Source organism: Ochotona princeps, chromosome 8 (assembly GCF_030435755.1).
Source record: "Ochotona princeps isolate mOchPri1 chromosome 8, mOchPri1.hap1, whole genome shotgun sequence".
NCBI classification, from domain to species: Eukaryota; Metazoa; Chordata; class Mammalia; order Lagomorpha; family Ochotonidae; genus Ochotona; species Ochotona princeps.
In genome coordinates this window covers 76,595,390-76,723,679 of record NC_080839.1, presented here as the reverse complement: position 1 = coordinate 76,723,679, position 128,290 = coordinate 76,595,390, and the positions used below count along the sequence as shown (strand labels likewise).

General features: G+C 52.7%; 2 protein-coding genes across 5 annotated transcripts; one reads left to right on the top strand and one right to left on the bottom strand.

The window, feature by feature from the left end:
* The first annotated feature begins 15,200 nt into the window (after window positions 1-15,200).
* On the top strand, window positions 15,201-56,844 carry ATP6V1C2 (ATPase H+ transporting V1 subunit C2). 3 transcript variants are annotated; one of them, XM_058668276.1, is made up of 14 exons: window positions 15,201-15,458; window positions 16,458-16,611; window positions 18,095-18,162; window positions 39,027-39,112; window positions 44,412-44,506; window positions 47,700-47,791; window positions 49,493-49,591; window positions 50,103-50,171; window positions 51,436-51,528; window positions 51,676-51,769; window positions 53,478-53,615; window positions 54,333-54,430; window positions 56,387-56,519; window positions 56,709-56,844. In XM_058668276.1, the coding sequence occupies exons 2-14, from the start codon at window positions 16,483-16,485 to the stop codon at window positions 56,796-56,798; spliced, it is 1,284 nt and encodes a 427-aa protein (XP_058524259.1). In that variant the 5' UTR covers window positions 15,201-15,458; window positions 16,458-16,482; the 3' UTR covers window positions 56,799-56,844. The 3 variants fall into 3 exon arrangements, with proteins under 3 accessions (XP_058524259.1, XP_058524261.1, XP_004582656.1); XM_058668278.1 differs by lacking the exon at window positions 53,478-53,615; XM_004582599.3 differs by lacking the exon at window positions 15,201-15,458 and having other exon boundaries at window positions 16,442-16,611.
* Window positions 56,845-57,275: 431 nt separating this feature from the next.
* PDIA6 (protein disulfide isomerase family A member 6) lies at window positions 57,276-78,182 on the bottom strand. Of its 2 annotated transcripts, XM_004582603.2 has the most exons (13): window positions 78,027-78,182; window positions 74,281-74,422; window positions 68,423-68,480; window positions 67,453-67,579; window positions 65,143-65,249; window positions 63,277-63,407; window positions 62,842-62,956; window positions 62,435-62,575; window positions 61,068-61,152; window positions 60,918-60,990; window positions 59,962-60,120; window positions 58,261-58,357; window positions 57,276-57,737 (listed from the first exon to the last, which is right to left on the bottom strand). In XM_004582603.2, exons 1-13 carry the CDS (start codon window positions 78,043-78,045, stop codon window positions 57,669-57,671), a joined length of 1,323 nt encoding a protein of 440 aa, XP_004582660.2. In that variant the 5' UTR covers window positions 78,046-78,182; the 3' UTR covers window positions 57,276-57,668. The 2 variants fall into 2 exon arrangements, with proteins under 2 accessions (XP_004582660.2, XP_004582659.2); XM_004582602.2 differs by lacking the exon at window positions 78,027-78,182 and having other exon boundaries at window positions 74,281-74,447.
* Window positions 78,183-128,290: the final 50,108 nt, after the last annotated feature.

The following is a 128,290-nucleotide window of genomic DNA, read 5'->3' as shown; positions in this document are numbered from 1 at the left end:
GAAGGGATTGTACATGGGTGAAGGTCACTGGGGTCATCTTAAAATCCTACCTGTCACAACTTATGTAATCACCCCCATTATCAGCAACCAGCAACACAAGAGCTTTCCCACTATGGACAAAAGAGGGACTCACTTCCCCCTTTACATAATAGATCCTGGCAGGTGGCAGTTACACACATTGGCTGCTGGTGTGTATAAACTCCACGTCTGAGTTGATCTGAAATGTATTCAGGAAGTACTGTGAACTGTGTGGGTCTAATACTTCCTTACTCTTATTCATGTGGACTAAGACTGTATTCATCCATGCATTCATTCAACAAGTGTGTGTGGATATTTTTTTTCTCTATGTGCCAGGCACCAATTAAGCATTGGTCAAGGCACCTGCATAGGTTGTCAGCTTCTAGAAAGCGGGTCCCAAAGGTAATGACACATGTGAACCTGCTCTGTAGAAAACACCTCCACAGGAAAGCACCGTGTGGGCAGATCCTTCTCCATGTGCTAACTCGGCGTCATCCAGCGTACAAGTGAGATAATGTTAGCAGTTTCAGGGGTGCAGCTACTCCTTGCATGTGGATAGTATTCTCTGTTACAACACAATCTTATTTTCTGTCTCTAATCCGCATTATGTAGCATGAGAAGCAAAGATGAAAAAGTTTGTAGCTAAAATTTTTGTTGTTAAGATTTGTTTTGCATGGGGCAGTGCCATGACTCAACAAGTTGATTTTCCACCCTGTGGTGCCAGCATCCCATATGCGGTTCCACTTCTGATCCAGCTCCCTGCTTGTGGCATGGGAAAGCAACGGAGCATGACCCAAAGCCTTGGGACCCTACATCCGCATGGGAGACCTGGAAGAAGCTCCTGCCTCCTGGCTTCGTATCAGCTCAGTTCCAGCCACTATGGCCACTTAGGGAATGACCCAGCAGATGGAAGATCTTTGTCTTCTTTTCTCTGTAAATTTGCCTTTCCAATAACAACAACAACAACAATAATAATTATTATTATTATTATTTTTAAAAGTTTTTTTTCATTGCATTTAAATTCACAAATGGACATTGATAAAATGAACTATAAAATATATGACCTTAGAAATTCATTGCTTGCTTATCACACATAAGAGGCAGTCAGTGTGTATTGGTTAATTAAATGAATAAGTAAAAAGCAAATAAGTTATGTGCAAGTTAACACAATTACCCTTCACAAATGTTATTTGTAGAAATGTGTTACTATTTTCATTAGTATTATTACTATGGACATTGAACTGTCCTAAATGAACCGGAATGAGATATGATCTACATCATGGACAAAGTTAAACAGGACTTTAGATGAAATGAGACTGCTTTTTGTCTGTTGTGGTTGGTAGAAGCCAGCATGATGCTAGTCATTATCTTTCTTTTTTTTTTTTTAAAGATTTATTTATTTTATTACAAAGTCAGATATACAGAGAGGAGGAGAGACAGAGAGGAAGATCTTCCGTCAGATAATTCACTCCCCAAGTGAGCCGCAACGGCCGGTGCTGCGCCGATCCAAAGCCGGGAACCAGGAACCTCTTCCGGGTCTCCCACGCGGGTGCAGGGTCCCAATGCATTGGGCCATCCTTGACTGCTTTCCCAGGCCACAAGCAGGGAGCTGGATGGGAAGTGGAGCTGCCGGGATTAGAACCAATGCTCATATGGGATCCCGGGGCATCCAAGGCGAAGACTTTAGCCGCTAGGCCACGGTGCTGGGCCCAGTCATTATCTTTCTACAAGAAAATAGAACTCAACCAAGCAATCACCCTTCTTCTCTCTCTTTTAAAATGATTCCTATTTTTAACATTTATTTATTTATTTATTTATTTGAAAGGCAGTTACAGCAAGAATAAGAGACAGAATTCTTTCATCTGCTAATCCACTCCCCCCAAATGCTCACAGTGACCAGGAGTGGGCCAGGCTGAAGGCAAGAGTCAGGAGCTTCATCTGAGTCTTCCATGTGGGGGGTAGGGGCCCACATGTGTGGGTCATACCTGCTGCCTTTGTAAGTGCAATCGCAGGAAGCTGCGTTAGAAGCGGAACAGCTACAAATCTGTGCTCCAGGATGGGCTGCCCATGTCACAGTGAGGCTTAGCTCACTTGTGCCACAAGGTCAGCTCCTCCTTTTTCATTCATCTTTCAGGCTGGCTGAGCATTTAGTGGTCCAGTTGTTAAACCCCCCTGAACATCAGAAGTCCAAGGCTGGATAAGATGTTGTTTGTCCCCATTGACAAGGTGTTTGGGAGGGAGACTGATAATGCCAGGTGGTTTGGGCTGTCCAGGAGACCGCTCAGACTTGACCATGAAGCCCCGCCCTGAAACAGACAGCATCAAGAGTCTACGCCTTTGGAGTACACTTCCTCCTTCCACCACACGCCTACACGTTGTATAAATACCAAGTACAAATGTGCGCGCATTTCCAGTCTCTGGAAGGAGTCACTTTGGGTCATGTAATGCACAAAATCCTCTGAATAAGAGCATTGTCAGCTGTTCACCCAGAGTCAACACAGCCTAATCCCCCTGGAGAATACAGGGCGGCCCCAGGCCCACTTCCGTGTGGAGTGCTCATCTCAGCCTCGGCCTGGGAGATGGAATTGTTAGCTGACATTGTGACAGCAAGCCAGTTCATCTCATGGAAAGTCACCATGCCTGATCGTGAGGCCTCCCACACACTGTCCTTGGTTAACTTCTGACTAGACACCAACATGAGTGGACATTCAGCTTTTTAACAGCGTTTAAGGAGATCGACATGCGACCAGCAGATGAAAGTTACTGATTTGGAAAGAAGATAACTCCACAGATGCCCTGTCCAGGGCCCTCAGAGCTCCCAAACCACCTGCCCCTTGGAAACAGAAATGAGAGGAGAGTGGATGTGCACAGGCTCTGTGCAGTCTCCCAGAGGGGTCAGCCTGTAGGTGGCTCCCTGCCCAGCCCCAACCATCGCAGCCATTTGCAGAATAAACTCAGAAATGAAAACTCTCACTCTCTTGTCTCTCTTCCTGCTCCTCACTGTCATGCTGCCTTTCAAATAAATAAATTTATTTTAAAACCCAGAGCAGAAAATAGTCACACAAATGTGTTTAGCAATAGTCTAGTATTTGGAATATATGAAGAACGCCTAGAACTCAATAATGAGGAAATAAACAATCCAATAAAAATATATTAGTACATTAATGACCAATAAGCACAGCAAAATGTTCTCTCCCTGATTAGTCACCAGGAAAATACAAACTAAAACCAGAAGGGCTGTCATCTCACACAGAACTAAAAACAGCTAAAATGCAAAGTTCCAGCAGGACCACGACTTGTACCAGAGGATGCATTCACACAACACCAACAGGTGTATGAACAAGTGGGACACCATAGGGAATTACCTACGTGAATTTACGTGTGTACATCCTCTGGCCCAGCGGTTTCACTCATTGACACATAAGCAATAGAAATGTGTACTTTTCTACAAGGGTACTTAGGAAAGTTCATGAAAATGAAATTTAAAAGGAAGCTGCTTTTAGTGAGAAGAAATGCTGAGGCCACAGATTCTTTTAAAAAATGATTTTTATTGGAAAACAGATGTATAGAGAGGAGAGACAGAAAGATCTTCCATCCACTGGTTTACTCCCCAAATGGCCACAACAGCTGGAGCTGGATTGATCTGAAGCCAGAATCCAGGAGCTTCTTCCAGGTCTCCCACATGGGTAGAGTGGTCCAATGCCTTGGGCCTCCTCCGCTGCTTTTCCAGGCTGTAAACAGGGAACTGGATGGGAAGTGGAGCAGCTGGGACTAAAACAGGCGCTCATATGGGATCCTGGCTCTTGCAAGAGGAGGATTAGCCAATTGAGCCATCGTGTCAAGCCTGAGCACATGAATTCTTGTACCATGATACTGAAAGCAACATTATTTATCACAGCCCAAAGGTTAAACCAGGCCACTGGAACACACCATGGCACACCGGACAGTGAATTCCACCCACCAGTGACAGGTACTAACGAGAACACAGCACTCAAGTCTATAACGGGCCAAGCCAGGCAACTGTGTGGAAGTCAGGAGGACAACATCTTTGGGAAGTGGATGGGGACAACGTCTGGAAAGGGCTTCCGGCCACCCTGGATGTCCCCTTTCCAGCCACAGCTGATGACTCCATAGGAATTCTGACTTGTGATTCAACAAGCTCTAGATGTAAAATGTTTTTAAGAAGATTTTTTTTGTTTTTATTTGAAAGGCAGACTTTGCAGACAGAGAAGGAGACACAGAAAGGCTTTCTGTCTGCTGGTCTACTTCCCAAATCGTCACAACAGCCAGAGATAAGCTGATCTGAAGCCAGAAGCCAGGAACTTCTTCCGGGTTTCCTATGTGGATGAAGGGGTCCAAGCACTTGGGGCATCCTCCACTGCTTTCTCAGGTCATAAGCAGGAAGCTGGATCAGAAGTGGAGCAGCCAGGACATGAACAAGTGCCCATATGGGATAATGGCACTAGCAGGCAGAAGATTAGCCTGTCGAACCACAATGCCAGTCCCAAGATGTACAATTTGTTCTCTTTTCTGTTATCCTAAATAATATTCATTTTAAAGCACTTTTTAAATTTTAATTTTTATTTATTTGAGAGACAGAGCAAGACAACTTCCATCTGCTAACTAACCTCCCAAGCCATAGCCAAGATCTGGGAGCTTAATCCTGGTCTCCCATGTGGGTGGCACAGGGACGGGCCCAGCTGGGGTGCCGTGGCTTGAGGGCATGGCTGCCACTTGCACAGGCTGGTCCTGGCCTGGACTTGCCTAGGTTCCTGGGTCCTTCCACTTCCTCCAAGAGAATGCTGCTCCTTGCAGGAGACATTTCAGCTGCTCTGCTCACCCCCTTTTTTATGTTTTTGCCTTCCATACTGGAACCTTGGCTTTGGGAGGTTGGTGGCTCTGTCTAGTCTGTCCCCTTGTCACCCCCAGCACAAAGCATGTGCCACGAACTCCCTCTATTTCCAGGTAATTGGGCAAGCATGGCAGGGAACAGGGAGGACAGTGACCAAGCGGATTGCATAGGATGCAGCAAGTGGTGGTGGCTGGGAGGGAGCCCAGTGACCAGGAAAGAAGGCTGAGGCTTGTTTGCCAGCCTAGGGAGGGAGGACCAGTGGGACAGTTGGTCATAGGTAAAGGAAACTGTATGGGTGGCCCCTGTCAACTCAGGGCAGGTGATGGACAGCACCTTAGGCGGGAGGCTCCCAGCATCCTCTGCGATGGAGGAGGTGGTGGGGACAGGTGACACCTCGATCTAATCAGAAGATTTGGATATTTTTCGGCAATTTCTGACACAGGAGCTTCTAAGACCCCTGGCATCTGGGCAATACCAAGAGTTTCTTTTCCCATGTGGTAAGGGTGGCTTTGCATAGGCCCAAGAGAGTTTAATCTGAAGAATTTGTCAGAAAGGCCAAGGCTGGGTTAGAAAGCTGGGACTTTTAAACAACCTATCCCACTCCTGCTCCACACCAACACACACACACACACCCCAACACACAAACACACATACACACACACACACCCCTACCTCTGTGATTAATCACGCCTTGGCACCAAAACCTCCAGGACCATCCCACCAGGTTCCGTAAGGCCCCTGGAGGATGAGACCCCCACCTCATCATCACCCTTAGGCACTCCCCACCTCATCATCACCCTCTGTTGTCCTTCCATGGCTCGTGCTGAGTTGAATCTCTTAGAGTAAACTGACAACACTCACCTCTGTGAGCCTGAGCCGTTCTAGCAAATTCTGCATCCTCAGGAAGGGGAGCTGGGGAGGAGGCAGGATCTGAAGGTGGCTTAGGGTGGGTTTAGGGTCGGGTTGCGGGGAGCAAGCTGGGACGGGCGATATCTACCATGGACAGTGTGCTGGGGCTGAACCTGTGGCTGGGGTGGGGAGGCAGTGGTCTGTGTACCTCAAAAGTGACCCAGCCATACGAAGGGCCTGGCTGGCAGAGCACCAGGGCTCCCAGGGAGGAGGCAGTCACCTGCAGGGGGAAGAACAGGAAGCCTTGCTGGCTGAATCACTCCCTGGGGGCGGGAGGGGGGCGGTGGATCTCAGTCACTCCCGTCCCCTGCAGGAAGTGCCCCAAGATCAAGGTCTGGTCCAGGGTGAATGCTCCATAGGTGTTTGATGACTAGGTAAAGGTGAAGGGCCAGTGGCCTCAGGGCAGGACAGTGAGAGATGCAGATGACAGATGATGAAGGCTCCCTGGAAAGGTGGCCTGGCCTGGGGCCAGCTTTGCTGACACAGGTGCCCAGGATCGTCAGAGGGCACAAGGAGGCCCAGGTGCTAAGAGGGAGGGCTCCATCAGGAGCTGTGTTAGAGGGAGGCACAGTGGGAGGTGGGCACGAGAGGGTGAGACAGGTGGGCAGTGGAGCCATGGTGGGACTCAGGTGCCCTTCCAGGTGTGGCCAGGGAGTAGACAGCCCTGAGTGTGGGAGATGCAGCGACTGAGGCTGGGGTTGGCAGTGGCCGTGGCAATCTGCAGCCACTTCTTCCTGAGCTGGGGAGAAATCTGCAGGGGAGTGGGGCTGATGGGATCCACGCGCTCATTCACTCATGCCTTCCCTTGGAAAAAATCTGCTGTCCATCAGCTTCAGCTCTTGGGGACCTGGCACAGAGACACAGACACACAGAGAGACACACATGCAAACACACAGGTGCACACATACACACAAGAGACACGCAGAAATACATATACACACAGTGTCACATACACAGACACATTCAGTTACATACAGACACACACAAACCCACAGGTACACATACCCACAGACACACAGAGGCACATGCAGTTACAGCACATGCTGAGACATGTACACAGACACACATGCAGACTTATGCTCACATGCAAATGCACACAGAGACACACAGGCACATGTAGACACACACTCTCCTCCCTTCTTGGCAGGGGCACCGCGGTCTGCAGGATGGTAGGTGCCTTGGGGAGTGGCAGTTCCAGGTGGCATGTTGATGATGTGATCGAGTACCTGGCGGGGAGGGCTGGGGTTCTCACTGTGGTGTCCTTAGGTTGGGCCAGGACAGGTGGACAGCTAGCTCATCAGAGCTAGCTGCAGGAGGGCACCCAGGGAGGAGGAGGGATGCTGGTTGAGCAGACAGACAGCATTCCCCACACAATTGCAATCACTGTCATGGTGTTCCTTCCGAGATGCTGGTCGTCTCAACATGCCTTATGATCCAGGAGGTGATACGTATTGGGAAGAATCTCAGCTTTCAGGGTGTCTGTCACACCGCGTGCTCCCAGAATCTCAAACGTCAGCCATGCTTACCATCACTGGCAGTTATGTTATGGCCATACTCATTGCATATTTATCAAGTAATTGAATATCTGATTGATACACTTACTAGATATCTAAAACAAAAATGTATCAAAATAATGAAAAGAATTCACTTTTTTAGCAGACACACACTGGCAGCCCACTCTGTGCCAGGCACTGTGTTGGGCATTGTTGCAGAGACAAGGAACACACTGCTCCTGCCTCCAGCAATGGAGACGGGTGAGGGGGCAGGGCCGCACCCTCCTATGCCAGTGAGGGAGCTAGCCTTGGTGTTGGAGTGAGAGAGAGGCCAGGGCTGAGGGCCACACACAGCTGGTTCCAGAGGTCGGTGGTATGTGCGCTACCTGTTTGGTTTGTGGTACCTTTCCCAGTGCTGGCTCTTTGCCACAGCTTGCTTTTTCACACAAGTGTATGAGATATAAGCCACAGGTGACAGGGTGTAGCAGGTGTACTATGCCAGTAAGTGCATTGTCAGTATTCATAGAGTATGCAACCACAGGCACAATTTCAGAAGGTTTTCCTCACCCCACAAAGATACTCCAACCCCAGGAGCAGCCATTCTTTGTATTGTGTTCTCCTGGGCATATGATCCAGGCTCCTCTGGGAGGACTTGGCTTAGACATTGCCATTCTTCACACGTCTTCCCAGAGCTCATCCTATGCTTCCCTGGCAACAAGGCAACCACCTATGTGGGTCAGATACCTCCCTGCACCTTCTCCTAACTGGGAAGAACAAGCAGAGGGTAAGGAACGGGGCACTGTCTCCTGCAACGTTTCACTGGGACAGTCTGAGGCCCTGCAGGAAAGCGTTCCTGCTCGTGACCCTGGCCACAGGCACATTTACCTGTCTAAAAGGTTTCTGCACACATTGGATACAGCGTGGAGCTGAGCACCTCTCCCAGCAAAGTCCATCTTTGTGGCTTGTCCCATCAAGAATGCAGTGCAATGCAGGGCAGGGGACCATGGGGGGCACATGAAGTGGAGGCTGCAACCCTGGGGCAGCTGCAGGTGGATCCTATCCCTGGAGGAGAAGGGCTCATGGCTTGGGGGCATGCACTGTGGCATAGCAGGCTGAGCTGCTGCTTACACCACCAACATTCCACATCAGAGAGCTGGTTCTAATGCCGATTCTAGTCCTGGTTCGAGTCCTGGATGTGCCCTTTGCCATCCGGCTTCCTGCTCATGCTCCTGGGAATGCAGCAGAAGATGGACCCAACCATTATGCAGCAGAGCCAAAGCTAGGCCGCCACTTGGGTATGAGAGCAGAGCAAGGGAGAAGGCGCTGGAGTGGCAAGCAGCAGCCGGGACTTGATGCTGGCCAGTGTGGGGGCTGGGCAGAGGAAGCAACATCCTCTGCAGTGGGAGGCAGGGTGTGATCAAGCAGGTGAATTCCAGAGGGTACAGATGTGGGGAGGGACAGGAAGAGGGATGGAGCAGGGGGCTGCCCAGTCACATGGTGAGTAGGGTGAGAATGTGACCAAAGAGTCTGTGGCTTATACAGTGATCACACAAGGATGAGGACATTAGTGACCCCAAGGCAGAAAGGGGTAGGAAAAGATGGACATATCTGGATATGCTGTATAATCCAACAGCATAACATTGTCGTATGTAATCAGTAGATTAACCATTTGAGAATAAGTGGAAGGCACCATGGTCCTTTACTGCCTCATAACTTAGTCCTGGGAGCGCCCATTTCCCCGAGGCATTCTTGGTGAACAGAACCTCTCTCTCTCTCTATCATGTAGGCCATTACCCAACCACAAGGACCACCCGTAGCTCAGGACTCTTTCCAGCTTCTTCCCCATGTTTGTGATTCCCTCTTCCATGGGAGAATCCTGGCTTCTGGCATGCATCCATTGGAGTCGAGGAGATACCAGGGAGTAGTGTCAGACTTGCTCACACTGCCATGCAGAGCAAGCTACCAACTGGTGCTCAGTATTTGTAGGGTTATTTTAAGTCAAGTTTATGCGAAGTGAAATAAGTAAATCTTGAGTGTTGAACTTGGTGTGTTCTGATCAAAACAAACATTCATATAAGCATATCCTTATTAAGAGATAGAAACTTGATGCTGACAGTGTGGTACAGTGGGTTCAGCCATGGCTTGAAGCACAGCATATCATATGGAGTGCCAGTTTGAGTCCTGGCTGTTCCTCTTGCAATCCGGCATCCTGTAAATGTGCCTGGGAAAGCAGTAGTGGATGGCCACAATGCTTGGACTCCTACTACTTGCATAGAAGACCTAGATGGAGCTCTGGGCTCCTGGCATCAACCTGTACCGGCTCCAGCCATTGTGACTATTTGGGGAGTGAACCAGCAGATAGAACACACCTTTTCCAAATAAACAAGTAAACAAACAAATATTTATTTATTTGCAAAGCAGAGTTGGAGGGGAGAGAGAGAGAAAGATCTTGTGTCCTCTGGTTTACTCTCTAAATGGTGACAAAAGCTGGGGCTAGGCCAGATGGAAACCATCAACCAAGAATTCCATGTGAGTGTCCCGTGTGGATGGCAGCGGCCCAAGCATTTTGAATTTTTCACTTAAATTGTTATGAGCATTCCTGGGAAGGCAGAGGGGGATGACTCAAGCCCTTGGGTCCCTGCACCCATGTGGGAGACCTGGAAGAAACTCCAGGCCCCTGACTTCAAATCAGCTCAGCTCTGGCCACGGTGGTCATTTGGAGAATAAACCAGCAGATGGAAGATCTTCTCTGTATGTTTCTCTTTCTCTCTGTAATTCTGCCTTTCAAATAAAAATAAACAAATCTTTGTAGAAATGTTATGAGCGTTTGATCTGTCACTTTACCCCTGCTCTGAGATGTTTCTGGTGACAGCATGATTATGCTGCAGTGACCCAGTCCTCTCATTGGCCTCACAGGGTTTCAGTCTTCAGTCTCGTGAGGACAGCTGAGTGGCCATGGATGTGGCTCGCCTGTGACACAGGCACATGGTGCTGGTATGTACAAAATTCAATCGTCAGGTCAGTTAGCATTTGTAAAACAAAATCCAGGAAGTACAAAAAGATGGATTCTCACCAAACTTGTGAGCAGTCCCAGCACCGAAGTTTCCTGTCACAGGTACAATCTCACCGAATAGCCACTGAGCACAAAGACAGAGAAGGAGGCCAATGTGGGCCCCTCCTTCCCAAGCCTGTGAAATGCTAGGAACAATTGCTGCAGGTACCCATGCTCCAGCAGCCTTGGTCACTCCACTTCCCACCACAAGGCTCTCACAGGACCCCGAGGCATCCAGTCTTTTTTTTTTTTTAAGATTTATTTATTTTCATTACAGATATACAGAGAGGAGAGACAGAGAGGAAGATCTTCCGTCCGATGAATCACTTCGGCCGGTGCGTGCTGATCCGAAGCCGGGAACCAGGAACCTCTTCCAGGTCTCCCACGCGGGTACAGGGTCCCAATGCATTGGGCCATCCTCGACTGCTTTCCCAGGCCACAAGCAGGGAGCTGGATGGGAAGTGGAGCTGCCAGGATTAGAACTGGCGCCCATATGGGATCCCGGGGCGTTCAAGGCGAGGACTTTAGCCGCTAGGCCACGGCGCCGGGCCCGGCATCCAGTCTTTAGATGAGAGAAGTTGGTCCCAAGAGATTGAGTACCCTGGATACAACTCGGCTTCTACAATATAGATCTGAGATTCAAGGTCAGAGTCTTTGGATGTAAAATCCAGAGTGCCATTCTCCCATGTGAAGCTCTTCTCTGCAGCCCAAAGTCTCATCAAAATGGCCACCCAAAGGGCTGCCTTTTAGCGTGGCAATAGGTGCTGCTTGGAATGCCACAGGACCTAGATTTGCATTCTGGCTCCAATTCCAGTTTCCTGCGGACGCACATCCTGGGAGACAGCAGGGGTGGCTCACTTGGGTGCCTGCCACCCATGTGGGTGGCCAAGACTGAGTTCCGCCCCTGGCTGTGACTGCCTGCTCCTTGCAGATGCAGATGTTGGAGGAGTGAACAGAAGAAGGGTGCACTTGCCAATAGATAAATATCACTAGCCACCTTTTGATTCTTCCAGAAATGCCATGAGTGCTATGACTAGTTTCTTGGGCAGGGCAGGAGTGGGGAGGTGGAGACCCTGTGGTGCAGCAAGGAACTTGGAAGGTAGCAGAGTGGGGGTGAAGACCCAGATCTCCTCTTGACTGTGCTCCGGACCAGGTGACTTAGTCTCCTTGGGCCTGTTTCCTCCTCAGGGCATTTCTGGAGTGTTTCGGTTTTCTCATGCATGCGCCACCAACCTGCCCCAAGTTTTGCATTCATGGCTTTTAACTTGGCTGTAGTCGGAACTCAAACTCAGGTTTGCTGTTGCACCCCCCACAGGGCCTTGTAGGCGTAGGTGGATGGATGGGTGGACCCTGGTCAAATGAGGGCAAGGTTCCTCCTTAACTGTGGACCTTCGGGTAGAGATGCCATGAGAATTCCCACATGTTTTTGTTCTCTCTCAAAAAATGACAACCATAATGATGGTTGAGGCTGTATTAAAGTCACGAGAAGGATTTTTTTTTTTTTTAACTGAGAGAAAACATAGATCAAAGTACTTTCAAGTTACTTAGGAGAAAAAAAAATTTTTTTTAAATAGCTATAACGTGCCAGCCCAGACATGTGAAACCCTGAAGAGCGACTTGGAGAGGTAGAGAGAGCAAGAAGTGCCGGGCACTTCACTGGGGCCTCTTGCCAGGAGTGTTCTCTGCTCTCAGCCTCACACTGAAAAGGCGGGCAGGCTCAGCCACAAACCCAGATCTCAGGGAGGGCGACAGCTTATCTGATTGTCCGGCTGCACAGACCCATCTGTTCCTACCAAAGGCCGATCTGTTCTTACAGTGCCTTGGGACAGCACTGCACACAGGTTTCCCTCCTGCTGAGCTGTTTCTAGAGAAATGCCTCCCCCCCACACACCAGTTTCAAGCCAGGAACAGCTGCCCAAGTCCTCCAGGGGTGGTCTGGGAGCGCCAGGCGGGGAGGGGATAATACAGTTACCAGGCCAACCTCATCCCGCTGGTCCTGTCACCAGCCCAAGCTCCCTCCTGCACAGGCCTTGTGTCTCAACACCTGGCTCATGCCACATTTAGACACTCTCAAGTTCATCAGCCTAGGAGGACACAAGGCCCATGGGTGGCATTCACTCCCAGCCTTTGTTCCCAGGAAGAGGTAGGATTCATTATGAACCCAGTTGTGTGTGTGTGTGTGTGTGTGTGTGTGTGTGTGTGTGTGTTTCATAGCCCAGGCAGTATTTTGAAGCAGTCATCAATGCCCACAGAGGTTTTCAGCAGCAGGTTCAATAGGTTGGGGTTGTGTCAGGAGAGAACAGAAAACAAATCAAGTGTAGCCTCTGGTGATAGAGGGAAAACACTTTCCTTCCATTGCAGGATGCTGTGCTATGATGTTCAAGATAAAGAAGTGGCAGGTGCCACAACTTCCTGGCGACTTCACACAATAGCTTTGTATTGAAGATCCATCTCACTTTGCAGGGAAAGTGGCAGGAAGAGCACTCAGCAGCTCACAACTGACCACTGTATTTGAGAACTGCACATCTGAAGCCATGTGAGCAAGCCTCTCTCTCTCAGCTGTCCAACAAAGCATCTTTATTTGGGTTTGAATATGACTCAACTTCTGAGCTGTGGCCAATGTCTCATAACGCTGCATTGTCCCTTACAGATAAGATACATCTATTATTTTTTTAATCTTTAAAAAACAGACAACAGCAGGATGCCACACTTTATTACACACCTGCCATCTCCATCCCTCAACCAAGGACACAGCCATACTCATGCATATGCATTAAAAGTCACAAGAGAGGGAGGGGTGGGGGGAATCCCAGTACCTAGAAAACTGTGTCACATAATGTAATGTAATTAATTAAAAAATAATAATAAAAAAGTCACAAGAGAATCTGAGTGTTGATATTGCTTCTTTTCTTTTTTTTTTTTTAGATTTATTTTTATTACAAAATCAGATATACAGAGAGGAGGAGAGACAGAGAGGAAGATCTTCCGTCCGATGATTCACTCCCCAAGTGAGCTGCAATGGGCCAGGAATGATGCCGGGAACCAGGAACCTCTTCCGGGTCTCCCACGCGGGTACAGGGTCCCAAGGATTTGGGCCGTCCTCAACTGCTTTCCCAGGCCACAAGCAGGGAGCTGGATGGGAAGTGGAGCTGCCAGGATTAGAACCGGCGCCCATATGGGATCCCGGGGCTTTCAAGGCGAGGACTTTTAGCCGCTATGCCACGCCGCCGGGCCCAGATATTGCTTATTTTCAGACTGTGAAGTTTTGCAGTTTATTTGAATTTTATTCTGTATATTTTTCTGCTTTCCCAATTCTTTATAAGAAGTGTGGAACTACTTTTACATTCAAAAAAACAAGACATCAATAAGAAATTGCTTGGGAGGGCGGTGCGATAGCCTAGCAGCTAAAGTCATTGCCTTGAACGCATCAGGATCCCATATGGTTTTATTCCCAGCAGCCCTGCTTCCCATTCAGCTCCCTGCCTGTGGCTTGGGAAAGCAGTGGAGGCAAACCCAACCCTGCACTCACATGGGAGACCAGGAAGGAGCTCCTGGCCCCTGGCTTCGGATCAGCTCAGCTCTGGCTGTGGCAGCTGCTTGGGGAGTGAATCATCGGACGGAAGATCTTCCTCTCTCTTTCCTCCTCCTCTCTGTATATCTGACTTCGCAATACATAAATAAATCTTCAAAAAATAATAAATCGAGAGAGAGAGAGATCGCTTGGGAAAGGCAAAGGCACTCCAAAGGCCCAAGCCACTGTAAGTTCTGATGAAGAAAGCTTTTAGAGTCTGTGTAGGGAGTCTGAGGACAGCAGGACCGTAGGGGTCCTCACGTTTTGGCTCTGACTCTTCATGAAATAAAGCAGGGAGAGGGGCCAGGCTTAGGGATGGAAGAGGACAGTCACTAAACTAAACGTGCTGGCCAGGCTGCCAAAAGCCAGGTTCAGGGTCCTGAACTTGGAAGTGATGGAAGGGACACACCTGCTCCCTTGGAGTGAACGAGTGACAAAGACATTGGCCTGACTAAAGCCAGTTGTGTGGCCCAGCGACACGAGGCCAGCGTCCTTGGCCAGCCCGGGGTGTGTCCCTAAGCAAGATCTGCCCCCAGCTTCAAGCCCAGGGAGCCCACCTGGCTCCGCTCCCAGCTGGCCACGCCCTCTCCCTGCACCCAGGTTTCCTCATCCTCGGGTTTCAGGAGTCCTCCCTCCCTTGTCGCAAGGTGTCGCAAGGGCCGACTGACTAATGGTGACAGTGGTGTGCGGCACAGGTGTGGATCCCAGTCCGTCACAGTTCCAGAGCCTTCTGACCTCAGAGTCTGGGTCGGGGATTCTAGTGCCGCCGCGTGCGGGGCTGGGGGGCCCAGCAGTATCCCTTCGGATCTGACGGCATCCCCAAGACTGGAGGGACAGATGAGGAATTCGCCCTACTCGAGAGGGCGAGGCTGTTCCTGCGCAGCACCTGGGAAGCCGTGGGTCACAGGTGCCTTGGCAACTCCCGCAGGCCACAGCAAAGGGGTCTCTGGGTTGACCGCCCGCTAATATCGCCCCAGACTGCGAGCCGCACCCATTCCCGATCCCGCGAAGCCCCGCAGCCGCGGCCACGGGGTGGGGGCGCGCCGGGGAGTTTCCTGAGCGACCCGCGCCTACGCCGACGGGAAGGGCTTCGCTTCCCTCTGCAGGTGCGTTCCACAGTGTCGGGGAACCTGTTGCGTCGCTTTCCACACGGCAACCCCTGTCTCGGACTCGGGCTCGGGAACAGCCGCGCGCAGGTGACTCCCTGGGGAACGGGGCAGGGCGCGGGGGTGGGGTCTCCCGCACTTCTTCCCAGGCTCCACCCAGCACGGACTCTGCGGAGCGGTGGGCCTGGGGGCGCTTGAAACTGCGAGGCGCGGCTGGCTAGCTGCTCGTTCCCTGCCCGTAGCCCGCCGCACGACGCCCCGCCTCTGCTCCCTGGGTCCGGGGTTTCAACCTGGCGGGACTCGGGGAGGCTGGCGGCCCGTATGCAAATGCCCGGCGGGGCGGGGGCCTCCTCCCGCGCCTGGGATAAAAGGCGGGGCAGAGCGCGCGGGGCCGCAGAAGCCGCTGCTTCCCGGGAGCCGGCCGTGCATTCCGGCCCCGCGCGCCGCGCCGCTCCGGGTAAGGACGCGCAGCGGGGTTGGGGACCGGGCCGCGGGGTCCTGACGAGGCTGAGGGCGCGTCCCCGGAGACCGCCGCCCGAGTCTTCTGCAGTGAGTCGTGGGCAGCCAGCGGCCACTCGCCGCGCGCTCCGCGGATCTGGCAGGTGGCATCTCCTCGGCGCCGCGCGGGGCTCTAGCGGCGGGAAGGAGCTGCTTTTGGCCTGCCTAAGGTGGGCTCAGAGAGATTCGAGTCCAAAGGAGAAACAGCCCCTGGGGGAAATCTCGCACGATATTTATGATATATGTATATTTAAATCCTGTTTTCCTCCCTGGTCCAGAGACGCATTCCGGGAGGCCTAGGGCCGCTAAGGAACGAGGGTGGGCGCGTCCGAACGACCTTGCGAGTGGCGTTTGGACCGTTCTGAGTCCGGGGCCCGTGGGCAGTCAGCGGGCTTGGCGGGGCGCGCTCCTCGCGCTGAGGGATGCGGAGCCTGGAGGCCTCTTTCCTCTTTTCGCTTTTTGAGAGAGAATAGTCCATCCGAAGTTTGTCTGTCAGGCTGAAATCAGGCTCAGGTGCGGCGGGTGCAGCCCGATGTGAGGCTTCTGTGGTCCCGCTCCTCTCCGCACCTCATCCTGCGTCCCTCATGGTGCATCTTGTAAAGAAGACCCGGACAGGCCTGTCCAGGGGTTTCCCAGCGCCGGCTTTGGGCGCCGGAGGGAGTGGGGAGGGGGAGAGGACCTGGCCCTTCCTCCTTCTCTGCCCTTCAAACCGGCCCCAGCCACCCTGGGGTGGCGGAGCTGCGAGGCTCTGGAGATCCTAGGGCCTCTGGGTTCAGATAAGAGCGGCGCTTTGAACGGGGGCAAGGTCTTTGAGCTGGGAGGTGGGCGAGGCCGGGGAAGGGGTCGGGAGAGGGCGCCTCCTGTAAGGGAGGATCCGGAGCAGAGCACGCTCTGACTCCGCTCCCCCACCCCCACGCCGCCGTCTCTCTGCGCTCGCCCGCCCGCCCGGGGTCGCCAGTGATTGCAGCTGAGGAGACTGGACCATGTCCGAGTTCTGGTTGATATCTGCCCCCGGCGATAAGGAGAATCTCCAAGCCCTGGAGAGGATGAATACCGTGACCTCCAAGTCCAACCTGTCCTACAACACGAAATTCGTTATTCCTGACTTCAAGGTACAGCCCCTGGGGGGAGTGGGGGAGGAAGAGGAGAGAAGCTGGCTGTGGCGGAGCGAGGGATGAAGGTGGCAGGCTGACCCCGGAAGGAAGGTAGCAGGTTGAGGGTGAGGGTGCTGGGACAAACTAGCTAAGGGGGGACCCGGAGCCTGTAGTCTACAGCAGGAGTTGGTTCTGTTGCCCTGGATTTGCTGCAGCACGTGTGGCCTTGGACTGTTCCCATCACACTGGTGACAAGGTCCTGGGTGGGGGCTTCAAAGAAGATGGTAAGGTGTCACCCACACTGCACCACCATCTAAGAACTCCAGCCTGGAGCTGAGACAGGCAGGCCTGGGGTGTGTTCAGCCTGTGGTTGCGCTGTAGCAGAGTGGCGGGACTAGAGGCCTCCAGTTTAGCTGGAGGGCAGGGGCTGGAGGTAATGTCCCCTCCCCCAGCAACAGCCTGATCTGATAACACGGGATACTTGTTGAAGAGAGGCAAGGTGTGCGTGGTCCTGTCTCTCCGCAGGGAACAGGCACCTGAGGAAGACACAGAGGGTCCTGGGGAAGTAGCAGCTGGGGTGGAGCCGCACAGGTGCAGCGCGTTCTAGGGGCAGCAGAGGCGGTACTCAGAAATTACAGCTGGCTAATCCCCACTAGAGCCTGGGTTCTCCCTGCAGTTAGGGAGGCTGCTGCATCTGCCAACAGCTGGGTGTGGGCGGCCAGGTCCGTCCAGGGCATCACCTGGGAAGATGGCAAAGCTGGTGCGTGGCTGCCTCAGGCTCTGAACCCAGACCAGGTCCCCTTGTGCAGCCTGTGCTGCTTGCTTACTCAAAGGGTACCGTGAGGGCCAGGAAGTCAGGCAGCCACTTGCCATTTTGTTGGTGTGAGGCTCCCCAGGGCACAGAGCTGCAGAAAGCATGCCCCGTGCTGCAGCTGCCTGAACTCCAAGCGGCTGGAGGCGCCCAAGGCGCCACGGTTTTCCAATTCCTCTTGAGGGTTTGCTTGAGGTTATCTCATGGTACTAAATGGACCTTTCTGATTGGGAGAATAGACCTTGGTGGTATAATCTGGAATCCCACAACGGCTCCCAAACCTGCAGAGCAGGTCGTGGACCCTGCAAACAGAGGGAGGCAATGGTGAAGGGTGGAGTGGGTAGCAGGCCTGCTGTCCCCAACAGAACGGGAAAGGCGAGCTGTGGTGACCTGGGGGAGGAAAGACTTTTAGAAACAACGGCTTGTTGACCTTGCTCGCTTGGGCATCTCTGGATTCATCACGCAGATAGGAGACAGCCATTGTAAGAGCACAGGGAGCCAGCACCAAGGAGTGACCTAACAGACCCTCCTGTGGCAAGCTGCGGAGTTTATCAAAAGACTCCTGCGTCAAGAGCTTGTTGTTGGCCGAGAGCAGCCAGCTGCAGACGCGTTGAAGTCACCTGTGTTGTGGCAAGACTATGGCCCCCTCCCCACTTCTGTGGACCCCTGGCTTCTTTCTGATCTGTCTAGGTGGGGACCTTGGATTCCCTCGTGGGTCTCTCTGACGAGCTGGGGAAACTGGACTCCTTTGCTGAAAGGTAATTTTTTTTGTTTGTTTACTGCATACAAGTGAGCATTCCACCTTGTGGTCAGAGGACACAAGGTTCCTGCTATGGCTGAACAGAACTTGTGTCAACCCAAGCCTGAAAATCCGGGGACTCGCAGGTGGATCTGCCTGGGGGGCAGGGTGGGGTCGCCAAGAACCTGCCAGATGCCTCCTGCAGTTTCAGTTGCCAGAGGCGGCATTTTCCAAGGGCTGCCTGTGGCCCAGAAGGTCATGCAAAGCTGAAACCTCACGGGAGAGACTGTGGTGTTTCCCCAACAAGGCTGTGTTTTTGCAACATAGGCAAATAGTAAAAAAAACAAACAAAAATCACTATACAAAAGGAAAGATACACAGTGAAACTCACTTCTGCTGTCTCTGCTCTCTCTCATCCTTCCTTTCAAGGCAATGATTGTGCAAATTCCCTGGCGAGCCCTCCAAGGGTCGCCTTCCTGTGTGCGAGTAAGTATGCATGTGACCTTGAAAGCGATGGCAGACAGGCATCGGCATGCGTTCTGCATCTTGCCTGCTATTTTCATCATGGCTCTTAGAGGCAGCTTTATGTCAGTCCCCAAGTGCATGATGTCCATCCTTGCTGTGGCCTCCTCTGTTCGGAATGTCCTAGTCTTTTCATGTCCCTTCCCTGCTGCTCTGTGCACCTGCAGGAGTGGAATGATGGGAAGTGGGGATGCTGGCCACAGAGCACCTGCCGGTCAAAGTTCCCTCCCACCAAAACTGGCTGGGGGTCTGCCCATATCTTAAGATCACTGTTCAGCCATAACAATTTGTAGATCGTAGGGTAGCGTGAAAAAGGAAATTATGCCACTCAGACAGAGCCATTGTTAATGGTGTTTGCAATCGGTACTTACAATTGTTTCAACACATGTTATTCACATATATTGTAATAAAAGTAAGACCACAGTGTGTTTTGTAACTTGGTTTTCCTTCACATTTTGAATTCCTTTTTTTTTTTCTTTGAAAGACAGAGCAACAGAGATAGAGGGACAGATATAGAGATCTTTCATGTACTTTCCAGTTGGCTGCAATGCCAGGGCTGAACCTATCAGAAGCCACGAGCCAGGAGCTTCATCTGGGTCTCTCACATGGGTAACAGAAATTCGAAGACCTTGAGCACCTCCCACAGCTTTTCCCAGGCCTTTGGCAGGGAGCTAGATTGGAAGCAGAGCAGTTGGGACTCGAACTGGTGCCCACATGGTGATGCCCGCGTCACAGTAGCATTCCTTGCGATAGATACTGCAGTGCTGGCCTCAGGTGCAGGTGTCCTCCCCTCTAGGCTCGTGGACCACTGTCTCCACAGTAGGCAGTTCTTAAGTGATAATAACAACAAAGTCTTCCTTTGATACAGCTGAAAATCTGTTGTTTAACAAGTATTTTCATGCCATTAAAAAGTATATACAATTGGGCCCGGTGGCGTGGCCTAGCGGCTAAAGTCCTCGCCTTGAAAGCCCCGGGATCCCATATGGGCGCCAGTTCTAATCCCGGCAGCTCCACTTCCCATCCAGCTCCCTGCTTGTGGCCTGGGAAAGCAGTCGAGGACGGCCCAAAGCCTTGGGACCCTGCACCCGCGTGGGAGACCCGGAAGAGGTTCCAGGTTCCCGGCATCGGATTGGCACGTACCGGCCCGTTGCGGCTCACTTGGGGAGTGAAACATCGGATGGAAGATCTTCCTCTCTGTCTCTCCTCCTTTCTGTATATCCGGCTTTCCAATAACAATAAAATCTTTAAAAAAAAAAAAACTATATACAATTGAAACAGTCGTAGCAGGCCAGGACTAACCCCTCAGCTCAGCGCTCAGACCAGCGCTCCTCTCTGCTCCTGAAGGCTGTGGGGTCTGGAGCACGTCCTTTCCCGCTTCCCAGGGGAATGCTGCTATGGCTGCTTCTGGCTTTTCTAGTGCATTTGTAAGAAACGCGTGTAATGAGCAATTTCGATGAGCAAATGTGGAGAATTGTTAATACTCAAACAGGTGCCGTGGGCTGAAATTTGGGCTTTCTGTATTGTTACACTTGTCATGTTCCCAGCATGGGGGCGCTGGTGGTCAGCTGCATACGCATGCTTAGTGTGTGTGTGAGCTTGCTCTCCAGTGGGCAGTCCTCCTCACCTAGCAGCCTGCAGCTTCCAAGACATGTAAACTGGGGCCGCAGTGACCCCCTCTCTGCTTTCAAATGAGAATCTGGAGGATCCCAGCAAAGTCTAGAATGTTCGAATCCCAGGGCTGCTGACACCCTCAGAGAAGTGATTGGATGCCAGGTGGCACCCCCTTCCTTAGGACTCTCTGCACCAGGCAGGTGTAATAGCTTTGATATATAGCTTATGGCTTGATGAAGACGGTGAGAACTGCATAATCCAATGTCCCAAGCCCATGGCAGGGACTCTGACGGGTGTCACATGGCCAGTCTGCCAACATAGGCGACTGTTTCATGTCTCCTGGACAGCCCTGGCACACAGTGACAATGCAGTGGAGCCGCTCAGCTTTCAGAAGCGTGAGCTCTCCCTTGCCTGGCCAGCTGCAGAATGACAGCACTTGAACATTTTATGTCTGATCAGTGGGTCTACAGTTGTCTCTGCTCAGGCCGTCTTCCCACCTCCTTGTCGCCTGCCGAAGCCCTTGTTCACTCTGAGAGCCTGTGCTCTGTGATGACTCTTGTCTCCACTGTAGTTTGTTGCTGAGTTTTCTTTTCCGCTCTGCACACATTCCTGTTTGTTGGCACCTGTTTGTTGCAGCAGGTGCTTGTGATGGAGGTGTAGCACATGTTGAAGAAAAGCACAGCAGTGCTTGCACAAGCCAGGTCACAGCTGCCATTGTGAAATATGCTGTTGAGCCTGTGTGAGCTAAATTGTTTTAAAAAATAGGGACTGTGTGTGGGAAGCATGAAATTCACCCGACATTGTTTTGTTTTCCTTGTGGGTAGATATTGTCGGGGCTTTCCTAGCTGGGGAGAATGACAAATTCGGGCTATGAAAGAATCCCGGAAATTCCGCCTTCAAGCTTGTGTGCAGTCCAGGGTCAGAAAAGTGCCCCCAGAGTTAACAGCAGAGGTTGGGGATATAACCATGGAGTAGACGAATCAGTTGAGACAGACTTCTGTTCTTGAAAATGTTCTCCCCAATTGTTTGAAATTTGCTCCAGTATTATTAGATCATAAAAAGAGCTGGTTCCATGACCCAGGCTGCCTCAACCTGTCGGTACCACTTCTGCCCAGGAGAGAAGGGACGGATGGGAGTGTTCAGGTGTATTGTTTCCGTATCCTTTTATTATTTATTTACTCGGTCACTAGAGTGTTTTTCCATGTAGCTGGAAGGCAGCTTCTGCTTATGAAAGCTTCCCTGTTCTCTCTTGATTTATCCCGTCTGCTGCCTCGGCTAATTTCCTGCATGTTGACACGAGCACTTATGAGCCCCAGGGATTCCACCTGCCCAGAAGCCCACCGCTGCTGACATTTGGCACAGTCTGCAAGTCTATATGCAGCACCGGCTGAATTCTCCGTTTTCTTAGTGCCAGGGCTGCTTCTTGTGGTACATGCATGCTGACCGTCGCTTGGCCCAGCTTTACGGAGCAGCAGCCTCTGGCTTTTTCTTTACCCAGTGGCCCCCTGAGGTCAGCTAAGGATTGGCTGATGGAGTGTGGCTGTCTGCTGAGTGATGCCGGGAAGTGGGTTTTTTGCAGGGTTGTTCTCCAGGGACACAGGCCTCCCTCCTCGGCTCAGGCTTGCTCGTGGGACCCAGGTTGTGTTTGCCGGGCACAGCACAGTGCTGGCTTGTGCTGCGTGTTTTCTGGGTTGCTTCCAGCTTCCTGACAATGCTGCGTCAGAGCGTGAGCGCTGCCTCTGCTCTCTGTGTCAGGGACTCAGGCTTTTTCCAGTCCTTGCACTCTCTTTGTCCCCCAGAAGCCTCAGGTGTCCCTCTAGCCCCTCCTGCCTGTTGCGGGCTGGAACCTTCCTCGTGGCTGTTTGGGCAATGTTTGTCTTCCCGGCTTGGTAGGAAGCTCTACAGGGCCCATTGACTACCTTCAGTCAGAGCCCCAGCACCTGTTACAACACAGGGACTTGATGACAGCTGGCCTATCCACTTGCCTGAATGAATGAATAAAAGAGTCCTGGGTCACTTGGAGCTTGGCAAGCCCTGCAGAACTAATCCAAACCCTTCATCTGCCCCCACGAGGAAGCAGGTGCCCCGAGAAGCTCCTAGAAAGGAAGGGTGGGTGGGGGCAACAGGGTAGAGCAGAGCTCTGGTCTGCCAGCTTGCTATTATGCCCTATGTGTTCCCCTGCCCCGGCAGGCCTGCAAATCCTGGGCCGCAGGGAGGACACATGCCTGTCCCCGTGCTGGGCAGAACTCTTCTTTCCTTTTGGAATACAGAGGGACAGGCAGACCTGCCTTCACCTGATTCACTCCCCCAATACTCACAGTAGCTGGGCTGGGCCAGGCTATTGCCAAGAGATTGGAACTCAATGCAGGTTTCCCACATGCTTTGCAGGAACCCAAATCGTTGAGCCTTCCCCTGCTGCCTCCCAGGGCTTGCATTAGCAGGAAGGCGTTGGAGTAGGGCTGGACTCAACCCAGGCATTCCCACAGGACATGCAGGTTGGGCCCAGCGCCTGCCCTGCCAGAGTGACTTTGAATGCAGACATTTAAAGATGTCTCACTCCTGTCTCAGCCAGTACTTGGATGATTATTGTTGACATTAAGGAAAACAGTTACACATTTAGAAACATCAAATGGCATAAAAAAGTGGAAATTTCTGCTTGAACTCAGGCTCTTCTCCCCATACAGCTCCACCACTAGAATTTTGTTTATTTCTTGCCTTGGTAAAACAAGCAAAATGTATACACACAGAGACAATTGGAATCCAGTCCAAATATTTACACATTTTAAGAACTTACTCTGAGATTTCTACCAAGAAGAGATAAAAGGCAAACTTAGGCTGAGTAGCTGGGGCAGAACCTGGTGTGAAGCGGCGGTTGGGCTTCAGTGGGGATCGAGCTGAAAATGACGGTGCTCTTACGGTTGTGGCTGCTTTCCCAGCCTTGCTCACTCACACTGACTCAGTTCTGTGGTTCCAGTTTTCTCTGCCAAAAGTCTCGTGCCTCCCTCTAAGCATTCGAATTCTTTGTGGTTCAGTTTGAAATGAGATGCTTCTGTCACCATATTTGCTAAGTGCTGCCATCTATACACAGCACCTCGTCTCATTCTGCCACCTGTCAGGCACTGCATTTCCCCAATGCTCCTGTGGTTTTGCAGCTTATTACGTTTCCTAGCCATGGGGTCGTGTTGTTGGCCAAGAACGAGCTCTCCCTCTGTTCTCTTTTGTTGCTTTATCCCATGAGCTCGTGTTCCAGAAGAATGCTTGGCAGTGACGGAGATGGCAAGTTGGAGATGTCTGGGAGCTTGCCTTTAAGCAGCATGGTAGTCCCGGATCCTTGTTCTTCAGCATTGCTGTATGTGGTTGTGTTTGTGTTGAGTTCCGCACTACCTGGTGTGTGTTGCTTCCTTATTTTGGGAACTGCCATTGACTGATGGATGAGGAGATGAATGTCCAAAGGGCAAAAATCACTTGTGCAAGAGAGTCATTCCACTCCCAAGGGCCTGACTGTACTGATTTCCTCACCCTGGCTCTTATGGCAATGAGCACCTGTCCACTGCCTCCCCAGTCGCCATCCCTCAGTGCAGGCACTGCTGGGCAGGGCAGCCTCTGTATTGCCTTAGGTGACCCAGTATCTGCCAAGCTTCCCCTACAGCACTCTCCCAACCTGGAGTCCGATCAGCCGGGCAGGAAGGAATGCGGACCAGCCACTTTAGGTATGGTGTACATGGAGTAAGCGCCAGCCTGAGGCCATGTTGTGAAACTCACCAAGCCTCTGGAGGTTACATTCATCAGAGGCCGCTCATCCTGGACCCTGCCGCAGGTGCTCTGGGCCCCCGACCTCAGCCCAGCAGCCTTCACATTGGGCACTGCCTTGGCGCTCTCCCAGCCCTAGCCAATAGCGACCATTTAGATGGTCCTTGTTTTTGATAGTTTTTGGGGCCACCATTACCAGTCATTCCTGGATGCTGGCTTGTGTGGACCACGTGTCCTGAGCGCTGTTTTTAGTGGATGAAACGCCCTGAGTGGTCTTCTTTCCAGGGCTTGGGGATCTTTCCCAGCTTGGTCAAAGGTTCTCCTTGGGCTATAGCGCCTGGTTCTCAGGCACATGTCCTGGGAAGCCCCTCCCCATCCAGCCTTCCATGTGAGATGTCAGTAGTAGCAGAGCCCTGTGTGCCCCCCTCTTCTACCTGTCCAGGATCCTTAACCTCCATCTAAGCTGCCTTTGTTGCGTTGCTGTGATTTTGCATCAGACGTGGTCATCTCCCCATCTCCCTGCTCCATTTTCATTTCTCTGAACACTGCAGCTGGAATGATTTTCGTTTTTTTTTTCGAGAATCATATTGCATGACCCTTGCTGAAAACTCTCCTGTGGCTTTCTGCTGCCCTCGATATGAAACCCAGGCTCCCTCATTGTGGTGCAGCAGGCTAAGCCACCACCGATGATGCTTGGCATCCCATGTGGGCACAGTTAGAGTCCCAGCTGCTCCGCCTCGGATCCAGCTCCCTGCTAACACACCTGGGAAAGAAGGGGAGGAAGGCTCGAGTGCTTGGACCCTGCACCCAGTGTGGGAGACCCAGATGGAAATCTTGGCTCCTGGCTTCAGCCTGGCTCAGCGCTAGCTCTGTGGCTATTTGGAGAGTGAACCAGCGGACAGAGTAACCTTGTTTTCTCTCTGCAGCTCTGCCTTTTAAGTAAGTAAAAGCACACACACACACACACACACTTTTTAAAAAAGATTTATTCATTTTATTACAGCCAGATATACAGAGAGGAGGAGAGACAGAGAGGAAGATCTTCCGTCCGATGATTCACTCCCCAAGTGAGCCGCAACGGGCCGATGCGCGCCATCTGAAGCCAGGAACCTGGAACCTCTTCCGGGTCTCCCACGCGGGTGCAGGATCCCAGTGCATTGGGCCATCCTCAACTGCTTTCCCAGGCCACAAGCAGGGAGCTGGATGGGAAGTGGAGCTGGCGGGATTAGAACCAGCGACCATATGGGATCCCGGTGCGTTCAAGGTGAGGACTTTAGCCACTAGGCCTCGCCGCTGGGCCCCACACACATTTTTTAAGAGAAGAAACTGGGGGAAAAATCCAGGCCCTTGATCCTGCTGGCCTGCTGCCCTCAGCCACCTGCCTCCACCTGCTCCAAGTCTGCCCGCAGACAGTTCCCTGAGCCCCCCGGCCTGGCTGAGTTTCTCCTCCTCACCACCCAGATCTCAGCTGGAAGGCCACCTCCTCCAGACAGCCAGACAGCCCACTCCCTCTGGGTCACCCTGTTTTTATTCTCTGCATCCCACATGCCACCACTCTCTGTCTGCTCCTTCCTCTGGCATAGAAACTCCCGTAGAACAGGGACTGGGAGTCTGTGTAGCTGGTGCTGGGTGAATCTTTGGTGACTGTTGACCTGGGGGCTGTCACCGTTGGGACCTGGGGTCCCAGGGTACTCGCTGCAGGGATTTGGATTGGGCAGGTGTGGGGCACGCACCAGGGAGGTGCATTCTGAGTGAGGGCTCCGGTGCTGCTGGGGCAAAGGGAGCTTGAGGCACCACAGGCCGTCACATCCCAGTCCGTACCACTGTCGCTTTCCTCCCTAACAGCCTGCTTCTTCTCTTTTTTAATTTACAGGAATTTAAAACATTCATGCATTTATTGTCATTTTTGTTTGAAAGGTAGGCACTCTCTAAATACCCACGGCAGACAGGGCTGCGCCAGGCTGAGGCCAGGAGCCTGGAACTTGTTTTTGATCTCCCATGAGGGTGTTGGAGATCCAAGGCCTTTGGCCATCACCTACTGCCTCCCTGGGTGGGTCTGATCAGGAAGCTGGAGTAGGGAATGGAGCTGGGACTTGAATCCCCGCACTCTGTGTGGGACATGAGCCGCCCAAGTGGGGTCTTGGCCACAGTGCCCAGAGCCTGCCCTGTAACTCTGAAGTGCTTCTAAGAGCTGATGCTACGGGTTCCTTTTGTCCTGTGTACTACTGAAAAGTTTTTTTTTTTTCTACACATCAGGGGTGAAGCAGCATCAGAGGCTCTGGGAGGCGCAATCTCCCTTAGGCCTCTCCCCCCGCCGGAGTCCCATGTGCCTGGGCTTGTCTATACAAACACAAGACAACGGCAGCATACATTTTTGTGTCTTCTCTCTCTCCCTTTTTAAAAAAGATTCATTTATTTTTTACAAAATCAGATATACAGAGAGGAGGAGAGACAGAGAGGAAGATCTTCCATCCAATGATTCACTCCCCAAGTGAGCCGCAACGGCTGGTGCTGTGCTGATCCGGAGCCAGGAGCCAGGAACTTCCTTCAGGTCTCCCACATGGGTGCAGGATCCCAAGGCTTTGGGCCGTCCTCAACTGCTTTCCCAGGTCACAGGCAGGGAGCTGGATGGGAAGTGGAGCTGCCGGGATTAGAACTGGCGACCATATGGGATCCTGGTGCATTCAAGGCAAGGACTTTAGCCGCTAGGCCACGGCGCTGGGCCCTGTGTCTTCTCGCTTAGAAAAAAAAAATCATACTTCATGTCAGCTGGTTTGCTTTTTGTTTTTGAAAAACGTAGATCTGGGGGGATTCTCCCCCACCCAAGCAGAGAGAGCTTTCTCCCTTTTTCAGCTGCTGGCTCTCCACCAGGAGGAGCTGCCCATCCCTGGGAGGTAGCTGTTGGTTATTGACGTCCGTCCGTGGTGGCGGCACTGCGTGTTCTTGCACACTGTGTGTACCTGTTGTGTTGTTGTGGACGTGTGCAGGAGTATCTGCAGGCTGAACGCTCAGAGCAGGCCTTGTGTCCTGGGCTGTTTCAGCTGTGCAGCACCGGTATCGACAGGTTAGCCTGGCCTCCAGTGATTGGGCGGAGCTTTGCTAACAATGTGTTGGCTCTTTCCTCATAGGTAGAAGTACTGCTTCAGGGTAGTATCAATTTATATTCCTATCTAAGGTTTTTACAGTTTTATTTTATTTATTTGAAGGACAGAGAAACCAAAAGGGAGAGACAGAGTGTCTGCTTCCTAGTTCACTCCAGATTTGGCCACAATGGCTGGGGCTATGCCAAGCTGAATGCCCCTGAAGCCAGGAATTCCATCCGGGTCTCCCACACATGTGTCAGGAACAGCTGCTGTCTTCCCAGCAGCGTTAGCAGGGACCTGGATCAGAAGTGAAGCAGCTGGAATTTAAGCCGGCGCACCAGTACAGGATGCTGGTATCACATGCTGAGCCACAACACTGGCCCCTGATTTTTGGTTTTGAAATGGCTTAATGGAGATATAAACAATGTGAAATAATGGCAGCATTTTAAGGCTTATGATTGCTTGATGAGTTTGAACACAAAAACCTATGAAGCCATCACCAAGTCAAGAGAATGAAAAGCCCCTTGCGTCTGGGGCTCTGGTCGATCAGAACGGGTCTGCCTCCTGTTGCAAGGGATTGTCAGCATTTTCCGGATTTTTGTGCAAATGGAAGGACGCCACATGCACACTTCCTGGCGGGGTTTTCCCACTCCTAGCTCATTCTCAGAGTTGCCCTTGTTGTTGGATGTGTGAGCAGTGCTCCTTTCCCACTGGCTGATGTTACTTTCCGCTGGTGGGTCCCAAGCAAGCTGTGCACCTGCTTGCTGCAGGGGGACGTTTGGCTTCTAGCCTGTTGCTCGTTCAAGGTGGAGCTTTCATGAAGATTTCAGTGCAGCAGAGGCAGAAGACATTGTCATTTCTGTTGGGTAAATACCGAGCCTTGGTGGTGGCTGGTGCCCTGGGTATCTGACCCGTGGGTGTGCTCATCCCCTGGACACTATACTTGTGAACTGATTCATGTCGTTTGGGTTTTGTGTGGACAGGAGGAGGAATAGATGGTGCTTGAGGCCCCAAGGAGGGACCTGCACCAGGTATCGCAGGTGCACAGGATGCTTACTATTTAACACATCAGAGAATATTGAGATTTTTAAAAGTTTATTCTTTGAGAGGCCCGTGTTCTGGGAGACAGAATGGATGAGTAAAGACGCAGCCTTGATGCTGGGACTCAACCTGGCTCCCCTATGGGATGCCGTGCTGCAGGCGCAGCCGTCCTCCGCTGTGTGTTGTTGAGCCAGGGCCGCAGAGCAGCCGAGAGATTTCCAGGCACTGCTGCATTTTTGCTGGGGCCAGTGGTGGAGCGATGACTAAGTCTTCAGGGATTTTCTTGCTGAGTGGGGTGAGGAAGCCCGCCCTTTGGGTGCCTGTTGGGCACTGTGCGATGCCTGCTGGAGTGCCTGCCTAGGAAGCGAGCAACTGCTGCCTTGTTCATCATTTTCTCTTGGGGACACTGCCTGGTGCATTTGTGGGAGCATAGGAAGTGCCATGTGTTGCTGGGGCCAGGGCCAGAGAGTTGCCAACTGGATGATATTTCTCTTGGGTGAAATGCTGGCTGTTCTAGATGGTATCCAAGAAATTTGAGCATCAATATTGGGCTTCTAGTCCCATGGCTGCTGTTTAAGCAGCATAGTGACATACTAGGCTGTGTATGTGTGGGAAATTTCCTCTGGCTGCAGTGGCAGAGGTGGGCATGAGGGGTCAGATTGGGGTCAGTGGGGAAGCCGGACAGGAGGTCATGGGAGGAAATCCAGGGGCAGGACCTAGGACATGGCTGTGATGGCATTTTGGGAGCCACAATGTGTAGTGAGGGTGAGGCAGGGACAGGGTGCTTGGGAAGAGGTGGTGATGTCAGGAGGGGCTGCCAGCTCCATTCTTGAGGTTCCACTCCAGGCATCTCTGCACCCGCAAAGCCAAGGGAAGCCAGGACAAGTCTTTTTAATTGCAGTGTAATTCACACGCTGTAAAGCAAGAGAGGTGCCATGGCATAGCAAGTTATGCCTCCAGCTGCAGTGCTGGTATTTCATATGGACAATGGTTCAAGTCCTGGCTGCTTCACTTCCCTTCTGACTCCCTGCTAATGTGTCTGGGAAAGCAGAGGAGAATGGCCTAACTCCTTGGGCCCCTGAGAGGGTGACCTGGAAGAAACTCCTGCTTTCTGATTTTGGATCAGCTCAGCTCCAGCCATTGTGACCATTTGGAGAATGAAGCAGTGGATGGAAGATCTCTTTCTCTACTCTGTTTCTCTCTCTGTCCCTCTTTAATTCTGCCTTTCAAATAAACATAAGCAAGTACTTTTTAAAAATCCAAGAGTGTATTCATGGGCCACAGAAGAATCTCTGATTCTCTGACTGGCCTGTGGTCTCTGCGGGGACGGGACGATGTTTGCCTATGCAGGCTATTGCTTTCTTTTTCCTTTTTTTTTTTTTTTGAAGATTTATTTACTTGTTTGAAAGGCACAATTATAGAAGAGAGAGAGGTAGAGAGTTGGGAGTGGGAGAGAGAGCTTCTCTATCCACTTGCTCACTCCCCAGATTGTCACAGCAGCCAGGGCTGGTCCAAGTGAATTGAGAGGGAACTGGATTAGAATTGGAGCGGGAATTTGAGCTGGTGTCCATATGAGATGCTGACGTGGCAGACAGCAGCTTAACCTGCTGTCCAATGGCACCCAGCCCCACTTTCTTCATTTTACTTATTACAATAACAGTAACATAAACTCCTTAGAGCATGCGGTAGGCATCATGGCACAGTGCATCCAGCTGTTGCTGTAAGTCCTGGCCATTCTACTTCCAATCCAGCTCTAGGTAAGGAACATCCTGGGGGGCAGCTGGTGAGTCCCTGCCACCTATGGAGTTCCAGGCTGCTGCCTTCCACCTGCTATGGGCACCTGCTATGGCCACCTGCTATGGGAGTGAACTAGCAACTGGAAGGTCTTCCTGAACCAGCAACTGGAAGGCTCTTTCACGTTACTTGTTCTGCCTTTCAAGCAGCACCAGAGTAAACTCAGCACAAGCAGAATGAGGCATGTGGATGAGGCAAGGCTTCACAAGCATGCTGCTCTTAACATCTTATTCTTCTGAAGATGAGACAGGTGCCTAGGGTTGGCCTGCCGGGCTTGTGAGACCCTGGCCGACCCCTGCGGGGCTCGGGGACTTGAGCAGATCCTTGCACCCCTTTGGGTTCTGAAGGCCCTTCCATCTGTGCTTTCAAGGGGCAGAGTGTGTTTTAGAAGTGTTTCATTTGCTCCTATTAGCCCACTACAGTAAGGAATTGTCTTTGCCCCTTTAGGAGACTAATTTTGTGATTAACTAGCTCCATTGCCTGATTCTTTGCATCTGGTTGGTTTGCAAGTCCCTTGCATGTCTTACCAAGTTGCTTCCATCAAGTTGCAAGAAGGCTCGCCTTCTCCTTCCCCATCCTCTTTGTCCTTTTACCTGGCAAGAGGGGCGATATGTGGTTTTGTAAAGTGAGAATAACACCTGGGTGGCAGGGGTCTTAGTGCTTGCGCCACCTTCTGCTTCCTTCCTTTCCTTGGCAGAAAGCTGGACCACAGCACAGCAGCCAGGACTCAAATCAGCACTTGGATATGGGATGCCAGCATTGCATGTGGCGGCTGAAAGTGCTGGCATCACGTTTTGTCCCAGCGTGTTACATCTTTTTTTTTTTTTTTAAGGTTTATTTATTTTTATTACAAAGTCAGATATACAGAGAGGAAGATCTTCCGTCCGATTATTCACTCCCCAAGTGAGCGCAATGGCCAGTGCTGTGCCGATCCGAAGCCAGGAGCCAGGAACTTCTTTCCAGGTCTCCCACACGGGTGCAGGGTCCCAAAGCTTTGGGCCATCTTTGACTGCCTTCCCAGGCCACAAGCAGGGAGCTGGATGGGAAGTGGAGCTGCCAGGATTAGAACCGGTGCCCATATGGGATCCCGGTGCGTTCAAGGCGAGGACTTCAGCCACTAGGCCATGGCGCCAGGCCCAATGTGTTACATCTTGGCTGTTGGTAGTTGTATTTCTGTGTGTTGCCTGCTGCTGGCCTTTGCTCAGGCATTCCCCGGGTGGGCTGCAAGTCACACTCCTCCGGGGCTGTCCTTGACATGGTGTGTGTCCAGCTGTGAGTGGCACTCAGTGGCGGGGCAGCTAGGTAGATAGACTTTCTGGCCAGTTTTCAGGACTTTCCCAACTAGATGCTGCAGGGCTGCCTGGCTGTTCCGCTGCAGTGACGCTTCTTGTACCAATCCCCTCCCCTGCCCTGCCTGCGAGGAGCACGTTGGCTCAAGGTCCGACCGGCTTTGCAAAGGGAGGACTAGGAATTATAAAGCTGGGCCATGGCTAAGGTGAACCAAGCCCTGGGTTGCCAGGTTGTGTCTGTGTGACCAGGGTGCTTTGCCGAGTGCTTCTTAAGGGGGGATTGCAGAATGGGACCCCTTCTCCCCAGATGTCCAATTTCCCACAAGCTTGAACTTGAAGCCCAGCCCTGCCTATGCCCAGGAGTCCCCCCAAGCTGAGCTCCATCGGATCTTTGTCTTTGTGGAAGCAAAGTCCATAACCGCTCTCTGGGCACATTTTCCTGATGACTTGGCTGCCAGGCACGTCGATTCCATTGTCCTGTGTCCAGTAGGAAGAAGAGGGACAAAGGCTGGGGTGAGGTGCCCAGGGCTCCGTGAGTCAGAGGGCGGGGCTGGAGCACTCTGATGCGCTCCTCCCATCCAGACAGACCAGGAGACCCTGGGGACCCAGCAGGGATGGATGTGCACCTGCTGCAGAGGCAGGGCCGGGATGGGCCTGGGCCAGCTCGTACTCCCTCTGAAGTGGCTTCGGCCACTGCTTTTTTTTTTTCCTTCAGAATCCACACCTGACCCCTGCTGTTGACACTTTCAGGTTGTTCTATGTGTACACAAATGTACATGTACTTTTAAAATTTTGCCTGTTTTGTTTGTTTGCTTGCTTGTTTGTTTTTTGGCCAAGACATGATTCTCACTGCACCTGTACAAAGTATTTGGGTGAAAGTTGTGGTTCTTCTTGCTTTCATGCCCTGGAATTGATCCCAACCCTGTCTGCCTTCTATATGACCAATCCAACTCTCGCCTCATTTTGCTGGAATTGTCCAGAAACCCCTGAGAAGGGGAGCAATGCCTTTGTGTCTCTTAGACATGCCCTTGAGCCTGGGTGCTTACATCTGGCAGAGAGTACCTGAGTGGGACTCCTGTGCCTCTCTTCCCACAAGCAAAGAACATCCCCAGGGCGGAGGCCCTGGTGAAAGATGGGCTCGCCGAGCAGCTGTACAAACTCAGGCAGACTTGTGCACAGCTTTGGGAGTAGAAACTTCCAGAGACTCTGCCTTGGTGCCTTTCAGGAAGCTTCTGTGTCCCTGGATCAATGGAGTCAGGTGGATGGAGAGGCTGCCATCCCCTTCAGGTTCAGCTGGTACCTGTGCCTTTCCTGCCAGGATCAGGAGGTACCAGTTACCTGCCCAGATGTCCCTATCCACCACCTGTCCCCAGGTGTGGTAGAACCCTGGGGCCCCAGTGAGCAAAAGTTTCCTGGCTGTGGGAGCACAAAAGGAGGCAGATTTTAGGGTATTCTGTTTCCTGAGCCAGAGCCATTCCCTGTCCCCCACCCCAAAGTCATCCTTTATCCCACAGTCCAGAAACCAGCAAAACCATGAGGGGCTCCAGCCCCTGGTTGCAGACAGGTGTCACCCAACGCTTCTGCCCAGGCCCTGGGTACTGGCTGTCCAGCTGGTGCTTCCTGCATGTGCTGGCTCACAGCTGGGACAGGCCTACATTCCTCCTACTGCATATGACTCAGTCTCTCCCCTTGGCCTCCTCAATGACTGCCCAAGTGAAGGGCAGGGCCCACAGAGCACACCACTCACCTGTTCCTTTATGCAATTGTTGCTTTGTTGATTTCAGTGGCCATGATTGGCTTGTTATCATGGACACACGCTCGTTATTTTTTCAGAATCCACACCTGACCCTGCTGTTGACACTTCCAGATTGTTCTGTGTGTACACAAATGTGCATGTGCTTTTAAAATTTTGCCTTTTTTGTCAAGACATGATTCTCACTGCAGATACTGCTGGCCATATGCCCTGCCCACCTGCTGTGGGAAGCTTGTGTTTTTGTGGCTATACATGGGAGGCCTCTGGAAGAGACTTACTGTGATCCTGTGTTCTGTGGGTCTCTGGCTGATGACATTGAGATATTGGCTTCCTGCTGGCTACATACAGCCTTGTGGTGTGCTCAGCTGGCCTTGCAACATGGGAGTCTGTGTAGCCAAAGGAAGGAGTCCTAGAAGGGGAGTTGCTGCTGGCAATGTCAGGAGATGTCTTGCACACACTCCCTGTCCATGTGCACTCCCCAATCAGAGAGAAGGAGAGACAGAGAGAGAGGGAGACACAGAGGGAGACATCTTCTGTTCTCTGGTTCACTCCCCAGATAGTTGTAACGGCAGAAACCAGGAGCCAGCAGCTTCATCTGGGTCTCCCACTTGGGTGTTAGGAGTCCAGGCGCTTCAGCCATCCTCTGCTGCCTTCCCAGGCACTTCAGCAGGAAGCTGGATGGGAAGTGGAGTAGCTGGTTCACAAACTGGGCCCCATGTGGGATGCTGGGATTGCAGATGGTGCTTTAACCCAGTACATACGGCACAATTCTGGCCTCCAAACTGAGATTCTGTATGTTTGACTCCGTCATGTCCTGGCCCAGCCCTGGGCAGCCACCCATCTGTGTTCTGTCTGTGCATTTGGTTAGGGACCTCCTGTGCGTGGGATCCCGCAGGCTTTGTGCTGTTGTTCCTGGGTTACTTTGCTCAGCATGGTGACCTCAAGGAATTATAGCACTTGGCATTTCTACCCCTCCTAAGACTGCATGATGTGGCAGTGTGAGGTGGACCACACTGGGTTTATCCAGAAATCTCAGTCATCTCTTCATGGGTGCTTGGGTTGTCCCCTTGTTTTAATATTGCTGTGCTTTGTTTATTTCATTTGTATTTTAGTTTACCTTTATTTTCTGCTTACATGAGGAATACCATAGAATGCATCAATGCATAGATTGCAGGGACCCCAGGACCAGTGTTGCCAGCTTGGTGCCCCTTCCTTCAGGCATATTTAGGTATGCACTGAAATCATACCGGAAAAGCAAAATCACATCCTGCCCATGGACAGCAGTTTTTAACTGTTCATTTCAATGTGATTTCAAAATCCCAGGAAAGTGTGCAAGATGTGGGAAAAGAGTTCCTGTGCTTCCGCAGCACGTCTGCGTTCCCTTGGCCCCCTGTCTTCCTGGAGTCCGGACATGAGCTGCAGGCGCATCTGTTAAGTCTGCAGAGGCATGTATGCTTCCTAAAAGCCAGAACATCTTCTTGGGTCATCTCAGTGTGGCCGTCAACATTGTGCGTGCAGGGCCACCTGGCCGTCACTGCCCTCTTTGCGGTGTGCTTTCCAGCACAGGGAAAGCTCACATTTTCTCAGGTGGTGGTGATCTTGGGAGCAGCCTCTTATCTTTTTCGATGACTTGCCATGGCTCCTTAAGCCTCCTTCAGGATGGACCATGTTTAGGCTTTCCCTGACTTTCACAGCACGCAGGTGTCTGAAGAGTTCAGGTTAAGTACTTTGTGAAAGCCTCCTTCACTTGATCTCATTGGCTGCTTCCCTCCCCCCGGCTGAACTCAGGTAATGCACTCTAGGGGAGACTCCTCCACCCGAGCCTACAAGAAATGAGACTCTTGTCCAAGGTGTACACTGCTCCTTCTCCTAGGTGGTTTTTCTTTCTTTTTTTTTTTCTCAAGAAGTTATTCATTTTTATTGGAAAGTCAGATTTACAGAGAGAGACAGAAGATCTTCCGTCTGTTGATTCACTCCCCACGTGGCCACAACAGCCACAGCTGAGCCAATCTGAAGCCAGGAGCCCAGAGCTTCTTCTGGGTCTCTCATGTGGGTACAGGGTCCCAAGGCTTTGGGCAGTCTTTGACTGCTTTCCCAGGCCACAAGCAGGGAGCTGGACGGAAAGCGGGGCCACTGGGATTAGAATCAGTGCCCATATGGGATCTCGGCTCATGTAAGGTGAGGCTACCGCACCGGGCCTCCCCTGGGTGGTTTTAACTTTGGTTGCTTGATCTGAATTGTGTCTGCTCTAATATATATATATATATACACATATATATGTATATATATATATATATATATTAGCCAAAGTGCTTCAGCCCCTGCTACCCACCCAGGAGATGCAGATGAAGCTCTTGGCTTCAGCTTGGCTCAGCCTAGCTTTTGTGGCCATTTGGGACATGGATAGAAGATGGACAATCTTGCTCTGTCTATATATTTGTGTTTTGAGTGAGCAGGCTGTTGACTTTTTTTTTTTTAAGATTTTTTTAGAGATTTTTTTAAAAGATTTATTTATTTTATTACAAAGTCAGATATACAGAGAGGAGAGACGGAGAGGAAGATCTTCCGTCCGATGGTTCACTCCCCAAGTGAGCCGCAACGGCCGGTGCTGCGCCGATCCAAAGCCAGGAACCAGGAACCTCCTCCAGGTCTCCCACGCGGGTGCAGGATCCTAAAGCTTTGGGCCATCCTCGACTGCTCTCCCAGGTCACAGGCAGGGAGCTGGATGGGAAGTGGAGCTGCCGGGATTAGAACTGGCGCCCATATGGGATCCCGGGGCGTTCAAGGCGAGGACTTTAGCCGCTAGGCCACGCCGCCGGGCCTGACTGTTGACTTTTGACAAGTTTGCTTGTCTATAGGACTGACAGCACTGACAGGCTCTTCCTGCATTGTTTGCGATTGCTTTTCTACGAAAAGATAGTATGTACGTTTGCCTAGTGGGGAGAGTCTTGTCAGGTTGTCTACTGAAAGTGCCAGTGTTGACCAGCAGTGAAGGGTGTCGGCTTCGGAAATGTGCGGACACAAGGTCAGCCTCCCGCTGGTGGCCAGGTGACCTTGCACGCTCTCAGGCTGCAGGTACCGTCCAGCTCAAAGTGCTGTCTCCAGAATTGAGTCTCTGAAGCACCCAGAACTCCTACCAATCAATAAAATTTGAAAACAGATGGGCAAGCCAGTTGGAAAAACCAGCCAAGGAGCTACACTTGCCACCTACAGGGGGAAGAAAACAGCCGTTTGTGGAGTCCACGAACACAAGACAAGGTGTCCAGCCTCCTGAGGATCAAAGAAATGCGAATCAGGACAACCAGGAGATATAATTTTTCAGCTATCAGATTGGCAGGATTCAAAGAAATGCACAGTATCCACATTGGCGAGGGTTTCAGGAAGCAAGTGTTTCCACATGGCATTGATGGGCACGTCCATGGGCTCCGTGTATTAGAGGGCGATGTGGCCTTGTTAGAACTCTGCCCTAGAATTCTCTCAGCAACTTCTCCATCTACCCCTGCACAGGTGGGCAGGGTGTTGATGTCACTGCGGCGTCCTGGCAAAAAGAGCCCAAGCAACTATCCACTGGCAGGGATTAGTTAGGGCAGATTTGCATGGAACCACTGGGCAGCAAACAGGAAAGAGGAAGCCCTGGTGCTATTTGAAAAGGTGTTTGCCATGGTCAGCATCGTGAGAAAGGTAAACTAAAATGCCACATTGGGGCCAGCATTACGGTACAGCAGGAAGGCTGTGGCTTGTGCTGGTTTGTGTCCTGGCTGCTCCACTTCCAGTCTAGCTCCCTGATACTGTGCCTGGGAAAGCAGTAGAGGACAGCCAAAGTGCTTCAGCCCTTGCTACCCACCCAGGAGATGCAGATGAAGCTCTTGGCTTCAGCTTGGCTCAGCCTAGCTTTTGTGGCCATTTGGGACATGGATAGAAGATGGACAATCTTGCTCTGTCTCTTCTCTTTGTCTATGAATCTGACTTTCAAATAAATCGATGCATCTTAAAAAAACCCAACCAACCAACCACAACCACCGCCACCACCACCACCACCACAACAACAACAAACAAAAATGACAACAACAACAACAAAACCAGCACATGGATTCATAGGTTCCTCAGTCTGTGTGAGCAGTGAGCTGAGTCCTGGTTGTTGCACTTTTGATCCAGCTGCCTGCTAATGTGCCTGTGAAAGCAGCAAAAGGTGGACTAAGTGCTTGAGCTTCCTGCTACACATGTGAGAGACCTGGAAAAAGCTCCTGGCTCCTGATTTCAACCTGGCCTAGTCGCTAGCCATTTCAGTCATCAGGAAAATAAACCAGGTGGTGGAAGATGGATCTGTGTGTGTGAGTATGCATGCGCACGTGTGTATCTGTCCTCTCTCTCTAATTGTGTGTGTAAATAATGCATCTGTTCTTAAAAAAAGATTTATTTTTTTAAATTGGAAAGTCAGATTTACAGAGAGGAGGAGAGACAGAAAGGAAGATCTTATATCAGATGATTCACTCCCCAAGTGGCCTCAATGGCCAGAACTGAGTCGATCCAAAGCCAGGAGTCCAGAGCTTCTTCCGAGTCTCCCACGCAGGTGCAGGGTCCCAAGGCTTTGGACCATCTGTTAGATTTTTTGGTAAAGATTTATTTATTTTTATGGCAAAGGTAGATCTACAAAGAGAAGAGACAGAAAGATATTCTGTCTACTGGTACACTCCCCAAGTGGCCGCAATGGCCGGAGCTGAGCCGATCCAAAGCCAGGGGCCAGGAGCTTGTTCCGGGCCTCTCACACGGTGCAAGGTCCCAAGGCTTTGGGCTATCCTCTATTGCTTTCCCAGGCCACAAGCAGGGAACTGGATGGGAAGTGGAGCAGTTGGGGTTGGGATTCCAGTGCATTAAAGGTGAGGATTTAGCTACTAGGCTACTGTGCTGCACCCTCTCTCTTTCTTTTTTGAAGATTTATTTATTCATTAGAAAGGCACAGCAAGAGACTGAGAGATTTTCCATCCACCAGGTCACTCCCAAAATGGCTGCAACAGCTGAGGCTGGGCCAGACTTAACCCCGGAGCTCCAAGCCTACCTCGCCACAGTACTGGTCCTGCTTCCTTGCTTTTGCTAGAGGCCTTTCCAGTTGCTTCTCTGACTCTGTTTCTTGTCTGTGGCTTTGAGCTCTGAGTTAGTCAGTGTCTACCACAGGAGGTGACCTTGATTGAGGGGCTGGGTCCCTGCTTTGCAAACAGCATCTGCCTGCTAGGAGCCATGAGATGTAGAAATGGGCCTGAGGCAAAGATTAGGCTCCTCTGACATGAGGACCTTGATCCTGGCTAGGCCTGTCTTCCAGTTGGATTCGTGACTGGTCAGCTTCCGGGAGCAGCTTCTGCTTGATGCTGCAAGACCAGTGCCTGATTATCTACCTTAGTGCTGCCAGCAGTCCTCACTGTGGCCAGTATCTGACTTTTATAGGTGTGGATAACTGAGGCCTGGAGAAAGTAAATCCACTTAGCCAAAATCACAGTTGAGCAACATCACAGTCAGGATACATTTGAGGCTTTTTGCCCCACATCCTGTTCTTTCCTTTTCTCATGCTTTCCTAAGCCTCCATCCAGCCTAGCTTTCTAGCTATAAATACAGCACAGGATTGTAATAGGAAATGCAGAAAGCCAGGAGGTGTCCATGCAGCTGCCTGTCACTGAGTGTCCTGGTTACCTCCACCTGATGTAATGCATGCCTTGTTCCTCCACATCAGGAGTTCTTTGTCGACCTTGTCTTCCACGGCAGCTGGGTAACCCCTGAGTGACTGTACCATCGTCAACTTGAACAATCCCCTATTGTCACTTTCCCGACTAGGCTCACACCAGCTTTGCTGCAAAACACCTCTTTTAATTCAGAAAGGCTTTTCTGTTTGCCCTGCTTCCTTGAGACATTTTTCCCAGAAGTGGAATTACTGGTTCAAAAGCCATGCCCCTTCATAGGCGCTCTGCCTGTACTGCCCATCATTCCCCAAGGTGGCACCGTGTTCTGCCGCTTCCTGATCTCACTGTGTCCTTTTCTTCTCTTCCAAAAGTCTCATAAAGAGAATGGCTCAGAGCGTGCTGGAAGTCCTGGAAGACTCAAAGGGAAAAGTCCAGGAGAACCTCCTGGCCAATGGAGGTAGGTGATGGATGACTTGCCTGTGGGGTTGTGCACTGGCCAGAGCCCTTGCCAGTCATCAGTGAAAGCTCTGAACTAGCAAGTTGGGCGAAGCTGTGCACTCTGCACTCAGCAGTACTGTTGTGCTTGGAGATATCTAAATGAGTGTGACTGATGCTTTGCTTCTGCTCGTTTGAGTGGACTGGTGGGAACAAGCATGCCCCCATCTTTGGACTTGGCTTGGTGTGGCTAATACTCCACCTTCTTGCATTGCAGGTCTGAAGGAAAAAATGAAATGCTTAAAGAGTAGGTTGTGCCCAGCTTGCTGTGTGTGCTCAGTGTGACCTGCATGTCCCTGGGAAGGTGGGGCATCTGTCTGGTCAGAGAAGTGCAGTGATCAGGGTGCAGCAATTTCTCAAGGAATATCCTCATTGTCTAATCACGATGTCGGTGCAACCCAGGCAGCCAGAGTTCTGTTTCTTTCCCCGACTTTCTCAGGCTACATCTGCCTCTCCCAAGCAGTTCAGTGTGTCACCAGCATGTGGGAGAGCTCTGGCCATGTGGAGCTGCAGGTGAACTTGTGTGTCCTGGCATGCATCTGCTGCTCACCTTGACGGTGGTCCTCAGGGCCCCTCCTTCCAGCAGCTCAGCTGTCCAGCTTTGCTCTGTGTGGCCTTGGGCATGCCAGGTGTGAGCATGAGAAAGGACCATGTGCCTCTGGTGTTCTCCAGTCCACTCCAATGATGGTGAGAAACATGGGCATGATGTTAGGGCCAAGAGAAGTTTATATGGGTGAGAAGTTACCAAACTGTTCCCCAAATGCAGTCTGCATGTCTCCCTGCTATTTGCTGTTCATCCTAAGAAAAAAAATATTTTGTCCAGTTGTCCAACTGATCCTGTTTCCCACAAGGCAACTTGTCTGCCTGTAGAGTGAAGGGCCGATTTAATATAAGGGACACTGTTATCCCTCCCGCCCTCCCTCCCTCCTTTCCTTCTTTTAATGGCCAATAACATCTTTTAATCTTTTAAATCCATTTACTTACTTATTTTCACTTTATTTGGAAAGCAAAAAGAAAGGTATGGGAAGATGGAATAAGATATTCTCCAAGTGCTCAGCCAGGGTTAGGCCAGTTAGAAGCCAAGATTCTGGACTTCAGTCTGGGTCTCCCACATGGTCAGCAGGGACCCAACACCTGACTCATTACTACAGCATCCCTGGGGGCACGGGGCAAGTGCAGTCAGGACTTGAGCCCATGGCTACTTTTTCTACATATAAGGAATTGATGTTTAAAACATTAGAGTTTACACTGGCATTTAAGAGTGCCCATGATGTGCACCTTCTGCTCAAAATAGTGCCGTGTAATGTGGATGCTGCTGCTATGTGGTGGCTGTCCCCAGGCATACGGCTGCAGCTCTGAGAGCTGGCTACCTCTTGTTTCATTCCCTTAAGGCCTCCTGCAAGTTGGGTGCCAACCACTTCTGGGGCTGCAGTTTCCAGAGCAGGTTCTGTGAAGCAGTCCCAGGCCAAGGCCCTGGTGCCACCTGTGCCGGCCCAGGTCCTGGTGGCGTGTTGAAGGCTGGGACAAGTCCTGTGGCGCCGAGGCCTTTCTAGACCTTCTGGATGTGATCCAAAGGGCAGACCTGACCAGATGACTGACAGGGTCATCCAGGGGAGCTCACTGCCGTTCCAGGTGGGATCTCGGTCATCTCTCCCAAGGCAATTTGGGACAGCCATGAGCTGCTTGGGCAACATGCCATGGCTTGGGTGAGTGGCTCAGTCTGGGCCTTTATGGAGTTAGTATTGATCACCCAGTCAGCTGTTAGGTTTCTTTGGACTCTGGTCTGTTGCCTGACCTTGCTTTGACCTAAGAACATTGGGCTAAGCAGGTGTGGGCTGTGTACTATGTGTGTCCCTTTGGCATCCAAGTTGTTTCCTCTTGGGCCCTTCTGAAGATCAGGCTTCCTGACTTCTCATCCTGGACAGGAGTGGCCAGGCCCATCTTTCTCTGCAATGGAGAGGCAGGAGGGCAGGGAAGGGGTGGCAGACAGTTTCTGCATGGCATTGGATCCCTGACACCTGTGTAGAGCCCTGTGAGCAGGGCTCTTGCTAGTGTGCCCTGGGCCAAGGTTCAGTATCTGGTGCTGGGACAAGATGAGGAGAGGTCAGGGTTGCAGTCACAAACTTCAATAGCTCCTGTCTGATCCAGTATCCCCTTGGACTGTGCTGAGAGTTGGTCAGGCCTGGGCACGCACTGGGCCCTGGGATGTTGTGTGGCTCAGACATGCAGCGTGGAGTCCAGGCCCACGGTGCCCTCTGTGCCATGCTGGGGTTGGGCCAGCATGGCACAGAACTTGGAGCTGTTAGAACTTGTGGAGGGGAGAGGGTAACGCCCTGAGGGGACAGGACACTGGAACACACAAGGCCAGGGCTTGGCCTGGGCCTTCAGCAGCCTTGCCATGCCAGTCACATCAGCCACCTGGTCATCACACTGAATGTTTTAAAGGCCCTTCTCTGCTGGGCACTGTGTTGGGCTCCAGGACACACAGGCTCTACCCCTGTGGAGAGGCTGGACAGTGGCCACACATTGTCCCCACGTCACAGAGCTCAAGGGTCTCCCGGAGCCGGGTCCCCCAAACCCTGGATGCTCAAGGACCCAGGCAGCAGGGAGGAGCCTCATGTGACTTGGTGTGGCTGGAAGCTTTGCCAGGGAGGCCCATGTCCACCCTTGTGGCTGCCCTGATATGGTGTCTCAGCCCACGGTGTGGGGCATGCCTGACACCTGCCCACAGTGGGGTTCAGGTTGTTGTGTGCTGCAGGAGGCCCCCACCCCTGTAACCGTTCTGTCCAGCCTCTGATCACAGTCCCTTTTAGCATTCGTTATCCCCAGACCTGGCTGTATCTGTGATGTTGCAGTACCAGGACTGACACCAAATTGGCCTTGGCCTGCTTGGCTGGAGTCCCCTGACACCCCCATGTGAGAAGCTGAGCAGCAGAGGCCCATCTGGAGGCCACAAGTACAAGGTCAGGTGCCTGCCTGCCTGTGTGGTTTCTGATGCAGAGGGTGGCCTTCTTGCCGGGTCCCCATCGGCCTTCCCTGGGCTGTGCTGGCGGACAGAGTACAGCCCAGTGCCATCATGCCCTTTTGTCTGAGGACATGAGGCCTGTTGGGCTGAGGCCCCGCCCTCCATGCCTTAGAGGTACCCAGGCCCTGACTCACCATCAGTGACGTCAATGTAGAAACTCAATCCTCCCCGCTTGGGCAATCCGGGCGGTTTCTGAGCATGACTCCCGAGCAGGGCACAGCCTAGTCCCTTTAGCACCCTCACAGTGGGCTCAGCGTGGAAGGGAAGCGCGGTGCCCTCTGCCTGCCAACAGGGGTGACATCTAGACTGCACAGCTTGTATAGTGGTACTGGTTATGTAACTCACTGTGTTGGAGTGTCCCATCTGGGGAGTGGGGATAATGAGAGTACTTAATGGAGATGAGCAGTGACTTAAATGAGTGACTCATGCATCCTGGCCCCCGGGGATCCGACGGCCTCCTTGCCTTCCTTGAATGTAAGGCGTGGAGTAGGTGGCTCTGCCCCAGGTCCATCCCCTCCAAGTCTACTCCTCTGGCGCTTGTCCACCCACATGCCAGTCCCAACCTGTCCCTTGCTGAACTCCTCTCTTCTCGCCTCTGTGCTGTCCCTGCTGCCTGCTCTGTGGATACCTGGCATAGTGCGTGTCCCTCTAGTGTCACCAGCCTGGGCATCCAGCCTCCTCCCTAGTGGGTCCTTGCCAGGGCCCCCCACTGCTCCTTCAACAGTGTGTCTTTCCTCCCTGTCAGCCCCTCATCCCCCTCCACCCCACCTTCCTTCAGTTTGTTTCTACAGCAGCTGTAGAGGAAGCTTGCAGGGTATGCCGGCAGCGTGAGGAACTGGGTGGTGGCCCCATCCAGCACTGTTGCCTGAGTGGGCATGGGGTGGTATTGACAGTGATGCAAGATGAAAGTGTAGGCATGACCCTGACGATGACCCTCAGCATGTCCTGGTTCTGCTGCCCAACCCTCCTCCAGCTTCACTCTGGGGCACCCGGAACACTTGGCACTGCAGGTGCTCCCTGCCTGACACTGTACCCTTTGACACAGGTCCCGTGTCAGCTCCCTTGCTTCTGGCCTCTGTCTCTGCGAGGCTGCGGAACACTTCCTGGGGGCAGCAGCGCCAGCCTGTGTGCTCCCAGCTACCACCCTCTCTGTCACAGCTCGCTGGAGGCCCTTGTTTGCCTGGTTGTCTCCTAGCAAGCTGAGGTCTTGGAGTCGGGGGTTCAGGGGGTGCAGGGGAGAGTGTCCAATGCCCAATAGGGCAGGGGCCGTGTGTATGGTGATGTGCTGGGAAGTACAGGCTGGCACGAGCTGGGGCTGGAAGCCCACCCGTGAGGGAGACCCCTTAGGTTGCTAGGAGGATTCTAGCAACTCCTGCAGCCAGAGGCACCTGCTGCGTCTGCTCTTGGCCTTGGAGCAGGTGCACTGAAGCAGACTCAGTGAGGATGCTGGAGCATAGCTCTGAGTGCAGGCACTCGGGGTGGAGCTCCCCAAGCTCAGGGAAGGGGGCCCATCTGGTTATGAACTTGTACATGGTCTGTTGCATGCTGCATGTCTCTGAACTCCATTCTGCTTGCTGCATCGCCTCTCGTGGTGGGGCAGAAACACCTTGAGGGCTTTTGTCGGTGGGGAAAGAAATGGGAAAAAGCAAGGTAGTGCTTTGTGCTCGCTGGAAAGGGCTCGGGTTGAATCTGCAGCCACAGTACCCTGATTGCCTGTTTCCTCCCATCTCAGAAGCCAAGCAGGGTTGGGCCTGGTTAGTTCTCCAGCATCCAGCCGCCCCCACTGAAAGGTTTTGCTGTTACCTGCAATGCCTGCTATGAACTTGACAATGCAAGCTGAAGCCATCCAGTGCTGGGCTCAGGAAGGACCTGTGATGGGCCCTGGCTACGTGTTCTCCAGCCTGCCTTTGAGGGACCCTGAAACAGCATGGTTTCCAGAGGACAATGTGGCCCAGACGGCTGGTGAAAGCCAAGTTGGCCTGGTTTCTGTCCACACCACACAACCCAGGGTGGCAGCCCCATGGTGCACCTGCTGCAGGACCCCTGGCCTGACCTATTCCTGTGGTGTGGAGAGGGACATGGGTGCTGTCACCCCTGGGCAGTGCGCTCCCCTTTGGAACCCTGGGTCTGCCCGTTGGCATCTACTGGTTGCCTGCATGGGTGACCAGGCCCGTGCTTGGCTATGTGGAGACACGGAGAGCCCTTCTCTCGGGTGAACCATGCTTTGTTCTTCCAGTGGACCTCACATCCTTCGTGACTCACTTCGAATGGGACATGGCCAAGTACCCTGTGAAGCAGCCACTGGTGGGCGTGGTGGATACTCTGGCAAAGGTGAGAGGGGGTGCTCTCTGGGGACCTCAGCCTCTGAGGGCAGAAGTAGATCCTGGCCACGTGGTCTGCAGAGGCTGCCACGGGGACTCTGGGTTTCTGAGGCGTGGCCTCCTGCTGTGCGCAGGCAGCATCCGGCCTTGGGGTTTCTGGGCTCCCACATGCTTTCCATCCCTCTCCTCCGGGATACCCTGCACCATGGCGGTTGGGAGCTGAGCCCTCACTGTTGGGGAGTTTAGCTCTACCCTGCCGTACCCTTGGGTGCTGGTCTGACTTCAGCGGAGTCAGCTGAGTCAGCTCATTGCTCAAGCTCCCAGTCAGCTGTCTGCTCATCTGCAGTTCCTGCAAGGGGGCAGTGACAGCCCCACAGCACAGGTTCCTGGAGAGGGTGACCTGTGGCCCTCCTCGCCTGTCCCTGCTGCCATTGCACCCTGAGCCCTCACCGTCCTGCCCTGCCAGCCTGCGGTTGGGAGTGCATCCCAGAGTGCCAGGAGCAAAGACTTGGTGGGCTTCTGGATGTCCTCACCGAGCCCAGACAGGGCAGCAGCTGCCAGGCCCCTGGAGAGGTGGGACCAGGAGACTGGGGAATCTGGGTGAAGCTCCCTGGGTGAGTGCGGCTTACCTCACAAGGGGTAGGCCCCTCCTGGGACAATTGGACAGTGATTCCAAAAGGCACCTGTGCCAGGTGTGGCTTCTGGCGGAGTGTGTAGCCAGTGCCCCTTCCCCAGATCCAGAATCATGGGGTTCCTTGTGGGCTGGACCCCACTGTGCCCTGCAACAGGCCAGCTGCCCTGAGTTCCAGCAGGAAAGCCCCTCCCTAGCCTGAGCACCTGATGGTGGGGGCAGAGAGCGGCTTTGCAGGAGGCTTGAGTTGGGGGCAGTCCAGAGTGACTGGCCAGCCAGTGGGGAGAGTGGGGAGGGAGGACCCAGGCTTTGATCACATGGCAGGTGTGTCTACAGCCTGCAGGGGCAGCTAGGAGCTCCAGGTCCCTGACCCCAGGTGAGGAGGGGCAGAGGATTGAGTGGTGAGTCCTGAGGTTCGAGGCTCAGAAGCAGCAGAGGCAGTGGCCCTGGGTCCTGGTGCTCTCAGCACTGCCTGCCCCCCATGCGTGGGGCACCCCCAGCCCTGGCTTTGTTTTCTCCCTGAAGGGACTGAATCTGTCCACGAATGCCTGTGTTACCTCCCGATGGCTCTTTGGGCATTGAGCCTAGCACGGTTAGCGAGCTTGTGTCGGGTCACTCGGCCAGGCCTTGATGGGACTGGCTATATGTGCAGTGGGGACTCTGCAGTTTCAAGCCCCAGGTCCCTGAGCTGCTGTATGTTGACTTCTGGTAAAATCAGGAAAACAAGGAAGTCAAGTGTCTTTATCATTTTTTGCTTTTTATAAAAGGAAATTAAAATTGTTTGGAAAACACTATCCATATGTTGTGCCTGTATCCACTTCCTGTTCTTGATGCTGCACCGTGGTGTGGGGTGCGGGGCTTGGCTGGGCAGCACAGGGGACGGTGTATGGTCGCACAGCAGAGCTGGGTGGCACAGCACAGCGGCCTGTGACATCCAGCTGTGGTCCTATATGCTGTGTGGCTGCATCATAGAGTTGCCTAGTACAGTGCACATCTCTTATGGAAACACCTGAATCTGAAATCAATTTTTTAAAGATTTATTTATTTTTATTACAAAGTCAGATATACAGAGAGGAAGAGAGACAGAGGAAGATCTTCCGTTGATGATTCACTCCCCAAGTGACCGCAATGGCCGGTGCTGCGCCGATCCGATGCCGGGAACCTGGAGCCTCCTCCGGGTCTCTCATGCAGGTGCAGGGTCCCAAAGTATTGCGCCGTCCTCGACTGCTTTCCCAGGCCACAGGCAGAGAGCTGGATGGGAAGTGGAGCTGCCGGAATTAGAACCGGCGCCCATATGGGATCCCGGGGCATATTCAAGGCGAGGACTTTAGCCGCTAGGCCACACCGCCAGGGCCTGAAATCAATTTGAAATCAGTAGGGACGGGCATGACCTCACAAGTGGAAAATGACACACCTGACCTCATGTGAGGGGGTTGCATTCAACACACAGGTGTCCTGGGGGTGTGTGTAAGATCACCCTCATGAGTGTAACATACTTAGGACGCATGCGTGAGTTTCATGTTGAGACTTAGGTCCTATTCCCAGAGAACTCATTATTTATTTATGCAAATATTCAAACGTTGCAAAGTATAAAAAAATTCAAAGTTCATCTAGTCACGAGACTTTTTGTCAAGTACTCTGTATAGTCTAGTTATGAAGTTGTATCATTTTTTAAAAATTTTATTTATTTTTATTTGAAAGGCAGATTTAGAGAGAGAAGGAGAGACAGACAGCTATTCTATCCACTGGTTCACTTCGCAAATGGCTACAATGGCCAGAGCTGAGCCGTACTGAAGCCAGGTCTCCCATGCAGGTGCAGGTCAGGCTTGAACATCCTCTGCTGGTTTTCTAGGCTCTAGGAAGGGAGCTGGGGTTGAAGTGGAGTAGCTGGGACTTGAGCTGGTGCCCTTGACTCTGTCATGTAGTTGGTGCTGGCTGAGAGTGGGTCCTCCCGCAGGGACAAGGTTAGACTGAGCCCGCTGGTCTGCCCGGCATGCTTGTCCTGTGTCGTAGTCCCTGCCTCCCACCATGTGGCAGTGGCCGCTGGCTGGACCACATCTGTTCCCACCTGGCCATCTGCCCGTGAGGTGACATACAGCCCTAGGGTCCAGGAGGGCCTCACTGTGGGTAGGAACACGTGACTTAGCACGTGTTCAGGGCACCCGCATGGGCATTGACATAAGTGGGGCTCCTGGACTGCAGATGATCCCTGCCAGGATGCTGTGCTTTGGGGGTTTGTGGTAGCAGCTGGAGCCCTAGAGAGCCAGTGGGGGGAAGCACTCACTGTGGGCAGGACTCACAGAAGAGCTGACTTGGGGTGCTCCACCTACAGCTGCCACTGTCCTGAGGACTCCCCCAAGCTGGGCCTGCTGTACAATCTGTTTGGACTTGGCTCACTGGCTGTGACTCCTTGGGTACAAGTGTAGGGTAAAGGCTTGACCCTGAGCCCGCCTGGACCCCTGGCTGGGGCTGCTGCTTTACTCCGAACTCCACAAGCAGCCTGTAGCCATGGGGTAAGCTCTGCCCGCAGCCTGCATGCTCAGTCACCAGGGCTGTCTCCTTCCCCATGCAGCAACTGGCGCAGATTGAGACTGACCTGAAGTCCCGTACGGCTGCCTACAACACCCTGAAGACCACCCTGGAGAACCTGGAGAAGAAGTCCATGTACGTATCTGGGTCTTGCTGTTGCCTCCTGTTGGCCTTGCATTCCCCTTTCCCATCACTGGGGTCCTAGGAGTCTATGCCCATGCACAGGAGTGACAGTGAGACAGAAAGAGCCCTGTGCAGGATAGGGCTGTGTGCAGAGAGAGCCGTGTGCAGGATAGGGCTGCGTGCAGAGAGAGCCGTGTGCAGGATAAGGCTGTGTGCAGAGAGGGCTGTGAACAGGGCCGTGTGCAGGTATGTTGGTTGCACCTCTCTGGAGGTACTTGGAGGAGAATGTGGTGTTCTGGTCTTACATGGCCCCCTCCCCACCTTCCCATCCAGCACTTGAGCTGCTGCCCTTCCTTTCCTCCCATGGACGCTCTCTGGGAGGGTGGGATGTCCAGGCCTGGCCGTTGGAGAGCACAGTGGGCCTTGTAACCTGGGGCGCAGTAGCCTCAGGGACCCAGGCACCTTCCCCAGTTGCCCGAAGGGAGCCAAATGCTGCATCAGTGAGAGAGTGGGTTGTCTATGGTGGGGGCTGTCTGGGTGGTGGTGAGCACCCTGTGGCTGGAGGTGTGCAAGGGGAAGCTGCAGGGGCCTGGGCGGGGCAAACGTGGAGGAGGCAGCTCCAAGTGTCCTCCACCTCAAGGGACTCTTGAGGTGGGTTGCCTTACTTCACAAAACACCTGGGGTGTGGGCGAGGCAGATGATAACCCTGTGTGATGGCCTTGGTGCAGGCCAGGCTGGCATGCAGCCTGGTGCCAGCCCTGCAGAGCTGCCCGCCCAAAGCCCTGGAAAATCACCCTGGGGTGCTCAGTGCTCTGTGGTGTGAGGTGCATGTAGGGAGTGACCGGGGCCTGAGCGCCTGCAGGCCTCTGCTGGCTCATTCTGCTTTCCCTCTGATGTGTGCTTGGCAAACTCCAACTGTGCCCTGGAGCTGCACTAAGCCATCAGGGTGCAGACAGGAGCAAAAAGCAGCCCCTGGTACTGACTCAGCACATGCCTGAAGAGTGGCCTCATGCTGGGATTGTGGAAGGAAGCAGAGAAGGGTGCTGAGGTCCACAGAGGACATGGACGTGCCTGCAGCTGCTCTGGGGTCCTGTCCACTGCCATGTAGTGCAGGAAGCAGTCAGGGGGCAACCAGGCAAGCGTGTACCTGGCTCCGCCCGAGGGTCTCTGGAGGCTGGGATCCTGCCCTTGGTCTTGGGTGAATGCATGAGGACTTGATGGAGAGGCAGACTGTCGCTGCCCCAGCCTGGGTGCAAATGCTGTGTTTGGTGCCAACAGCCAGACCCACAGCCATGAGCACTATGAATGGCCATAGAACAGCACCCCCTGCTTGGCCCAGGACCTTCATTCCTGCGGTGCCTGTGCAAGGCTGCTTCGGGCGGGTGTCCCCTGGCTGCGGAACCAAAGAGCCTGTAAAGTGAGCTGGATCTCTCAGGGCCCATCTCGGCTGAGGGTGCCGGCACTGACACCTGAGGCTCTCGAGCCACTGGCTCACCACCGGCAGTGGGTGGCTCGCGCCAGGGCATGGCAGGGCATGCCGGTGTTGGGTTCTGCAGCCCCTCCCATGCCTGGTGATAGCACCTGGGTCCCTGCCAAGCTCCCATCCATAGAGGGGAGAGGGGTGGGGGGGAGGTGGCTGCACAGGGCGGGCCAACAGCCAGGGCCAGTGGGAGTGGTGGCTGATCACAGGCCCCCGGTCCCTGTCCCTTTCAGGGGGAACCTATTCACTCGGACTCTGAGCGACATCGTGAGCAAGGAAGACTTTGTGTTGGATTCTGAGTACCTCATCACGCTGCTGGTCATCGTCCCTAAGTATGTGGGTGGGAAGGGGCAGGAACCTCTGGCCTGTCGCTGAAGAGCCAGGTAGCCCCTGTGGCCAGCAGTCTCGTCCTCTGTCGGAGTTGGGAAGCGAGGCAGAGCAGCCCCCTCTGGCCTGGCTTCAGGGAAGTGGTGTTCCTGCAGGGGCCCCTGGCAGACGGAGTTATCGGAGTTATCGCAGCAGTGGTAGAAGCCACTGCTTACTGTACACCTGCTGTGGGCCTGGAGCCTCCCAGTCATTTCTTGTCAGGCTCCCGTCCAGAGAAGCTAGCCCGAGCTCACCCTGCTGCAGCTCAGCCCATCCCTCTTGCCCGTTCTAGCCTGTCCTGGGCCCCTGTCCTGGCAGGGACTTGCTGCAGTCACAGCAGGGCTTCAGGGGGTGTCAGGGCCTCGAGATATCAGGGCTCCTTTCAAGCCTGCCCCTGCTCACTTAGAATGGAAAGGGTATTGGTGCAACACTAAGACCTGGCTGCCCAGATCCCTGAATGGTGCCTCATTCTTGCAGACCAAGCTACATGCAATGGCAGAAAACCTATGAATCCCTCTCGGACATGGTGGTCCCTCGGTCGACCAAGTAAGTGGGGCATGCCCCAGGTAACCCTAAGAGTGAACTGGGGAGGGCAGATGCCCTGGGTATGAGGCACCGGATCATTCTGTACCCTCTGCCTCTCATTCTCAGCTCAGTGCTGGGGGTCTCATGTGTATCTGGCTCCAGTGACTGCCTGGGAACTGGCCACCTACAGGACACAAAGGCCATCTCAGTGGGTGACCTGTAGGGATCAGGGCAGGAAGGCATGGGTCATGGCTGTGTCCACTGGGATGTTGACCCTGCAGGACTGCAGTCTGTGCCTTGGGAGGAGTTGTCACCTGTGTGAGAATTGCCTAATAGCTTAGATGGGGTGGCTGCTGCCAGTGTAGTGTTGTGCACATCTGAATTTGTTGTGGTTTGAAGAACACTCCAAATGGGCCTGCCCATGCTCCTGCCTTACCACACACCAGCTGGCAGCCTGCCCACCTGACCTGACCTCCCTGGAGGCTTCTTCCTGGGGCACCTACTGGCAGCCTGGCCCTCCCAGGAGGTCATCAGTAGCTCAGCCGAGGGGTACAGAGAACAGGATGGCCACAGCCTGGGGTCACAGAGAGGAGTGGTGGCAGCGGGTCTGCAGGGAGGAGGAGGAGGAGAAGGAGTGGGGCTTGCAGGGCGTCAGCTGGAGCAGCCCTCCGGGCATGCGTGTCCCAGGTTTGCCAAGCACCATGGAGCTGGGCTCAGCAGGTGGCTCTGCCTCTTGGCCGAGAGTCCTCAGGCCCTGTGTTGTCGGAGGGTGAGCACAGGTGATCTGAGGTTGGCTCCTCCAGGCAGGGAAGGTGACTAGGCCAGCATACCCAGGGGACACATCGTGGGCCCAAGGACACCCATTGTCAGGGTCTTCCTCCAACCCTTGGACCCTGACTCTCCCATATTATGTCGTTGGGGATGCTGAGTAGCTGGGTGGGTTGTGTCCAGCTGGGACTTTGTGACATGGCAGATATAATGCCTTGGGTGGTAGTGGAGCTTATTCCAAATGGGCCCCCCTGTGACCCAGTTATCACAGGTCAGAGCTGCACAGCCCACGCAGGGTGCAGTCTGTATGCCCCAGGCCAGCAGGAACATCGACGACCAGGCTACCAGGCCTCTGCCTTCCTGCCTTAGCCAACCTTGGGGTGGGGAGCGCTGAGGACCCAGCCTGGTTGGGGTGTGAAGGGACAAGCCCGGGTTAGGAAATGCCAGGGGCTGCCCTGGGTACAGCGTGGCCAGGGGTGTGACCCTGGGTCCAGCGGGCGAATGCCTCTCCCGACAGGCTGATTGCTGAGGACGGTGAGGGCGGCCTCTTCACCGTGACTCTGTTTCGGAAAGTGATTGATGATTTCAAAATCAAGGCTAAAGAAAACAAGTGAGGATGAGGTGGCGCTGGCTCCTGGGGGAGCGAGTGGGGGTGGGTGGGAGCGGGATCTGGCTGGTATGCCTTGGTGGGTGGGTGGGGGGGTCTGTGCTCTGCCCGGAAGCTTCTTGGTGCCAAGTCCTGCTTCTCCCGCGGAAGGTTCACTGTGCGTGAGTTCTACTATGATGAGAATGAGATCAAAAGGGAGCGGGACGAGATGACCCGGTTGCTCTCTGATAAGAAGCAACAGTATGTGAGTACAGCCCCCACCCCCGCCAGCCTGCGGCCCATCCCTGGAGCCCCACCGCTCCAGCGGGGTCCAAGCCCCTCGCCTTTGGGGGCTGCCAGAGTGGAGTTCCGGCAAGGGGAAGGCAGGAGGGATACAGATCAGCTGAGGTGCCCAGGGTGTTGGCGCCTTCCCTGGAGGGTTGGGCATGGCAATGCTGCCTGGGCTACGTCCGGATGGTGGGGCTTGGAGTGTGATCATCATTAGCAGTGCCTGTCCCTGGCCGTGGGCTTCCTGGGTGTCAGCAGTACCTGCCTTTCCTCCCTGGATCCTTAGCATGGAGACTTCCAGCCATGGTCATGGCCCCTTGGGACAGGTCACAGGGCAGAGAGGTCACCAGGGGCCTGTTTCTGATGGGGACAGGCAGCATGGGTCAGGGAAGGTCTCCTTACTGCACGCTGGGCTGAGCTCAGCCACAAGGGAGGGGCCTGTCCTTGCGGTGGGCCAACTCCAGCTCCCCCTCCCCCTGCATCGGCCTCCAGCAATGCAAAGAAGGGCAGGATGAGTAGATGCATTCCAGGTCTCTCCAAGAACAATGTGTGTGTGAACTGCAGTGGTGAGCGTACATGTGGGGGGCAGGTAGGGCACGGGGTCAAGTTCTTCAGTGTGGCAGAGTGCCAGGTTCTCCTGCTATGGGGGATGACAGCTTAGGGACTATGCATGTCCACCTGACTCTCAGCCTATGACCCTCTGCGAGCATTAGGGGCCAAAGCCCCCTCCCTGGAAGTGAGCACAAATGAGCTCTTGGGGCCCCTATGGTTCTAGTCTGTGTCCCCTTAGGAAGGGGATGGTGGATGACGTCCAAATGCTTGCTGGGATTCCTCCTCCCCACCCCCAAAGCTGAACCCCAAGGACACAGGTGCATGATGGGTGTGAACACCTGCTCCTGAGAGCCCCAGGGAGGGGGCCAGGCCCCTGAGCCCTGGGGGATCCTCCCAGCAGTGGCCACAGCCTTGTTTCCCCAGGATGGCTCCCCTGAGCCTTCCCCTGCCAGGAGTCCCCAGCCCTTCACTGCAGCAGGGCCTTTCCCTGATGCCTTCAGCTTCAGTCTCCCTGGTATTTGCATGGAGCAAGAGCCTGGCAGCTTTCAGAGGCCTCCAACTGGCAGGAAGGTGGCACAGCAGGGGCGAGGCCTGCCAGGCCTTCCATGATCAGGGAACCTGCCTTCTGCCCCAGGAGTGCGGCTGCCAGCTGGGGTGTTATAGCCTGGAAGCAGGCACATGGGAGCATCTCATATCCGACAGGTGCCTGTCAATCCAAGGCGCTGGGAGTGCTTGTGGAGCTGGCAGGCTCCGTGTACTTGGAGACCAGGGCAGGGTCTTAGCTGCGATTGCAGCCATGGTGGTGGGCAGTGAGGTGTTGTAACCGTGACCCTGGCCAGGCCCTGCATGGTGCCATGGCCAACACCAGCAAGTCTGCATGCAGGGCTGCCTCTGCGGCTCCCCGTGTTGCCCCTGTCTGCTGGTGACCAGGGCCCTGACCATGGCCGCACAGGGCACAAGGAGGCAGTGGGGATGTGGTGCTGGCTCTGTGCTTAAAGGTTTTCTGCTCTGAGCCCTGGCCCAGTCAGCGCAGGGGGCTCCCTGGGTGGGCCAGGATTCCAGAGCTTGCTTTGAAGTGTTTGTTTGAGATGCGTGTTTGCCGAGAGATTAATAAATCATTTCTGTACCTTTAGCAAACTTCCTGTGTTGCTCTTAAAAAGGGATCCTCTACCTTCCCGGACCACAAGGTTAAGGTAACCCCGCTAGGGAACCCCGATAGGCCAGCTGCGGGGCACAGCGACAGAGAGAGAGAGAGTGAGGGCGAGGGCGAGGTAAGCAACACCTCCGGGAGCCTGGGGGGCCTGAGCTCGCATCCCCCCGCCAGCCCAGGCTGCTTCTGGTAATGCCTTGCCTCTCCTGGGGTCCAATACGGCTTTGGAGCTTGTCGATCCGAGGAGCCCCCACTCCCGCCTTCCTGTGCATTTGCAGGGCCGTCGGTGCTTGTGGGCCAGGCTGCCTCTGCTCCGGCTGCAGGTGGCTGAGCTGGTGATGGGCAGGGTTCTGGCTACTGGTGATGGTGGTCGGGCAGCTCAGCTGTGCCCCCCTGGACCGCCCTGGTTTCACCCCTGACCAACATGGGCGCTAGAAGTTGCTGGGTCTGGCCCCACCGGCCTCAGCGGCAGCTGCGGGAGTCATGTGAGATGGGCTGGCATGGCCCCTGGCACTAGTTGCTGGGGCAAGGCCTTCTGAGAAGATGGGCTTCTTGACTGTGCAGTGTCAGACGATGCCTGTTAGCCACCTGCCAACAGTCCCCATGCCGGGTGCGTGGTGTCCACTGGCCTGAGCCGGCTGGTTGCCCCACTTGGCTTGCCCGGTACCCTGCGTCCTGGACATGATGGTGCCGAGGCTCGCTTGGGTCTTGGTCCACCGATGCTGCTTCTGCTGCCTCCTAGGCGCTGCTGTTGAGCTCAGGGTGCTCCGTCCACGCCCCAGTCCCTGCTTGGGTGGCCATGGACCAGGAGGAGTGACCAGCTGCCCTGTCTCTGCAGGGCCCCCTGCTGCGCTGGCTCAAGGTGAACTTCAGCGAGGCCTTCATTGCCTGGATCCACATCAAAGCCCTGCGAGTGTTTGTGGAGTCTGTGCTCAGGTGTGTGGTGGGGTGGGGTGAGTGGTCAGCCCAGAAAGACTCCAAGCTACCTGTAGCAAAGCCCACCCTGCCCTGCTGTGCCTTTTCAAAACAGAAGCAGCAGGCTCGCTGCAGACTTCTGAAGCAATGGCTAAGCATGTGTAGTGAGGCACACCTGTACTTTTAACCCCAGCAGGAAACACGCTGGTTTCCTGGTGTGTGCCCTTCTAGCTGTTGAGGGTTTTAACAATGTATAAATAAACACAGGTTTTACTACATTTTTAATGAAAATAGACTCAAACAGGAAGTGTTCTGTGGCTCAAGCTCTTCTGCCCTGTTTTGAACTTGTCCGGCGTCCCCTGGCTTTCTGGCCCCAGGGGCAGCATTGTGCCCTGCTGGCCAGCACCCAGACCGGTCCCTCCCAGCACACCCCCCACAGGGTGTCATCAGCTCCCATGGGCTGCCTCTCCCCATCCTCCCACCAGCCGACCTCAAACTCCGGGTCTGCTTGGACAAACCCTGCCCCTCCGCCTTCAGTTCTCTCTGGGGCCTGCCTGCCCAAGTGCTGCTGTAGCCTCTTTATCCTCACCTCCAAGTCCTTGGGGCTGTCAGTGTAGCTTGCTCACAGATCTGAGTCTGCTTCCTCATTCTTTGCCCCACACACACCCGCACCCTCACCCTGCTGGGCCTCGCATGCACATAGCCCTCAAGATCCTGGCGGTGCCAGGTCGGGGGGGTGTGCGGCCTAGCCAACCCAGAGCACACAGCCACTTCCAGTGTGGTTGGGCCTGCTGGGCCTCTGGTAGCTTTCCTGTATCTGGTCCTGTCACAGTGGGAAGGGGAACTCCCAGTCCCACCAGGCTGTCTCCCCCTCCAGGCCTGGGGGCAGAGGAGATGTGGGCAAGCAGGAAGGGATCTCTATGAGGTGAGGTCTTGTTGGGGACAGGTATTGGGAAGTTCACTGGGGGCTAGCAGAATGGGTCTGAGTGGATGTTCAGGAAGACAGGCAGCAGAGTACCAGGAGCCCAGGGGCACTGGGACTTCACCTGGGACATGCCCCAAGTCGTCCAGGCATGGGTGGAATGGGGTAGGTCCCTGAGGAGAGTGAGTGTGGGGGAACACTGGCCACTAGGAGCGAGCCAGAGGTGGGGTGGGCCTGGAAATGGCTGGAGCTGGGACACCGAGGCAGGGGCTGAGGCCTGGAGCCTCATCGGGGGAGAGCCCACCAGGTCCTGGGGAAGTGACTGCAGAGAAGCCAGCACAGGGGCCTCAGTCACTGGGAGAACAGGACAAGTGTGGCAGCCCTAGTAGGGGGATAGGCAGGACCCCAACACAGGGGTAGTAAACACCCTGCAGCTGGATTGCCCCTTCTTGTTTAACTCACTGCCTGAAGACCCCCTCACTGCATGCCCCCAGCTGAAGGGCCTGTGTCTGTAGACCAGGCAGGGGAGAGGGTATGGCTATCTCACTGCTCATGTTCATGCTCTTGGCTGATCCCAGAGAACAAGACAAGGAGGCTATCAATGTGGCCACTCCTGTTAATGCAACTCGATGAGGCTCGGGGCTCATGGGAAACCTCAGGAGTGCCAACAGAGGCTGGCAAGGCAGGACTGGCACGAACACTGGGCCCTGGGGCCTCTCAAATGTGGCTGGGATGCAGCAGCAGACAGTGGACCCCAACATGGCTCTGCTACAGGCCTGTGGGATTCATGACTTGGGCAGCTATGTGACATTAGGTCTCTCGTCCATCCCCTCAGCCCAAGGAACCTGAGCCTGACCAGGCTGTCGCTCTCTAGTGGACGAGAACAGAGTAGCAGTGTGGGCCTTTAGCCAAGCACCCAGAGGCAGGAAGGCTGGCCCAGCATGCAGGTGCTCTGCTCTGGTGGCCACTCTGAGTTTTTCCATGACCACCGGACTAATTTTCCAGGGTCTGCACTTGGGAGAGGAGCCCTAATGTTGTCTTGTCTGTCTGCAAAGGTATGGGCTGCCTGTGAACTTCCAGGCAGTCCTCCTGCAGCCTCACAAGAAGTCGGCCACCAAGCGCCTACGGGAGGTCCTCAACTCTGTCTTCAGACACCTGGACCAAGTCGCTGCTGCCAGTCTCCTGGATGTAGGTAGAGGCCCTGAGATGTTCGTGCTACTGCGGGGCGGGCAGGTGCTTGGCTTGAGAGGCGCTTTCACCAAAAAGAAAAAGGAGGGGTGGTTGCAGCCTGCTGCCAGTCCCCATGCCACCAGGTAAGAGCCCAGGCAGATGGGGCTGGGCAGCTGCGGGTGGCACTCAGGCCGTCTTCTCTTGCAGGCCTCTGTGGAGATCCCTGGCCTGCAGCTCAGTAACCAGGACTACTTCCCATATGTCTACTTCCACATCGATCTCGGCCTCCTTGACTAGAAGGGCGGCTGGCAGCACGTCCAGGCGCACGTGGACTTCAGGGCTGCTCAGCGGCCATACAGGCCTGCAGGATTCGGATGTTCAGAGAACGCTCACAGGAGTTCCTTACAGTCATATTTATTTTTTTTTAAAGTTACAATAAAATGCTCAGTCCTTTGAATGCCCATGTTCTGAGCGGGAACCGTCACCGCTTCACACTGCCGAGCACTGCCCGCAGGGCGGGAACATGCCTGCTCTAGCTCCTGTGTGAACGTGTGTGCTAACAGAGAGCCCATAGCCACCTGGATGGCCTGCTCCAGTCCCAGACAAGGTGGGAGGTGCTGTCCCACGCAGCTGCCTGGCGGGCATCAGTGGTGTCCGGAGCTCTGGCTTCCACGTGTGTGAACACTGGGCAGGAAATATGTCAGGGCTGTCAACTTGCTGGCTAAACATCAGATGCTGGATTTGAGGTGGACACTCATTTCATACGTTTATCACCACTGTCCAAAATATTGTTTTATTCTTTAATGGAAAAAGCCATTAATATTCAAATGAAGGAATCACATTTAAAAAAAACCCCTATGTGTAAGAAACAGCCTCCAAGAACATTCAAGCAGCAGTCAGGGAGGGAAAGTGTTAACAGCCCTGTTCATGTCAACATATTATACAACAGAATTCACTCCAATTCACTGGCTACAACAATTCATAGAATTTTTCAGTGTTTTCTTGAGATGCAAAAGTTCACTGGTGCAGTGTTTTGAATGACCGATCAAGAGCTACTTCTTGGAGAAAGGCCACTGGTAGACTTGTCTGGTTCTAAGAATGCTCATTCACTGCATGGACAAATCTGCTCCCAAGAAAAGGAACCTGCTTGAAGCCCTGCCATGGCGCTCACAGCTCATCTTTCTCCAAGTCGTCGAGCTCCACATCACTGAGGTCAATGTCATCCTCCACCGGCAGCTGCAAGCAGAAAACCATTCATCAGACCCGCTCAGGAGGCACCCGAGGGCCTTCCACCTCCTCCACCAAGCCATGAGAAGGCTCCTCCCACAAAGCAGCCTTCTCCATCCGGCACCTGCTTTTACCCTGCACCTGTTACCACAGATGGAAAAGCTGAGAACTCAGACACAATCTTCACATAGTGTAGCATCATCTCCATCTACAGAGCTAAAAGCCATGTGACCCCCATCTTACTGAGAAAGTAGGACAGAATCGCACAGAATGAATGCGACGCTCAAGGCTAAAGTTTTCTCTAAGACAAAGCAAATGTTTAAATGTTGGCCCTAAGGGATGATGATCAGCAAAGTAATCTACTGAAATTTACCTGCTGTCTGGCAGGAATATGGAATGGCACATGGCTTTGAGAAGGGATGCCTGGATGGCTCCAGGATCACTCCTGCACCTGGTGTGCCCTGGCTAATGTGACGGCAAGGACTGACTGCCAGGGCCGCCCACCCCCACTGTGTAGCCTCCCTATACTCACCACGCCGTCCTGGCCATCCCAGGGCTCTCGCACGCTGATGGAGGGGAAGACTCCGCCTCCCACGGGAGCTGTGGAGCCCCGCCCGAAGGACAGCTCCCTGTGAGCAAAGGGACCAAAGGCAGTGTTTAGGATGGCCTGCTGATGAGATGAGCAAACTGCCTCTCCCAAGGGTGTGCGTGTGCTGGCAATGCCTGCCACCTCCTGGGAACCAGGACACTGCCCCCTGCTGGCTTCTGCACCACATACAGCCAGTGTCAGGACAGCTTGTTTTGCTACAGTGCAGTCAGTCCAGGCAAGCCACCAGTAAGGTTGGAGCATGGGCTGTGCATCCTTTAAGACTGCACCTGCACAGTCCACATTACCAGCATCCCCACAGGCCCACAGTGGCATGTCTGCTGAGTCCATCAAAACCAGATTTGAAAAACATCACAAACCCACACTAGCCTGGATCCTGGAGTTCACCCAACAACCATCGAAATACAGGCCGCGAGTTCAAGTCTGGCTGTTAGTTAGCAACTGAAGTTGAAAACAGTAAGTATAGAAGTCCATTAGCCTTGCCTATTTTGTACATATCTGAGTCTCCTTAACATTTTTAAAAAGACAAATAAAAAGAAAAAACTTATTACTCTGGGTCTATTTGTTAAAATACTAAGGAAACATGGGAACAGAAAAGCCACTCTAAAATATACACTGGATGTCCTATTTTACCAATTCTAATAAACCCCTTCTAGGCAATTCTAAGCCAGGTTTACTACAAGCCCTTGACTGCAACCTCTGGCCCCAAGCACACAGCTGCCTATCTGCTCAGGAGGGGAATAGCAGCTAGCAGAGGAATGCTCTGCCCAAGGCATGCCCCTGGCCCTTCCTGGGGATCCACCACCACTCCAGGAGCCAATCCCTCAGCAAGCTGGTGAGGAGAGCTGGTCCCTACCTCAAGTCAGACCACCAACAGCAAACAAGCCCCGGCCTGAGGACACTGCCCCCCTCCCACCCGGTCACTCCCCAGGCCACCACTCAAGGCACCCGACCGTGCTGGGGGGACTCCAGCGGTGTGTGCAGCCCCAGCCTCTGCTAGGCTGGCACCACTTCAGCAGCGGTGCAGACTCTCAGACAGCATTCTTGGCATTCATTACTTATATCCCCAACCACCTTTTGTCAGCTGAACACAGCAGCAGAGAAGTGAACGAGGAAGAAAGCAAGAACTGGGTAACAAAATCTCATTAAGGCCTCCCAAAGCCTTGTATTTGCCTAAAGGAGGATTAAGTCTGCTTGAGAGAGAGCTGGGCAGGGCTGAGGATTCTGGAAAGGAGCTCCTCAGCCTGAGAACACTGTTTGCACACTGTGGGTAAAGCAGGCACACCCATTTTCAAATGACCACATTCCACAGCCAAGTGCCCAGTTTCGGGAACCATGTCCCCGGAGTTCAGCATTCACAGGGCATGCCAGGGAGGCATTAGGGAGAACGCCTGCCTGAGAAAGACAAGGAGCCTGATGCCAGGGACAGGGGTGGCAAGCAGGGTGGTCTGAGTTCACCCACCATGTTGAATGTCACCCAGAAGAGAACAAAGCACAAGATGATCTCAAACAGGATGATTTATCAACACTGCACTGACTGCCCGATTTACATGCCTGTTTCACCCCGAAAACCACAACCAACCCAGTCAGACAAGCAATAATAAAGTCAAAGGAACAAGCCATCACCTGAGAAACTCGTTAATGCCCTGCTCACTGAAAGAGCCCTTCAGCAGAGCAAACTTCATCTTGCGGGCATTGATGGCTGCCATGGCAGGGTACCCAAACCCGCCAATCCCCAATGCCGTCTCCAGCTCTGCTTGGGCGCCAGCTTCTGTCCACAGCCACCTGGAAAAGCAGACAAGTTTCACTGCAAAGATGTCTTTCAGATTAGCTGGAGTCTGACTAGCAGGTCTGAAGATCAAAAGATTATCCCTTATATATTTTGTGGGGTGAAATGAATGCAGAAACAAAAAAGATAAGGCTGCCAAATAACCTAGCTGGGATGTACTCCTAACTAGTTCGTCCCTCATGTGTCCCAAGTGCAACTCCAGAAGTCTTCATCATGGACAAGCTGCCCATCTATGACAGTGCTGTTTCCAGTCCCCAAAACATCCTCCACTGAAAACAATTCCCCATCTTCTGACCTCCAATCCCAGCAGCACCGACTGGGCTGCCTGGCCTCCTCCTGTGTTGGGAAGGAACACAATAAACATTTGTTGAGCTAAGAGGAGTGAGGCCACATGAGAAGCACGTGGGAGAGCTGTGGGGGTTGAGGACGGGAAGTGAGAACATCCTCAGGAAGGGACACAGACAGATGCAGCCCTCTCTCAGAAGTGGGTAAGGGACCCCATTTCCACTTCAGCCTGACCTAACGCTCAAGGCTGTCCCTGAGTTAGCTGCACCAGTAGGGAAGTGTCTGCCTGTCGGCCTGGAACCCATCCACGGGAATGACCCCCTCGGAGCAGCCGAATACTGTGGGGCAGAGCAGTCTCCTACGTAAGAGCTCCAGGCTGGGTTACCTTCTACCAAACACCAACGGGGAGAGGCCAGAGCGAGCACATGCTGTGGGACGCTTGGAGGGCTCCACCCCCGAGCCCTGCCCCTCCCAGCCTGACCACAGGACAGGAAGCCCAGTCACTTACCCCCACATCTTCTTTTTATATTTATCTGCCAACTTCAGAAGAACTTCCAAATATGAATTCCTGCCCACAGCTCCTGATTTTGAGACAGTGCATTTAGGAGGCGGCCTGAGCCCCAGCACAGCAGAGCTGAGGGAGCAGGCTGTGTCTCACCTGTGTCAAGGATGTGGGGCAGCACCGCCACAATGCACAGCTGGTGCTCCTCACACGCCTTCTTGGCGATGTCCTCGTTTACGATCTGTGGGGCCACACGGGCGACAGGTGAGAGGCTGCAGACCCAGCTCCCAGGTGGGCATTCCCACTGGACAGCTCCTCAGCTGTGCCACTCTATGGATGTGCGGGCGTCACCCTAAGCCACCGCTGTAGTGGGGCTGAGGCACTATGCAGAGTCCTGGGCGTCATGTGGCTGGGCACAGCCTCGTGCTGAGCTGGAAGAAGGTCATCTGCACATGTTCATGTTGTTGTGGAGACCTTCCATGCCTCAGTTTCTTCATACGTAAAATGTACTGCATGTGAGAACTAAAGGACAAAAGATATGGAGCGGGCCCGGCGCAGTGGCCTAGCAGCTAAAGTCCTTGCCTTGAATGCGCCAGGATCCCGTATGGGCGCCGGTTCTAATCCCGGCAGCTCCACCTCCCATCCAGCTCCCTGCTTGTGGCCTGGGAAAGCAGTCGAGGATGGCCCAATGCTTTGGGACCCTGCACCCGTGTGGCAGACATAGAGGAAGTTCCTGGCTCCTGGCTTCGGATTGGCACAGCACCGGCCATTGCGCTTACTTGGGGAATGAATCATCAGACGGAAGATCTTCCTCTCTGTCTCTCTTCCTCTCTATATATCTGACTTTGTAATAAAAAAAAATAAAAAATAAATCTTAAAAAAAAAAAAAAAAAAAAAAGCTATGGAGCAGCACCAGAACAGGCCTCTGGAGCCCCTTAAAGGACCAGGTGCTCAGCAAACGTGAGCCTGTTCCACTCTATTGTAAAGCCTAGGTGCACCTTGCTCATGGGTCAATTATTTTCATTTTCAAACTTACGAAAGGAAGCCGTTTATCAGGTTTTTCCCCTGCCTCTGGAAGCATAAAATCACTTCAAAGAGTAGTTTCTGGGCCTAGCATGATAGCCTAGTGGCTAAATCCTCGCCTTGCATGTGCCAGGATCCCATATAGGATCCCATATAGGTGCATATAGGTGCTGGTTCATGTCCCGGGTACTCCACTTCCCATCCAGCTCCCTGCTTGTGGCCTAGCAAAGAAGTCAAGGATGGCTCAAAGGATTGTACCAGTGTGGGGCACCTAGAAGAAGCTCCTGGCTTCAGAGCAGCTCAGCTCTAGCCATTGCGGCCACTCAGGAGTAAACCAGAGGGTGGAAGATCTTTCTCTGTCTCTGCTTCTCCCCGTAAATCTACCTTTCCAATTTAAAAAAAAAAATCTTAAAGTTGCTCATCTAGACAGGGATTACTGGTTCGATTCCTCTGTCAGACGGCAAAGCTCTCGTGGGCGCAGACGGCAAAGCCTTACTTACCTCCAGCAGCTCGGGAGGCGGTGCGTTATCCGAGAACAAGTCCATGGCCCGAGACACTATGTCAGACCTCGTCCTCCCACCATCATAGTCCACGGGAGATTCGCCCTTCTGAAAAATCTTGATTGTAGGAAATCCCCTAATCTATTAGAAAAGTGAAATCAAATTACATACACACACACACCACAATCTTTCTGGTTCCTAAGACCACTGCACAGAAAGCTGAATGTCATGCCGTGGAGTTGCCCCCAGCCTGTCTCCAGGTGCTCCTCACTGAGGCCGGCTAAGCAGGGAACCTGACCGCCAAGTTGTCACGCTGTCCCTGAGCCTGGGCACAGTTCAAGCGACAAGGCACGTGCTCAGGACAGCCCCACTCTTGCAGCCAAGGCCAGCGCCTCCTGGACACTCACCCCATATCTGCTGGACAGCAGCTGATTGACCGTGGCATCCACAGCTGCGAGCTTCACTTTCCCTTTGGTTTGCTCTTTCACCTCAGTCGCTGCGGCGGCCCATTCTGGCTCTAGACTGTAGGAAAACATTTGCATTGCCAAGTGCCTTTCAACCTGCAGCAGACACCTTTCTGTCCGAGCCCCAGCTATCTCCCACAGCTCAACATAAACACAATACCACCCATCACTCTTGCTTCCTGGCCCCTCAGCACCCCCAGATCTGGAAACCCACCAGTTCCCACTCAGCTCTGAAACACGACCAAACATGCCCTTGGTCCCAGCACAGTATCTGAAGTTCACCCTGGAGACCTCAGCATAACTCCCTCTAGTAGTGCTTTCACAGTGAGCCGGACCAAAGTATTAGAACTAAACAGGTGGATGGCAGTGTCCACTTACTTTTTGCAGTGTCCACACCAAGGCGCATAGAACTCCACCATCCAGATATCTTCACTATCGAGGACATTCTCATCAAAGCTGTCATCCGTCAGCTCAATCACGTCCTTCTTACTTGAACTATCGCTTCTCCCCTGTCATGCATGACACGAAAGGTCAAACACTACGTGGACAAAAACAACTGTGTTCCTGTTTTCTCTGCACAGCACATTCACCTCTACAAGTTTTTGAGCTTTTCTTTCGTGAACAGCAAAAACTGTTATTCTAATTGAGGATATTTCTAAATGTTCTAGGGCAGGGTCTGGGCAACTGTTCATGTCTGAGCCTGAAATTAAAGGCAGCAGTGTGCACTCTGGGTAAGCTGTAGGACAAAGCGAGCTTTATGCCGCCTCGTCATCAGACACCACCACACATATGCCCGACATTCAATACTTCCTCACTAAACACATCACGGGTAAGCTTCACATGTTGTGTACGGCATGTAAAAATACCACTCTAGGAACTGTGGCTAGGATGCCTGTGCATCCTACTGGCGTGTCCGACTTACTTCCTAATGTAGACCCTGCAAGGCAGTGATGACTCAAGAAATCAGCTTCCTGGGCCCGGCGGCGTGGCCTAGCGGCTAAAGTCCTCGCCTTGAACGCCCCGGGATCCCATATGGGCTCTGGTTCTAATCTCGGCAGCTCTACTTCCCATCCAGCTCCCTGCTTGTGGCCTGGGAAAGCAGCCGAGGACGGCCCAAAGCCTTGAGACCCTGCACCCGTGTGGGAGACCTGGAAGAAGTTCCTGGCTCCTGGCTCCGGATCGGCACAGCACCAGCCGTTGCACTCACTTGGGGAGTGAATCATCGGATGGAAGATCTTTCTCACTGTCTCTCCTCCTCTCTGTATATCTGATTTTCCAATTAAAAAAATAAATAAATAAATCTTTAAAAGAAATCAGCTTCCTGTAACCACATGGGAGCCCCAGCTGGGTTTGCCCCTGACCCAGCCAATTGCTGTAGGCATTTGGGGGATGGCAGCTCACCATCTGCCTCTCAAATAAACACAAACAATACCAGAGCAAGGAGCAGGAAGTCCTTCGGTCTGCTTGCCTGTCCATGGATGTACAACTGGCTCATTGCCACACATCAAGGCAGGAGCCAGTCCAAATTCCACAGATTTGGAGCAGATGCCCGACCCTGCCCCCTCTGCAGTCACCAAGGACATGGGGTTCCACAGCCCGGCTCACACATGCAGCCCCTTCAGTCTCGGCATTCCTAACCCCTGCAGGTCAGCCCGGGCCTCAGAAGCCCATCTGTGCAGTCGTGGCCAGACTGGCTAAAGGAAAGGGGATCCCGAGGCGGCCATACAAACCACTGTTGGCTGACGCCCTCTGGGTCTCAGGGATTACCTGTTAGTGAGAAGTTCACCAATTTAAAACTATATTCTGGGCCCAGTGGCATGGCCTTGTGGCTAGGGTTCTCGCCTTGAACGCGCCAGGATCCCGTATGGGTGCCGGTTCTAATCCCAGCAGCTCCACCTCCCATCCAGCTCCCTGCTTGTGGCCTGGGAAAGCAGTCGAGGACGGCCCAATGCTTTGGGACCCTGCACCCATGTGGCAGACATAGAGGAAGTTCCTGGCTCCTGGCTTCGGATTGGCACAGCATCAGCCGTTGCGGTCACTTGGGGAATGAATCATCAGACAGAAGATCTTCCTCTCTGTCTCCCCTCCTCTCTGTATATCTGACTTTGTAATAAAAGTAAATAAATCTTAAAAGACAAACAAACAAACAAACAAACAAACAAAAAAACCTATATTCTACAAGGAGTCTACACTTGGGATTCAAGATCTGGACACACGTCACGCACTGACACTATGAAGCCTTACCTGTTTTCCAGAGCTGTAGCTGCTGCTCCTGCCCCCGAGGCGGTCCTTCACAAGCTGGCGCAGAGCGCTGAGGGCTGCGTCCACAATAGCTTCACCTGTCCTGCCACCTACAGGAAGGCAAGGCAAAGGTCAGGCAAAGACAGGCAGTCCCTGGCCTGGCCTTCAGCTGTGTGCCTGCCTGAGGCAACCTGCACACATGCGCTTTCCCAACCGTGATAGCCTCACCCGAGTGTTAAACACGTGCAGCAACACAGGCATTGACACAGAGCATATGCCTCGAGAGCACATGTACTCTAGAAATTACACCTGGAGGGAAGGCAACTCTCAAGACAGCACCCCTACCTCCCAGTGTATGCCCTGGCAGCAACTTGGAATGCAGGCAAGCACCAAGACTCAAACCCAGAGCCTTGATGGGGACATAAGCATCAAAAGCCTCTGCCTGCCCTCCTACCTTTTCTCTCTTGCTGAAAACTGCTGATCTGAATTGAACCATAATGTAAGAAGTAACAACTATGTTTTACAACTTAGTTGTGGTATAGTGGGTTAAGCTACCCCTGCAATGCTGGCATCCCCTATGAGTGCCATTTGAAGTCCCAACTGCTCTACTTCCTATCCAGCTCCCTGTTGATGCACCTAGTAAAGCAGTGGAAGATGGCCCAAGTGCTTGGGTCCCTGGATCAACATGGGAGGCCCAGAAGCAGCTCCAGGCCATTAACTCAAAAACATAACTGATCATTTTCAGTGCCTTAGAGCTGGGAAGTCTGAACAAAATGCTTTGTCGAAGGCCTCATCTCCAGAGATCTGACCCCTCCTTGGTGAGGTGACAGATGCCTTGATGTTCACCCAGTATTTGTCTCATTTGTCTTACGCGCACCAATCCGTTAAGCTTCTATAGCCTCAAGTGGGGTTCCACATCCCTATCTTACAGATAAGCAGTAAGCTCAGGGTGATGAAGTGGTGTGGGGCTCTGCAAGCTGACCATGGTGCAGCCAGGAGGTAACCTGGTGGGCTGCCCGCTGAGGGCACTCTACAGACTCTGCACTCCTGGTTCCTGGCAGTCTGACTCCAGGCAACCAAGTGCAACTCACACTGCTCTCCCTGTGTGGCCAAACCGTCTCAGCTCCGCTGCACAGAATGCTCACATGAGGCAAGCAAGGTGGCACGACACTCATTCACCTCGATGTGCCAGGTTACAATCTTCACGAGGTTATCAAGCTAACATCTCAGTACAAATGCACCATACCCAGAACTTGGATTAGGACCATCTAAATGGTCAACACGGCAGTTCCATTTTTAAGTATGATAATCTGGTACTCCCCAAGAGAACCTTTCCATGTGACTGATGTGACACTCACCTTGGGAGTCTGAAGGCAGAATTCTATCGCTAGGTGCCTCAGTGACTCCTAACAGACATCCACAATTTACTCATCTAAAAACCAGACAGAACCTCTGGTATCTTGTCAACAGCTCAAATATTTACATGGTAAATGGATGTAAGGCCCTCACTGCCAGAATTCCATATGGGTGTCAGTTTGTGTCCTGGCTGCTTCATGATGATGGCCCAGTGTAGCAGCAGTTGATGGCCGAGAGCTCGGCCCCTGCATCCACACGGAAGACCCTGGATGGAGCTTTGTGGCCGTTGCTGCCATTTGGCAGGTGAACTGGCGGATGGAAGATCTGTCTTTCCCTCTCTTTCAAATAAATAAATGGAATTTTTGAAGAAATAAATAAGGTCTTTCATGCTGAAGTGCTAGATCTGTGTTCTAACAGTAAAGTGAAGAGGTTAGAGCAAGAAAACAGTTTTGGTCTTTATGAAACATTAAGTGTTGGAGCAAGAGAGACAAAAGGGTAGCACAGGCCCAGGGCACAACAGAGGTTTCAATGGCACATTTGATCTTTGAGATTTCAGGGCCAGTAGTGCTATGGCATAACATGTCAAAACACCTGCCACACCCAGCATCCTATGTTGACAGCATCAGTTTTAGTCCTAGCCGCTCTATTTCCAGGCCAACTTCCTGAGAAGGCGCTTTGGAAGGCATTGGAAGATGGCCAAAGTACTTGGCTTCCTGATACCCATGCAGGAGACAGAGATGGATGGAGCTGCTGGGCCCAGGCTGGCCACTGTGGCCATCTGTGGAGAACCAATGGACAAAAAAGCGCTTCTCCTCCTCTTGCTCTCTGCACTCTGAACACCAGGTAGGGGTCTCATCGCACCACCCATACATAAGGAAATCCACACAGAAACAGGCGGAAGGTTCCAGAATCCTGCCTTCTGGCCCACCAGGCATACAGTGTCAGGAAAGCACTCACCCTGATAATCTTCTGGTCTGTTCTTGTTGGATCCAAAAATCTTGATGGTAGGAAAGCCCTGCACACCATACTGGCCGCCCAGTGACTGATGCTTGTCCGCATCAACGGCACCAACTTTGACAACATCCTGTGGAAACACATAGTCTCCGGTTTTATTAATCTTTTAAGTTTTTAATTTGAAAGGTAAATGAAACACCCAGAGAGAGATTTCTTCTGGTTTACTTTTCAAATATTCCCCCACCCCCACTACGGCTGGGCCGGGCCAAGCCAAGCCGCTCTAGGTCTCTCCGATGCTTGCTGCCTCCCAGTGCGCATCAGCAGACTAGCTGGTGGCGGGGGCTGGACTGGAGCCAGGCACTTGGACACAGGATGCACTGGCCTCAACTGGCAACTGAACCACTGTGCCAATGCCAGCTCCACTTACCTATCTTTTCTTTCACCAGAACAAGATCTAATACAAATCCATCATCTTAATCATGTAAAAAAAAGGTAGTAAAAGGCAGGGTGCAGTTTACAAATAGGCTCTATGAGGGTGTCAGCCTTGAAATCAGGTGAGAATGCCAGAGATGCATGAGGTCCAGAGGAGATTCTGTAGCTCCCACAATCAGCAAAGCTAAGACCAGTTTCAGCATTTGCCCGAGAAATATCAAGTGCAGACAACATAAACATGGAGAGGTGGAGGCGGGCGCCTGGCCCACGGGTTATCATACATGCACTACAAGTGGGCTGAGCCCAGCTCTGGCTCCTGCCCTGAGTTCTTAGCCCTAAGCGTCAGCCTTGGGGCTGGTGTGGGTATCTGAGGTGTGAATCAGCTGATGGGAGCACACTCTGCCTCTCAAATAAAAAAGTCAAAAAAATTTTACACAGTTTTTGAATTGCAGTATGCAAATCAGCTTCTTAATGTACATTAAATCCATCCACAATTTTACTTGAACATGCCCAGAGGAACGTGGCCATTTCAGAAACTTACTTTCAATGCAGTTGCTGCTTTCTTCCATTCTGGCGTTAATCTTTGGCAGTGGCCACACCTTTTTTTTGGCGCAGGAGGGAACAGAAATAAGGTGAAAGTTAAAACTCTCAATCCACAGTTCAAGAGACCCTCCGAGTGGCTTGGAGGACAGGACAAGAAAAGACCCCACAGTGACTGCAAGGCCATTCTATTATTGACAGTGATCACACTTACTATCATTCAAATGACTGACCCATTAAATCACATTCCCAAGCTTAAATAAACTGTCCTCCTAACCCCACACCTGAACACTGCCTTTAGCATCTAGATCATCAGCTCTGTTCATATATGCAGCTTACACAAGGATGGGAAAAAAGCATTCCTGGGTGCCAAGGAACGACAGTTCCTAGAGAAAGAACCTGAACTCTAATTTTTTATTTGAGAGAGAGAAGACACTGATCAATCGGTCACCCGCTAGCTGGTTAATAACCCACACGGCTGGGGCTGGGATCATGGCTCAACAGACTAATCCTCCACTTTCTCTCAAGTGCTGGCATCTCATATGGGTGCTGGTTTGTGCCTGGCTGCTCCACTTCTCATCCAGCTCCCTGCTCGTGGCCTGGGAACCCTGCACCCGTGTGGGAGACCTGGAAGAAGCTCCTGGCTCCCATTCTGCTCAGCTCTGGCAGTTGTGGTCTCCTGGGTAGTAAAACAGTGGATGGAAAATCTTTCTCTCTTTCCTCCACTCTGTAAATCTGCCTTTCCAACAAAAATAAATCTCAAAAAAAAAAAAATTGTATATGGCTCATATGGCTGCAATGGTTAGGGAGGCTTGAGCTGGAAACCAGGAAACTCAACTGAAGTCTTCCAGTGGTGGCAGCAACCAACCACCTGCTGCCCCCTAGAGCCCGCACGCACTGCAAGCTGGAGGCCCAAGCCAGGGCTTAGAATTGAACCAAGCACTGGCTGGTGGATGTAGGCACCCTAAATGCTGGATTAAACACCTGCCTTGGAGCCCACAAACCCTACACCCTAAAGGTGGACAATTTCACATGTAAACTAATCTTTTCATTTCATACATGATGCAGCTAGCCTAGGTCTCCTGCGTTTAAATACTCTACCACAGCTGCTTTCAGAGTTTAAAATGTACTTCTAAATTCAAGTTAGTAAACCTAGTAAGTTGAGAGGCACGGGTGTGTGTGCATGTGTGGTAAGTGTGCTCAAGTCAATATGCATGAGAAGGAGGGAGGGAGGGAAGACAAAGAAAACCCCAAACTTGTAGGTCTTAAGACTTAAAATCACACCCATGAATCAACCACCTCAGCTTTATGCTTCCAGCGGAAAACTGGACAAGGGGAAACCCTAAGATGGACTATGTCAATCAGTGGACTCTGCACCAGCCTCATCATACCTGGACTGTTGCTGATGATATGTTGGAGCTTCTAATTGATCGAGGTGACGCTCTGCTGGCTCTGCCTACAAACCTGAGAGGGCCTCCCTAAGAGGCCGTTGAACTTGAACTGGACAAGTGGGATGCTGGACTCTGTATGGTGTAAACTTTTAATTAGGGAATCTCAACGGAACTTGAGCTGTGGTTATGCATCAAGGTGAAGGAATTCATGATGGGGGAAGGGTTTGGGGTGAAGGGGGGGGAATCCCAGTACCTATGAAATTGTGTCATGTAATGCAATGTTATTAATGAATAAATGAATATTAAAAAAATAAATAAATAAAAAAAATAAAATCACACCCAGTATACTACAGTAAGATCCTTGTCATGTCCCTGCCATGCATCAAGGCAGGGGACAGACTGCTCCTTTTCAGGACCGTGTAACATCCATTGTATATCAAAACCACAGTTCATTTATTCAGGTAACTTGTTGCATTTTCTTAAACAAATTCTCAGGTTTCTAAGGACTTAACAAGTAAGAAGCATGTGCCAGCACCAGCAGGAACACTTTCTATAGAGAACCGTGTGTAACTGGCCTTGCACTGAACACAGGCGTGCTTATGTCTCAAGGACAGGATGGAGACTGAGAAGAAACTTGCCTCCTTATCACCCTCCACCAGGGCCAGACACAACACGAACTGCACCCACCACATTCCCAGCCCAACAGAAGCCTACACCCCACTCCATGAAGCCAGTCCTTCCTGAGCCCCATGGCAAAGCTGCTTCTACTGCTACGTCCAGTACACTTGGGTGCTTGGGGAATGCTTGGAGTCCCATGGCCCTTTAACCTCAGCCTATGCAGCAAAGGGTAACTTAAGTGAGACATCTTCAGTGCACACACCCCTCCCATGGTGTCAGGATCAACTGCGCCCTGATCAAATACCCCATAACCCTAATACATGCTCCACCTGGGGCCCAAATATCCACAGGATTGGAGGCTAAAAATTTATAGTGGGGGAGATAGATGAATGGGTGTTGTCAAGAACTTGGATGGGGGAGATCACTTCATTTTCACTGCATCCCGTGTCAGAGTGCCCGGGTTGGTGTCCTGGCTCCGCCTCCCACGCAGAAGCTGGTTAACCTGCACCTTGGAAGGCAGCGTGATAAGTACGCCGAGCGCTTGGTCACAGCACCCAAGCAGGAGACATAGACTGAGCTGGCTCCTGGCTCTGGTTTTGCCCAGCCTGGGTTACTGCAGGCGTCTGGTGGAAACATCTCTCACTGTCTCTCTGCCTTTCAAATAAATATCAATTCTAAGAACTTTTTAAAAAGAGCAGTAGTTTGACCGAGTCAGGCTCTTAAGCAAAGGAAGGGGAAGGGGTGATTCATTTTGTTTCTTGCACAGGATCATTTGTTGAAATTGGTGTTTAAAATCTGTGGCTTCTCAAAAAGCCCCTGGTATGCGCATAACTTGGCAATGGGAGAGGCTCACAGGGAGGTGCCTGGGCAACTCCTCTGGCAAGATACAGACCCTCCAGGTTAACGCAAGAAGTACGATAGGAAACAGCCCAGAATAGGCCATGGAAAATTTCCCACGGGCATGCATTTGGCACGGGACGGGGGCGGACCAGGCTGGGTCAGTGCATGTCATCCACTGGCTAATCCAGGCACCAGAACAGAGTGTGGGTTGGGCCGGTTTTGGTCGCGACAAAACCAGCGTACAATGTGGAATGCCAGGGCGAGGTTGCCGGTACTGGATTTGACTGCAGCGCCCACCCAGCACACGCGAGAACCGGGAAGGGCAGAACCAGCATGGGGATTTAGGGGCTGGTCCCCTCGCCGGACAGCTACCCCTACTGGAGAGCGTGGGCTGGGTTGGGGTCAGACCACACTAAGCAGGGCTACAACACCTGAGCGCCGCATGGGAACTAGACCAGGGAAAAGCCAGGTTGAGCAAATTATCCCCTGCTGGGGCAAGCATAAATTAGGATGGATGAGGGTTGTAAGGACTTAGACGCAACACCAGCTGGCAGATGATGGCTCTGGGGGCCAATTCTGTCAAGTCAAATTGTGGAACCACCCGAAGAGTGCATAAATCAGGACAGAGAGAGATCCAGGAAGGAAACAATGGGTTCCCCCCTCCTGGATCACTACTCCCGTGGGAGGACATGATAACATGGAAGGGGCCCGGGGTGGTTAGACAGAGAAGAACTCTCAATATCTGTGGGGGCTGGATGGCTGAGTTGGTGGGTTAGAACTAAGCTTTAAAACCCAGGGACAAATACAAGAGCTAAACGGGAAGTGGGACAGACTGGACTAGTCTGCTATGCACACAGGTAAATCAGGATAGGGGACGGGCCTAGTGGGGGTTATTGTGGGTCGCCCCGACTAGGCCGCAGCCCCCACTGGCTGATGCAAGTGCCGAGTGCGTGCTGGGCAGAACCAACCAGGTCTGCAACACCCACTGGTTCCAGTGCAACTCAAGTCCGAAAACAGAACCAGCGCAGGAACTGCAACTACAAGCTGATTGAGGCGATGAACAGCTGGTCTCAGAACCCTAGCCAAGAAAAGACAGAGGACAGAGAGGGTCAATCAACCATCTCAGATATATGTTGGCAGCGAAAAATGGGTGAATGAAGACTCTATGATGGACAGTGTCAACCAGTGAACTCTGCAACGACCTCATCGAGCTGAGAGTGGCGAGACTGGGGGGGGGGGGGGGTCGGCCGTGGGGGAGGGGCATGGGGAGGAGTGGGGGGGAAATCCCAGAGCCTATGAAACTGTCACATAATGCAAAATAAATTAAAAAAAAATAATAAACATTACAAATGGGAAAAAAAAATCTGTGGCTTAATTTGAAAATCTTTATGAATTAACTTCTGTTGCTGGAGATAACTTTGAAATGCAGTTGAAATGGCTGGATCAGCAACTGGCTGTCGGTGCCGACTATTCAGCAAGAAGTACACAGCCCTAACCTGAAACTCCAAAATCTAAGCCTCTTCCTCAGAAACTTTAAACATGCTGAGTTCTGATTAGGGATGTTCAGCTAGTAAAGCCTATGCAAATACTGTAGCATCCCAAACTCCCCAGGTCTGAAACACTTTGGCTCCCAACCACCTGGGATAAGGGACATTCAATCACATCACCACAGAGACTGACTCAGTCCTTCCCCAATCACACTTCCATTCTCGGCTTTCTCTGTGGCTCTAGGCTTTATTTAATACCCGTGGAACCTCCATCCCAGGAATGCAAAGCCTCCACACACTGCCAAACGAGGCTGTCACAGAAGGAGGCTACAAGTGCCAGTGCTAAACATTCTCTTTCCCCCGTCTTTTTTTTTTTTAAAAGAGAGGAAAAGATCAGAACAGCCAGGGCAGGCCGAAATAAGGAGTCAGGAGTTTTTCTAGATCTCCCACATGGGTGTAGTACCCAAGTACTTGGGCCGTCCTCTGCTGGCTTCCCAGGAGCAGTAGCATGGAGCTGGATCAGAAGTGGGGCAGCTGGGACTCCAATCTGTACCCAAGCACCCAAACAGGACGCCAATGTTTCAGGCGGCAGCTTAACACTATGCCACAAGCTCTGGCCTCATCACTATATTTTCTCACCTGCAACACCAGGAAGTGAAACTCTCCCAGTAGAATAAGTAATCACCTACTGGATTCCAATTTTGCTTTTTCAATTAAGCTGCCTGGTATCACTTTATTTAAAAAAAAAAATAATTTGAGGGCCAAATGAGAGACAGAGGTAGAGGTAGAGACAGGAGGAGGAAGGAAGAGGGAGTCTCCTACGTGGGTGCTGTGACCAAGTGCTTGGTGGGCTCATCAAGGCTGCCTTCCAAGGTGCAGGTGAGCCAGCAGCTGGACCGGAGGCGGAGCCAGGACTCCAACCAGGGCACTCTGACATGGGATGCAGGCTGCATCTCAAACGCTGTGCCAAATACCCAGCCCCAAAACACTGTTTTCTCACCCTTATCCCACTTCCTCATCATAAGCAGAGACTTTAAAAATGACAAGTTTCAGGGGCTGGTGTTGTAGCACTGTGGGTTACATCATATTGGAATGCTGATTCAAGTCCTGGTTTCTGTTTCTGATCCAGCTTCCTGTTAATGCTTGTGGGAGGCCAACAGAAGATTACCTAACTGCTAGGGCCCTACCACTCCTGTGGGAGACCCAAATGTAGTTCCTGGCTCCAGCCTGGTCTAGACCTGGCTCGGTCACTTAGGCACGCTTCTTCTCTCCCTTTCCAATAGAAACAAATTAATCTTAAATTATAAGGTTTTTCCTTTTATCTTTCTTATAACAACTAGCTGCTTTAACGACCTTTTATCCCGACTCAATCTTGATGACTTTTAACAGAGTCAACATTTTGTGGATGTTTCCATCTCTCCTACTTTTTAAGCAAATTGTAAGCTAGATAAAATTAATTTTTATATAGCATTTCTCTAATTTTACGGTGTACCAGAACTATCTGCATGTGTCAGCCCACTTACCATGGAGCATAGAATTCTACAAGCCACAGACTGTCACTCTGAATGACTTCCCGGTTGAAGTTGGATGGGGTTAATTCGATGACGTCATCGCTAGAGGAGTACAGACCATTCACGGCAAGAAATAAGGTGCAGCTCACCAGCCCTGGAGGGACAGACACACATGCCATTAGAGCGACTGCTCGGGGCTCCAGTCCAAGCCCCCTGTGCGTCGTCCAGTGACAGGCTGTGCCCAGCCTCCTTTCTGGAGCCACAGTGTTCTTACCTACTGTCATTTCATGGACAGGAACACTGAACCATGACTGTTTTTGGCAAGTATTTCATTTCTACCCACAGCACACTATCAAGCTCTCACCACAAAGGAACGAAGTGCAGTTTCCCATGGTCCATCTGACAGATGCAGGACACGGTCTGCTGCACTACGAGGATGCTTTAACTGAGAGGCAGAGGGAGATCACAGCAGACAATGAGTGAACACCTATCTCCGACAACTCCCCTGGGCCCACACAGGCAGGGTCTGGACTGGGTGATGGCTGGGGCCAAGGCACTCCACCCATCTCCTACACATGGCAGAAACCCAATGACTTGAGCCATCACTGCCAACCAAGATCTGGGGTCAGCAGCTGTCGTCAGTACTGATGTAGACCCTCCGGTTGGGGGTGCAAGTGGCTTCACCAATGGACCAACTGACCCCCATGCCAGCTGTATCGTTAGCAGCACGACTTACCCTCACTGCAGATCAAAGGTATTACTTCTGGCCACTCTAAGAAACCCAATGTAATTTATAATAACCATAAAGAAAAACAAACTCTGAACTAGTCTCTTAAGAAATCAGTTTCTGAATGAGTACACTATCAATATTTATATCCTTTAGCATGCTTTCTAATCTCCCCCAGGACAACGATAAACACTGGAGGAACCTTGGGTTTCTCCTGACTTCACAGGAATGTTTTCCCATGTGCATGATGCTGGCCTTGAGGCTGAAACAGATGGGTTAGAGAAATCTCTATCCCTCTCTTTGCCTCTTAGCGAAGCTCCGAGCTTTCCTTTTAATCTGCTGAGGTGGATTACGAGTGAGACTGGGGATTCTTCACAGCAGTGTGTGTACGGGCCATCTCAAAGAGGTTCTCCACTGTTAGGAATAACCCCACTGTTAATATCTCTCAGAAGCAGGGCACAGATGCCTTAGCCTTATCAGGTCCCCTGACTTTCCACAGCCTTGCTCACTACGAGTGGGAGTTATCAGCACAGGGTGAGCAAGGAACCACAGCCGGGGACCACCTCGTCTCCCAACTTTCTGATCCCATTCCCAAGCTTTTCCCATGAAGCCTGTGCCCAGAGAAAATGGTTCAGCACGCCACGGCCTGGGTAAACCATCACACAATTCAAGAATACTGCAAGTGAATTGCAGACATGCGACTATAACAGCTTATGACATAAAAGGGAAGACTTTCCTAGAGTGACAAGAAGCCACAGAGGGGTTAGGGGGATGACTAAGAGGTGTGGGGATGGGAACAGCAACCGGTGCTAGTGGGAGACACATCAGGAAAGACACAAAGACGAGCTAACAGAGGTGACTCTAGGTGTGCTGACAGTGGGGAGAGGCGGGCTGCTGCCTCCCAGGCCTGCTGTCCAGCAGGGCCACACTCACCCAAGTTCAAAGACCGGGTAAAGCCAAGGTAACATCAACTCCATTCACTGATATCTTTGTGATAATTACAGGTTGAAAACATTTTAGATATACTGAGTAAATAAATATATGTAAAAATTCACTTCAGATGTTCTTTGCCTTTTAAATGTGGCCATGAAAAAATCTACAGGTACATAATTACCTGAAGTCTGTTGTTCAGTGACCAGCCCAAACTCTGAGTAAGCGGCAAAGACTGGTCTGGGTCAGCTCTACAACTTCAAAAGTAATGCATTTCTTAGTAAAAACTCAGATAAATGTGTATTTGCTCGGCAGATTGAGTCAAATGTGAAACTTCTAGAATTAGAAAAATAGAAGAGTAACAGTTCTTTTCCACACAATTCCTAGGAATTTTAAATGATGGAGCCTGGCTGCCCATGTGGAGTCTCACCGCGTTCCATTTTGCACTACCAGCTCAGCGCCTCGTACTCTCCCCCTCTCCCCAGCCCCTCACCTTCAGGGTAAGCCCTGCCCAGGTGGTCCTGTCTGTACTACACCTCACAAGTCAGGGTATTGAATTTACTTCGGGGGGTGGGGCACAACACCGGTTTACATTTTCTATCTAGAACTCCCTAAGCAGCCTGTCAGGGCTCAATCACCATGCCTGCTTTACAGTCCAGGAAGCCCGGGCCCAGAAGGCTCATTTGCCTGAGGTCACATATGGAGAATGAAACAGACACACTTATGTAACCCGCATGGCTAAGCTCGCCCAGAGAATCCCAAGGGGCATTGCTGGGAATAATTAGTTCTTTAGTGCGGTCAGCGGGCAACAGGGTACTCAAGCAGACTGGAATTGCCAAAGGGGTGCCCCAGGAATCTCCCAGCCAGGAAGGTGCTTTTCCTCCACACAAGGTCACCCATGGCGCGCCACCCCGAGTGCAACATGCATGATGATGGAATTGGGTCTTTGAATTTTGCCTAGTTCTCACAAAACCCTCCACACCACAACACCACCTTGCATGGTTACAAGGAAATCGCCCCATTCTGGATGAACAGATGAAAGATATCTCTATCTTGATGATATAAAGGCGGCCAATAATCACTACCCCATGAAAAACAAAATCTTGGGGCTCATGGAAGATGACAAAGTGGGTCAGTACTGACCCATGAAGTTCTGTTCCTACAACTATCGACTGCACCGGGAGGGAAGATGGCGAGCACCGCGGGGCAAGGGGGCACCCCAGGTCTAGAATGCAGGCAGCTACCGGAAACATCGGTAACATCTCTGCCTCACACCTGCTGGTCGGGGGAGAGTCAACTGAGGAAGCAACACCTGCAGCTTCCTGGGCACCAAAATCCCGCACGTAAGCTCTCGACAACCTTAAAGCAGATATTTATCCGCACCCCCACACCGTGGAGACGCACCAACTCGTTAACTTCCCGCAACACCCCCACGGGTGTTCCACACAGCGGAAAACACACCGGCCCAGAGAGGTTAAGTCGCCTGCCAGGGTCACACAGGTGCCGACAGAGAGGAAAGAGGCGGGCAGCGAGGATGCCGAGTGGCGCCTGGGCGTGGCCAAGGCGAGCCAAGGAGGACGTGGGACCCTCCAGTTGGCCCGCCAGGGTCCCCCAAACCAGAATCGACCCAATTCCCCGGCGCCTGGGCTCCACTCCGGTGCTGGGGAGTCCGATCCCACCGGAGGGTGGGGGTCGGCCCCGGGACCAGTCTTCGGAAAGCGCTGCTCCCTTCCTTCCTAAGGCCCCTCGGGTTTCCAAAGTAGGCTCAGCGCAGAGCAGCGGGGAGCACCGCACGGCCCTGGCCACACGCACGCGGGCAGGGTCGGCCCACGAGGCCCCCGAAGCCCTGCGCCCCGCGGGATCCGGCCAGGTGCGGGCCTCGAGTCCGCGCTTTCACCCCGTCCACGAGTTCGCTCCCCGGTTGGGGTGCAGCGGCCCCTTCCGTTCCTGCATCCCAGGCCCAAGCTCCCACACCGCCCGAGGGGCGCCGCCGCTTCCCGGAGTGGCCCAGCCGGTCACTCGCCGCCGGCCAGGCCTACTTCCCCGGCCGCGGCCCGCCGAACGGGGTGCTCCCGAGCCTCCCAGGCCGGCCCCAGCCTACCGAGCCCCAGGTGAGCCATGCCGAGCGCCGCCGGCCGCCGTACTCGCCGCTGCCGCCGCCTCAGCTCTGCCGCGCCCCCACGCTCACGGCCCGCCCAAGCCAGTGCGGCGGGCGGCGCGGCAGCCGCGTGGGGGCGGGCCGGAAGGGCATCGCCGTGCCGTGGCCGTGGCTCATTGGTTGAGGCGGCCTTCGCTCACTCGCGGGGCCAATGGGAGGCGGCCGGGTAGAGGTTACGGGTTTGGTTTTTTTTCCCGGGGGCGGCGGCGGCAGGCGGGGTTCGCGGCGCTGCGCTCCAATCCTGCCGGCGTCCCGAGTCCTGCCTGGGCTCTCGGTGGAGGCCTGGCGTGGGGTCTCCTCATCTCGCGTTCCGTATCCCCGCCCTCAACTCGGCCTCGTCTCGTGCCCTTCCCTTTCTCCCTTCCACCCTCCGGTGGGATCGGCGGGGCCCCTTGGTGTAGCTACGACTTTCTTGAGTGACATTAATTGCTTTTGAGGCCGGACATTAGTTCAGCAGAACTTGCAAAACACGTGCCACAGGGAATAAAACGCGACGAGGGGCCCTTGTCGGGGCGCATGGTCGTGCTCTCGCCCCCATAGACCCCCGAGGGCCCGCCCTCCCTGGCGGCTTGCTGTCTGGATTACTCACCCCTGCTGCTTCATGTGTAAAACTGCTAGTACTCGCACTGCATGGGCTGGCGGGCTAGACGCGGTGGGTGCTTTCTGGGGGGCTTTCTGGAGGAAGTGACACTTGGGAGGTTGGTCAGGCAAATGAGTCCCCCTGCGGTCGCCTCATGGCCGCTCCGATGTGCACAAGAGCTTCTCGTGATGGAGCAGGGACTGTCGCTCTGGTATTTCTCAACATATCCTAACTCACAGAGGAAACTTCTGGGGGAGTGTGTCAGCATTGTGGCACTGCATGTTAAGACAATGGTTGGGGCACCTGCATCCCATGTTGCAACTGAGTCCCACCTCCAGTCGGATCCAGTTCCTTGTTAATGCTTCTGGGAGGCAGAGGAGGCCAGGCCAAGTGCTTGCAACTCATGTGAGAGACCTGGATGGAGTTCCTGGCTCCTGGCTTTGACTCAGCTCATTCTGAGATATTGCAGGGTTTTGAGGAGTGAATCAATAGATTGAAGTGCTTTCTCTCTTCTGTCACTCTGCCTTTCAAATAAATAAATCTTTCAAAAAGAGGAGGGACCATGGCACAACAGGTTAAGCCTCTTCCTGCAGTGCTGGCATCCCATATAGATGCCAATTTGAGTCCTGGCTGCTCCTTTCCCAAATCCAGCTTCCTGCTCATGGCCTGGGAAAGCACTAGAGGATAGCCTAAGTGCTCGAACCCCTACACCCATGAGGGAGACCCAGAAGAAACTCCAGGCTCTTGGTCTCGGACTGGCCCAGCCCTGGCCATTGTGGCCATTTAGGGAGTGAGCCAGAAGATGGAAGACTTCTCTGTCTTTTCTGTGCAAATCTATTTTTCACATAAAAATAAGTCTTAAAAAAAGAAAAATTCTGAGAGAAGTATACACAGACTTATGTGTCATTATCATCATGAGCCACTTGACTTGTGGGAGTTTGAGTTACAATTTTGTTCATTGGCCTTGAAAGGCTATCAATGTTCTGAACTGTTCTTTCCTCCTCATTACTTGCCTGGCTTATTTTCTGGTTGGCGATGGAGACTTTGTCGAACACTTTGTGATCTTGAGAGCATCTCACTGTTGCCACCTCTGCTTTTTCTGGAACAATGGCCTGGGGTTGGTGTTTGATGGGCCTAGTCTGCTGCCGGGAGCAGTCCCAGTCATCCAGCCCTCTAAATGAGCACCTGCAGAGCCACAAAATTCTAGACTCTGAGGAAGTTTGACTGTTTCAACTTTCTGTTCTTAAAAGTCATACTGGTATTAGAGGGAGAGTAGTCAGCTTGGTGTGCAGAGGGCGTCCCAGAGCCCTGCTGCAGGAGCTGGCAGGATTCATCAAGCACGCTGTGTGACTTGGCCCATCCCGGCTCACCCTGAGAATCCCTGCACGCCAGGGTCCGGTAGCAGGGTGTTGCCTCTTTTTCTGTCATCTCATAGAATTTTTTTATGCCTTTATTGTAGGGCTTTTTAATTTACCTGCCTTGCCCATTAGACTGTGAATTCCTTCAGACACAGGAATGTCTCTTAATCATCTTTGCATTGCTAGGATCCAGTGTCAGTGCCTGACAACACAAGATACTCAGTGGACAGCAGCTAAGAGAGTGTGTGAGCCAACAGGGACCCTTTCCTGGCGTCTGCAGCCAGAGCTTTGTTCACATTCCATTGAGGAAGCAGCAGAGCATTCTAGATTACCGCAAATAATACTGAAAAGCTCACCTTGTCCTGGCGACTCTTGGGCTCCCCACACCTACCTCCACAGACAGCCAGGTATTTAGTCATTTCTCAGACTCCTTTTGTCTGTGTATAACACACCAAGTGATTTACGGATCATACGTGGGATTTGTACGGATCTTTTGCTGAACTTGTCACAGTTGTATTTGTCTAAGCTGAGCTTAAAGCTGGAACCTTGAAAGTGGTCTCTGGATGCTCAAGAAGCTGAGTGTTCTCAGAACTTCTCTGATCAAGTTGAGGATGGAAGCTACCCAAGTGTCCATAAACAGGCGAGCACCCAATGTGGGACTTGGGGCCTCTGCCCTGCCTGCACCATCATGGGTCCCCTTGAAGGGGCAAGGCTGGGTGGCACGCACTGTCACCTGGACACAGTTGGGTGGCTTCCTGAGAGCTGTCATGTATGTGTCCATGGCCTTTTCTCTCTCTGGCTTTGTGGACAGCATGGAGCTTCCTGGCCCTGATTTCTTCACTCTTACTAAGAGCTAGCAGAGCTTTCTGCAGCCATTTATGCAGGGAGAAGTGCCTGTCTCTGGGGCCTAGGACCCGGGTGGGGTTGGTGGTAGCATCGTGTCAGCTTGGAGGTGAGCTAATTGCAGCCAGCAATTGGGCAGCGACTAGTGAAGTGTCTGGCCTCTGCTGCTAGATTGCCTGCCTCCAGGTCCTCACAGTTGTTGATCAGCTGTGAGAACTTAGGCACCTGTTGTTGTTGTTGCTGTTTTTTTTTTATTATTGGAAACGCAAATTTACAGAGAGAGAGAATGAGCCATAGAGAGAAGGCCTTTCATCCACTGGCCCACTTCCCAAATGGCCACAATGGCCAGAGCTGGGCTGATGAGGCAGGAGTTTCTTCCAGGTCTCCCTTACAAGTGCAGGATCCCAAGGCTTTGGGTCATCCTCCACTGCTTGTCCAGGCCACAAGCAGGGAGCTGGATGGTGGAGCAGCCATATGGGATGTTGCCCTTACAGATGGAGAACTAGCTAGTTGAGTCAAAGCACTGGCCCCAGGCATCTGGTTTCTTTGGGCCTCAGTTTTTGTATTTGTCAATGGACAGAGCAGTCATTGTACCCTAGCCCATGAGGTGGTGGAAAAGCTTGAAAGTGCAGCCATCTTTATCGTGAAGGTTCCCCAGAAAATAATTTAACAGTCTCATTCCTGGATGTATGCCCAAAGGAAATACACTCCACCTCTCAGAGACACCTATGCAGGACTATTGTAGCACAAGTCACAGGAAACATGACAACGGAGACAAGCTAAGTGTCCATCTAATGATAATGGACAAAGAAAATGTGATTCATAGGCCCGGTGCAGTGGCTTAGTGATTAAAGTCCTCGCCTTGAATGTACCAGGATCCCATATGGTCGCCGGTTCTAATCCCGGCAGCTCCACTTCCCATCCAGCTCCCCAAGGACGGGCCAAAGCCTTGGAACCCTGCACCCGCGTGGGAGACCTGGAAGAAGTTCCTGGTTCCTGGCTTCGGATTGGCTCAGCTCCAGCCGTTGCGGCCACTTGGGGAGTGAATCATGGGAGAAAAGATCTTCCTCTCTGTATATCTGACTTTGCAATAAAAATAAATAATTTTTAAAAAGAAAATGTGATCCGTGCACACAGCAGAAAACTACCTCAGCATAGACATGGGCATCTGATGTATAGCAGCACAGTGGAACCAGAGGACATATGGTAAGAGAATGAAGTCAAGCCCAGAAAGACAAGTTATCAAATGATCTCACTAGCACACAGAGTTTAAAGAAAGGTGAACTCACAGAAGTTAAAAATAAAATGGTAGTTACTAGAGACTGGTGAGAGGGAGTTCTGGCTAGGTAAGAGTAAGAGGTTCTGAGATTCCATTGTACAGCATTGTAACTACATATAATGTTAACAAATGTTTTTCTATTTAAAAGTAATTAGGAGGCTGGCACCATGGTGCAATAGGCTAAGCTTCTGCGTATTATGCCAGCATTCCATATGGGTGCTGGTTCGTGTCCTGGCTGCTCCACTTCTGACCCAGCTCCCTGCTAATGCTCCAGGGAAAGCAGCAGAAGATGGCCCAAGACCCTGGGACTCTGCAGCCGTGTAAGAGACCCAGGAGAAGGTCCTGGCTCCAGGCTCTGGATAAGCTCAGCTCTGGCTGTTGCAGCCATTTGGGGAGTGAGCCGGCAGTGGATAGAAGACCTTTTCTCTATCTCTCCTCTGTAAAATCTGCCTTTCAAATAAAAATAAAGTAAATCTTAAACAAAACAACTACAAATTGGGATTTTGGATGCTTTCAAGAACTGTTAAATGTGTGAAAGGAGAAGTGTTTTTTTTAAAGATTTATTTTTAGTTTTTGTTGGAAAGTCAGATATACAGAGAGGAGGAGAGACAGAGAGGAAGATCTTCTGTCTACTGCTTCACTTCCCAAGTGACTGTAATGGCTAGAGCTGAGCCAATCTGAAGTCAGGAGCCAGGAGCTTCTTCCGGGTCTCCCACATGGAAGCAGGGTGCGGCTCCCTCTCACGCCTCCATGGGAGAGTCCTTCCTAGCCTCTTCTAGCTTCTGGAGTTTTCCAGGAGTTTTGCTATTCCTTGTCTTGAAGAGGCATCACTCGACTTTCTGCCTCCTTTGAAAGGTGGCCTTCTCCTGTGTCTCTTCTCTGCTTGTGTAAGAATACCAATCATGGGATTAAGAGCCCAAATACTCCAGTGTGACATCATCTTAACTGGTGACACCTGTTACAAATCTAATTCCAAAGCAGCTCACACTCCGAGACCCTGGGAGTTAGGATTTCAACACATTTAGGGTGAAGGATCAGGGGACACAACCAGTAATCATCATGCTATTGTCATTTTTCCCACTGAGGAGACTACCCGAGAGTGACTACAACCTTATAAGCCCAGTGGCCCTGCATGGGGACAGAGTCCTGGTGGGCCTGCCCTGTCCAGGGACTGATGTCTGTGTGGAACCCTGCCTCAGTGTGGCTGCAGCACCCTGGGAGAAAAGGTCCCTGGCATCTAGCACGAGCACTTTCAACTGGAGTTTTCCTCGTATTGTGTTTCTACCTCCTAATGTTCTGTTTTAAAAATTTTAAGTAGTAAGCATGTTAGTTTAGCAGGACACCAGGCCCACCTCCACAGTGGCTGTAGAAATGCTGGATTGGTGACATGAAAGTAGATTGAGTCTAGAATGACCATGAGATCATTGCTAGAATGACCAGTGCTGCCTGCTCACCTGGTTGATATGCTGTGTAGTTGTTCATTTAGAAAGAAATCGGATTCTAGGTGAAAAAATAAGAGAGACTTATTTATTCATTTATTTAAAAGGTAGAAAATGAAAGGAGAGGAGGAAAGAGGGGAAGAGAGAGGGTGGGAAGAGAGAAGAGCTGGGGAGAGGTCTTCTGTTTACTGGTTTACTCCCCAGATAGCGACAGCAGTCATGGCTGGGCCAGCCAGGAGCCAGGAACTCCATCTAGGTCTTGGCAGGAACCCAAATCCTTGGGCCACCATCTGCTACCTCCCACTTGCATCAGAAGAGAGCTGAATGGCACAGAGGGGCAGGACTTGAATTGGCATTCTGCTATGGAATGTTAGCTTACCCTACTGCACCACAAGCCTGCCCGAGAGTTACTCTTTCTCAGAATAGTTTGTCACAGCTGTTTAGCCTTACCCTTAACTGACACAGGGCTAGCCCAGGGCTTCACCTTCTCATGGTGCAGAATCCTGGGGTGATGACCCAGTGCGGTGGCTGGGGCAGCTGGCCAGGGGACACTCACATATCCCATAGGTGCTTGGGTAGATCGACCCCTTTCAGAACCTTCTCATTAATTCTGAGGCTTGGGGCTCAGGCCACCTAGGGCCTCACTCTAAGTAGGGACAGGAAACCACAGCCTTGAAGATTATGGCAAAGAAGATGCAGAAGGCACCATTTTGACCATTCTAGGTATGACGGATGAGTGCAGTCTCACCACTGTTCAGTCATCGCCTCCACTCATCTCCAGACCTTTCCCGCCACCCAGGCTAAAACTCCTTCCCCATTCAGTGGTAACTTGCAATCCCTTCTCCTGGCTCCTGGAAGCCACTGTTCTGTTTTCTCTATATCTGAATTGGACTACTCCAGGCTCTTCCTGTAAGTGGAATCTGACAGTGTCTGTCCCTCTGTGACAGGCTTCCCCCAGCATGGCCTCTTTAGGGTTTGCCCTCATGGAGCATGTGTCAGCATGTCCTTCTGTTGGAAGATTAGTGTAGTACTTCATGGCTTGGGCAGACTACATTTTATTTATCCGTCAACTGTTACTGGACATGTGAGCGACTTCCCCTGTTAGCTGCTGTGAACAGATGGAGTTTGCTCTACTTGTTGGGGGCATTAGCTAAGGCAGGGGCTGGATGCAACAAGGGCTTGTCTGTGATTGTCCTTGATGGGAGTGGGTGAGAGAAGGATGCCAGGCTCAAAGTGATAAGAGAGGGGAAGAGACAAGCAGTACGAGGAAAGGGGGAGGTGGATGTTTGTAAGGTGTCTACACATAGGGTGCTGGGGAGTGTCGTCGTGGGTCTGTGAAAACTGCTTTGCCGATGAACGCAAGGCCCCAGAACTGCAGCCCAGACTGTTAGACTCGGCTATTGGAGTGGAGTCAGGACAGGTGGGCGCTGCCTGGCTGAAGGGCCTGAGCCTCGTGGCCTCTGAGGAGCAGCCTGCAAGCCCCATCTAGTGCTCTCAGGACACAACACTGCACATTTGCTTTAACTTTCCAGGCGGGTTAGTCAGCTTCCCACTGCCACGTTCAGGCAGGCTCCCGGTGCAGGAAGGAGCTTCGTTCTGGCTCAGGACCAGCTCAGCTCCCTGGTTTGGCTGTTGAGTGAGGCTGCAGGCTGGCAGCGGCAGAGCAGCAGACTGCATACAGCTGGGCCTGGCTCAGTCCTCCACCTGCAGCCCACCCACAAGAATCATCTTCTAGGGGCCAGTGCTGTGACATAACAAGCTAAGCCTCTACCTGCAGCCCACCCACAAGAATGGGCCTGGTGTGGTAGCCTTATGGCTAAAGTCCTTGCGTTGAATGCGCTGGGATCTCATATGGGTGGCGGTTCTAATCCTGGCAGCTCTGCTTCCCATCCAGCTCCCTGTTTGTGCCCTGGGAAAGCATTCGAGGATGGCCTGCACCCACGTGTGAGACCCCGAAGAAGCTCCTGGCTCCTGGCTTTGGATCAGCCCAGCTCCAGCCATTGCAGTCATTTGGGGAGTGGTTTCCCTTCTCTCTGTAACTCTGCTGTTCAAATAAAAAAAACTAAAAATCTTGAAAACAAAACAAAAGAATCACCTGAGGCCTCCCACCAGGCCTGTCTCAGGAACACCCTAACCAGATCAAGGGTCCTAGCACCACAGAGCCATGACTTTGGGGTGTAGACATCTGTCTGCATGAGTTGGGGAGCCAAATCCTGTTCAAATCACCGCAGGATAAGAACTGGAGTCGGCTTTGTAGCCCAGACTGATGCAGCTCGCTGCAGCTGACACCTCACCCACATCACACATACACTCCTGCCTGTTCCAAGGCCCTCGCGGGGCAGCAAGCCAGGAAGCCTCATCCTGCAGATCAGCAGCTTTGCTCCTGGTGGGCTTGCTCAGATGGGTTATACTGTGTACCCTCACAGCACTCCTGGAAGCTTGATGTCACTGTTCTCCTGTTTCTGAAGTTCAGAGTCATACATGTGGCTGCTGCTTGGGCCCTCAGCTTGGACTTCCGGGGGCTTCCTCCCACGCCTCTTCACATGGGGTTTTTGGGGTGCATTCTCTCTTCTGGAAGCTGAATTCCAAGAGTGAATGTCTTGAGAGTTAGGGAGAGGACCCTGCCAGCTGACGGCCTGGAAACAGACACTGGGTAAGTCACAGGACCCAGACCCACCCTCCAGGGAGGACAGTGTCAGAGGGCCTCGGGAGTGCATCTTAGATCAACCTGGAGCGACTTCTTCTAATAAGGAATGACAAGTTTATCCATCAAGCCCAGCATGGTAGCTCAATTGATCAGTCCTCTCCTTACAAGTACCAGGAGCCCATAAAGGCACTGGTTCATGTCTTGGTTGCCTCACTTCCCGTCTAGCTCCCTGCTTGTGGCCTAGGAAAGTAGTCAAGGACGGCCCAGAGCCTTGAGACTCTGTACCCACATGGGAGACCCAGCGGAAGCTCCTTGCTCCTGGTTTCAGATCATCTTAACTCTGGCCATTGTGGCCACTTGGGGAGTGAACCAGCAGATAGAAGATTTTTCTGTCTCTCTCTGTAAATCTGTATTTCCAGTACAAATAAGAAAATAATAATAAAAAAATAAGTTTATCCAGGGACTGGAGTGGCCTTCCCATGCTCCTGGTGACCGCAGTACTTCCTGTCCTTCATAGCCTCCTTCCTTTTCATTCCTGTTTCCTCTCAGCTGAAATTAACCAGGACCTCACCAGCTTCCTGTGCTCCTACCGGGAAGAAGCTGGTGGAGGACAAGGTCCAGGTTACTGATTGTCACATCTCTTGGGGCCTGGCAGGACAATGGAGCTGGGAGGTGAGGCAGAGGAGTCAGAGGCCAGGCCCTCCAGTCTTCCTTCAGCAGCCTGTGAACTCACACCACGCCAAACAAACCTCCAGTAAGAAAGCCTTGCAGGAGAGCCAGCGCTAGATTCTCCACAGTGTTGTTTCTGTAGCGTCAAAGATCCAAGCCAAGGGTAGTCACAGTGAGTGGTTTTGCAGGCTATACAGCAAACAGAGGTAAGTGGGCTCTGCTCGTTGTCAGGCACTTTACGAGCACAGCGCCAGCATCTCTGCCCCTCATGCCAGGCAGCGAGGCAGGCCCAGGAGCCGCTGGCTGTCTCTTGGCCTTCATTTACAGTCCCAAGCAGTCTGCAAGGCTGAGAGCCATTAAAAGCAGAGCAACCGTGAGGGCCCCTCTGAGGGTGTGGGTTTGACTCTTGGTTATGGGTGTTACCGCTCTGGCCAGTCTAGGGCCCCACCATGAGCAAAGCCCCCCTGTGGTCAGAGCAAGGCTTTGGCTCCATGCCACTCCCTGGATGCGTCACGTAGGCTTGAGCCCCGACGTCGGCCTGGAGCTGCTCCTGGAACTCCTGCCTGGGGTTGGTTCGTGATCATCTGATTGATAACGTGACTCAGCTGCTGTTCCACATGGAGGTGGTCTGTGTGTCACCTTGTTTCAGCTTTCTTGTTTCACCTTGTTTCACGGATAAAGTTCTGCTACTGCTGTATGCAAGAGACCAGAACTCACCCACCCTACCCGGGTCTCGCTCAGCCGAGTCGTAGTGCATTTTACTTCCATCAGCAGTTGCCAACGTTTGCCAGCAAATCCTGGTAGCTCTAGCAGCAGAGGGCGTTGAGAATCTGTTGACATTGGTCCCTTTCCCCACAGGTGCCACCATCCAGAGGACACCACTCACCTGAAACTTTGCAGTCACCTCTCAGAGCTGACAGCATTGCCTCCCTCCAAGGATGGGCACCATGGGGGTGGGTGCCCACAGTGCTCTCCCTGGGTGAGACCCTCACTCCCCCAGCCCCTGGGGACATTCACTGCCCAGAGATGCACCTCCTTCCTGGCCTGTGACCCATGTTTGGTGACTGGTTAACTTGGGGCTAGGAAGCACTAGCTCTTTATCTCCCCAGCTCCAAGCTCACTGGGGAACCTCAGTGGCTCCTTCTGTAGGCTGTTACTTCTCATGACTCAGTTTCTGCTGGGCTGTCTGCTCCTTGCTACTTCATCAAGGTGTTGCTGAACTTCCTGCAGGAAAGCCTTCATCTCAGCCACTCCCTGGAGGCCTCACCCACCTAGTGTTTATGCTGCCCTCCCGTTGTGCAGCAGCCATACCGGGGACCGAGCCACCCCAGGTATTTACAGGGTCCCACTAACCCTGCCTGGCCAGCACAGGAGAGGGCCATGAGGTCCCAAGGACTCCACTGGCGTGAGAAGACGAGCCCGGCTCTGTTGGGGCGGGCTTATTCTAACAGCCAGTTCTGCTCCTTCTCATCCAACTGAACACTGTCTCTTCCGGGATCCCTGGAGGACCAGTCCCTGGGGTGTGACTCCTGGGGTTCCCTAAGCAGCCACTCGTACCTGAGGTCTCCGGAGCACCTGGCCTCCTGGGTCCTTCCCCTCTCTTGTGAGCAGCTGGGCTTCGTCCTGACGTTCAGCGCTTTCCTTCTGCCCCCTCATCGCCTGTGACTTTAAACCGTAATACCAAGGATGTTGACTGAATGCTCTCCAAACAAAAGACCAGGACCTGCCTCATATCCTCATATCCACGTGTGTGTTAATGGAGACACACACGAAATCTCCCACCTGCTGGTTCCTTCCCCAGATACCCATAGGAGCTCCTGGGAACTCAGTTTAGGTCTTTCGTATGGATGGCAAGATCCCAGCTACTTTCCAGGATGTACATCAACATGAGGCTGGAATTGGGAGGGAAGCCAGGCCTTGAACTTAAGTCTAAGACCATGTGCCACTGCTTCCGGGAAGCCTGTTGCCCTGGCCCCAGCAGGTGGGAGAGCTGCCCCTCCTCCAATCTTCACCAGCCCCTGTGCGACTGACTTTCTACACAGGTGCAATGCTTGTGTCTGCCTCCTCCAGCACTCAAGGCACAACCCGATTTAGTGGTCATGACCTCGTCAAGTCTAAGTTGTCAGCTTCTCACAAGATCCGGGGAAATGAATGGAGGAAGCTTGCAAGGAATAAAGGTATAAATGAATGAAATGCCACAGACCTCTATGCCTATCAGTTCTGCGTTTGTTTTGGCCAGACAAGTTTGTTGGGACTGGTGGAACTGTGTGTATTTACAAGACTACCCATGCCCGTGCCAAGTTCTGGCCTAAGGGTCAAGGTCCTCTTAGTTAGCAGGGTGGTGGTGGTTGTGTGTCTGGAGGTACACAGAGCAGCGGGGAAGTCAGCCCCCAGCTCCTTCGCAGCAGTGGCTAGCACCTTCCAGGGCCTGCAGACCCCCAAGCCCACGTGTATCCCCTGCAGGCAGAGCAATGCTGTAGCAGACATCTGAATTCTGTTAGGGTAAATAAGCAGAATGCGGCCTCCTGCTAGCCTGGACAGAACTGCCCCTGGCCTCGCGGCGTCCACTTGTACAAGGCGCGCTGGAAATGTGTGCCTCTCTCCAGCGACACCTGGTTGGTCACTCAAGAGGAAATGTGCCCTGGGAACTGAGTTGTGGCACAGCTCTGCGGGCGCACCTCCTCTCGGCCTCCTGCCTCTCGCCATCCCTCAGCCTGGTGCTTCCTACACTCAGCTCCACCCAGTTCTCCCAGGGAGGGTCTGTGGGTGGGGCATGGGAAGGGAGCTGCAGTGTTTCAAACCCACACAGAAACAATCCCCACACACGCAGTTCTTGCTCTCTGAGATTCCTTTTACTTTATGCCAACAGAGTGAGTGTGAATGAGTGTGAACTTGCAGGCAGCAGGCTGCACGCCGACTGGCTCTGCAGCCCCTCGTGGCCACCCGGCCCTCCCCTGGAGCCCTGCGGCCAGGGCAGCAGCATTGTGCCAGCCGGGGCAGAGTTCACTCCTATCACCAGGACCTTCTGACTGGTGGCAGTGTCTGTCCTGATCTGTTTCTGAGGGTTATCCTGCCCCCGTAGAGCTACTCAGCTCGCCACGGACAAACTGCACTGGCCGCACTCCCTCTGCAGTGAATGCCTCCGGGGCACGGGGGCGGTGGTAGTCTATTTAATACAGTCTGGTGCTGCCACAGGATTCCTGAGGCTGGAAGAGGAGAGGAGAAGCTTGCTGTTAGTTTTGGAGGCTCGACCTCTGCTGAGGGCCCCGATGGTGCTGCGGCAGATGTGCTGAAAGGTCATGGACGAGACAGGAAGCCGGAGAGTGGAAGGGGCCAGGCTTGCTCTGTGGTAACAGCTGGTTGGGAAGAACCCACTCGCAGGATGTGGGACTCCAGTAACCTCTGACCTTCCCCTGTGCCCCGCCTCTTAAAGTCCCCAAGGCATCCACCTTCAGGGAATACCCTCAAAGCACACCTAAACCACACTTGTGCTTATAACCGTGTAACTACCAGATACAAATCCTGCATTTTACACGGCAGTCCCACGACGGAGGGCAGAGCTGGGTCACTTGGCAGACTTCTCAGTAGCCTGGCACTATGTGTCAGCTGGAGCACATTCAGGTGCCCTGAGCAGTCTTTGGTTACACCATGAACCTGGGGACAGCCCTACCCAGCCCTACCCAGCAGCACAGCTGCTCTGCTCACTGATGCTGTTGTCCTGCACAGTGGGGACCTGAGTGGGGTCTCACAGATTCCCAGGGTTTCTGAGCTAGGAGCAGTTCCTGGCCCTGGTCCTGCCCCTGTCCCCCGCCCTCTTCCTGGTCACAAGCATGGGGTAGCCCTGAAACTCATTCCGCAGATTCAGGGATAAATAAAAGCGTTCAGCTAGTCTACCAGGCGTTTCACATCTGACACGATGCCTGGAATGTCTTCTAACTGGTGCCTGTGGAATATGCTGCAACTGCAGTTACAGACTTTCTGGCCAGACCCTGTCACAAACGTAGCGAGCATAATGCCTAGAACCTGTCACAAGGAGAACTCCAGGTCATTTGGGCCAGTTCGCAGAATCTGAGTGGGGCTCTTGTTATGTGTACCTGTCACACTTCCACAAATGGCTACATATCAAAACGGGCTGGGGTACAGCTAGCAAAGCCTCCTTTGAGATGCCAGGTGGCCTCCAGCAGGGGGCGCTGAAGGCCTGCGGCCGGCAGCGTCAGGTGTTGGCAGTCAGGCCAAGTTGCACGGTGGGGCTGCCCTAAACTGCAGCTCTGGGTTGCACAGGCTGCTGTGGGGTCAGCGAGGTGAGGCTGGGCTCTCTGACAAGCGCCTCCCAGCGTTCTGCCTTTTTATTTTTAAAGATTTATTTATTTTTATTGGAAAGGCAGATTTACAGAGAGAAGACAGAAAGATCTCCCAAGCGGCAGTTCACCCCTCAAACTGCCCCAACTGCCAGAGCTGAGCCAATCCAAAGTCAGAAGCCAGGGTCCTCTTCCGGTCTCCCATGCAGGTACAGGGTCCCAAGGCTTTGGGCCATCCTTGACTGCTTTCCCAGACCACATGCAGAGAACTGGATGGGAAGTAGAACAGCTGGGACATTAACTGGTGCCCATATGGGATCCTGGTGCTGGCAGATGGAAGATTAGCCAATTGAGCCACTGTGCTGGCCCTCAGAATTTTGTGTTAACTGGTCGTAGATGCTGGCCAACATGGATGATGGCTGTGTCTGAAACCTACATCATGTTTCCCCTTCCTTGTCCACTGATTCTGCTGCAGGGGCCTCCAGCCCAGGGCCCCTGATTAGGGCCGAAAAGAAGGAAGCGTCCTCTGATCAGGGTCTGAAGGACTCTTGGGTGCAGCTTCCTGGAGGGACTCCAGAGGAAGTGGACCCCGTAGCTGTGGAAGCCCTGGTCTGGGTGTGGACTGGACATTTGCCTGACCTGTAGCATGCATGGCTCAGTGAACGTAGGTGCCTTGCTCCCTGCTACTCTGCCACACTCAAGGTGACCTGACCCTCTAAGTCAGTTGTCTCCCCAGACCCCAGGACAGCAGCTATAGGTACCATGGTGACCTCAGACTAGAGCCCCCATTTCAAGGTGGGATTAGGGCTGTGGGGCACTGTGGTTTTCTTTCTTTCTTTCTTTCTTTCTTTCTTTCTTTCTTTCTTTCTTTCTCTCTCTTTCTTTCTTTCGGGCACTGTGGTATTCTTTCTTTTTTTTTTTAAGATTTATTTTATTTTTATTGGAAAGTCAGATATACAGAGAGGAGGAGGGACAGAGAGGAAGATCTTCCATTTGCTGATTCAATCCCCAAGTAACTGCAACAGTTGGAGCTGCACCGATCCAAAGCCAGGAGCTTCGCCTGGATCTCCCACGTGGGTGCAGGGTCCCAAGGCCCTGGGCCATCCTCAACTGCTTTCCCAGGCCACAAGCAGGGAGCTGGATGGAAAGAGGTACAACTGGGATTAGAACCGGCACCCATATGGGATCCTGGTACATTCAGGGCAAGGACGTTAGCCATTAGGCCACTGTGCCAGGTCTTCTTTTTTCTTTTCTTTTTTTTTTTTTTTTTTTTGTCCACATACCTGTAAGTTTATTTTTCTTTCTTTTTAAATAAATTTATTTTATTTTAGATGATGCTTACCTAGTTGTGAAGGATGCATGTCCATGTGGACCACCAATTAAGGTGGCAAGGGTCAAGGAATGGGGAAAGTAGATGTTACAATTACTTCCAAACTTTTTCTTCCTGTGTCTGGGGGAGCAGGGGAAAGTAGAGGAGAGAGCCACTCCCAATAGTTTAGCTGCATCAGTACCCCAGGATGGGGCACGGCCACTCGACATCATCGCAGGGTCCCTGATTGGAGCATGCTCCGAAGGTTCTGCCCAGGTGGTTTAGACAGTTCTGAGATGCCGTTGATATTGTTGCTCCAAGGATGAGGAAATCCTTCCCAGGTCGTTGGCTGACACAGTCCACCTTAGAGTCTGCCCTCGGCCAGATACTTGCTGTTAAAGTTTGGCTGTGAGAGTGAAACAATAGACCTGCCTGAATTTCGATGTTGGGAAAATCTTCTAGAGGCAGCTCGATCAAGAGCGTGGCTCTGTCCGTCACCTCTGTCCCCAGGGTGACCCTTCCCCCAAGACTGCCCAGGAGGAGTGACGTTCAAGGACAGGGCCAGGAGAGACAAAACATCTCAGTATGCCCCAAAAGTCCTCAGCAGTGGTGTAGGCAGCCTGCCAAGATGGTGGGGTAAGACTGAAACAAACACATAAGGATATCAAGGGGAAAGAAAAAATGAGGGGAGAAAAAATGCGAGGTGCAGTGAGAGTGAAGGTGGTGTGGGGAAGCCTGGCGATGGCTTCAGGACGTGGCAAGGCCCGAGTGCTCTGGCCCCTGCCACAGCAGGAAGGCAAGGCCAGGCACCAGGGGCCTGTCGCACCTGCCCAAAGGCTCCCAGTGGCCTGGGCTTTGGACCAGGCCAGCAGAAGTGTGGGTTCTTGCTCTCCCTGCTGCCTGCTCAGGGACGCACAGGCACCTGCTGAGTGGGGCTGGGAGGGGGGGAACAGAGCAGACAATACTTCTGAAGTTGAGGTTTTGTCCCAGAACTCCTGTAGTTAGTGGGTTCCCCTGGATGTGCCCATGTCCACCGAGTGCTGAAGACCTCATGTTCTGTTGTCCGCATGTCAGCGGAAGCCCCAGGCAGCACTGACTGAAGTCCAAGATGCCAGGTGGGGTGCCCAAGCTTGCTCCCACCAGACCTGGCCTCCACTCAGTGCCAGGGAGACTTGGGTGGGCTGAGGGCTGGGAGCTGACAGGGTGAGTGTGGGAGTTCCTCTGGGAGAGGTGGGGGCTCTGCATCTCCTCCCAGATGGCACCACGTGCCTGGGCCACAGGTATCCTTGGAATCAGAATCTATAAATGAGGAGGGGCTGTACTTGGAGCTGCCCTGCCTTCATTCACGAATTCAGTCAGCAAACAAGTCAGGCCTAGCATGCTCTGGGTGCTAGGCATCCAGCTGTGGATAGCATCGATTGCTTAGTGGCCTTACCTTCTAGTGACAGAGGTATCACCTACAGAAGGACTCTGTGGGGGAAAAGGGTGGGCCCTGAGGAGCGGCTGAGGCCTCTGACAGGCAGCAGGGGAGTCCTGGAGCCCTCCTTAGCATCCTTGAGACGAAGGCAGGTGCAGAAATCCAACCACATTGCAGTAAAATGGTGGCCAGGCGTGCAGGTGCAGCACCGTGGGCCTCTGCCTGCCCTCTGAAGTGTGTCAGGTGGCTCTCATCTCCAGACACGCGCGCGCGCACACACACACACACACACACACACACACACGTTCTGTTTGATTTTTTAGGCAGGCAGACCCCCCGGGCTTTGGGAAGGAGACTCTGAGAACTCTCCTGAGGGAGTCCCAGCTTTGTGTCTCAGGAAGAGCGTAGCCAGAGGCTGCCACCACTGAAATGGCTTGGGTTAGGGAACAGCTTCAGCAGTGGGACAGTGATGGCCGCCGTGCTCCTGTCCATCATAGCAGGGCCTCCTACCCAACCCAGCTGCTGAGGGTAGGGGTGTGTCTAGAGTGGGCCCAGGACTGGAACTGGGAACGCTGTGGTAGCTGCCCTGGGCAGCTTGGCTCCAGGATGTGACTCCCAAGACCTCCCAGTTCTCATAGTTCTGGAGGCTGAAGTCCAAGGCCTTGGAGCCAGCTGACCTGGTACCTGGCGAGGCCCTTCTGGGTGCCAGAAAACACCCCTCACTGGGCCTTCCGAGGTGGAAGAGACAAGGTAGCTCTCTGAGGCATGTTCAGTGGGGCGCCTGTCACATCACCTACTCACTTCTCCAAGACCCACCTCCTCGTCCCATCAGGGCAGCATCAGGCTTGGCAGGTGCGTCCTGGGGCCACAGCCGTACGCTGTGCAGTAGAAGCTCGAGCCACCGCCTCTGCCACGGACCATACTGCACCTCATCGCCAGCTGAGAAGCAGGTTCCCTTTTCTGCTTCTGGAAAGACCTACAGGGATCCCCCAGGCCTGGGCCAGCCTTGTCCACACCAGAAGCCACACACCAGAAGCCAGGAAGATTTTTCAGAGACAGTCAGGGGGAGATACCAAAAGCTGAACTGTGGAAAGAAAACCTGTGCAACACAGGGTTCCTTTCAGCTGGGTGTAGGTGTCATCTTTAGAAATCTGAGTGTTAGACACTGGGCATGTAGTCATGGCGGTCTTCAGACTTGATTCTACCAGGGTCTGAAACGTTAGTCATCGGCCAGTATGTATGCTGTTCTAAGTGTGGATGTGGTGAGCAAAGTACAAGGTGGCGAGTCCCTGTCCCCAGGCTTCCCATTCTGCTGAGTGTGGGGCTGCTGGCAGGTGTAGCGCAAACACATCTGCTAAACATAGGTACATACACTCACGGGAGATAATGGAATCAAGCTGCATGGCATGAATGGCCAGGAGGGCCTCTGTCACTGGGCAGGCTGGACAGGGATGGCCTCTCCTGCAGGAGGTGCTGAGCAGAGCCTGCAGAGCTGGAGGGAGCAGTGGTGTGCTGGGCATCCAATCAGCCCAGCAGAAGGAGCAGCACTGGCCAAGGCCCTGGGGTGGGAGCCCAGCAAGGAGAGCTGCAGGTGCAGGACCTCTGAGGCCGAGGGCCATGGCAGAGGGCAGGCTTTGTCCTGCCAGCAGTACACGGAAGGAGCCGGTGGAGGGGAGGGGATGGCTGGGACAGAGGGAAGTTCTGGTGACTTGAGTGAGAGTGGCGTGTCACCCAGGAGCTACCTGCCAACAGAAATGCACCAGTGATCTCAACAGGAAGGTTCTATTGCGAAGGAACCATCACGGGCTGGCATTGTGTCATTGCAAGTTAGGCTGCCACTTGCATTGCTGGCATCCCATCCTGGGTCTTAGCTGCTCCTTTTCTGACACAGCATACGGTTAATGCCCCTGGGAAGTCGTTGGGCAACTTCAGTCCATGTGGGAACCCTGGGTGGCGTTTTGGGTCCTGGCTTTAGCTTGGCCCAGCTCTGGCTGTTGACGAAAGTAATTGATGACCAATGGATGAAAGATATTCTCTTCTCTCTCTTTCTTCCCTCTCTCTCTTTTTTTCTCTCTCTCCAAATTGATAAATGGATATTTTTTTAAGAATTGTCAGAAAGTGTTGTCATGGATGAATTGTGTCCCCAAGAAAGTCATGTTGAAGTCCTAACCCTGGTACCTGGATGGAAATGGTGCCTTTGTAGATGCCAGTGAGTTTAGAAGGGTCATTCTGGGGACTGAGGACTGTGGTCCCGATGTGTCCCCCCACACCTCACAGAGACCCTGAATCCTGCTTGTGGTGGTGTTGGCTGTTAAATCGTGAGTATCCCACAGCATGGATAGTGTTCATGCCCTTCAGAAAGCAGCTGCAGGGGGTGCCCCTTGTGCTGTGTGAGGCCACAGCAAATGGGACAGTATACAAGCCAGAGGGAGGCCTTACTGACCCTGGACCTGCCAGACCCATGACCTTGGGCTTCCACGCCTCGCGTTTGAACTCAGTCTGAGCTACTTTGCTGGTGCAGCCAGGATGAACTGTGAGGCCCTTGGCACCTGTGACCATGGCCTCACTTGGAGAGAAGGTATTTGCGGTGTAATGAAGTTCAGACAGGTCCCTGGGGTGGGCCAGGTGTCCAGATCAGAAAACAGAAGTTTGGAGATGGACAAGGTGGCAGGACATGGCCGTGTGACAGCAGACAGTGGTGAGGCAGGCAGTCAATAGCCAATGATATACCCGGGAGGGAAAGGAGGCCAGGTTGGCCCACTGCCCACCGACTGCAGGGGACAGGAGGCCAGGTTGGCCCACTGCCCACCACCTGCAGGGGAGAGGAGGCCAGGTTGGCCCACTGCCCACTGCCTGCAGGGAAGAGGAGGCCAGGTTGGCCCACTGCCCACTGCCTGCAGGGTGATGAAATTTGCCAGAGCATGGATGCCACCACAACTCCTGACTCCTGCATTGGGCCAGCGGTGGAGGACAGAGGAACCATTTCTATTTTAGTCTTGTGGCACCCCCAACGCCCTCTGTTGACAAAACCTGTTATTGCACCCATGGGAAATGAACCTGTTTAGAAGATCCTGCTCCAGGATCCCCAGCAGGGTGAATGAAAAAGGGAGAATCTGGAGCAGACAGATCATTGGCTGACGGCCGGCACAGGTGGTGGCAGGAAAGTTCTGGGCTAGTGGAAGGCACAGGACTTGTATTCTGCTTGCTGCTGTGCGTACCTGTGTGGCATTCTACCCTGTGGCAGGGATGAAACCCCTGGTTAGTCACATGGCCCATGGCTCCCTGTTACCAACAGCCTTTAAATCCCCATGGGGCTGAGCTGATGGGCACTGAGTGTTGAGTGACATGTTCAAAGCCATGGCCATGAAGAAGTGGTGCCCATCTACACCTTTGCCACAGTGTCCTGCTGGTGTCCTGTGGAGCGCTGCAAGGACTCAGGGTGGTCCTCACAGGGTCCCCCTTTGGTGGCTTGGCCCCCGGGTGGATTGTAGGTCTTTCTGCCAGGCCCAGGAGGGGCACAGGACCCTACACATCTCCTCCCCAGCCCTTGCACTGGATCAGTGCCTGTCTCTGCTTTGGGAGAGCCGCCTCAGGCCCTGGGCTCACCAGGCACACAGCGCCTGAGAGCAGGCAGCTCACGGCAGCTCCGGCCAATTCTCCCATTCTCACTGCAATGGATTTCTTTCTCTTAAAAAGACTCTCCTGGGAAGGGAAGTGAGCCAGTGCTTCCTGCAGGGCCCTCCTCCCTGGACTCCTCGCTGGCAGGTGTCCATCTCCTTGCTGGTCTCACACATACAGCCCCTGGCCATCTACCAGCAGGGATCAGCTGTGCCGTCTCCCAGGCAGGGAAAAAGTCCATCTTCCTGGAGATTAGAATGCTTTGTGGAATGCCTGCGAGGGTGGTAGGCCAGTTCCTGCAGCTGGGGCCTATTGGCGAAGCTGCTGCTGCTGTCTGCAGGGACTTTCAGGAAGTTTCCAGAACCTGCATTCCCCAGTTAATATATTGTAATGTTTGTTGGACCTTCTGTGTGTCAGGCACTGTAGCGAGGTCCTCCAGCAGTTACTGCTCGGCAAGAGCCCCTGTCAAGCAGGGCATCTGTTGTGTGACCTTGACAGAGGGGGAGACTGAGCATCCAGGAGGTTAAACAGCCACTGAGCAGGATGCCAGGAGGTGGGGCGGTTACATGCGGGTCCTGCCTCTGATGGCAGCTCTGCCCTGGAGGCCCGGCCTCGTGATTGCTGGTGCACGGGCTTGCTTGCGTGTGTGCCCTGCCGCACCCCCAAAGACTGGGAGACAGTGTCACACTGCAGGCGAGAGGAAAAGTGGGAATGGTAGCGTGAAGGCAGGTTCAGGAGGAGCAGAGAATGCCTACAGGCCCTGATGTGTGCTCGGGCTGTTTCGGAAGAAAGGCAGAGGTCCCCAAGGAGGAAGCAGAAACGCCGTGAGCTAATGTGTTCACTGTCACACAGCAGGTGGAACAGACCAGCTGACCTTACGGATCCCTGGACTTACAGACCTGAACAAACTGGAGGTGGGGTGGAAAGCGGACGAGCAGGGACAGTTCAGAGAGGCTGGGTACTGGCCCAAGGTGGCAGCAGACCCAGGGCGTGGGTCGGAATGCTCCTGACCTTTATTTCAGACCCAGCAGGAGAGAGGGCAGCTGGGTCCTGGTCCATGAACTGTGCTGTGAGCAGCCCATGGCCTTGGCAGGCTGGGCGTGGGGATCTCCAGGCAGCACAGACGTGGGGCAGCAGTGGTCATGCTGAGTCCCATAGGGTGCATGGCTGGCTCTGCCACTGAGTGGGGGGTGCTAGGCATTGCCAGCAGAGGTGTGGCAGGAGCAGAGCCCAGGCACTAAGAACAGCGGGTGGGCAGAGGGGCCAGCAGGAGGCTCCTGCTTCTGGACTTCGTGGCGTGAGGCCAGGGAGATGGGCAGGAAAAGGAATGGGGGATTACATCGTTAGAGTCACCCCTAGAGCGAGGATGTAAATGATGATCCAGGCTGGGACACTTCTGAGAGTGAGAAGGTGCTAAAAATGACAAGCAGGTGCTGACTGCCACGAGCACACACCGTGGCTGCCCTGGGACATTCTCATGGTGCATAGTCCCTGGAGAGTTGTAGAGAGGGGACCAGCTACCCAGAGGCTGCTGAGCGCCCTGCACATGCCAGGCCGGGCTCGGCTTTATGGGGCAAGGAAGGTCCCGCTCAGCATGAAGCGCTTGGCTTTATGTGTGGACAGGGACCTGGAAGTTCCCTCTTGCCCTCAAGCCCGAGCGCCCTTCCTTAGGGGCCACCACGGACACTGGCATCTGTTTCCCCCCAGGGATGGTGTGAGCCCAGGAGTATGTCGACCTTGTATGGTATATGGTTCTGTGTACACTGCCTCCATTGGGAGCTATGGCACACGCTGTTCTATACTTTGTTATTTATAGGCCTTACAAGTCTGTATCAGTTGACAGAGAGCTGCCTTGATCCTTTCACGGCCAAGTGCAGCTGGCTGTGTTCAGTTCCCTCCTCCCGATGGCCACGGAGGCTGTCTCATTCTCTTGCTGTGAACAGCCAATGGGGCAGCTGCCCTCATTTAGAGGAAGGCTTGTCTGGAATGTATTCCTTGAGGCACAGGGCAGACACATTTCCAGTTCCGGTAAACTTGCCAAACCATCTTCCCTTAGAGGGAGTTTGTCGCTCATGCATGGGGGGCACTGAGCCGCCACAGTGAGGCACTGGGTCCTGGGTGCCGGGCTGTATGCCTCAGATGCAGCTTGTGTGCACAGCAGGTGCTGTGGGAGCCGAGGGGGCAGGTTCAGGAAGCACATGGGAGGGAAGCCTGCTGTGCAGTAGGGGGCAGAGCAGGTGGGAGAGGCTGTAGGTACTGGGAGGGATCTTGTGGAAGCTGGATGTCTGGGCCTGAAGGGTAAGCTGGAGACAGGCTTGGGAAGCCCTGTGGGTGGTGCCAAGTGAGACCTAAAAGCATGCTGGGTGGCACAGGCAGGGGATGGGGCTGGAGCAGGAGAGGGACAAGCCAGCGCCCTTTGATGGCCTTGCTCCCAGCGCCAGCACCCTTACACAGCAAGGCCGTCTTCTGGCCAGCCGCCTGCGTGCTTCTTTGGCCTCGCACTCTCCCAGCCCTCTGGTGGAGAGCACCATGGGGCTCGCTGGGTATTTTAGGAGCTCCCAGGGGAGCACCTCAGAGAGGTGCAGGAATGCCTGAGAGGTGATCAGAAAGTCCCCGTTAGGTATGAGTCCCTGAAATAACAATAGCAGGCTGGGTGTTTACTCATTGGCCGTCTCCTAGCGACAGCGCGTGCGTGTTCTCTACCGGGCAAGCGTTCTAGCTGTGAGACCGAATTACACAGGAACATCGCGTTCTAGAATGTCTCTGAGTTTGCCAGCTGATGGGTGAAAATGACACGCTGGGTTGAATGTCCAGGTCGTGGGGGACCGGCGTTGATCAGCAGCTGGATGGATCTTCACCGCTTCCCGGGCACCTGAGTTCCCAGTCCACGGGAGGCAGAGCTGGGGGAGAACGCGGCCCTGGCAACGAAATGAGCCCGGAGCCTGTGCCATCGGCAGGATTTACTGCAGGGACGATGCGTCCTCTCGGCCCTCCGCTGAGCTTCCCCCATCAGCGCTGACTGCCTTAGCCCAAGCTCTGGCTGAATAGCTTCTAAAATGGGGGCCGTGTGGGAAGCCCTATAGGACCCCCTCCTTCCTCCTGCACCGGGGCGTCTCAGAACACCTAGGAGCACCTGGGTGTGGTTCTCTTCTGGTGGCGAGGCTGGAGTCAGCCCTTCTGGGCCTGCTCTCGGGGCCACACGGGGACTCAGCCTCGAGGCGTCCTTAGAATCTCCTCAGGGGACAGAGATCCTGCTCCTGGCCCCCCACAGCCAGCGGATTGCCTTCCTGCCCAAGTCCTTCCAGCCAGGGCCCAGCCAGCCTAACAGCCCCCACCGCACGTCTAATGCAGGTTCCTTGCCCAGGTTCCTCGTGGGACGCCTGGTCCTCTGCTAGTCCCGTGTCCACCCAGTCCCAGAGCCTGGCCCCACAAGCACTGCTTTAGGGCTGTGGGCTTCTCTGGACCCCAGGCTGCTTGCCGGGGAACCAGGCCCTGCTCCCTCCTCCCTCCCCTCGCCACTGCCTTAGCGTCCCACCAGAGGGCGCTCTCACCACCCACTGCTTTTCAGCCCTTGCCTGGAGCAAGCGCTTGGCCACAGCCCTGGAACCTGCATACAGTAGGTGCTCACAGAAGTTGATGAAACAATGGCAAAATAGACAACTTCAGCTCTCTTTCGTATTAAACTCTTTCGCAAAAAAAAAAAAAAAATCATTTTCTTTGCTATATTAGATGACTCTATGCAGTCATCTCTTGGCTCACAGTCAGGAAGTTCTCCTTGCCCTGGAGGAAAGATGATCTGATATTTCAGTTGTTCTGGGATTAATGAATGCTCAGGTATGCTGTGAGAAAACAACATTTATTTCTGGGAAGTGCTGGGCTGTGTGCAGGAGCAGAGGCGTTGGAGACTGAGGCCTGGTGGTTGCAGCAGACAACTGGAAGTCTCTGGAGTAGGCCTGCCAAGGACGGGAGGTGGTGCTGGCTCAGCCTTCAACACTGGCAACCTGAGGCTTCAAGCAGCCATGCCTGCCGAGGCTCACACAGCCAACAGTGGCAGTTCTGGGATGCAAACTCAGGTCTTTGAATTTAGGGAGTGGGAAAAGATCCATGTTCAAGGGCAGCTGCGGGGATGCCTCTCGGGTTTTTTGCTCAGGTTCTTTGTCTCTTGTGTCCTGCATAAGTCAGACACTGGGAGGGCGAGGGTCTGGAGAATTGACAAGATAGCTGCCCATCATCCCTACTCGGAACGAGAAATCAGAGGGTGGTGTCGTGGTGCTGTGGGTTAAGCAGCCACTCGGGACACGTGCCTGCGATAGAGTCCCAGCTGCTCTGCTCTTAATCCAGCTTCCTGTTGATGCATTCTGGGAAGTAGTAGATGATGGCTTCAAAGTGTGGGTCCCTGCCACCCATGTGGGAGGTGTGGCAGGGTTCTGAGCTCCTGGCTTTGCCCGGACCTAACCTTGGAGGTTGTGGGTATTTGGGGAAGTGAATCAGTAGAAGGAACACATACACACACACACTCTCTCTCTTTAAGTTTCTCTCCCCTTCTTTCAAGCAAATAAAGAAAAACATATTTAGAGTAAATTCTGCAGGGAGATAAATATTGTGTTGGAAAGCATGTGAAGGAACAGACCCCTTACACACTGTCTGTGAGTGTATAATAAAATAGCAGTTATTATGGAAAACACAGAGCCACCCTGCAATTCAGCCCTCTCACTTCTGGATATGTATGTCCAGGATTTGAGGTCAGTCTGCCAAGAAGACTCGGTACCCCTGTGTTTATTGCAGCTAAGATGTGGAAACATCCTGAGTGTCCACGCGTAGATAGAGCACACGCAGTCATACCCAGTGGAATACAAGTTAGCTGGGAAGAGTGGAATGCTGTCATTTCCAGCAGTGTGGATGCAACTGCAGGACATCATGCTAAGTGCAGCATGAAAAGCAAGAGCTGCAGGTGCTCACCTGCCATGGGAGCCAGAGGCCGATCTATCTCAGAGTGCGTCTGAGCGCCATGCAGTTTCCCAGAGCTGGCTGGAGTCCAGAGGAGGGGTGAGGAGGGCCGGTCAGTGAGCACCGAGGCACAGCTGCACAGAACCATGGTGCTCATGGCTCAGCAGAGGATCTGTGAACAGCATCACTGCACTTCAGGCCCCCAGAATGCTAGAATAAGGGATTCGGGGGGCTGCCATGGCAGAGACAACAAAGGAGCGAGGGGGTGTGCTTGCTGCAGTGGCTGTGGGTACGTGCTCATCTTCTCCTAGGTCCTTGTCATCTACAATGTTGAGAATTCTGAATGTAGCCGTTTACACAGTTGTACAACAAGAAGAGGACTTAGGGCCCAGTGCGGTAGCCTAGTGGCTAAAGTTCTCACCTTGCATGTGTTGGAATCCTAGATGGGCACCGGTTCTAATCCCAGCAACCCCACTTCCCATACAGCTCCCTGATTGTGGCCTGGGAAAGCAGTCAAGGATGGCCCAAAGCCTTGGAACCTTGCACCCACGTGGGAGACCTGGAAGAGTGTCTGGGCTCCTGGCTTCGGATTGACACAGCTCTGGCCATCGTGGCCACTTGGGGAGTGAGTCAACGGATAGAAGATCTTCCTCTCTGTTATCTCCTCCTCTCTGTATATCTGACTTTCAAACTAAAAAAATTTTTAAAAAGAAGAGTATTTATGTCACACTGAGGGGGGAGAGAGGAGGTTAAAAAGAGAGAGAGTAAGGGAGAGAAAAAGAGGGGATGAGGGAGAGAAGTAGAGCAGGTGAGGGAGAGAGAGAAAGAGACAAGGTGACGGAGAGAGAAGATGAGAGAGAGGCTGCAGCCAGGTATGTGCTGCCGCACACAGAGGCGCGCCTGGCAAGGGGGCCAAAGGGCTCTTCCAAGGGGGCGGGAGAGGTGCTGCCTGACCAGGGCCTGCTGTCCTCTTCCCCGGTGTTGGCCTCTTCTTGGGCATACATGCCATGTGGAGCTCAACTTTCATATTGCTCATGATGTCTCTGCCTTTTAGAACCCCGGATGAAACAGGTGCGTCCCGGGAGCGGGGTGTTTTGTTTGACAGGTAGAGGGACAGCATTACACTGGGTAGCGTAGGAACTTCAGCACACTGACACCTAATTAGCCACATAGTTGCACCACAACACATGGCTTTCTTGAACATTGCATAACATGCACATGCCTGGAAACACGACAGGTACCTGAATGTGCTCTTTTGTATGTCAATTGAAAACAACATGAGTGCAATGATAATTGAAATAATGATGTTAATGAAAATGTTGAGTGTTGACTGGGCGCTTGCTGCTCTTTGCTGCCTGTGGAGGAGTCCCATCCTTCCCCGTCACAACCTGATCCACGGCGCTGGGGAGGCAGCCTGGTGGCCGCCAGCCTGTCCTCCAGCAGCCACACCTCCGCACATGTGGCCATGGCTCAGGATACCAGGAAATGCACTCCTCTGGCACAGTGGTGATTGTTCCTTGTAAAAGCCCCAGCATGCGGACAGCCTCACATTAGTGCCCGTGTGGGACGCGAGGGGAGCTGAGTTAGACATAACCATGGCGACAACAGGCAATTACTGCCAATCACTAGGCTAATCATGGGTTGCAAATTCCTGGCTGGAAGCGCTTTCTGAATTCTCAGGCACAAAAGCTCACCAGGAGGCTATGCAAGGCAGCCCTTCTGGGGCTGTCTCCACTGCCGGGGACCATGGTGTCGGTGGCAGGTGCTGTGGGGACATCTGGGACCCAGCTAGGAGCTCTGGGCTTGGTCCCAGCCCAGCTGCCCACCCTGTGTGATCCTGGGCAAACCACATTCCTCTGAGTTCCACACGAAAGAGATGACAGTTCATGGCTGCCCCGGCTGTTCTGAGAAACTTGGGTGGTGCACGCCGTGTCAGATGGGCTCCTGCCTTCACTGTCAGTCCCCTGGGGATGGTGCAGACAGGAGGTCCTTCCAGTGTCTTTCACTTTCTGTGACAGTGGTTTTAACGTGAAAGTGGACAGAATGAAACAATGGCTTTTCACGTACCCATTGCCAGTGTCAGCAGTTAACCACCTTTGGATAATCTTGTTTCATCCAGATCTTAAAAACAAACAAACAAACAACTCTAGGGAGCTGTAATTGACACACAAATTATGCACCTGCTGCTTATGATGCCCACCTGCTGGGCGGACCCTGTCTGGGGCCTGGCTACCCCTGCTCCAGCTCCCTGTTAATGGCCTGGGAGCAGCTCACGGTGGCTCACAGGTCCAATCCCTGCCTGTCCCATGCAGGAGACCTAGGTGGCATGCCTGGCTCCTGGTTAGGCTTCACCCAACTCCATCTACTACCATTATTTGTGGAGTGAATCAGTGGATAGAAGATTCTTGTGTCTATGTCTTTAAAATAAGCTACTAAGTAGCATTTGTATAATGTATTTAAATATTAACATCTGATGAGTTTAAATTAAAGAAAAAAAAAATGACCTGACCCCTGTTAGAACAGCAACAAGACTTCGGGCACTGTGTAGGGCTCAGTTCTACAACTGGGAGAGATTGGGCTCAAGTCAGAGTATGACAGGGACTCGCGGGATGTGTGCCCAAGGAGCAGAGAGGAGGTCACCAATGGGAAATGACCAAGGGTGGACACCAAGGGTAGGGGGTTCTTGCTGAAGCTAGGTCGAGGTCGCTGGTGCCTTCCAGGCACATTAGCAGGAAGCTAGTACAAGCAGAGCAGCTGGGACCCGAAGCAGCACCCTGTTCTGCTATGATGTCAGCCCACTGCACGCTTGTGAAGATAACTACCCATCTCTCCTTGCCCTTGGCCGTCATCGCTGTATTCTGTGTGCAAGGATTTGTCTTCTCTAGGCACCTCACGTAAGTGGAGTTACCCCTGTTTGTCCTTCTGGAACTGGCTGGCTTCACTCAGCACAGGACGTTTAAGTCCCATTCACGCAATGTAGCTTGTGCCAGCATTTCCTTCCTTCTTAGGGCTGTTGATATTGTGCTGCAATAATGAAGTAGTTGTCCTTTGTCCCCAGTGCCTGGCATGGAGCTCCTAAAATGTACTAAAAACTATTAGGGATGGCAGGGGCATCTTTTATTGTAGTGCTTGATCCTAATGACTAGTTTTTTGAGTCAGGACTCTCTAAGCCCTACACTGTCCAGTGTGACTCATGCCTCTTCTATATCAAAGAGATGCTTGGTGGCTGGAGGAGGGGGCAGTGTCCCCAGGCAGCTTCAGGATGAGTGCAGGTCATAGGGAAGACAGAGGCCTGGCTGAGGGGCTCCTAATCTCTCTGGGGAGGGGAGAAGCACTGGGGGCTGGCTGGCGGTTTAGTTCACCATGTCTCTGTAAGCTCACCATGTCTGGTGAGCGGTTGAGCTGCTGGGAGGGTGGCATGCCCACGGAGGGTTAGCTCCCCTTGTTCTGCGCATTTCTCACTGGCTGGTCCCAAGTTGTATGTTTTACCAGGAACCAGTAGTAGTAAAAACCACAGCTTCCTGGGCCTCTGGAGCTGTGCTGGCTGTTGTACTTCCCAGGGCATAGCTGGGGTCAGAGGACAGGCTGTGGGCCAGGGGTGTAGCCACCAGCTAAGGCTCCAGCTAAGATGCCCATGTTTCATACCAGAGGATCTGAGTTCATCCCCACCTCTGGCTCCTGACTCTAGCTTCCTGTTGATGGTGATCCTAGATCGAGCAGTTGGGTTCCTCCCACCGGGACAGGAGACCTGGACTGAATTCTTGGCTCTAATCTGACCCAGCCCAAATCTGGTGATGGCAGAATTTCAGAGAATAAACCAATAGATGGCAGTCATGCGTGCTCTCTCTCTCTCTATCTTTAATTAAATAAAGCCTAGGTCACAATCTGGGACTGTTGTTCTGAAGTTGGGGGCCTGGGCCCTGGCCTTGTGTACATCATTGTACCTCCAGTTTGATGTCTGGGGAGCTGGAGGACTGATGTGGAAAAACCCACAAATTTGTTGTCAGAAGTGTCGTGAGCAGAAACAGACCAGAGTTGGAGGCTGCGCAGGGCGTCCTGGCGTGGACAGCTCATGCCTGGCTGACGTTTTCATCCATGACGGATGCTCGGGTTGTTTTTGTCTTCTGGTGACTGTGATCCTGAGTGTGCAAATGTCTGTTTGGGCCTGTTCTTCAACTGTTTTGGATACATACCTAGCAATAGACTTGATGGACCAAATGGTCATTTTATCTCGCATTTTTTGTAGGAACGCATTGTTTTTCACAGTGGGTGCCCATTTTATTTCCACCAGCAGCATGCAAAGTATTCTAACTTCTCCACATCCTCACCAACATTGTCATTGTGTCAAGCGTGAAGTGATATTGTAACTTCGATTTGCTTCTCCCAAGTGAGACTGCACACCCTGTCTGGGTCTTTTGGCAATCCGGGTATCTTCTTTGGAGACGTGTCTAGATACATCGAAGGCTCTTCCTATTCTTTAAGAAGCTCTCTGCTTCTTGCAAATCATTTTTTTTGTCAATTTCCTCTTTTATGTGAGTTTGCCATTACAGAGTCTTAAAAATGTTTTGTTGGTTCTCCTCTTAGTAATTCTACCCCAGCAGCAAATGATCTTTATCTTGCTATTTTATGGTTCTCATTCTCCATGAAGGACAGTCATTAGGGCCTGGGAGCTCAGAACCCACTAAGGGCATCAGTTACTGTTTAAGGAGATGAGACATGGGCAGATCCCAAGCTCAGCCCTTAACGCACAGAACAGGAGGCTTGGGGCTCAGGGCGGGGGAACCTGCTCTCAGCAGCCCCTCCTGAGTGTTTCCTTCCTGCCAGCCACCTGTTCTGCTCAGCCTCCACCTCTAATCCCCCGGCAAAAGCAGTGTCAGTAGGGCCAGTTCCTGGGGTTTGCAGGCAGAGCTGGAGGCCAGCTGGAGTGTCCTCATCACTTTCCATCCAGCCCTCACCCCAGCAGGAAGCTCGTTCTGCCCTTAGAGTGTTTCAGACCCTTGGAGCAGTGGCTTGTCCCAGAGAGCCATGCTTGTAGAAAGTGACTGGAGTAGACCTTAAAGAAGCCTTCCCATCTGTCCTCTCACGGCCATGCCTGGCAGGCTTCAGACTCTGCCTGACCAGCACCCCGACTGCAGCCAGGGGAAATGGAGTGGCTGCCCCAATGGGGCTTGGATACTGAGAGCTGAAATCACACTGCCTGTCTCTACCAGAAAGACATGGTGCCATTTCTCTTCTTCATTCCCATGACTCACTTTCCCAGGAGACTCCAGCTCAGGCACATGGTGGTAGTTCTTGCAGGAACTTCCAGAAAGACCCATCAAGCCTTCAGTGGAAACCTCAACACACTGCCTTTGAATTACAGCTGCTAACTATTCCTAATCAGTTTTTCCACCTAAAAGACGTGTCTGTGACTGCACATCAATTCTTACTGTTTTGGCCAGGTTAACTTGTCCACCTTGTCCATGCAGTGGTGCAGACTGGTTACCTGAGTCACGACTGTGGTCTGCAGGTCCACAACAGCAGAAGTTAGAGTGGGAAGCTGGGGCTGAGACTCAGGCACTCTGATAGGGGACATGGGCATCTTCACCCCTGGGCTAAAGGCTCACCTGTGCCAGCTTTCCACTCCATGTATGGCAGCTTCTGAGCTTCCAGCTCTGCTTTCGTTCACTCCTCTGATGTGTGTTCCAGGCCGAGCCTAGGCAGTGACAGCTAACCTGCCTCCCTGTGGAATTCAGTTACTTTGTAGATGGGCCAGGACAACATGCCAACTTCTAACTTTCTATGCTGCTGGTTTAGGGGTTTGTTTAACCAGAGCCCTACTTACGTTGTATGTTTTCCTCTGGTTGACCCTGAACTCCAATCAATCTTGATCGACATTTCATTTTCAATCAGGAAGGAAATTTGTTAATTGACTGAAACACAATGGTGACTTAATAGCAGAGTACTCATGCCAGCATAATTGTTCCTGTTCCTTGTGATGATTAAAAAAATAAAGTCTGTAGGCAGTGAGTAATTATATACCGGTGGATGTTTCAGTGGCTTTAAAGTCCTATTTTCTAATTCTAGGTATCTGGTTAGTGTAATGGGCATTTGTATTCATATGCAATAAAAAGCCAACTATTTATGAAAATTAAATATGGTATTGAAGTCATAGCTGTTTTATCTGGTAATTACTGAGTATGAGAGCCCTAACAATATCCCTGCTGCTAAACTTTGGTGGGAATTCAGCTCCTTCCAACTGTGGGGAAAAATGAGGGCATGAGAAGACCACACATGTCACATGTCATGAGAAGACCACACATGACGTGGGGTCCTGGTCCTGGTGGCGACATGGGCAGGTGTGCTGCCTAGAGCTTGGCATCTTCCTGGTTCTTGGTTTCCTGAAATACAAACACACACACTTTCCCACTGAGCCAGTCAGGAGGATGGTGTACCAACTGCTAGTCTGTTACCAGCTGTTTGTTACCAGCTGCTTGTCTGGGCCTGTCCGGAGGACAGTGGCTGTTACCGGCAGCTTGTCTGAAGCGGGTATAGTTCTGGGTTTCTCCAGTTGTCGTGTCAAGCTCTCCAGCACCAAGTCCTTGGCTGTCTTTCTGCGCTCTGCTTATCCTGTCATCTAAAAAGCTGAACAGAGCCTTCCACGAGGAGGAGCGGCCCTTCCTCCCAAACATGACCATGATGGGCAAAGATTGGCAGGCCCTGGGAATAGGGGCGCTCAGCTTCTGCCAGCAGACCTAAGAGCAGGAGAGCAGGTATGCCTAGCCCAGCAGGAAGGGCACACCCTGAGACCTGGACAGCAGGTAGCACACCTGGACAGCAGGTAGGGAGTAAGCCAGAGGAGGAGTGAGAAAGAAAAGCTCAGAATGGCTAGCAGGCGGCCAGGAGGGAGGCATGGCACAGCAGGGAGCCCTGTTCCCCAGGGTTCTGCAGGCAGCCCTGTTCCCCAGGGTTCTGCAGGCAGCCCTGGCCCTTGCTGGAACTGGGGGCCAGGCTGCTGTTGTCTCCTGACACAGCTTCTTTTCGTGCCACACCTCTGCATTCACTTACTCCCACCACCATGACCATCCAGCTTCTGTGCGCTGCTCGCTTGTATTAAATGGGTGTGGGTACCCATCTCAGGTCTGGTATTTGTATTGCTGTATCTTGTCTCTTGTGCTTGCATTCAGTCTCTGATGTATTTGGTGGAACATACGTGTCATGGGGTATCATCACATTCAATAGTTACAACCTCCATTGTAAGTCATTTACCTAGTATGCACACGGTTTTATTGATGGGCTGCATGCACACACACACGCACACACGCACGCACTACACACACGCACACGCACTACACACACACACACATACACACACACTACTCACCAGTAGATCATTGCTCCAGATGGATCCTGGGTTCTATGATTCTGAGGTATAGATGAATTTTCTGGTCTTTTCTCATCTTCCCCATCGAGTCACTGTGAGCTGGGTATTGGCAGGTAGACTCTAGGAAGCCTGTTGTGGGGGCAGATCTGAGGACCAGCTTCCTGACTTCCCCTCCAGCCCATGCAAGAGCTGTAGCCCCTCTTGACCTCCTACAGGATATTTCTGACCTCGAGCTCCTGTAGCTCAGTTTTCTGTTAGGCGTTCTAATGCAATCTGGCCCTAATGGAGCCATCTCTTGATTGAGTGTTCCTTTATCGTGGCAACAGGAAATTCCAAGTTGAAAACGCAGTGTTGTCACTGGTACATCTCAATCCCCTGAGCCTTAGCTCTGGTGAAGTGCCAGTGATGGAGTAATGGCTGGCTCACCTGCTGCTCCCTCTCCCCCCACCCCACGGCCAACGTTGCTGTCAGGAAGAGACCAGATCAGCTCACCCCGAACCGCAGTACTCCAAAGGCAAGAAGACACTGCGGGTGGCGATGCGGGAGAGAAGAGGCAAAGCAGGGACCGTCTACACTAGCAGACTCCCTGTACCTTCTGCTCCTTTCTCTCTGTTACTCCTGAAATCCCACCACCCTCAGACAGGGAAGGTCACCCTTACGCTGCCTTTCCCCTTCAATTTCCATGAACTTCTTGATCGCTTCTCATATGTCAAACCAAAGTGGACAAAATGATAGAATGTCACTGAAAAACATGCAAGAATAACTAAATAAATGGCAAGTAATGTTCATTGACACAACAAAATATTTGAAGTTAGTATAGGTGCTAATGTTTATAAATCCACCTATCTACTCATTTGATTCTATGTGGTTTAAAACTCCAGTGTATTTGTTTGTACGTGTGTGTAAGTATGTGATTTGACAAGCTGACCCCAAATGCCTGTGGGAGAACAACTGGCCAAATATAGCCAAGATAGATATAAGAAAAGCAAGGTGGGCGGACCAGCTCCACCAGGCAACAGTATTTCATAAAAACGGAACGTAACTGAGACGAAGGCCAGGGATATAATAAAGCACGAAGCAAACTATAAGCGTAGAAACAGAGCGGACAGTGCAGAAAGCCTACTGTTGGCAAAACAAGAAGTGACGGGTTGTTGGGAGAAACGCATTTTTCGATGAATGCGGTGGAGGTCAAAGATCCTATGGGGGAGAAAAGAAGTCAAATAAAAAATCAATTCCTGCTATTAAAGACAAGATCGTAAAGCTTCAAGGTCATGTAGAATTTTTTATAATCTCAAATGAAAATGTCTTAAGATATGAAGAAGTACAAGGTAATGATAGGTAAATTCAATATTAATATTAAGAGTTTCGTGCATTAAAGAGATGTGAGGTGAATCCACAAATCTGTTCATCGCTGGTGGGAATCTAAATTGGCGCAAACTCTTAGGATGGCAATCTGGCCTTACCCAGTGACACTAAAGATTCCAGAACTCAGCTTGCCTTCTAGCAGCTCTGCTTCTGGGCTCATGTTCCAGAGAAAGCTCTGCCAACAACACTCCCAGCATCATCTTGTCCCTGGGGCAGAGCGTTGGGACTCACCTCAGTGCCATTGACAGAGAAGGGCTGTTCACACAGCAGTGCAAACAGCTCCCCTGCAGGCTAGTGCGTCAAGGAGACACCCCAGGACACACAGTGAAGAAGCTAAACAGCAGCTGGAGATGGAGGAGTCTGCATTAGTCCATTTCTATGAGGTTCAGAGTTCACTGTGTCTCCGGGGGCACAGACATGAGCAAACCATGAAGCACAGCAACGGAACGCAAGCCACCGCTCACGACACGGAGAAGCGCAAAGGTGGCTGCTCTCCCCACCCGCTGGCTCCTTCAACTTTGTAAAAGATTTTTGCATATTTGCAAACCAGAATGACACACACACACACACACACACACACACTCAGAGCAATAGCTTCTGTCCAACAGTTTCCTCCCCAAACGGCCACAAAGCCAGGCTGCACCAGGCTGAAATCAGGATTCTGGAACTCCAGATCTCACCTATGGCTGACAGGGGTCAGAGTACTTGGGCTATCTTCCTCTGTTGAGAAATGTGCTGAGAAACAAACCAGGCACATTAGCAGGGATCTGGACTGGGAACAGAGTGGCTGGGACTCGAAACAGTGCTCTCATGTGGGATGTCAGCGTCATAGGTGGTGGCTTGACCCACTCTGCCACAATACCAAAAGTGGAAGAGCTGGGACTCAAACCAGCACTCTAATATGAGTTCTACCACAGCACTGGCCCCGTCTTCCGGTTCTTAAGCTGTGCGGTGTGTGGGTATTTGTAGCACAGGTGGTCTTCACAGCCTACACTCCTGTGTCTGTTTCTGTCTTCTGATACCTCTTCTGCTTAGTCATACTCAGTAAAAACAGTAGTCCAAACATCTTGCATTTACAAGTTCTTCCCGTGCCTTCTGGGCAGTACCCAGGAACTGCTCTGTGCTTGTAATTGCTAACCAGGATCCACCTGATGCAACTTTGATCTCCTTAGAAAGTGTTTGCTCCCTGGCCTGCTGGGGGTGGGAGTAGGGGGAGGCAGTGGTGCCCAGGGCTAGCACAAGGCAGGAAAAGGGAAGCAGCCCACCTGCTCCCCACCAGCAGCCACCTGCAGCATCTCATGGCAACTTCAGAAGCAACAAGTTACCTGTGTCCTTCCAGAGCCAGCCTGAACCCCTTTGGCCAAGAGTGGCTTCTCCAGGCCCTGCCAGGCCCTGCTGGGCACTGGGAGATGCCATGTCTGACAGATGAATCACCACAGTTGGGAGGAGGAGCTAAGAATGGAACACAGCGCATGCAGGCGGCGAGATCCTCTTACCTATGGTTGCCAAGGTTACCAGAGCCTCATGTTTCTTAGTAACCACTCCTCCCAAAATCGCCTCCAGTGGTGCCAGCCAGCAACTGCAGTGATTTTCTTCACTGTTTCGAGGGGGAGAACAGGTGGCCCCTTTACATCTGATAAGGTTATGCCAAGCACACATAAGCTCTCCCATCTGGTATGTCCTGTGGTGGGGTGCAGGATCACAGCCTCCCTCCATCCTGCAGAGGAGAAAGTCAGCTTGGTGGGGTGTAATGGAATTCGCACACGCTGAGAGGAGGACCAAGTCTGCCTCAAGCAAACAGTGCAAACTGTCTGTGTGTCTGGAGTCTACTAAGCCTGGGCCCCAAGGGAAAGTTCGAGGGAAGCAGCTCTCATGCAGCTCCCACGGCTCAGGGCACACAGGCCACAGAGGGCAATGTCGGGGTGGCACATCCAGCACGTGCTGGGGGCAAAATCTGGAGGGCAGCGGAATGTGATCGGCCTTTGAGCTTGGAAAAGAGACTGGAGGAGGCATTGCAGGTGGGCTGGAGGGTCACTGAGTGGTCTTCTAGGCAGCTTGTGTGGGAAGCTGGGGGAAGAGTGGGTCTGAGCACCAGGAACCCCCACTTGACCTGCAGAGGTGGGAAGATGTTGACAAGCCGTGGGGAACCAGAGGTAGCCTGACATTGTGGGGGTGGTGCCTGGAACGGGATGAGAGTGGAGCTGGGAGGGCCTCCTGGTGATGTGGCCAGGGCAGGCCGTGACCCTGTGGTCTGTGCATCCTGGAGCTCCCCCTTTCCCCGCCTCAGCTGGGCTGAGCTGTCCCTGCAGACTTCTGACCCAGATGGACAGAGTGTGACTGACATGGAACTCTTCTGTAGACAAGCCTGTCCCTATTTGTGCCCCAGCCAAGGCCACTCCTGGGAAGCACCCTGGGTTTCCAGAATCATTCCAAGGGCAGGAAGAGCACACAGCGGCCCAGCAAGGGGCACTGGCACTGGGCCTCACACAACCAAACCCTCCTCTGCCTCCTGGTGGGTGCAGGACTAATTGTATGGAAGGAGGAAGGAGGAGCCTGCTGAGGCTGCAGCTGGATGAACAGAGTGGCAGGAGGGCCTGGGTGCCCCAGAGCTGGGTGGCACCATCCAATTGGAGGATGGGGCTGCTTTCAGGGAGGAAGTGGGGCTGGTGGGGAGTGAGCACAGGGCTCAGGACAATCCTACACAGCCCAAGGGCTACAGTGGAGTTTATGAATAGACAAGCAGCGGGGAGAAAGAGAGAGAGTACCAATCTAGGTCTTCCACTGGTGGGGCGGGGGTGGGGCGGTGCAGGGGCCCAATTGTTAGGCACCGTGGCTGTCCCCCAAGGTCTGCATCAGCAGGAAGTGCAAGTCAGGAGCCTGAGCCGGGGCCAGGGTCGGGGTCAAGGCAGGGTTAGGGCCAGGGCTGGGGTCAGGGCAGAGCCAGGGTCAGGGTCAGAGCTGGGGTTGTGGCCAGGGTTGGGGCCAGTTAGTGAATCGGGGTACTTCAGTTGGGGTCATGGGTATCTGAACCACCAGGCCGGGTATCCACTCTGAGTAACTCAGCACTGTCAAGTTCATAGGTGTTTAGAACTCAGAAACGCACAAACCTACAGCTACTTGTTTTTATAGTGGTTTCCAAGCATGGATCAGAATTAATGAAGCAATTATATTATTAAACCACTTAGATATTTAGAAGACAACGTACTAGGGTTTGAGTGGTATAATCAGATATTAGAGGAAAAAACCTAAGAAAAACCATATAAGTCTTTATGATTTCCTTTGGTCTCACATCCCTAAATAATAATAATAAAGAAGATCATGCACAGAGCTCGGCAACGAGTGGTTTTGTGCGTTTTGGTAAAAAGCAAAGCATTTCTATTTCCAGTGGGATGCTTTATGAAACACTTCAAACTGTAGAACAGAGGCTCCATTTCTGGTTTTCCATCTGCTGAGAAGGTGGGGCCGTTTTCACGTTTGAAGAAGGGTGTGCTGCTGCCGCAAGCTGTGAAAACTTGCTTTGAAGGAACTGAGGTTGGCGAGAGCCTGGGCTCCTTTCTATTCTTTACTGAGCTTCATCAAATGTATTTTAAGTTTTTTTTGTTGTTGTTGGAGATGTGCAGGCTTCGTGAGGATGGAGATGGGGGACCCTCAGCAGAGCAGAGTGTAAAGAGAGAATGGGGTGGAGAGGGAGGTGGAGCTTGCAGCATAAACTTGAGCTCCCCATTCTAGTTCCTGTCACGGTGACCTTGACCTTGGTGGTGTGGATGCATATTTTCATGACTGAGCAAGATGCAAGGCTCGTCCCAGGCATCCCTTCACTAGTTTCTGATTGGGTTCAGAAACAGGTGCAGCTTGTGACTCTCAGAGCACACAGCTCCCAGAGTCAGAGCAGATCCAACATAGGTCCAGCTCCAAGCCTGTCCAGACTCGTACAGACTCGACTGAGTGTCCAAACCAGGGGCCTCGCTTGGCACCCAGACCCAGCTGGGAGAGGCCAGAAGAAGACTGGATTTGGAGCCAGGAAGATTTGAGCTCAGATCCTGGTTTGATCACTTCCTGGTCCCTGGACTCCCTGTGCTTTTCCACAAGATGGAGTGAGTGGCAGTGCCTTCTTGTCCGGCGTGTGACTGGGCATGTGCCAGAACAGCTTCTGAGTGACAAAGTGCCTTTCAGACCTGCTTGGCCCGTCTTGTGTACCCCTAGAAGAATACCAACAAATCTAGAGTGTGACAGGGTGGGGTGTGTGTTCAGGACCTGGGGTCAAGGTTGCATTGGCTGGGAAACAACCAGAGTGGTTGACCCTGCAGACAAGTGGACTACCTCCTCCCCACGGCCAGACAGCTGCTCCCTCATAGCATGGAGCTGTGACAAGGTGTAGTGACACTCCAGGTGGCTCTGACTGGGCCCCCTGTGAGTCCCAGCAGCTCAGCCAGTTCTAGATGCACCATCCCCCACAAGGGACGCAAGTGAGCATGGAGCTGAGTCATGGTCATCAGGGACCTTGGTGATGCGGAAGCTGGGGGGCGGTAGACAGGAGTGGAAATGCACCCTTCTCCCTTTGATCCTTCTTCTGCTCCTCCTCCTCCACCCCTACCTCCCCCTCATTTTTATGTCACCTCTCTCTCTCTGGCTGATGTTTAAATAGCTCTCATTGTTTAGTTGTCATTTTGCATGTAATTGCTTGCCCATGACTTGATTCACTTATTAACAAAATTAATTCCAACATTTGCGCTTGCACTGCACAGAACAGGAGGTATAGCTGTGGCATCAGCGTGGGCCCTGGAGGCCAGGACGGCTGTCACTCAGCAGTTGGGTGACAGCCCCACCCCCTCCAGGGTGGTTATGGGTGAGGCTGGAGAGATGACGGCTGCTTCCTATCCTGGTGCAGATCACAGCTGTGTCATGCTTGGTATTACCTGGAGGTGGGAGGGCTACTTGGCAAGACAGATGTTTTCCGGAGGCAGTGAGACAGCTGTGGCTAGGAGAGTGCTGATGAAGGCCAAGGCATTTGTGGTGTCTGCAGGTGGGGAAGGTGGAGAGAATGGCCCTAGGAGATTCTGGGAGCTCCTGGGCAGACTTTGTGCTCCATAAATCCTTTATGAAGAAGTGAAACCACAGGTTCCAGGTCCCATCTAGCCTATAAACTTGACGGAGACATTGAAGTGCTCTCTCTCTTTCCCAAAGACTGAACAATGGGAAAACGAGTCCTTAGAGCTTGTTGCATTCGATGTTGAGCTATGTATGCAGCGTGGAAAAACCCTTGTGCTGGTTAGTACAGGCCACAGTGTCACCTAAGGTCGCCATAGCTAGCAGGTGGATTACACAACAGCAGGTGGCTCTCTCACAGCCTTGAAGAGGGAGGCCTGATGTGAGGGTGCTGGCTCAGGCTCCCCTCCTGACTCCCAATAACCGCCTTCGCACTGTGTCTCATGCTGGGTGATACAGCATGTCTCTTTGGCCGTGCCCTGTGACCTCAGGGGCCTTAATCATATCCTTCCGGGGCTCTGTCCAAATCAGTCCCCGGGGTGGGAGGCACGCAGTTCTCTCTGTAGCAAGTGTCAATGGTTGAGTCTGCAGGGATGGACCAGCCTGACCTGCTGAGCAGCAGAGGGACCTAGAACAAATGACCAAGCCCTCTGGGGAGGCCACTTCTTGCTCTGTAAAATGGTGTAACAAGGTCATCCCTTGCAGAGCTGGCATGATGCACAGCAGCTACGGAACACAAGGATTCCACCTGCCACCCACAGTCCTCAGCAAGAGGTCGTCCCTTCCTTCCCCACCTGTTCCCCAACGCCCACTCTTGGCTACCTGCCCTTTGCAGTTGATGAGGTTGAGCTGCCTGTAGGCTGGGATTGGGGTCACCTGTCCCAGACTCTGCTGTCCCAACCTCACACACAGCAGAATCTTGTTAGGGCTCTGTCCTTGGCTCTTGGGAACATAGCACTCCCTTGCTCTGACCAACAGAGTCAGTAACGGGGATAGCGAGAGGGTCTGGGGACCGACAGGACACCAGTGATGGTAGAAGTCTCTCCAAAGTCTCTCTTTATTGTTCCTTCACCTCTCCTTACATTGCTGCAGGGTGCGAGCAAGATCACACCAGACATGTCTAAGGTTTATTAAGGAGTCTTTATTAACCAAGCTTGGTGATAATAGAGTACAATAGCAAATCACACGTCCATACAGCAATCCAACCAATCATAATCCCAAAAGGAACAAATGGTCATTATCCTTAAGTCCATCCATTAGTTGAAGACCTATGTCCCAGCTTCCCCAACAATATAAGTTATCCTAAGAGACATGCAATGAATAACCTGGACACACTCACAAAGAACCTGGACACACAAAGCTGCAGACATTCACCTTTCCCTGGCTTCTCTGCCCACATTCCATCACTGCTAGGCCTCACCCATCCCGGAACTTCTGACAGCACACAAACCAGAACAACATTATCATAACCATTGTCCCATCTAAGCAGTACACAGGGACCATGCTCGGGGGATTACCTGTCCTGGGTCAGCCAAGAGTCGAGGTGCCAGATAATGGAAGCACCTGGCCAGAAAGAGAGTGAGAGAGCCTGCTTCCTGGGCCTTTTAAAGGGGCTTGTGAGGGGAGTGGTTACAAGACAATGCAATACCTTCCCCTCTCAGTTGATAGGTGAGTCACATGTGGGCAGCATCGGAATACCTAAGTGTTGTGGGCTAAGGAGTTAATTAGTGCTCGTTGGGATGGGCAGGAACAGAACCTGGGTTTGTAGCTAAAAAACACCTAGACTAATTGGACTTGTGTGCATCCAATATCCTGGTTAAATTAGGATGTGGGGGGAAGTGGTTGAGGATGGAATTAACATTCCATTGCTGTTAGGACCCACCTTCAGGACAGAGGATAGGGGACACAGCCAAATTTCATTTGCCCACTGTCAATGGGTGCTGGCTATCACTGGCTGCACCCCATAACAATATACTCTTTTATTTTTTGGGTTTTTTTTCTTGTAAAGATTTTATTTTTTATTACAAAGTCAGATATACAGAGAGGAGGAGGAGAGACAGAGAGGAAGATCTTCCGTCCGATGATTCATTCCCCAAGTGAGCCGCAACGGGCCGGTGCGTGCCGATCCAAAGCCGGGAACCAGGAACCTCTTCCAGGTCTGCCACGCGGGTGCAGTGTCCCAATGCATTGGGCCGTCCTCGACTGCTTTCCCAGGCCACAAGCAGGGAGCTGGATGGGAAGTGGAGCTACCGGGATTAGAACCGGCGCCCATATGGGATCCCGGTGCGTTCAAGGCGAGGACTTTAGCCGCTAGGCCACGCCGCCGGGCCCATAACAATATACTCTTACACCAAGTCCTAATTTAGCCAGGAAATTGGATACAGATGAGTCCAATTAGTCTAGGTATTTTTTAGCTGCAAGTCAGGTTCCTGTTCCTGCCCAGCACAACGAGCGCTAATCAACTCCTTAGGCCACAACACTCCCTGACATTGAGTTATTGAGATGAACTACAACAAACACCACAAGGCAGAAACACTCTGTCCACTTCTGGCATGTAGTGCACAGCCTCTCCTTGCATGGCGGCTCCCGATCAAGCCAGGCTTGTGGGGTATGAGTCACCAGAGGGTGACTGGGCACCTGCTATGTGATGGGCACTGCAGATGCAATGGATGCCAAGGTGGGCACACTCCCTGCTCCTTGGAACTGAGTGTGGAAAAGGGAGCCATGGAGCAGGTTAATCCAAGAACAGTTCTAAGTGCGTGCTGAATGGGAAATATTACATCAGGAGGAGGACCCTTAGCCATCAGCATGGTTACCAGAGAGGGAGGGCTTTTCCTGGCCCCACACAGCAGGACAGTGCCACAGCTGTCGGCCACAGCCTCCTCTCTCTCTGTCTCTTTTCACAAAATAGGGTGGCTGGGCACAAGGCTGGGCAGAAGGGTGCCTGTCTGGAGTGTTCAAGAAATGTTGATTCCCAGCCTTCCTTTGCCTTGTAGGCTAGGCTGGGCCTAGGCAGGGGTCACCTCGGTCTTGGGTCTGCTGTGCACTTGGCAGGCTGTGAAAGGAGCAGGTGGGGCCTCTTGGGGAGGGTGACGATGCTGCTATTTGCTGTCTGCCTGCTCTGCCGGGTACCCTGTCCTGTTCAAGGCCTGGCCTTGCTCAGTTCACCCTTGAAAAAAGACCCTGCCCTTGGTCCCTGTCTGCAGGCTGGAATGTGCTCCATGATATATACTAGCAGGTGCATCCTTGCCAGCGGATTTCCGGGGTGTGCTTGGCTCTCCCCACTCCCTGGCTTTGGAGCTTATAGGAGAGAGAGGTGGCGGGGGTGGGGGTGACTGCCTGCAGCTTGGGTTCACATTTATGGTCTTGAGTCCATGCCCACTGGAGAGGGGTCTCACAGCTTCTGCTGCTGCATGGAAGGTGATCCCGGGAGGCAGCCCTGCCGGGCCTGGCTGGTTCACCCATCCAGGAGAGCTGCCCCAGGTGGGGGGTGCTGGAATTCCTGCCCTAAGTCCCTGGCGCCTCATCTGATGCCAGCTCAGCGTCCAGCTATGCATCTGCTCACGATCATGCCCTGTTTTGGTGTCCTCCGGGCGGCCATTCCAGGTCCCCATGAGTCATGGAGCTACTTCTGAACCCCTCGTGCTGCTCCCAGCAAGTAGCAAAATTCCATTGACAACAGACACCTCTGTAAGAATCGGGGGCCCCTTGGCTGCTCTAACTCTGCACCAGGAGGGCAGGTGCTTGGGGCCAGGGGCTGGGAGAGGCATCTTCAGGGCCCAGCTTCCCAGGCCTGGCTGGGCAGCGGGAACTTTGCAGTTGACACATCACATGATGGGGCGAAGCAGCCTGGTTGGGTTGAACATCCCTCAGGTCTGGCAGGCCCGGGGTGGAATCTTACCTGTGTCCCTTAATCGTTCTGTGGATTTGGGAAGGTCACCTGATCTGTTGGAGCCTTGGTTTGCTTACCTCCAAACCAAGGGTGATAATCTTCATGCCACGGAATTGCTGGACTCTCATAGGAAAAGGCAGTGTGTACTAAGCCCAGCGCCTGGGCCGTGGCCAAGGCCCCATTTCATTTCTCCTCTCCCTCTGTCTGCTGCCTGCTGTGAGTTGAGCCATGCACCCCAGGAACTTAAGGAAGCCCCAACCTCCAGCACCTTATTTGGAATAGCACAGGGCAGACGTGGCCAGGCCAAGATGGATGTTCCTAGGTTCAGGTGGCCCTCCATCCAGCGACTGGCAGGTCCTTATAAGGGCAGAGGGAGCGGGAGGCACACACAGGAGAGCAAGCCACGTAAGGACAGAAGCGGAGATGGAGGCCACTCAGGGATTCCCAGCTTCTGCAGGCCTGGTGTGGCCTCCTCTCACTTTACGAGGGACCACCAGCCCAGAACCGCAAGGACCTCCATTGTACTATTGGTGGGGATTTGTCGTGGCAGCCTGGGCAGCCACCAGCTGTCCTGCATCCCTTACACTCAGGACCTTTTAGAGTGATGTCAGCTTCAGTGCTGGATTGTAAGTGGACAAAATGATGGAGAGGCGCTTGGTGGGCACATGCTGGCCCACATGTGAGGGATCAGAGGAACACATGGGAAATGTAGAGAAAAATTGGGCCTCCTGAGAACGGAGCTGAAAGGGCCTTCCCTGAATCTTTTTATTTTGAACCCATTTTACTGACAGGGAGACTGAGACAGGTGGTCTGTGAGTGGCAGGTCATGGCATCAACACCTCCTGTGCCCTGCTCCTGGGAACCAGCCTGCGGGCCAGGCAGCAGGCACTTCTGGCTTTCTTGCCTTAGTGTCTGGACTGGAGTCAAAGTGAAATTGCTGTATTTTCACAGCATCATCTAATCCTTCCATGTTCAGTGATCCTACTTATATGTGTATTTAAAATTTATTTCAGTAAAGTTGAAATAAAGTTTTTTCTTTTCTTTTCCAAGGGGCAGGAAAACCTAGCTCTTCCATTTGCAGGTTGACTCCCCAAGTGCCTGCCTCAGTCAGAGCTGAGCCAGGAGGAAGCAGGGACGTAAGTGAACCACCCCCCAGGCCAGGCACGAGCAGGAAGCCGTGATTGGAAGCTGAGCCAGGACTCCAGCTAGGCCCTCCAGTGTGGGAGCAGGCATCCCACACAGCCTTTACCCAAATGCATGTTCCACTGGGGATGCATAGTCAGGCATCATTAAACAACAGGGACACATTCTGGAAAGTGTGACATCAGGCGTGTGGCCACCAGGCAAAGCGCAGAGTGGGTGGCCACAGTCTGCCTGGTGCAGATCAGTCAGCGGTGGTAAAGCACAGGCTGCCTGGCTGACCCTGTGGCCACATGACACAACATGCCATTTTACTGACTGCTTCTGCCTTTCTACCAGAGAGAGCACACTCTGAAATACATGCACAGGTCACAGGGTCACCTGCTACCAAGTATGGCATCATGGGTGTGATCAGTCATAGGAGCCGTGTTCTCACACTGGCAGCAAAGCTGGCTGAGGTGCACACACCACCAGCAGCACCTGAGGACTACGTCGTTCCAGAACATTCTCACAGTGCCACACGACTCGGAGACAGGAATTTTTTGTGTTCATTGTCTGTGTTCATTGTGTGATTCATTATGTCCAAATGTCATTCTGTGGGACAGGTCTTGTGGCGTATTAGGCGGCTGCCTGCAATGCTGACATCTCCTACGGGTGCCAGTTTGAGTGCTGGCTGTTCCACCTCGCCAGCTCCCTGCTAATGCACTCGAGAAAGTAGCAGAACATGGCCCACGTGCCCCCTGGATGAAGCTCCTGACTCCCAACTCCCAGCTTTGGCGTGGCCCAGCCCTGGCATTGGGACCGTGTGAAGAGTGAACCAGATTGGAAGATCTCTCGCTTTTCCTCTCTTCCCCTCTCTGTGACTCTGCCTTCAAATAAATAAAATTTAAAAAAAAAAGAAGCCATCTGTATTCAGGCAGAATGTAATGGAATTTATTTTAAGCTTTATTTATTTCCAAAGTGAGAGAGAGAGAAACAAAAAGAGAGCAGTCAGGGCTTGGCCTGAAGCTGGCGCAATAGGTGGTGGCTTGGTCCCCTACCCCACAACACCATTCATTGGCATTTTATTCTTTGTTTTCAACACGTTGTATGTTTTTAAATGTTGTTCTACTGTGTTCTGGGCACCATGGTTTCTTTTCTTTTTTATCTGTGAGCCAGAGGAACAGACATAGAAATGCATCTCACATGCACTGGTTCACTCCACCTGTCAGAGCTGGATGGGCCTGGGCCAGGAGCTCCAGCTGGGTCCCTTATGTGGGTGGCCAGTACCTGGAGCCATTACCTGCAGTCAGCTGGGGTCTCCCAGGGTGTACCTCAGCAGGGAGCTGGGCTGGACGTGGAACAGTGACCACCCCAGGACATCCAAGGGGCAGTTTGCCACTGTGCCAAATGCCCAGCCTGGCCTCCGGGTTCCACTGTGCTCTCTGGAGAGTGGCCATCATTGTTCTCCTGCAGCTTTGACTTCCTGCTTGTCTCTGGCCTTGAACACTTCACTTGATGCCTCTCTTCTCGTTGTCCTTGTGTTTATTCCACGTGCGGTTTGTTGATCCTCTGACATCTGTGGCTTCAATGTTTCCCAGGAATCTGGGGACTTTGGCCTGTTATCTCCTGGGGTAGTTTTCCTTCTCTGTTCCTTCTTTCTCACCCTGACAGCCCAGTATGCATGGGTCACTTGTTGCAGTGACTAGTGTCCCATGTATTTCTGAGGCTCTGTTAATTTTTCTGCTCTGCAGATCTGTCTTTACATGTAGGCCAATAGGATGTGAGAGAAAGTGGTGTTTGCCATTTCCAGATGACTCTTTTAAGTTACGAAATCGATTCCCTTGGTTATGCTCCCCCTTCTCCCGGTTTGGGAGGCAGGGGTGGTGGTAGTGAGTCAGCATTAGCTATATGGACAGTGCTGCAGTCCAGGGGATGGAAAAACACCCAGAAATCTGGTCCCTGAGTGACCTCAGTGAGCAGGGACTCCTGACAACCCTGGACTACTGCTCACATTCAGATTGTTTTGCGAAAGAAAAGTATCTCTGGTGTGGGGGCCTGGCCAGGTTCGGTTGCGATAAAAACAGTACAAAACACAAAATGCAAAGGCGAAATGGCCTGTGCCAGTAGGGAATGCAGCACCCAACCAGCACACCTCCCACTGGTTTAGGTGAGGGACGAGTGTGTGATGGGCAGAGCCGGGAAGGGCTGCAATATTCATTGTTTCCAATGGAGGTCGGGGCTCAGAAGAGAACCAACCCAGGGGTTACAACCACCAGCTGATCGGAGTGATGGACTGTGGCGGGCACTGTGCTTACTAGTACATGTAGGAGCCTGGACTGGGAACACCTCAAAGTTTCTTTGGGGATTCCCCTGAACAAAATGGAGGAATCAAAACATTAACCAAGAAAAGATAGAAGATGGAGTAGATCAATCAACCACCTCAGCTATATGTTTGCAGCGAAAAACTGGACAAGGGGAGACTCTATGATGGACTATGTCAATCAGTGGACTCTGACCAGTCTCATCGTACCTGGATTGTTGCTGATGATATGTTGGAGCTTCTAATTGATCGGGGTGACACACTGCTGGCTCTGCCTACAAACCTGAGAGGGCCTCCCTAAGAGGCCGTTGAACTTGACTGGACAGTGGGATGCTGGACTCTATGTATGGTGTGTGGTTGTAATGAGGGAATCTCAACGGAACTTGAGCTGTGGTTATGCATCAAGGTGAAGGAATCCACCATGGGGGAAGGGTTTGGGGTGAAGGGGGGAGAATCCCAGTACCTATGAAATTGTGTCATGTAATACACTGTAATTAATGAATAAACGAATAGAAAAAAAAAGAAAAGTATCTCTGTGCTGTAAGTCATTGTATTTTGGGGTCTCTGACATACCAGTTGTGCCTAAACTCTAAGTGATATGTAAAGTATAGTTAGGTATCCATATATAGTTTTATGTTGGATTGTGTTTAGAATTTGTGCATAAATGACTAAGTTTTTTTTTTTTTTACAATTTTTAAAACTTATTTTTCTTTTTTCTTTTTTTTTTTTAAAGATTTATTCATTTTATTACAGCCAGATATACACAGAGGAGGAGAGACAGAGAGGAAGATCTTCCGTCCGATGATTCACTCCCCAAGTGAGCCGCAACGGGCCGGTGCGCGCTGATCCGAAGCCGGGAACCTGGAACTTCTTCCGGGTCTCCCACGCGGGTGCAGTGTCCCAATGCATTGGGCCGTCCTCAACTGCCCTCCCAGGCCACAAGCAGGGAGCTGGATGGGAAGTGGAGCTGCCAGGATTAGAACCGGCGCCCATATGGGATCCCGGGGCTTTCAAGGCGAGGACTTTAGCCACTAGGCCACGCCACCGGGCCCGTTGTTTTTCTTTTTTATTGGAAAATCAGACATACAGAGAGGAGAGACATAGAGGAAAATCCTCTGCTTCCTGATTCACAACCCAAGTGGCTGCAACTGTGGGAGCTGATGCAATACTAAGCTAGGAGCGAGGAGCCAGGAGCCTCTTCTGGGTCTCCCATGCAGGTTCAGGGTTCCAAGGCTTTGGGCCGTTCTCTACTACTTTCCCAGGTCACAGGCAGGGAGCTGGATGGGAATTGGAGCCTCCAAGATATGAACTGCCACCCATATGGGATCCCAGCGCATGCATGGGATCTTTATCCACTAGGCTGGCAAGCCGGGCCCATGGCTAGATTTTTAAAAGACCTTATAGTAGACACATCCTACTTATCTTTTCTGTGAGCTTTAATTCCTTTAATTACTATTTTAAAGATTTTTATGTATTTGAAAAACACATACCTACAGAGAGAGGGGGAGAGAGAGAGTGTAAGGAGTTACTGGAATATCCCTCCCTGGACCAGGCGCCATTTCCTCATAGCTCACGAAATTCTCGCCAGTCCAGCCGTCCACCAATCAGGCATTTCACCTGAGAATCCCACTCCCAATCTCTCCTGGGCCACGTCCTCAATTCTGCTCACTCACCAATCATCCTTAGGCAATCACCTGTGACAGTCTCAGGCACCATTCCCCTTCGACCTGCCCTCAATCCCTCCCAATCCCTGCTCCCCACACTTTATGGGCTCACCTGAATGGCATAAAGGCCCCCAGGTGCAGCTCTGTCTCTCTCTCTTCCCCTTCCAGCCCCTCTCCCGTTCTCCCCCTTCCTCTTTGCCTTCCCACCACCTCCATCACATTCCTGCCCCGCTGGAATAAACCTTCTAAAGTACCTTGTTGCGTCTGGTGTTTTCGGCTCACGGTAAGAGAACCAGGCTGCAGGAATTAGCTGTGTGTGATAATGTAAGAATTAGACCTTTAGGGCTCGGCAGCGTGGCCTAGTGGCTAAGGTCGTCGCCTTGATCCCATATGGCCGCTGGTTCTAATCCCGGCAGCTCCACTTCCTCTCTATCTTTCCTTCTCTCAGTATATCTGACTTTGTAATAAAAATAAAATAAATCTTTAAAAAAAAAAAAAAGAATTAGACCTTTAACTGTTTCAAATAACTAATAGAGAGGTCTTATCTGCTGGTTCATTCCTGGTGCTAGGGCTGGACCTACTGAAAGCTGAGAGAGCTGGCACCTCAAATGGGGTCTCCTACATGGGTGGCAGGGATGCAGTCACTTGAGCCATCACCTGCTGCTCTCCAGGATGGACCTTAGCAGGACGTTGGGACCGGGAGCACGGCTGTATAACTCAAGCCCAGGTATTCTGATACAGGGTGTACGCATCCTAAGCGAAGTCCTAACTACTAAGCCAAACACCTACCACTCCTTTTCATTTTAAAACCAAGTATTTGCCACGTAGCACTTTCGGAAGATAGCATTCTTGACAAATTTGGGTCTTCATGATATCAAATGGTGAAGATGCTGTAACCCAGTAGATTGTGTTCATGCTTTTACTCTGGAGGCAGGTGGTTGAGCTGCATGTCGTGCTGAAGAGAAACCTGCACCAGAGATGTTTTAAGAAGTGCATTTCTACCCTGCCCATATCATGTTTGTTTGTTAAGGGATATGTTGTCCCTCTCGTGTCAAGCTCAGGCCATCCCAAGCTCTCCCTCCCATCTGTGCCCTGTCCCAGGCACCGAAGAGTTCCTCCTTTCTTGCTGGGTCTCTTTGAGTGCTTTTTGTGCATGGAAACCCCAGGTCCAGAGCATTCCCTTCACACTTCTGTCAGGGATTGTGCCACATATGGTTTATTTTCTTGGCTGCCTTCACTATAAGATTTTATTTATTGGAAGGTTAGATATACAGAAAGGAGGAGATATGGAGAGGAAGATCTTCCGCCCATTGATTCACTCCCCAAGTGGCCACAATGGTCAGAGCTGAGCTGATCCGAAGCCAGGAGTCAGGAACTTCTTCCAGGTCTCTCCTGCAGGTGCAGAGTCCCAAGGCTTTGCGCCATCCTCAACTGCCTTTCCAGGTCACAAGCAGAGAGCTGGATGGAAAGCAGGCCTGCTGGGATTAAAACCAGTGTCCATATGAGATCCCAGCACATACAAGGCAAGGACTTCAGCTCCTAGGCTACTGTGCTGGGCCCAGCTGCCTTCATTACAGAAAGTAAGCTCACATGGTGTTTACTGATAATTGTTCCCTTTAGGGGGAAGGGTGAGTTTGTTTAGGGTTAACCCCTTTAAGTTGGTCTCTTGCAGTGCTCCATGGAGACTGGCTAAAGTCAGACAATCGATTTTGGTAGATTCCTGAGTGACCATGTACTAAAGTCTGTGATAGGAGAGCTTCACCTCCAATCCCTGGTGTTGGCAGGAGAGAGGCTGCTGGGCACCTAATCAGATGTGCCGGGTTGGCAGGGTTGAGTTGGAGAGCAGATCCCACCATGTCACCCTGCTGCACGTGCCTCTTAGCAGGCAGCATTAACATGTTTAAGGGTCAGCGATCATCCTGTCACTCTCCTGGCTTCTGTGGCCTGAGCCTGCCAGATGCAGGGGACCTGGCATGCAGTGGGCAGCAGCCTGCCCATCTGAAGAAGCAAGAGCATGGCAGGGGTGGTGGCTGGCCCTGTGAATGCAATGCCACTGGAATCCCTTCTCTCCTACTTCCTCTTCTAGCAGAGCCTTGTGGATACTTATGGCACACGCAGTTAACCGGAAGAGACCATTTGCATTAACTGTCCTTACAGCCCTAGCACCACAAGGCAAGAGTTGACTCATGGAGTGTGGCAGACACAAAATGTACAATCTGAAGATCTCATTGTTAATCAGTAAGTTGGGTCACTTCCTGTGTCCTCCCTCTCCTCTCCATTCCACATGGATGCAGGTGCCCAAACACTTGGGCCGTCATCTGCTGCACTCCCAGGCACATCATCAGGAAGCTGAATCAGGAGACCCAGAGAGACTCACCCTGGCCCTCTGATATGAAATGTGCCGGCACTGCAGGCATCAGCTTGGCTCACTGCACCACAAAGCCAGCCCTGGGTCCAAGAGGAATTAAGTGCTGGGAGAGCTCTGTGTGTTGATCTGCATGGCGGCTGCTCAGGCATGGACGTGGGTGCAGCGGCACATGTGTTTATCTGCGTTTACATATTATAGATAAATAAACCCAATACACACAGATGTAAAAACTGATCAAGCCATCCTCCTTCAGGATTCTGTACTTTATAAGCAAGTTGTATCTCAATAAGGAAAGAACAAGACAGAAGGAACCCGGTTCCCTGAATAACCACGTGGAATAGAAGTCATCTCTGGCTCTTAGAAAAAAGTCAGCTTTGGCTGTCATATTTACGTCTTTGTCCTGGTCACTTAGCTGGTGCTATTGTAGGTTCCCTAGTGCAGCATGTATTCTCCATGCCGTCCTGTTGTGTTCCAGAGCTCGTTTGAGTAGTACATGCTCTGTGCCCACCTAAGGATGCGAGGGTCTGTAAAGGGGTTCTGCCAGCACGTTAGGGCAGGGAAGAGATACAGAGTACAAGGGGAGGGAGCCTCTCCCCCACTGCTCTCAGTCCTCCCCACCTGCCTGAGCTCCCACTGTGCCCCTTTAGGGGGCTCTGGTGCAGGAGTCTGCAACACACTGAAACAAGTGACAAGGACTTTCTGAGACAGGAAATGCTACCTGCT

Excerpts from the sequence above, each read along its gene's own strand:
- ATP6V1C2 (XM_058668276.1), top strand. The coding sequence starts at position 16,483 with ATGTCCGAGTTCTGGTTGATATCTGCCCCCGGCGATAAGGAGAATCTC. Across the intron at positions 39,113-44,411 it reads GAACCTCCTGGCCAATGGAG|TGGACCTCACATCCTTCGTG; the intron begins GTAGGTGATGGA and ends TTGTTCTTCCAG. Across the intron at positions 49,592-50,102 it reads CTGCTGGTCATCGTCCCTAA|ACCAAGCTACATGCAATGGC; the intron begins GTATGTGGGTGG and ends TCATTCTTGCAG.
- PDIA6 (XM_004582602.2), bottom strand. The coding sequence starts at position 74,447 with ATGGCATGTGTGTCTGTCCCTCCAGGGCTGGTGAGCTGCACCTTATTT. Across the intron at positions 67,580-68,422 it reads AAGCAGCAACTGCATTGAAA|GATGTTGTCAAAGTTGGTGC; the intron begins GTAAGTTTCTGA and ends GTGTTTCCACAG. Across the intron at positions 61,153-62,434 it reads CGCCTCCCGAGCTGCTGGAG|ATCGTAAACGAGGACATCGC; the intron begins GTAAGTAAGGCT and ends GTGGCCCCACAG.